At 45.0% G+C, this 142,524-nt stretch overlaps 2 protein-coding genes and 1 long non-coding RNA gene across 7 annotated transcripts in view; 1 reads left to right on the top strand and 2 right to left on the bottom strand.

Annotated features, from left to right (window-relative positions):
• Positions 1–35,920: 35,920 nt before the first annotated feature.
• Positions 35,921–38,089, bottom strand: LOC138064502 (uncharacterized). The gene is made up of 2 exons (XR_011137761.1): positions 37,897–38,089; positions 35,921–37,754 (listed from the first exon to the last, which is right to left on the bottom strand). It is a non-coding gene; the product is annotated as an uncharacterized lncRNA (long non-coding RNA).
• A 64-nt stretch (positions 38,090–38,153) lies between these two features.
• Positions 38,154–137,635, top strand: ABCA1 (ATP binding cassette subfamily A member 1). 5 transcript variants are annotated; one of them, XM_068926689.1, is made up of 50 exons: positions 38,154–38,288; positions 55,122–55,268; positions 60,441–60,534; positions 64,088–64,229; positions 65,209–65,327; positions 85,977–86,098; positions 89,807–89,998; positions 97,367–97,453; positions 102,029–102,269; positions 102,876–103,015; positions 103,746–103,862; positions 107,316–107,504; positions 108,422–108,627; positions 108,721–108,897; positions 109,497–109,719; positions 110,101–110,322; positions 111,105–111,309; positions 111,831–111,944; positions 112,439–112,610; positions 113,186–113,317; positions 113,841–113,980; positions 114,498–114,635; positions 115,212–115,432; positions 115,905–115,977; positions 116,510–116,712; positions 117,770–117,818; positions 118,719–118,832; positions 119,172–119,320; positions 119,829–119,953; positions 120,351–120,449; positions 120,957–121,146; positions 121,300–121,394; positions 121,802–121,834; positions 122,539–122,644; positions 123,216–123,290; positions 123,762–123,931; positions 125,199–125,376; positions 126,366–126,481; positions 126,569–126,713; positions 128,037–128,160; positions 128,814–128,943; positions 129,052–129,172; positions 129,368–129,430; positions 129,936–130,042; positions 130,460–130,601; positions 131,927–132,061; positions 132,840–132,943; positions 133,071–133,163; positions 133,351–133,594; positions 134,266–137,635. In XM_068926689.1, exons 2-50 carry the CDS (start codon positions 55,203–55,205, stop codon positions 134,404–134,406), a joined length of 6,783 nt encoding a protein of 2,260 aa, XP_068782790.1. In that variant the 5' UTR covers positions 38,154–38,288; positions 55,122–55,202; the 3' UTR covers positions 134,407–137,635. The 5 variants fall into 5 exon arrangements, with proteins under 5 accessions (XP_068782790.1, XP_068782785.1, XP_068782789.1 ...); XM_068926684.1 differs by having other exon boundaries at positions 119,169–119,320; XM_068926688.1 differs by having other exon boundaries at positions 38,165–38,181; positions 119,169–119,320.
• A 1,178-nt stretch (positions 137,636–138,813) lies between these two features.
• Positions 138,814–142,524, bottom strand: part of NIPSNAP3A (nipsnap homolog 3A) — a 7,021-nt gene continuing 3,310 nt past the window's right edge. The window contains exons 3-6 of the mRNA XM_068926690.1: positions 141,972–142,133; positions 140,342–140,491; positions 139,882–139,968; positions 138,814–139,785 (exon numbers count right to left, since the gene is read on the bottom strand). Of these exons, the coding sequence (XP_068782791.1) occupies positions 139,709–139,785; positions 139,882–139,968; positions 140,342–140,491; positions 141,972–142,133 (476 nt within the window). The 3' untranslated portion in view covers positions 138,814–139,708. The remainder of the gene's footprint in view (positions 139,786–139,881; positions 139,969–140,341; positions 140,492–141,971; positions 142,134–142,524) is intronic.

Below are 142,524 nucleotides of genomic sequence, written 5' to 3'. Positions count from 1 at the left end.
TCTCAAGGTGCGATGTTTTCCCCAGTATCACACTGGAATTTCTCATTTTACAACTTGTGCCCATTACCTCTTGCCCTATCGCTATACACTTCAGAGAAGTGTTTGGCCCTCTAGACTATCACTTTCATTCCAGTGTACTTCATGCCCTTTGCTGTTGACCAAGCCGTGAACCAGGGCCCTGGAAGGTATTCACACATAAGCCACTACCTACTTTGCAAATCAGTCATCAGAGAGATGAGAAAAAAAAACCATGATACAGCCCAGGCCTTCAACTCAAACCAGACCTGACATATTCTATCATCTTTTTGTAAATACACTCCTTATTACTCCAATGCCATCCTTAACGCTACAGCTGTAGTACTCAAATCCCCACAAAAGAAGAACAAGTTCCTCCTCTAGAAGATGAACTACACTGATAGGAATTATTACTGTAGTGTATGTTCTAGGCGGTACAGAGCTGGACAGGGCTGAAACTCTGCCAGGAACCCAGTGAGGATCTTCCGTTTTTCAAGCATTAATTTCAAACTTTTTTTAAACTTAAAGAGACCCTGATATCCTTGAGTTCTAGGACACGGGAGGCTCAGAGATTATGCCAGAGAAATACCATTATATGCTTGCCCTATTCTTATAGTCTTTCTTAGGTGTCTGCTACTGCCCTCTGGGCGCTGGGGGAGATGGAGATCTGACCCATGCAGCCATCCTGATGTTTTGTTAACACACAGATCGGAGATGCTCAGAGTTTTGATTTGAAAATTATCGGTGCAATGGCAAAATGCCACTCACATTTTACTTATTTGTCACCTGAATAAACCCTCTTCTGCTATGACTAATGCATTAGGCCATTCCTCCCTCAACTAAAGCAAACAGGGCTAAGAAGATATGTACCTAAAAACTTTGATAGTAGCACTTTGGGGTTTCATCTCAGCATTTACCACCCAGATAAGCACGGAAATACCACATTCGGAGAAAATGTACTAATAATAAATGCCCTTTGAGTCTTACTGCTTTCACTTTGCTGGAGCAAACAAGCCCCAGTGTGAAACTGGAGATCAAGTTCCCTTTCTCTTTCCCTCAAAGGACTGTGGTGAGGCAAGCTCCCTAGAGCTCCATCTGTATGTTGAAGCCATAGGGTGCTGACTGCTGCCAGCACAGACACAGGGATAAGATACAGCTGCTCCCAAAGGAAGATGCTTTTCTATTCCTTCACCTCTCACTCTTTTGCTGCGGGGTGGGCATAAGCCCAATTCCCCAAACAGCACCACAGCAGAGGATTCAAGGGGATCAGCCCTGTGGCAAGTGGCCAGGAGGCAAGGGTTAATAGGAAAGCTAAGAGTCCTTAGCCTTCTCCTCAGCCTGGTCTACAGAGTTGAGAATACCTCAGGCAAACCTGAGACTGTCTTATCCAGGCTACAGTTCAAGCGCCCAGAGACTTTCATTTCCTCCTTAAGCACAATACATGGCTCAAACTCCCACTTATCTTGTTACAAAAGCATTCGAGGTTATTGGTAAAGTTTTGTACTGAGATAAACTTGATGAAGCGTCTGTCAGTTGATAATGAGAAGAGTTACTGGCTACACATCATGGCTAGCTGCACCCATCTCCTGGCCTTCAGCGCAAATGATGTAGAGTTGTGTCTACATTGCTCAGGAACACTAGGCCGAGGTGGCCACATCCATACCACATAGCACTTGATCCAGTGATGCCCCGTGGCCCTAAGGCAGTTACTATTTTCTATGATGGCCCGATTTTTTTTCAGTTGAAGGTGTCTGATACAATGCAAAGGCTTTCTTGCAGTCTAGCAGCATGGCAGTTTTTTAGTCTGAAACTGAAATAATATGTTGCTATGCCTTAGTCCGTGGCATAAGGGGATGGAGAGGTGTTCTGAGGGTGCAAAACCTTCTGGAATAGTACGGAAAGATGATACATGGCAGACTTGATAATGCCTTACTCAGGCTGCCTTTTGGCTGGATTAAGCTGCCCACAGAATTGCACTTAGGTAATTAGTTTGCTCTCTCCACAAAAAAGATCCAGAGGTTTACATAAACTAACGTTCATGTAATGTGGGTGATCAGGGAACTAGGATAAGGAATGAGCTAAGGAGCTATACAGTTCAGGGTAGATATGTCACATGGAACAGTTATTCCTGGTATTTTTCTGGAATGAGGAAACAAGGGGACAGTTTTCAGATGAACTGTCATCCCAGGAGATGACAGAAAAACATTACAACCACTCACAACAATGTAGGGTTCACAGCAAGGGTAACCCAGTCTCCTGGCAATATGAAGCAAGTACTAAAGTCCTCGTGTGGCAGAGAATCACAAGCAACACCGCACATGTCATGGAGGACGAAAGTAGTTCATGGCCAGGAGATAATACTGATCACCAGAGGTCCCATCATGCTGTTACTGGTGGAGCTAGGATGGGTTAACCTATGCACCTCAGGGCAACCAAAGTGACACTTCCTGCCTTATGGGAGGAATAACCCCATGCACCAGTACAGGGTGGAGGGTGACCTGCTGGAAATCAGCTCTGCCGAGAAGGACCTGGGAGTCCTGGTGGACAAGTTGATCATGAGCCAGCAATGTGCTCTTGTGGCCAAGAAGGCCAATGGTATCCTGGCGTGCATGAGGCAGAGCGTTGCCAGCAGGTCGAGGGAGGTGATCCTGCCCCTCTCCTCAGCCCTGGGGAGGCCTCACCTGGAGGACTGTGTCCAGTTCTGGGCTCCCCAGTACAAGAGAGACGTGGCGCTCCTGGAGAGAGAGTCCAGCAGAGGGCTACCAAGAGGATTAGAGGGCTGGAGCACCTCTCCTAGGAAGAAAGACTGCGAGAGCTGGGCCTGTTCAGCCTGGAGAAGAGGAGACTGAGAGGCGATCTCATCAACGTGTGTAAGTATCTGAAGTGGGGGTGTCAAGAGGATGGGGCCAGCCTCTTCTCCGTGGTGTCCAGTGATAGAATGAGAGGCAATGGGCAGTTACTGAAACATAGGAAGGTCCATCTGAACATGAGGAAAAACTTCTTGACTGCGAGGGTGACAGAGCACTGCACCAGGTTGCCCAGAGAGGTAGTGGAGTCTCCTTCCCTGGAGATATTCAGAACCCGCCTGGACGCGCTCCTGGGCAATGTGCTTTAGAGGTCCCTGCTTGAGCAGGGGGGGTTGGACTAGATGATCTCCAGAGGTCCCTTCCAACCTTGGCCATTCTGTGATTCTGTGATCCTGTGATTTTATCCTTCAGAAGGGGGACTGGATTACCCAACAACCCCAATTTGTACCAAACCTCATTGTTCGTGGCACAAGAACGGCACCTGAAGTGTGCAGTCTGTTCAAGGACACAGGTTGGCCACCCCTTACTTAAAGCCTCTGTGGGTGGAGTGGACCTAGCTTTTCTCCTTTTGATCAAAGAATTGAAGTAAAATTAATTATTTTTTTTTAATGGTCTGTATATAAATGATGAAAGTTGTAGGTTATACCAAAATGGTATAAATAATCTTATTCCTCTCAAGACACACACATTTCTGGGAAGAGTTTGAGACAGGCACTCGAGTGTCTATGCTAGACAGTAAAAAAGAGCTGAACATAGTATGACTTTTGAGGGCACTTTGTGGATTTTTTTTTTCATTTAGTAACAATCATTTCTTAGATCATTTGTCTGTGATGGGTAGACACAAAGTGAATGTTGAGCTGATCTCACCATTATTGATCTCAGTAAAACGGACAAATCAAGTCCCATCAAATCAAGTGATTAAAGCTAATTGCATGTTTCTGTAACCACGTGATTTTCTCTTAATATAGCTGGTCAAATAATGCAATGGAAAACTCTGTGGTGAAAAAATGCCCTTTTTCAAAAACAGAAATTCCTATCAGAACATGTCAACTCCCGCACAGTATTTAGTTATTAAACATCCCCAGTTATCTGTGGATGCACTCTTTATTCTCTCCAGCTAATATTCTTTATTACTTTTATAAAGCTGTGAGTATACTATTTCCTATGGCTGTATTCATGACCAGTCTTTAATTTAGAGATAATAAAGCAAGTTCAAGGTGCAGCACTTCTAAAACTGAACAAGTGGGATAGCTGATAAGCAGAATTAAATGCAAAGTAAGGATCAGGCAGTGTTTATATTGATCTATGTCAAATAAAAGACAACTATTAGTCTCTGGCAGGTGTTCAGACTATGTATTTAATTTTTAAAAACAGATCAACATCGACTTAGATAACACACTAAAGAATTCAATTCATTATGGAAATATTCATGACTAATAGCTAAAAAACAAAATGTAAAAGGAAAAATTGTTCCTAGCTAAGCTTCTTCTCCATTTCTAGAATGTTTTCTTCATATGCTTCCATTTTCTAAATGAAAAAAAAAACCACCTCCAATTCAGAACTTCACATAATACTTCATACATACTAGTTCTTGTAGGAATATTATCACTAAACCGCCTACACAGAAGATGTTGAATTTTGCAATGTTTGTGATTTTTTTTGGTCTGCTTGTTCTTTTTCCTAAGAAAAAGCTGCAAAATTTACATAAACCGGGCGTGTTGCTTTAGGCATTCCGCAGATCAATAAGCCAAAGTATCCACATGTCGAGTGTTTACAAAGCTGAAGTTTAGCACTGACTATATACCAATCCCTCTTCAGCCATGGACACTGAATCCCTCACCAAATTGGTGTTGTCCTTCTTCAGTGTTTATGGTGTTACTACGGATCTCTAGCCGTTTGCTTTAGGAATATTCAGATGCTGCGTAGAGTCACGCTGTAGTTTTCCACTTCTGGGCAATCAATATGAAATCTCTTACAAGTTCCTGGTTTTCAGAGGCTGGAGCAGGTGTCACATCTCTCTGCAGAATTCTGCAAGCTCTTAGGGGGTCTGCGTGTTACTCTAATGTATGCCTGATACATGGTACTTCTGCAGCTCACCTGGGTCCAGCGCTTGGGACACACTGCAAGTGTCCTGTTTGCTTTGGGGACTGGTCTGAAATGCCTCTTACAGGAAGGTCTCCAAACTCTCCCTTTCATGGGGACGGTTCCCTCTTTGAAATACAATCAGCAACGACAGATTTTTTCATTGTGCTAGAAACTTGCTTCTGTTTTCCATAGGCAACAGCGAACGCCTCTCCTAAGACTCCCTGCATGAACAGAGTAGTCTCATGAGTGAGCCTCACAGCTGGGACAGGTTTTGTAGCCCTATAGACCAGTAAAACAGTACTGCCTTTGCTAGTAACAAGACACAGGCTTTGTACAGAGTTTGCAAGGCCTCAGGACTGAGGCTTATCAGGCTTGCTTCGTCTGAACTTTTCTTGATCTGACTGGAGTTTTGTTGTCAGTTGGTTTAACTGTAATAGCAATTTTTCTAATCATCAGGTGGCTATGGCTAATATGTTTTAGTATCGCTTATGGTACAGCCATAGTTTTTATATAGATATTAGTAACAAGTAATTACTCTGCATAGAGTGAGATATTTATGACTCTAACATAATGATGTGGCACAGAGAAAAACAGCACTGGTATGACAGCAAAGGCTTTGGGAAGGGGGGACCCAGGATGCAGTGTGGAGGAGTACAGGAATGGGATCACTCTTTTTAGAAGCAATAAAGAGAAAAAAGAGCAAGGATCTAACACATCATATATAGTAAATTCAGATGCAATGAGGAGTTGCAGACCAGTGAAGAAAAAGCAAGGTGTAAAAGTGTATTAGAAAATATATATGTGAGGGAAAAAAAAAAAAGCAGGAAAGAGGAGTAAGAAGAAGGAGCCATCATCAACATCATGTTCTTCCTGGCAAAGATACTGGGTTGCTGGTGATTTGCTGCACACCTCCCTGACAACGCAGTGGAAGTCATCAACGTTAGGACCTAGAGGAAGAGTGATGGATGCCAGGAAAATGGTACAACAGGAATTCTATGCATAAGACCTTTAACGGTACTATCATTGAAACTGTTTTCTCTATAGTAACATTCTTTTTCTTTATTTTCTTTTTCCTTCTTTTTCTGTAATAATTAGATTTGGACTAATAATAATTCTTTGATTAGATTGTTAAGATTTCATTTATACTGTTAATAAATCCTTATCTTTACACATAGGGTGTATTTCCTTTTCTCCCACAATAAGATTTTAGGCATGGCTACTCAACAGAACTTACACTGCATGGAGTTACCTACTGGAGACTTCAACTGCATGACAAGGAAAAGTCTTGTAGAGTAGCCCTATATTTATAAAAAGACTTACCAGTAGCAGCAGAGGCTTTTAATACTTGTAGTTTATCTTACTGGCGTTTGTTTCTGTGGAACATCCAAAAACGTTAGTCTTCATGTTATTTCTAGTGTGATGCTGATCAAAAATAATAATAAAGCCATGTCTGCAATCCTCTGGAAATAATGGTGTGGACAATTATTTGTATTACTGTAGCACCTAGAGGCCCTTTCTATCAAGTCCTCACTGTGCTAGCTGCTGTATAGAATAGTAAGATAGTCCTAGTCCTGCTAGGAGGGGATGAGTTGGATAGGAGAGATGTCCTGGGAAACATAAGGTACTGAAGTGATATCCTCAGGGTTTTCTGGTTCTCCTGACTTAAAGTTTTGTCCTCTATGTGTTGACTTACCTCAGAGAGCCTCCACACTCATAAATCTTTTCTCCTGAAATATTAAAGCGAAATGAATAGCAAGGGAAAGGAGAAATTCAGAAGTGTATCTTCAGATTCAAAGGAAAATTCACTTCCAACACATTCAGATCCTTTTCTCATCACTTCCCAGAAATGTTTTCACAGTTGGATTTTCATAGTTTGAATACTTGCAAGACCTATGATTCACTTATTTCCCACCAAAGCAAATTAAAAGCTTATCCTTCAAGTAGTTCAGACAGTTCTCATAGTAAATTAGTGGGCCTGCTCACTCCTCATAGGCATGGATAAACTTACTTTGATGCTCTATATGTCTGCAGAATTAGGCCCTGAAATAATACCATAAACTACAAATCTGTGTTGGCTAAAATCACATTTTACACTCAAATGTAAAATTTAAGAATCATGTTCTTGTTGCTTAGTTACAAAAGTTCTCCAAAAGAGAACAAAAATAATATGGGATTCTTGTAACCACAAAAATATAAAATGAGTATTTCTGCAAGGAATCTCTGGCAGTTCTTGCCACCTGAACCCCCCCCAAAAATCAGGAGATTTGTGAATAACAGTTTGAAATACAAAAATGATTTGTGAGGGCTCACGATAGAAAATGCCAGAAACTGAGTTCATAAACCTACCATTTGTTGCAACAGCAGCACTATCACACTGCAAATAACCATCATGAGTTGTTCTCTAGTGCTCCCTCTGGCTGATACCAGGAACTGTGGCTCAAAAGGGAAGCACATTTCTTCCCTAGAAGAGGGAGAATGACTGAAGCTTAGAAAAAGTGAAGGGCAAAATGTGGAAGAAAATAAAACTTCCTGAAAAGCCTAAGGTGTTACTCTCCCTTAGATAATCCTAATGAAAGGTGATGTTCAAAACCATTGAGCAGCAACTGTGCCAAGACTAAACTTGACTGCACCCACACGTCCTTAGTATATGATTAATGAGCCATGATAAGCATACAACAGGTCAGTGAACCTGACTACCAGATGGAGATTTTCTTTAACAGAACTCCCTGAATAATAGTATGCTTGTGGTAAGCGCTGCAAAAAGGACTGCATCTAGCTAAATGCAACTGGACATGACGGGTGATAGGAATTCGCTCTAGGGAATTGACTTAATTTATTCACGAGAAGGAAATGATCCTAAGCGCTTTTTTTATTTAGTATCTATAGTCATTCCAAGACTTACTATGTGTATGACAAACTATTCACATGCTCTGAGACTTGTAAATTAAGCCAAGCGTGATGGGGCAGAAGAGAAGAAAAACACACATTCATGGGAACTTTATCTTGTTTCTTTTGGGAACTCCGCAGTTTACGGTACTAGGGACTCTTTTCCGCCTTTTTCCACCTCGTTACGCCTCCAGAGGCTCTGGCCTTGTCCTAGCATGCTTCTGTGCTGGCAGCTGTGGAGGATTATGCTGGAGAGGAGAAGGTTAGAGAGCATGCAGGTAATGCCAGAATGCCTATACATGAAATAGAAAAGTATTAAGGGGCTGCAGCAAGGACTAAACCCAGCCCATCGTCTTTTCAAGAAGTTTTATTAGTTTTTCTTTTCTTAAAAAAAAAAAAAAAAGAGAGAGGCTGATCACTCATTGGGGCAGCAAAAGTGGTGTCTACACCATTTTCTCCGTTCCAGCCTCCTGTTTCCTTACCATTCACTCAATTGCTCTTTTAATTTTAAGCATAAGCAGCAATGAACTTATGATCAATACAGCAGCACTCACAAGCTGAAGGGCACAGGGGAACGTTTCCTAGCCAAGTCACAGCAGTATGCCATCACCACCCCCTCATCTGGGCGGCCCTGCCTTAACAAGCACAGATTCAGAACTCTTTGTCGTCCACAAGCCACAAGCTTTGTGAAGGCACTGGAGGAAGCATTCAGCTGTTGAGACAAGAACTGAAGACGTTCTTTGCCTTCTCTAGGGAAAAAAGCTGGAGGCCAGATGGAAATATCCCATGTGCAAGGTCTGCCTCGGTAGTGCAGGTTTGATGATGCCATCATAAGCAACGGAGGTTTGGATCCGTGAAGGAGAGCCTGTTTGGCTGAGGTGAAGCCAAGGATATAGGTCAAATGACTGTGGGATGCCACATGTGAATAAAGCAGGTATAACTAGTCTCATCCTCTTCTGGAGGCAGCGTACCTTGGCGGTCTGGACTCATCTTGTGTTTTCATCCTCAGTTGAGAGTCTTTGAACTAAAGCTTAGCCTCAGCCTCAAAATATTTAGGGGGCAGTGCTTGTGATTGTCCCACTCCTGAATTTCCAAGAAAAAAATGCTTTTAGCAATTGTACAAGGATCAGGTAGCTGGCTACAGGAGTCCCTGAGAGCTGGCCTCAGTCTTTGGAACGGTGCTACGAGGCGCTACCAGGCAAAGCAAGCGAGCTCCTCAAACAGTCTATCAGAAGAAAGCTTGTCTGCATTTCAAAAGGCCATCCTACCGGTTTGTGTGAAAAGTCACATGGTGGGAAAACAGCCCAGGAAGCAGCTGTTACCCTGATTTGGTAGATCTCTGATTGCATCACAGTTGCTATAAAAAATTTCACCAGTAAAATGAGGGCCAAAACATTGTCTGACATCTGGATTTAGCAACCACAGTGATACAGGAGCCCTTCTGTTTCCATATGACCTGAGGGATTGCTACAAGTTGAGGGGTGATGTTGCTGCAAAGGAAGTTTTTTAAATGCTCCATCTCTAGTTCTGGATCTCACTGTAGAGGAAAACCTTTAAGTTATTGATAGCTTTCAGAGGCTGATGGTTAAGGTAGGACATACTAGCAGTTGTGACCACAATGCTCTGCTGGTTTTCACCCACCACAAAACTCCTCGAATGGTCCCACCACTATGAGCTGAGAGCACTTACAAGATGGGCATCATGAGATGATACGGCTAATATACTTAGGAGAAGAACTACAAGAATGCAGTCTCCAGCCTATGTCCATCCCCAGACTGGACAGCCACAGGTGTGCCTCGGGGCAAAAGCACAGAGGGTGTTTTGGAGACTGAAGAGATCAATAAGCTCTTGGTGAGATTTTCAGTAACACTGAAATAGCTTTAAAATTTGTCCCTTCCTTCCTTCCTTGGAACACTCCTTACATTTGCACCTGACAACGAGGTCCTAGTTCTGAAACAATATCAGGACTTTTCAGAACCCAGCTGCCTCTTGCTTGCTCTAACGTATATCACCTTGCAAACGAGATGCACTTTTTGCTGCTTAAAGCTAAAAGAAGAGTTTTGCATTTCCCTGTTTCTGTGACTCAAGCTATAAAGATCTGGTTCTGCCGTACGGCCTTGTCCGGCATTTGTAATAATGGAAGAGTTCTCCACCTGGGTTACTTCCGTTCAAAGTCCTTCCCCAAATACACTGTGTGCTGCTTTATACCTGAGCAAAATGCAAACTTCGAAATGGAGGAAGTCTTTTAATAGCAGAGCATAAGATGATACCAGAGAATAGAAAATAACTGAGTTACAAGAGGGAAATAGTCTAGTGTGACGGTGGCTTACACCTTGCACAGCAGCTTGCCAGCAGTGGCAATAACCAGGACCAACAGTGACTCAGTGGCAACTTCTTTAAAAGCAGTTAGCATTTCGAGGCTTCATCAAAGAAGGATCAGGAAAGCCAGCTCTGTAAGAACAAGCATTCCCAGTGCAAAGCAGAGCTCCCAGGTTTATAGGAAAAACTTGAAAAGATCAAAGACATTAAAATACGACCAGCAGTTCTGGGAGAGCAGAAATCTGTGTCAGGGACTATGTGTATAATTACATGCTAGAAGATCAACACAGAGAAGAGTGGAAGTACAGGTGCTTTCAAAAGCAGCTGGTGAGCAAAGGTCAGGGGACTGATAAGTTCCTAGTGTATGCAGTGATCTTTAATATGATACATTTTGTGACTGTCTTAGATGTCCTTATGGTAAAAGCTGAAGAAAATCTAACAGAGTTGATATAATTATGGTGCAAATACTTCAGGGGAAAAGTAGAGACCTGCTTTCTTTACTTGGGACTCCTAATACTGAAGTGAACAGGCATCTGGGAGAGGCAAAGTCAGGGCAATAGAGACACTGTTCTTTCCATCTTCGCTGCCATCCACGTAGTTTGGTCACTTGCACTCCAGCCTGCTCCCTGTCAAGAACCATGAGAGATATCCATGCAGTTGTAAGACTGGGAACATTATACCCTGAAAAAAAACCATGCTTCTGAAAGGTTTGTAACCCATGGGCATCACAAGCCCCTTCTACAATGAACTCTCTTGAGACTGAATGATTGTCTCAGCAAGTACTGCAGCACGGACTCAGGGCAGACTAGAGAACAAGAAGTGCAAGGGCCCTATGGATTCCCTCCATCAGTCAGACTCCAACTATTCATAACAACAAGATGGCAGTTTAGCTGCTCTCCACAACAGCACTATCTTCCTTCTTTCATCAGCAGTTCAGTAGGGAGGTATGTGAAATCTGAAAGCTAATGATAGCGAGCCTACCCTGCTGCGCTGAATGGAGGTGATTTTAGAATCTGTTTCACTTTTTTATGAGACCATAAAAGACAAAGAATCCCTGTAAGCTCTGGAATATCACAGGTAACCATTAAAGTGTTGGCTTGCTGAGCCACTGCAAGCCCACTTGTCATGAAGTGGGAGATATAGCTACTGAAATAAAAGGAAGACCAAGGAGAAAGGAGCATTAGTGGGAGGGAAGGGTATAGTTTCTCTAAGGTAAGATTGATTTTCAGTTTCATCTTGCAGGCTAAGGTGGAGAAATGATTGAAAGAAGATGCCACTATAGCAGTATTCTTGCGTGCAAGCATGGCGTGAGATTATAGCCCCTTCCTCATGGCTGCTACATGTACAGGAGATACTGATCTGCAAGAACTTATCCCTAGCACATGTGGCAGATGCATGACTCACTGACTTTTTGCTACAGAATTAGTTCTGTCCTTGTCCTGTGTCAGCCTGTTCTGTGAAACCACTTCCTTAATTTACTTTGTCTAGATGTCATAGCTTAATCACTTGGTGTTGAAACCAATCTGGGGTTACAGTAAGTCATTCACCTTATGTTTGAAAAGAGGCTGTGTGTGCAGGGTAAACAACAGGAAGATTTCAAGCCTAGCATCCATATGACTTCATCCATATGACAATAATGTGCTATGTTGGAGAATACATTTACATTATGTAGGATAGATTTGTTTAACAGCTCAGCACTAAAAAGCTCCAGAGAAATGAACTTGCCAGATTGTGAACTTGCAGCTCAATTCCCACTGAACAATCGGCAGGTACAAGGTTGGGGAGATAAGAAAAGCACAATGCCCTCTCCTCGGCTCCCCCTTTCTTCTCATGATGCAGTGAGCAGAGCTCAACAGGATATGAAGATAGAGGCCTTCTTTCTTAAGCACTTACAAGCAGTTAGGTAAGAACTGAGGACCTTCATTAAGTACTCTCTCACACACTCACTCACTTTCCTTTTTCCTCGCTCTCCCAAACACTGTCTGGCGATTGCCTGGCTCGCTTGTCAACATGAAGAGCGCTCACATGGGTGTAGGTCATTCGTACATTCCAAGGCCCTTCCAAGTACCAAAACTTGGAAAGAGCCTTTGTGCAAATAAGGTCTTGTAGTGCAATAGACTTGCAAGCACCGTCAAAGGGCAAGTTGGGAGGTGAAAGAAAGCACGAAGGGCTACTCAGGCAATCAGTATCCCCCTACACTTGGGAGGCCTAATTAGCTGGATGCTACAAAAAGCAGCTTGCAGCTGTTAGGAAGACAGTTAGACTGTTGGGAGGCAAGAGGCCAGAAGGGCTGTTTCCTGAGCAGCAGCAGCAGATTTCTTGGATTTTGAGGCTCAGATGCACAGCTCTAGACTGAAGGCAGTGGGAGCCTATGAAGAGGCAGGAGGCTCCTGCCTCATGGACCTGGTAAAGAAAACTGACTTACAAGGTTGATGTATTAAATGGAGCAGATGATCTTTTGCCTATGTGGCTAGAAAGCAGCAGAAAATAGTGCCCTACAAGGCCTTGCAACAACCCGTGGACAGCCCATGCCAAGCCTAGTAAAAGTGTATAAAATAATGTTCAGTGAAGCCAGTGTTTTCAAGGGTTACCTTCAGGTACCACAGTGAGCAAGCTTGGACTCTAACTTACAGAGCAAGACTTCTCTCCAGAAGGAGGGAGCCACTCAAACTCAAAATGCTTGCAAATTATCCTGTATCTGTCTCATCTTGGGGTCTCAATTGAAAAGGCCCAGCTGATAGGTCTAAAAACAATGGCCTTGTTCTTAAGGATGGATTTGGGACTGCAGAGGTGAGCTAGGAGTGTGTGTAGAAGACTGAAAATATGACATACTAGCTTTGGTCTTTAGGCAGCACTCACACAATCACGGTTCTGTTCTTCCCTGAACCTGTGAAGTTTCTCCAACTTGACCTGTGACAAAGGGACTGACTTTTTTTCTCTGTTTGCTCAGAAATGTACTAAAAGGGGGAGAGCTGAGAATAAGAAAGAACTTGGAAAGCAACTAAATGCCTGTTCGGTTCCTGCCTCATCTTCTGGCCCACATGAAACAAAGATAAACACACTTCAACCACTTAGTTCTCACTAATATTTTTTCACCAGCAACAGTAGACCTGGCCCCTTCCCACCACAAATACCACTCAAAAGGAAAGGTAGTTTTTAAATGAGTCAGTTGGCAGAGAGCAGATGTTGCTCTGTTGTCTTGTTTCAGCCAGAAAGAAGGGCAAGGATAATCCCAAAACTGAGGTCATTTCTCCGAGTATATTACTTGTATTAGCTCCAACAGATAGAAATGAGGGGGTACCCAGAGGCAGGTACCTGCACCCCAGAGGTACTCAACTGCAGTAAATCCTTCAAGACATGGCAGTGAGGAAGATGTGTGCCAGGTCCACCTTGTCCCTGTCTCAGTATTTGTGCAAAGTAACTAGCCCGCAACACTTGGGAGATGTAACAGCAGGAAGACGTTTGTCTGAAGGCAAAACTAGCAGCATGCCACTTACATAGCCACTTACATAAGCAGTGGCAGTGAGGCATGATCCATTTTTAGGTCATGGAAACATAGTTCATTTTGAACTAAACTGACTTTGGTGGGATTTCATCTTAACAGCAGAGGCCAGGCCAGGATTTGCTATATAACAGGCTAACAGGTTCTAAACAGTAAATTTGGGGTGCAAAAGTTAAGTGTCCAGCCGGCAAATGACATAAAATCCAGGCTGAGTTCTAATAGTTGAGATTTTCAGCAGTAAAAGGGGACAGACCAGCCTCTCTTACTGGTTTTGGTGAAAGTTTAACCACCAATACTTGGAGGTGAGCCTGCCCAGCTTTTGTTCGTTAGGCACAACTCTAACAGCCCAAGCACAGAATCAGTGCCCTGCTTGCCTTTTACCACGTCGGGCTGAATTTAACCTCCACTGCTCCAGTGTTAGGAAAATGGCTTGTAAACTCATTGAGCAGGAACTTATTTTCAAATTGTGCTGTGAGGCGTCCAGCATTTCTGATGGTGCTGTAAGATGTAAATGGCACGCTTTCAGGAATGCTACTGTCTTAGTGCCTGGACAAACATGAAGGATCTTGAAATAGTACATTCTTCCCTGCACCCTTTGTATGAAACACCTCGGAGGTTCATAGCTAACTTATCTTTCCCTTTCGACTAAAATGTAGTTGCAACTGCCGTGCGCTGTCCTCTGGGGGAGCAGCGTCCTGCTTCATCGTGTTCAGGCTGTGGCAGAGCAGCGCGTTCCGAGGTTAAACAAATCTGTCTTGCCTAGGAATGAGACACGTAAGCCCACTTGTATCTAGACCAATTGTTTTGGGGCAAATGTACCTGCACAGAAGACTAGTAGCTCTAGGCACAGGAAAAGTCAAGGGAATGGAGAGTTTTCACTAAAGAAGAATCAAGGGGTGTCTGCTTTGGAAGAATGTGGACAGCCTCTTCACATCCATGACAGAAAATGGAAGGAATTCGTGTATCTCTAACTAAAACACAGGTTTAGAAACCTACTCTGCATCATGTTTTCCAAAAATGCAGAATTCTTCACGTTGTCACTCTCATCCAGCTTACCACAGTTTATAATAGATTAGTTGCATCGGGTGATGGCCTAAGGTTCAGTGAAATGGTTTTTTTTTTTGAGATGAAATCTTCCTGGTGATCTCTTCTATCTTGTGTTTGCAAAAGGAAGAAGTGGCGATGCAGGACAGTCTCTTCAGATTTTCACTACTGCAGCTTTATGTACAACTGTAAAACACCAGCAAAGTTCTTGGCACTAGAACTGTGTTTGGTTATAATAATAATCACCATCCTTTATCTCTGGATATACTCAGAGCTCACAAATATTATTAAGCCTGAGTGTTCTTTTTTGCTCCGTAAACTGTAGTACATTTTGAAGCTTGCAAGAGCTGCAATAAATTATTCATAGTTTATAGGAATGAAATTCCAGAGGAGAGGAGATGCACACACACTCTGAGATGCTGCAAGCCTTCTGCCACTAAAGCATCTCTGCCATGCCATTCTCGACATTAGCTACCCTCCCTCTTCCTGTTTTACAAAACAAAGGCCCCCTACAAAGCTGCACGAGAAGAAAAGCTGTAGATTTTTTGAGACTTCAGGTTCCTTACACAATTGTTTACAGCGCATGCAGTGTCTCAACTAGATTGCTCCAATTACTGTGTAGAAAAATCAGCCACTTTTCTGTTGGCTGCCGCTGATGTCTTCACAGCAGCTGCCCATCTGCACGGCTCTCTTAAGAACGGTTCTGAGTCCTTAACCAGCGTCCACCAGGAGTTTAGTTAGGACTGCGAACTCCTGTCACCTAAGATGCTCATTATACCAGAGCTGATGACTCTTCTTCATATGCTGGAAAGAGTAAGATGAAGGTCAGAGTCTCTGTGGCTTATTACCACCATGAATTACCCAGACTCCTTAAATGAGATCATAAAAGATAAAAAGCAAGCCAGGGTAAGATGGAGTCGTTTGCCCTCTTGTCTCTGTCTCCTTGGAGATGACATATCTGTTAAGCACCAATCTATTCCAAGTGACTAAATGTAATTTTACCTTTAGTAATAAAAATGCCCAAAAACCAAGTCATAAATAAAGGTAAGGAAAAACTGATGCCAACTTCAGTACTTGGTGACCTGGCAGGCCTTTTTTTATCTCCTCGGGGTGGGTAACAAATGCAATTTAAGTGTGATTTATGATGTTGAAGTATGTGGCAACACTTAACACTTCTGTAGTGTATATCAGCAGTAGAGCTGCCAGGTGTTTTTTGCAGAAAAAAAATCTATAAAACTACCAAAGATGTGTTAGAGATGAGGCTTGTATTACATTACGGCCAGGGCACTCAGTTTTGCACAGACCTCCGGCAGTTCAGACCATATTCAGCCCCAGAGACTGTGCTCAGAGAAGAGGATGGCTTGCTTGTCAAGACAGACAAAGGGATGGAGGGGGAAAGCCAGCATGCGGGGAGCACGAGACAGCCCGGCCAAAATGGAACAGAGTTTCTGTACCCAGTCTAAGCCAATTCTCCGTCCCTCTAAAATAAATGACTCAAAATTCTAATTATTCTATTCTATTTATTTCTAAAAAGTGCAACCATAGGTGCACAGACCAAACACTGGTCAACCAAACAGGCTTTTCCAGAGGCGTCGAGTGGGGGTGGGGGGTGGGAACAATCACTCCTTTATGCTACTCCTTCCCCCTCCCCGGCCCCGCTGTCGTGCTCTCCCCCACCTCCCACTCCAAAAAAAAAAAAAAAAAAAGTATATTTTGGAGTCTATTTTGGCGAAAGCAACGTGCAGAGCCCCACACTTGCCCTGGCTTTTGGCAGCCCCCACCCCCCACTTTTTCCTGCCCCCCGGGGCCGCCGCCAGCTGCACCGCCCGGTTCCCCCCGGGGAACAGAGGGGCGGGGGGGGGGGGGGAGAGAGAGCGAGAGAGAGAGCGAGAGAGCGCGAGCACTTCCCGCGCATGCGCAGCGCGCCGCCGCGCTTCCTGAGGGCGCTGACACCGAGTTACCCTTCACCTACTTCGCCGCGGCGCGTCCCGGCGGGGTAACTAGCGGTCAAGCGCGGGCGCTCAGTGCGCCTGCGCGGGGCTGCGCGCCCTCCCTCCTCCCCCTCCCTCCGGCGAACAGCGGTGCGGGGGGGGCGTGCAGCCCCAGGGAGACCTTTTCTCTCCCCAAATGCAGCCTCCTGTCAGCCCCTTCTCAGCAGGCGGGGAGGGAGCTCCGCTTTTCCCCCGGGGAGGGGGGGAAAGGGGCTGCACAGACGTGATGCAGGTGGCTGTGTCACTTACTGGGGACGCATGCAGTAGTCCAAAGCCAGTGCATGCTATATTTGTCATTCTGGTTGCCCCCACCGCCGCCCATCTTGCAGCCGAAAGGTTATGTGCTTGCAGCGCTTATACTGTAGCTACCCTAGTGCTTGCTCATCTTAAATATTGGCACGGAAAGAGCGTGTTTTTTTGTTCTAGCTCAGTGTGGCTCTACTGGGGGTTACTATCGGTCACTGCTGGAAGGCGTGCACATGCTGAGCCGCTTGATTTCCATTCCTTTAGAAGGAAAGGTGGGGGTTTTCTGTGCCTCCGATCACTTAAATCATGCCTCTGGTTTTCCTTGAAACGCTGCTGGCGAAAGTGTAACGCAAGCCCGTCCTGCCCCACAGTTACCTGGCGGAATAATTTGCAGCAGTCCCCATGGTATTCTCTGCGTGAATGAGTCTTCTGTTGCACACAAAGCTTATACCGGTACTGTATGGATTTTCGTATGAAAGGATTACTTCCAACGAGAATTTTGATCTTGGATCAAGCGTAAGTGCTCAGAAGAGACTTACGAAACCTCTAGACCAACACCAAAGCATTGTTTCTGAGCTGGCAACACGTGATGGAAAAAAAAAAAAAAAGATGATGAAAATGAGTTTTCTGTTTGCAGCCTTTCTTCGTAGCAAAGTGACATTTTTTACGCTTGCTCTGGAAGAGCTGGGTATCTCTCTGGTGTTTAAAACATAGTGGTGACGCGGTCACACAAGGTTTAGAAGAGCTAGAGTGTGAAGTAAGAGCAGACGTGACTACGGAGGCCAGATATGGGAACCTTGCAATTGGGTTGAATTTTGTGTTTGGAGGGGCTTTATGCAGGTGCAATTTACAGGGTCTCAATTTGGCCTGTTCCGTTTATTCCATAAATTTACCCTGTGGTCATCAACCAGGCAAATTAAACATGGAGTCTGTCCCTCTGTGTTGTAGCTCCAGCACCACTGTTCCTATGTTTCAAGGATGCCGCTGTATACGATGGTATGGACCACCCCAAGTGGCCTGTAAGCGGGAAACTTGGACTATCCTTGTCTTTTTCAGCTCTATTTCAGGAATGTTTGCAGATCCTCCTGACACCATAATCACCTTTTGCTTTTAACAGCTTTAACAGCAGAATATATAGGCCCTTAAAGCACAACTCAGTGATCCTCCTTTGGTCTAGAAGAGGCCAAAACTGAAGGAGACCTTCAACTTAATCCTGCAACTACTTGTAATATGATATGCATTGCCTTTTTCTTTATACCACACCATAAAAACAACTCAAGTACAGATCAGACCTAGTTTAACTATCATTAGACAGCTACAAAAGAGATGAAAGTAACTTTTTCCTCCTTTCAAGAACTTCGTATTATTTGAATTCTGCTCTTTAAGCTGTAGCATACACTCACATGAATTACAGTATATTGCACAGCAAAGTAAAATTAAACAGTACAGAAGTCAGAAGAAAGTTTCTTTGCTCTTAGGAGCAGCTACCTTTCCCCCTCCCCACAATACCTAGAGATTGGCTATAGATTTAAATGCTTTCACTGTTTGTTCTTTTTCCCTCGTGTGGTGTTTTTCACAGGAATTCCACCCATTCTCCTGTTGCAAACTTCTATTCCTGAAAAAGCAATTTGATTTATCTCTCTCAGGATTCCACTGCTTCCAGGTTGCTGAGTAAAGTTGTTTACTAGCCATCACTATGCTGTGCAAAGGCAGAAATAAGTTGAGGGGAAATATTTAGATTTGCTATGGGAAATGAGAGGATTAGGAAGCAAACTGTTTGTCACCTTTACAACCTTTGAAGTTATTTTTCCGCGACATTCCCCACACCTGCTGGTGTTGATTTTCCACTTGCATTTGCTATCTTTCTCTTCAGGGATATTTAAGGGAAACTGTACAATCGCTTTTTACTAAGTCCTGAACTATCTAGGGGCCCATTACACATAACAGTGAGTTTTCTAACTTCCTCATGAACGCTTACCTATGAGCAATGGGAGGCCTGAGAAGAAGTATATTCAAAATATTAGGGTTAAAGACCAAACAATAAAAAATTTTACCAATGCATTTTATTATTTCCAGTAGAACTCTTGGTGAAAGCCAAGTGCTTGTTTCATCAGGTTGTGTTTACTGATAGAAACCAAGAGGAATCCATGGAAAATAATGTTCATGGCCTGCCTTGGGTTTTTTAAGCTCATTCTGAGTCCTCTTTTTTTTACATCGAAACTCTATCTATCTTTAAAGAAAAAAAAGAAACTTTACCACATCCATCAATTTTTGCTTCTAAGTGGAATGATGAGAATATCTTATTAACACTGTTGTTATCTCTTGAACTTTGGAGTAGCTGTGGACTTCTGTACATACCAGTGAAGAAACAGTTTTTAGACTTTCAAGATCAAAGCAATGTCAGCATGCTTAGGTGGACAGAGATATGATCTAAAATGGATCTAAAGAAAACCTCTTGCGATGAGCTGCAAACCCGAGCTAAGGTCACAATCCCTTCCCAAAGCCCTGGCCTCCCAGGTGATCTGCTCAGGATCTGCTCTGACCAGTGCCTGCACATTTTGTGCTTCCTTTTCCTTCTTCCTTCTTGTCTGCCCTTGCTCTACAGGCCTTGCTCCCTCCTTGTGCGCCTGGAGCAGTGACTCAAGAGTTGCAGCCAGAAGACCGAGCGGCAGCAGCAGAAATCTCGGGCTACGGTACCAAGGAGAGCTGTGCTCTGGGCAGCAGCATCTCTCTTCATCTGTCTCATGGTGCTTGGCTTTGAAGAGCAAACAGATTCACACGCAGCATTTTCAAACACTTTTCAAGCAGAGTTCCTGTCCTGCTGTATTCTGACACGGCTTTGCGTTCTCATCTGGACAGCTTAAGCCATAAAACAGCTGTTTTTTAAAAAGGGTATTTTCTACCCCAGTTGAATAGCTCATGCTGCTACAGTGATTCTGACAAGACAGGGCCTGTCTCCCCAGCTTGGAAACTAAGCTAGTTGAACTGGAATTTGCTTGTAAACTAGATTGCCCTAAAAATAGTGCAGATTTCCAATTGAGTTTCCTTGGAAGTGAAATTGGAGCCTTGCTTTCATGGAATATTCATTATCCGGTCTGCAAAGGAAAGAACTCCATTTAAACCTCATGTCAGAGACCAGTTAGGACCTAAGCGTTCATTTTCAGCTTGCCTTTTAGTTAAAAAAAAAAAAAATATATATATATATATTATATATATGTATTAGAACTTAGAATTACACTCTCTCATCTCAAATGAGTGGGCTTTCTGATCAGATTTTTTTAATCATTAACAGGAGTATCGTTTTCCTCCTTAAGCCTAGGTTAAGGTTAAGACTTTGGTCATGTAACTGGGTTATCATATACAGATTTCTGGAATGATTTAATGAAATCATTTGTGTAATAAATGCAGCCTTGTATGGAATGAAAGACAGTTAATTTTGAATGAAATGTTCACCGTCTGCAAATACGATGCTCCAACTGCGTGAAAAGTGTTTATATGCTGCAAAGTGTTTATATGCTGCAAGAGCTGTCTTCCTGTTTGGTGTTTACCCGCTACCTAGCAGAATGTTTGCCTAGTTACTGACTGAAGGTCTCATACACTCTGGCAGTACAAACAGTATAGTGTATGGTAGGAATTGTTCTAAGTAATAAATAAGAATGATAATGTTTTTGCATCAGGCTGGAAATAAAATCACACAGCAAAGTATCATGAAGAATGCAAAGTCAAAAAGTAGGACAAGCAAAAGTTAATCGTTGTACTGTGAGCTTTTCTCTCCCAGAAAAAATCAGTGAGTTCTCTTTGTTTTCAAATGCATGTTCAACTTGCCATTAAAGGGCGAATGTTTCTCTCCATGTGTAGGAAATCTGGCTATTCTTCTCAACTGAACTCCCTTTAAATTCTCTTTAAATTCTCAGACTGTGTCTGTCAGTGTACACGCAAGTGTTTCCAGCTCAGAAACTCACAAGCATGCCATGCACATGCATTTAATTGCAGGACTGGGGTTTTCAAGCAATCTCTTGTGGCTGTGCCCAGTTGCTGCTCTATGTTCATCAGCACAGCGCTAAGCAGGTTTGAAATAGCAACGAACTGCAGCAGCTTGGCTATAAAAGTGTAATAACTTACTTTTAATATTCCATCCTACTATTGCTATTGTGTATCTTTTTTTTTTCCTCCCCCCCCCCCCAGCTATAACATGCATTGATGAGCACAATGAACAAGCTGAATTCCCTGGCACGAGCTATTCGTTACAGCGTACAGACCTGCACCGTGTCTAAACACCCTTGTACTCCGAACAAAAGCCTTCCTATTGGAGAAGTGACTCCCTTTGACTTCAAGAGCTGTGCTTGAACTCAGTAATCTCTTCCTGTTCGATGGCTGAGGGATTGAGAGGTTTTAAAACAAAACAAAAAAATCCCTTCAACACGGCAGTTTAAAAACACATACTTAGTTGAGTAGTGAAACAAATACGGAGCCCAGCCCAGCACCTGGGGAAGTAAGCAAGTTAATTTTTTATTACAGTAAGAGTAGGATTATTGTTTTACATCACATGCTTCTTATTTCATTTTTCCTTCAGAGCTTGTAAAATGCTCTGGGCACTATGTAAATAACAATTCTTTCTGTTTAAAAGAAGCACAGTTCTCTTTTTATATATCAAATTACCTGTTAGCAACAACTTAAAGCCTCCTTCTTGAGCTTGAGACCTGGCTTTACAACCTCACCTACTGTGGCTAGCTGTTTGAGGAGACTAATTGGCGCACAGACAATAAATGCAGCTATCTAGGAGGTAGAACCGTTTTGGAAATGACTGAGGACTTTTTTTCCCTATAGAAGTAATAATTTTTATGACAATTCTGATTTCCATTGAAAATTACAAATCTGACATTTTAGTGTAAAGCTGAAGAAAACTTTAAATCCTGTGATTAGGTGTTCATAAATGAGTAAACAAGTAAGATGACAGAAACACAAACATTAAAAAGTCATTCTCCAGTAACCTTCACTGGAGTTGTCCATCAAGCTCTGAACCCTTATTCTTTGAATTTGTCCCAGAGCCTGCAGTCTGATACAGGCAGAATCAAGGCGTTTCAAGCCTTCCTTTTGCTGGCCTGATTTCAGTCACTGTGACACTGCTGCAAACTTATCGTGACTTGCCATGTCTTACTTGGAGGTTGTATTATTTCAGCTGTTCTACAAGGTACTATTGTATAGGTGTAATGGAGGGAAAACGCCAAATATCCTAAAAAAAAACCCAACCCCACAGAAACACCAATTGAATTTTTAAGATTTGTAAGCTGAATGCACCCTCCTCCTTTTTCTTTTTTAATTTAAACGGTGTAGAAGAGAATATACATCAATCCTGTCTTTACGTTATCTCAATAGACGACACATGAATCCTAAGTGTGCTCCATACAGTCCAGACGCAAGAGGCAGGGCGAGGCTGGGAGGCCTGTTTTGTGCGTTGATGTCAGTGCCAGTCAAAGAAGGATCCAGTACATACATTTTTCCAGGCATGACGTTAACAATAACCAAGATATGAACCCTAGGGCAAATGGGTGCATGAAGTCTGCGTTTGGCTGAGGGATTGTACACGTTTGTGATCCCAAGTAATGAACAAAAATAGTCCCAACGATCACTTGTATGTAGAGATGCTCTAATCATAAGTGATTTTTGGCTTCTTCATTTATGAGGTAAGTAATTCTCTGAAATGTCCCCTAACCTGCTCAGAAGAGTAATATGTGAGCATGTGAGCATGTGAGCAGGCTTCGCCATGCGTGCCCCTTGGGGACCCCTGGACTCTGTTGGGCTGCTGCTGAGGTTTAACCGGGAGCTTGGCAGAACGCAAGGCAGGTCTGTTTTCTGGAGAGTGAAAAAGGGAAGGATTTTGTGGAGGCCTCTTGGTGCCCAGTAAAACTTGTCCCACCTGGACACATCGGAAGAAGCAATCAGACGCTTTATCTGTGACTCCTGCTTATTAGGGTATTGACTTGTGGCTGGGGATATGGGTAATACGGCTACAAAGAGTATCCGTCACGGAGATGTTTCCCTGCCAAAAGTTTAGTGGGGTTTTATTTCTGTAATAATAGTATCCAGTCACACTTTAAAAGAGAAGTACTGCCCAGTTTGAGGCCAGATCGGCATCTCGATTTAAGCGAAGCCCAAGCCTTCAGCGGCAATTACGTTGTGCGTTTTACAGCTCAGTGTGTTGGGTCCATCGGCATACCGAACTAAAGCAGTTCACTTGCCTTGCTTCACGGGTCTCTGCTGGTCCTAACAAACATTCAGCTCATTTTTGCTCAGGCCCTGTCAGAGCTATAGCAGAAAAGGCTATTAGAAACAACCCCCCCAAGAACAGCCAAATACAGAGGGTCCAAAACATCTTTGGCTTTGCCCAGGACAGAGGAGCCTCTGCTGTGCTCTGGGCATTGTAGTGCGTCAGCGCATGAAGTCCCTGCAAGAAAGGGCCGAGGACCTGCAGCTCCCAACGCTCGTCTCCTCCACCTGCAAAAACAGTGGCCTTGCCTGAGGCTTAGCTGGGCAATTGCAGATTAAATAGAAGGGACGTACTCCTTTCATTTCTTTATCGCTTCCTATAGGTTATCTAAAAGCCTCCTCTCACATTAATTTTAATTTTCCTTTGTTTAGCCAGTGCAAAGAGTCCTCTCCCCCCCGCACCCCCCCCCCCCCGAGAAAGAGGGACATGAGGGTCTCTGTAAAGGCTGTAAACCTATCCTTTTACACAGTGTTAAGGGACCTGCACTGTGCGTGGAGCTTAACTGCTGCATGGCTTTCCTAGCAGGAACAATCAGACGTTCTGTGTATGGCCGCTTATACCAGACAGTTTCTTCAAACAGCCTTCTTGCATCTAAACACACATGAAAATCCCACAATCACAGGACCTCGGCCTGGGGCTCTAAGAATTTGTTTAAATCGCAGTGTACTGCTGGTAATTAAATTTGAAGCTGTATCTTTGATTGCTTACTCATCACTTAGGAAGGGAGCCCCACATGTTATAATCTAGTTATAAAATTTTCTTTGTAAAAATTGCACAACTCTCCATTCTTTGAAACTGTCAGGCAATTGTCCTTATGATTCCAAATTTCTATTTAAAAATGTAATGACTGAGGCCTGCCTGTTTATACATAAAATTATGATTGGTGTAATTAGAGGAGTTTTAAAACTATTTTCAGCTGTCTATTTCAACAGTTGAGCTAGCAGTGGAAGTCTAGACTAGACCCCTGACTTGTGATGGCTACAGATTGACCAAATGAGTGAAGCTAAAGTTTATGCTAACTTAAAAATACCCATGGCCTAATAGCTTATATATGTCTATGGATGAGACTGAAAACTTCTCTGCAGCTGAACTTTTCTACAACTCAAAGTAAGCCAATCTCAGACTACACTGCCGTGTCTCCAAATGAGTACCTTCCCACTGAAATAGGTCTTCCTCTGTAGCCTTATTTCAGGAAGGTTTAATGGTCTTGCTTAGTCAGCCTCAAGTCGTTAAGGGTGAGATGACAAGCAGAGGAGACAGAATGGTATGTCAAATTGGACAGAGAAGAAAAGAGCTGAGAGGGAGAATATCACAGCTGAAAATAAAAGGAGAAGAACCAGACCAGTGGTTGAGAAAAGGCAAAGAATTCCTGAGATCCGGGAGTTTTATGGAATAGAAGGATAGAAGACCAGGGGATTTTGCTTACTAAGAATTGTCTTCCACATGTAGACAAGCTCTAAGTCACGTTGTGTTTAACCTGACAATATGATGGTCTATGAAGATGGATGCCTTCCAGTAATTAGACATATTTGCAGCCTGTCCTAGCAATGCAGCAATTTTTCTGACTTGGAAAAGCAAAATCCCAGCACGTATGAGCCACGCTTTTATGCTGGTCTGCATTGGTGAAGCTTAACTAAGCGCATTCAATGTACTCTGGTTTATTCTATTAGAGAATCGGACTCCATAAGCTGTTGTTTAAAAGCGAGGGATGATTGCATGTTTGACGATTTTGACCCTTGTAGAATGCGTAGATGCGTTAACACCAACAGATGAGAATTCATCCATTATTTGTTTAAAGCTCATTAAATTTTTGAGTAATTAATTAAACTTGTGAGAGTTTGAAAAGCATAAACTTTGCTATGAGAGTTTTTTTTAAACTCTGGCCTATTGTATAATGAAGTCCTTTCCTTTGGTTTCAGCTTGACTGTAACCCAGAGAAAGAGAATTATGCTGAGAATTATGAAGAGAATTATACTGTTGTATCGTTGACTTGCACCTTAGCTGGAGGTGTAGAGGATGTGGATGTTATTTGCATGTGGTGGAAGGAGGCTTTTCACATAGATTGGCTCAAAAAGAGTTTGAAAAAGTTCTTCCTTTAGTTTGTGCATTTAGACCGCCAGTTCTCTTATGTTACTTCATATCAGTAGTATTATTAAAGCTAATCAAACTGGAATTTCTGACTAGCAGAAAATACTGTTATCCTGATCTATGATTACATGAGAGGTTTGAAGTCAAACAACAACACTTGACCAACACCTCTTTATGGAACTAACTGCCTGGAAAAGATAAGGATTGATTTAGCTCTGTCCATGACTGGGGACTCACTGTTTTTTTAATAATATGACACATTTGTTTTTATATATTTTACATACATATCCATTTTCATATATACTATATGTGTTTACATGGCAGTTTTGACAACAAACTTTTGACTGCAGTTGGTCTGCACTTCACAAGGACAATCACTCGCCTGGTCAAGAGCAGTAGGGAGGAATTTGAATCAAAGGTAAGTGACAGTGATTTGTGGAAAAGTCAGAAGTGGGGTCATACTATGTATTGCTTCGCAGTCCCACTCTCCTATACCATTATTTGGATGTACTCTTGCATTCAGCCTCTACTTCATGGTGACACACAGCTCTAAGTCAGTTTATACTGCTTAAAGAAAGGAAAAAGGCCTGCCATCTGCTCTGAACTGCTGCTGCCACATCTCCTCTGAATACTAGCAGCAAGACAAAGCTGAGCTTCTGGCAGCCTCCATCTAGGAAACACCAGGGAGTGCAAGTGAAAAGATGCCAACACAAAAACTGACTGTCTGGAAATCAATCCCAGGAACAAAAAGCTGGAAGAACCAGGATTTTGATAATTCTCAAAAAACGTGCGTGTAAACTAAGTGTACGCAAGATTTGCCTGTACAACTATGGTAACTGTATGTCAGGGAACATGTAGTTAAGTGCAAAATATATTACTGTTGATATTTGAAGAAACAGACCAGAACTGGAGTTTTGTTGCTGTTGTTTTCCATAAATTTACCCTTGCTTTTTCCTTAACTATCTTCACCAGAGTTTTCCTCAGCAAATGGTTTGGCTCATGCATTCCCAGATCTTAGACACATGCAAGGAAATTTGTCAATGAGGAAGCTCTCTTCTAAAAACATAATGTAAGCAACTGTGTAAAACACAGTTTCAAGGGGTTTCTTAACAGCAACTGCTCAGCTTCTATTAATTGCTAATACCAAGAGTATAAACCCCATACTTGAAACATTTTTTTGTCTGTGGCACGTAAACTGTTGAACAGAAAGAGCATCTTTGAACAGCAGTGAGTCATTTAAGTCTCCAGAGTCTCTGCAGTTGTTAGAGGAGCCAATAACTCCTATAGTGCTGGAAGGATTTGAAACCTGAAATGCGGAGGCTTGTCTACAACTCTGGTAGTGGTAAAAGTACTGGCAGTAAATCTACAATGACATTTTCAAAGTTGCTGAAACTATGCAAAAGGAGGAGGTGACCCAAAATTCCTCACTGCTGCTCTTCTTCTACGCAGTATGGCATAATGGGAATTTTTACCATACATTTTGCTGTGAGCATGGGGCTTCTTGTGGTTCTGTAATTGATTTAACACTTCCTAAAGCTTCCCCCGTGGCAGAACATTGCAGTGCCTGCTGTTGGCTATGCTTGTGACGCAGCTGTAGGCAGGTGTACTTTCTAGCTATTCCCCACTCATTTGCAGGGACAGCAACAGGGAAAAACTGGATGGGAAGATCTCTCGAGACGTCATTTTTTTCCGCCCTGTCATTCCAAGGTAGGATCAGCTAAACTTGAATTTCTCCTAACAGAATAGCGGTCCACATTTTTCCAGAGTGCTTTGTTAAAAACTGCCACGGGTTAAGACAGTGAGGGAATCGAAGATATGACACAGCATAGACCAAGGTGGATTTCTACGTTTTGCCAGTATTCACCGGCCAGTTACAGTCATTTTTTTTCAGAGTGGATAGTATATAAGAGGTTACGATTACATTCCAGCTGTAGGCTTCAGGGACACACCTGCTCCGGGGAAAGAGCAACTAAGCTGCTTAATGCTTAGAAGATGCTCACTTATCCTTGAAGAATGATTCCTCCCTCTCCTCCCTTCCCCCCCTAAAAAAAAAAAAAACACACACAAAAAAGAGAAAGAAGAAGATTGCTTTTTCTCTGGAAGAAGTTTGTTTTTGTGTAAGCAGGATCAGGGTGGATCCACAAATCTCTGCTGTTTTTGTTTATCCATATGCAACAAGCTTTCAGTCAGACAGAACTGATCAAAACATTGGTAATTATTCCTTGAAAACTCAGATTTCTCGGTGGTTCCAAACTGAAAAGACTGCCAGAGGTATTTCTTTTTTGTTTGCTCTCTTACCCTTCTTTTCTAGTTTTTCTTAGACATCTTCTTCTGCTTTCTTTTTACTTCCATTGAAAGGCTGGCACCAAGGACAAGGGAAAGAAAGAACAAAGAAGGTGGGACCTTTTAAGTTTGAATTTTATTTTGTAAAGTTTAGATATTTTTTCATTTTATTTTGATAGGAAACCCGCCTCCCATTTTTAAAGGCCAGTTCTGAGAACAGAAAATCTGCAATGAATTTCTCAGTAAGCTCTACAGCCTTGGTTCTATCTGTGCATTCTGGGATTTGCCAGGTATAAAACCATCCAGCTACCTCACTAATATTGCTACAAAGATCTCAGGTGCAGGAATCCATCCAGGGCGCACTATTACTTTCTTTATGCACTGTTAACTTGCGTATATCTCAGGACTCTTCCCACTGCTCACATGTCTGAACTGTAATTGCACGGGGAGAAGTTTTGCATAAGCTTTCTGCCATCAGAGGTGTATTTGTCATGAACACTGCAGTTAGTATAAATAGATCATTTATGTTACCTTTAAACAGCGCCTTAATCATTGTGCGCAGTGTTTAGAAGCAGAAGATGAAAACAAGTAAGATATGGCTCCAGAGCTGTTGCTCCCTTGCGTCCCAAAGAAATTCTGGAGGTTGTTGGCAGCTTTGAAGGTACTCGTCTCTGAGAGGTTGATGTGATCATTCACTAAAAATGAAAACAATCTAGGGAAATAAACCCTAAATGTCCAAGCCCAAGTATCTCAAAAAAAATCTTGGAGACTAAGAGTGAAATTCTGCACCTAACACTTGGAGTGGATTCTTTAAAGTTGCTTCAGAAACTGGGACAACCACTTCCCCTTTCACTAAAATAGTCGGGTAGCTTTTAAATCTAGCCTCAGTTTACTTTCTAAGTTCAGTGAACAGCTTTACCTTGATGCAATAAAGGGATTGCAGAACATGGAGGTGGACTGCACAGAATCCCTGTGTGTCAGAGAAACACACTAAGCGTGATCAGTAACAGATTGAATCTGATGAAGAAGACTCAAGTACCTTTGTGGGAGGAATTTGTTGACGGTAGACACGTATGATAAACAAGATCATTTCTATATGTTAACAGACGTGCATATTGCTTCTTGGCCTTTTAAGACCAAAAAGCGCTAACAGAGTGGGGAAAAGGAAAATGAAGCACGATCAGGTGGACCTGATTCACAGAAGAATACTGTGTGGAGAAACCGTGGATTTGAAGGGGAGCTACCGAAGTAGTGGAATAGTTAATCGGCCCAGTTTGTGTTGCAAGGAATACAATTCTGCCTGAATGGATGAGACTTAGAGCCCAACTAGTTCATCTCTAAAAGTAACCAGAACCAGATGCCCTCCAAAATGGCATAGGAACATAGAAGTAGCTCTGCAAAGCTATATTAACTCCTAACTGACTATGATTAGCACCACATGTGGTGCCTGAACTACTGCAAGTTCTAATAGAAAAAAATATTTCTTTACAGAGATGAGATAAGACAGGTCTCCTATGTAGTTTTCCTGATCATAGCTTCGTTTGAGGTAACACTATCTGGCACCCAGATCACAAGCATATAGCAAGGTTACATTTCATTGATTTTAATGAAGAAAATACAACGTATGAAAAAATGCCTGTTGATTTTGTGGCTAACTTTGGGAAAGCTTTAAATGACAGCTTATGAACTAAACCTGTCTTCCATATTTATGATTTTTCCCCTCCTTCTCTTAGTTTTCAACACATCATTTTTCCTTTGCTTTCTATTTTTTGTATGTAGCTCTTTTGGTAACTATTAGGAGTTTTATGCTGACTGCTAGGAATCAGTTGCATTGCAGATTTCCTTCTGGTAGGCTACAATAATGCACTAGACCACAGGTCAGTGAAAAGGAGTCCTGGAAACCTTGGTCAAAAAGCATTGTCCTTGAAATAGATCTTCTTTTAGAAACATAGGAAAGACAACGTTCATGGGCAACTTACAGAAGAAGCTTGGACAGTGATCATAGGATACAGCAATCCTAATAAGATTCTTTTCTGGACGCTCAGTAAGAAAGTGGACAAGGTCTTACAGCTATCAAGAAAAACAATAGAATCAAATATCTTATTAATCCATGACTTTGCTGGGGGGTAATGCTGAAACCATTGCTTTTCTCAGGGAAATACAACTATTTAATTGGTTACCAAAGAAGGGTCTAATCCAGAGGATCCTGACTTGGCAAAAAATGACAGGAGAGTTTTGTTCCTTTTATAGCAGTAGAGTCTGCAAAGCTACCTAATTCCTGTCCAATCATGTGGGATACTGTGAGGCCTAAGGAATGGAGGAAGCAGCTAATGCAAGAAGGAAGAAGCCCTGGCATTTATAATTTGTATGGAAAGTCTGGCTTGCATGACCAGAAGCCCAGTGAAGAAGAGTAAATTTCCTTCTCAAACCAAGAAGCAACATACTTTCTGCAACCTCTGTCATAAGAGATACGACTTCATCAGAAGAAGGATTGCTGTTTGTTGGTCTGCTCCACTAGATAAATGAGTGTGCAAAGACTCAGGGACAGAGAGAAGGAGGTTGACTGTCTCATTCCCCAAGAGTAGAGTGCCCTCAAAATGTTGAATTCTTCTTGCTGCTGGAGTTGGTGGGAATTTGCTGAAGCAGAAGTGAGAAAGAGGTCATTTAAGCTAAAGGGAGAGAGTCAAGAGAACCTCTCTGGAAGGAGAGGAACGATCTGGACATTGATGTGAGTGAGTTTGGGGGCTTGACAATAAAGGCACAGCTTTTCACACTTGGGCATACAACACGGGAATACGAAAGAAAACTGTCTAGCAACAGTAAGAAAGGACATGGCTTAAATATTGAAGCTTCTCTGGAAACGTAACAGACTGGAATCCATTGAATCTCCAGGAAAATTGTTGGTAACTTGACCCATTACCGCACAGCCTCTGGCACCAACGCTGAAGGCAAGTTAAAGAGCATTTGCAGCGATGGCCTTAGTCTCCCAGGTGCCTTGTGAGATCACACAGGATGGGAGCTGTGGGGGCACACAAGAGACAGTTAAATTTAACTGTTTCCTCTTACCTCAGATGCAGAGGAGAGAGTCAACAGGCATGGGGAGATACCTGTTCTTCAGATTAAGACAAACAATAGAGCAGGAACAGGAAGTGGCCCATCTCAGAGCCAAGACGGGGATTGTGTCTGCAGAGCAAGTTGGCTAAGGCCCAGATCCAGCCCCGGATGGCTGCAAGTAGCTAGAGAATGCAGAGGTCAGACCTGCTGCCCTTGATAAAAGAGCTGGAAGCATTAAGAGAGCGAAGCTATTTCAGAAGGGGATAATAAAGCAGTGGGCGCAACTTAAAAGCTGCCATTTTTACGTAGAAGCACAGCGCAAAGCAATCCCCAAACTGAACATGCACTCAACCTCACATGAGGCAGATGAGGCAGATTACACAGAACAGACCGTGCTGTCTGTAAGCAAGTGTGGAAGTGGGCTGGCAATTCTGACCAACTCTGAAAGGAATTTGAATTTGAATAGAGATTCCTTGTTCTGCAGTGTGAGTTTGCCTGGATGTCCAGGGAAGCCCAGCATTGGAAGAGATATCCTTACAGCTTGACTGCAGATATGCTGACCGCTTTGCAAATGGCAAGAAGATGTGACACCACTGATATACAGCATATTCAGCTAGCATTGCAGAAGCACAAAAAAACCAATGCCCAAATGACTGAACTTGTAGAGGATGTCTATTCCTGGCCACTTCCCAGTGTTAAAAATGTGACTGCCCTGAGAGACGTGTCCTGACCTGAGAGACTTCCAGAGACTTCTGCCAGAGGAGCAGAAGGTGCCTCTATGCCTGGATGAAAAGAACAAAAGCAAAAACTAGTTCCAGTCCTATCTTTGGAAACAGTCACCCCTGGAAAAGGACATATAGAAGAGGTTTCTTGCCTCCTGAAAAGTGAGTCCTTGCAGGATGGTATGGACAGTCATAAGTTCACCACGAGCTCAGAGGCAGATGTGGGAAAAGAAGAGGAAATGGTTCTGAGAAAAAAAAAAAGCGCTGCTCTTTCTTTAAGGGCATGGTAGCTTGTGGCAGGCAAGGTTCCTGCATCCACCCGTCTCCTAGAGGCAGAGATGCTATCAGAAGGACTGTGGCACTCCTCCAGCTACAGGCGGGAGGTTTGAATGGTCACAGAGTGAGCTGGGAGAAGCTGCTGCGAGGTTCAAGAGCCCGAAGGCACAACTTTACTGGAGTGGAGGCCAAGGGGGTTGCTGGCCTGTATGCTGCAGGGAGACTAAATAAATAAAACTTCCTTGTTTCCCTGGCCTGATGATGGCATGTCCTGAGTGTAACTCCTTGTTAAGACCTGAGGTGAGGGACAGCGTGCTCTTCTTGGCGGTCCCTGACCATGCCGGTGCTGAACCAGGCCACATGGTTATGGAATAGTCCCTTTCCTTCAGGTTCCTGAGCTGGTTGCAACCACCTGACAGCGCTCTTCCTTCCCTTCTTGAGTGTCCCTGTCTAGTGAAGGAAAGACACCACCTCCTAAAACTAGCTGTCTTGCCACTAAGATCTGCACTGAATGCTGGAGACTACAGGTCTTCAGGGACTGTTTTTATCTACAGTTGAGTTTAGAAATGCACTGCCAGCTTATGCCGCCTATTTCCCGAGCGCCCATCTCCACTGACTGAATGGAGTTATTCAGATATACACTTCCTGTGTAAAAGGTAGAAGCTTTTGTGATAATGGGTCCAAATTAGGGGTCCTTACTCAGGCAAAAATCACATTGACTTTGATGACTTTGATTTGGTTGAATAAGCATTTTACACAGCCAAGGTTTGATCTCTCTTAAACCATTGTTGAAGACACCAGAGTGCTGCAAGAGATACGAAATGGCATTTGCCTGGCCACAAGGAAATGCTGGGAACTGACCATTATAACCTACATCTCAAAGGCTATGTTGGTGGGGTTTATGTCCAGTGTACTCCATTTTACAGCACAGACGATTTGGCCATCAAAACCTAAACAGGGTTTAGATAAAATCACACTGCATCCTTTTATGTGCCTTTGTTTGATCAGGGTCTGTGTCTACTAAACTTCGCTTCTGTTTCATGGTGAAGTTTTGCTTCCTTGTTCCGTGCAGTAGGGATGTTATTAGGAATAACTTTCATTAGAGGGGGAATGCAGAACTTCTTTTTAAAGCATGGGCTTTGTTCACATTGAATTTTCACATTCTCCATAGCTACCGGTTCAATCACATTGATTGCATAGAAACCCTGGCTTGTGCAGGCCAGTCTATCCCTATAAAAGTTGTCTGGCAATGTATATATAATGCGTGTTAAAATGTTTATGAAAAAATCCTGGTCTGGGCTAACTTTTAAAAGGTGGACAATTCATTGCACAGAGGAAGGCTGAAACTTTAACACAAAAATATATACATGCTGCATTCCATTACAAAATATACCTCTGTGGGGAGCCTGAGAAAGGAAGAAACTTACTATAAAATTTAGAATTGCTACCTTACATAGACTTCCAGTATTTTAGTTGGCAGCTGCACGTATTTTCTTTACTTTTCAAAGTATAGGTTACATCCATGGTAGGGAAAATAAGCTTACTTCTGGCAAAGTCAAAGAATTTTTACTAGCTAAGGATTCGACTGCATATATATTTTACTTCTGAAAAGTAGTAATTTTGTTAACAGTGAGTATCACACCACCTTACTGTATATAGATAATTGTAGATATAATATTGTATGTGGTTATATTTAATGTTAAGTATTTGTGAGAAATGACAAAGCTATGCTTGTGGCGATAGCATCTCTTCTTACGGTAATGATAGTAGCAGTCATTTGTCAACTAACCCTCACAAGAGATGGCTCTTAAATCACACTTCTTAAAACATGAGATATGTTATACTAAGAAACATTACCCATACTGATCAAATTGTGACTTGCTATTATCTAAAATTAAATATATCTACATTTCACCAGTATCAAACTTGCTTCCACAGGTAAGTATTTCAAAGCTTGCCCACCCACAGGGAGCAGTGGGCAGTACAGGGGACATGAAACCACAGCTAGTGCTTCTGTTCCTCTCCAAGCAGAATACTGTCTTTTAAAGAGCAACTAACTGTATCTGTTTTTCTGTAAATAGAAGGATTAAAAAAAAAAAAAAAACAGTCTGGCAGGCTGCAGTAAACAACATAATGCAGTGATCTGCACTCACTGGGTTGTAAACCAGGCTGATATGACTAACTCCCATGTTAGGAAATACAAATTGAAGATAAAATGCTTCGTGAGAGTTTATGTTGCTGTAAGATAATAATAATGCAATTATTTCCTATGAAAAGTTGGGAAGTTCCTTCCAGGAATGCCTCAGGAAAGCTGTCACCGTCAGCTGACTCAGATATTGCAAATCAAGGGAGAGAGTGAAAAAACAGCAGTGGTGGTTAACCTTCAGTGTACACCCCAAAATACAGTACTGAGGAACTGTCAAGTAATAGAAAAGGGGTGGTCAAAGCTATTCAAAAAGCAATTTCCTGAATAAAAGTTTTACTAGTCTGTTATCTTCCTTGCTTCCCGAACTGAGTGCAAACTAGCTAATCTAGGGTTAAAAAGAGTTTGGATTTCCAGGTGAAATATCTCAACAGATGGCTGCAAAAGGTGTATTAAACTGTTGTTTTCTTTACTGCTGAAATCTAACTGTCTTAGAGCTCCTACTTTTACATCAGGGCACCTCTTGGTGTGACTGGCCACCCCTAGAGTCTTCTCCTGTATCCTGATGTTATGAGCCATTGGTTTTGCAGGCTCAACAACAGTATGTTTTGCCTTCTGGAAATTTCAGCATGAAGAAACCTCCTCCTCCTCCATGGAAACACAGTCTGCTTTCCAGTTTTCAGTTCCACTCCTTCATTACATTTCTCTGACTTCACAGTATAACCCTCTGGAGCAGTTACATTTCCTCTGCAGCGCTGTAGCAATTTCCTTGCACACAGCGAACCCAGTGTGGGTTGCACGTTCCATGCTTGCAAAAAGGAAGATGTAGTGAGGCCATCGGGCGAGAGAAAAGACTAACCCTTGGAAAAGAAGAACAGGTCAGGTCTAATCCCACAGTGCATGTGATGAGACCTGTGTACTGGGGCATAAAACGGCTGGGTTTTGATAGCAGGGGGCTGCGGGGGTGCCAGGTGTTGGGAGGCCATGAATAGCCCTGTGCCAGTCACAGCCAGTTCCATGCAGCCCTGAAATGGGTGAAAACAACCTATTGCGCACTAAAACTTCAACCCTTCAAAGGAGCACGTGGTGTCTCTGCTCAAATGTATGTGAGAAGGGGAGGAGACACAGGAGGGGACATGTGAGGAGATGTGTCAAAAGACATGAGAGGGGAAAAGGGAGGCGGAAGTGGAGGAGACATGTGGAAGGGGGTGTTGTGGGGAACACGGATGGGGACACGATCTGGCCAGGAGGTGCTCCGCACCAGAGGAAGGATGTCGCTGAGGGGGCTGCAGCCCATGGGGCTCCCATGCTAGGGCAGGGACACCGCTAAGGGACTGTGGCCTTGGGGACCTATGCTGGGGTAGGTGCGCAGTAAGAGGGAAGGAATAGAGGAGGAAAATGGGTAAGAAGCAAGGAGCAGCAGAAAGAAACCGTCATGCACGGGCTGCGATGTCCTGCACTGGCCACAATGTTTTGCACCACCTGTCAGCTCACCAAAGGGATCGGGATAGACCGGGCATCACATACGGCCAAAGCAAGGGAAGCTGAGACCACGAAGTGGGGAAGAGAGGTGCTTATTGCAAGTTGAGCCTGGAGAAAGGAGAGGAAAGATGTTTCCCTAAATGTTTGTTTAATTGTTTTTCTTTTTTCTTTTTTCTTTTTTTCTCAGTACCCGAACCAATAATTAAAAATGTGTGTTAATTGGTGATAAATTAAATCAGACAAAATTCCCCAAGTCAGGACTGCTTTGCCCATGACAGACCTGGCAAACCTTCCTTATTCCACAGCACACACATTCCAGCAATGTTTGCTGTGCATTTAAGACTTGAGAGGTAAAAAATTCTCTGAGGAATCTCTAGGAGCTGCATGTGCTCATCCACTCTGAAAACAAAACCACCCACATACAAACACAGTCAGTGTAGGAGATTGTGATACTTGGAGTCTATCCCTGTCTTGGCTATATACTTGCTGTGTGTACAGACTAGCCACCGGACCTTTCCATGCCCCCTTCCCTTGTCATCCTTTTCATGTCACGTCCATTTGCCAGGGCTGATGCCACTGTCAGGCAACCAAGAAAACGGAAAAGCTGAAAAATGCTATCCACTCATGCACAAGCATGGGTCCCACCATCTTACAGGTACTTTAGCAGGACAAACCGAATTAAACAGTCTATTTGTTTCTTATGAACAGCTGCGTGTTGATTGCTTTATTGGAAGATGGTATTCAAATGCTTTAACAGTTGACACAGACACTCGTTTCCAGAATTTAAAAAATCCACCCTTGTGCTGTTGTTGTTGAAAAAACACTTTCGTTAAGCAGAGGAAAGACACCGTTTAGCAGGTAAGAAGACACTGTTAGCAGTGTCTGCTCTTTGGCATTCACTTAATTGGCCAAGAAGGCCAATGGTCTCCTGGGGTGCATGAGGCAGAGTGTTGCCAGCAGGCGGAGGGAGGTGATCCTGCCCCTCTCCTCAGCCCTGGGGAGGCCTCACCTGGAGTGCTGTGTCCAGTTCTGGGCTCCCCAGTACAAGAGAGACGTGGCGCTCCTGGAGAGAGTGCAGCAGAGGGCTACCAAGAGGATTAGAGGGCTGGAGCACCTCTCCTAGGAAGAAAGACTGCGAGAGCTGGGCCTGTTCAGCCTGGAGAAGAGGAGACTGAGAGGCGATCTCATCAACGTGTGTAAGTATCTGAAGTGGGGGTGTCAAGAGGATGGGGCCAGACTCTTCTCCGTGGTGTCCAGTGATAGAATGAGAGGCAATGGGCAGTTACTGAAACATAGGAAGGTCCATCTGAACATGAGGAAAAACTTCTTCACTGCGAGGGTGACAGAGCACTGCACCAGGTTGCCCAGAGAGGTAGTGGAGTCTCCTTCCCTGGAGATATTCAGAACCCGCCTGGACGTGATCCTGGGCAATATGCTCTAGAGGACCCTGCTTGAGCAGGGGGGTTGGACTAGATGATCTCCAGAGGTCCCTTCCAACCTCAACGATTCTGTGATTCTGTGATTAACACTTGTTCTCACTGATGTCAGGCCACTACATCTATGCTGAAATTATTTATTTTACAGTTCAGAATTATGATCCAGTAAATGTTAGAAAATGTATAAAGACTGGCAGCTATGCTATATGGTGAAAATAAACACAGCTACATTTATACATTGCAGACTCAACTTTTCTTTCAGATTTACATGCAGAAGAAAGTACAACCAAAGTGAGTCCATTTAAGTGAATGGAGTTAAGCAGCAGTTGTACCCAGGAAACTGAGATCAGAACCTGGATCTCTGTATTTCGTGCAGGCCTGAGCCCCTCCAGGACGTGGTGGCAAGGGAAGCAGCTTGGGTCACTTCCAAAATGTATGTTTCAGCTTGTACTCAGTGAAGAAGGGTGTGCATTTCTGATTTGAATATTTGCTGCTATCTGTGAGACACCAGTGGATAATTCTATTCCAAATTGCGATTACTCTGAGATCTTTGGAGTTTTCTTTCAGGTGTTTTTAGTTCTTTGCTTCTCAAGAAAATACAATGGTGATGGGCTGAGAATTGAAATACAAGTCAGGAAACTTGAAGGTATAGTTCCCTTGGCCATCATATATCATCCAGATTGCTCACATTAAGGCAGCATACACCGTAACATGACGGACTTTACTGCAAATGAGGAATGGTGGTGCATTGTGTTCGTAGTAAGAACTGTCACTTGAAGAGTTGCCTGGTCTTTGTTTTCATTCTTTAGAGCATTTTATGCATTGCAAATGCACTGCTAGGCTCTCACAGATTGCACTGCAGTGTTTTTATGTGCTCCTGCCATGTACCAAGCAAAGATTTTCGAAGGGGATATGTGAAGGGTGATGTGTTTCTAGGGGAGCAGTCCATCTGCGACACCTTAACCCATCTGAGAGGATTTAATAAATGCCAACCTCAGTAACACAAGCCATTTCTCAGGGAGCTAAAACAATGCCATCCGGTATATATCCCGCATTTGAAGCGAATCAAGTTGGGCCCTGTGAACTTTTGAAAATAAGTTGCGATTCCTTAAAAAAAAAAAAAAAAAAAAGTTTGTGAGTGGTTGACCCATTCCTTTCAAGAACGGGCACAGCGGAGCTCATTGCTGCTCAGGGATAATTATCAAAGCGTCACCTCCTAAAAACCCCTCGCCCCGACCGAGGCAGTTACCTGGAAGAGCCCCGCTCCCCCGCGCAGACCCGGCCAGGCGGCCAAGGACCGGCGGCGGCGGTGGCGGCGGCGACAGCAGCAGCAGCAGCAGCAGCAGCAGCAGCAGCAGCAGCAGCAGCAGCAGCAGCAGCAGCAGCAGCAGCAGCAGCAGCAGCAGCCGCCGTGGGCGAGGGCGCTCGTCGGCGGGTGCACCAAGGGGCGGGCGAGCGGGCGGTCCCTATAAGAGGCGGTTGCGGGCGCGGGCGGCGGCAGCGGGGCCGGCGCCGGGGCCGGGAGCGGAGCGCGGTGCGGAGCGGAGCGCGGTGCGGTGGTGGAGCGCGGAGGAGCGCGGAGCAGGCGCTGGGCGGGCGGGCGGGCTGGCGGCTGGTTCCCCGGCTCCCCGCGGCGCGGAGGTAGGCAGCGGCGCCGGGGTGCGCTCCGCACCGCTCATCCTCCGCCGGCGGAAAAGCGAGCTAAAACTGCCGGGTGGCGGGAGAAAACTTTCTGCGGCGCGGCCCGTTGTGCGCTATTCATTAATTTTTTTTTTTTTCCTTCTTCCCCCCCCCCCCCCAATTTTATTCTGTTTTGTTTTATCGCGGGCCAAGCAAGTCGATTTGGCTTGGCGGCGCTGGCGGAGGGAGGGTGGCTCTGGCCGGCGGTGCCGGGTCCTGGGAGATAACGGGACGGTTCCCATGGCTCGGGCAGCGGCGCGGCGCCCGTGGGAGCCGGGGATGGACGGGGCTGTAACAGCGAGGGTCGGTCCGGCTGCCTGCGCTGCCTGCGCGAGGAGCAGGAGCTTAAACCGCCTGCAGGGAGAGTGCGCTTCGGCACGGCAGGCTGTTGGGAGGTCTGCGCTGCTGCATTGTAACCTGTCGTCAGCCCTCTTACAGCATCCTGCTGCTTTCGTTTTTGGAGATGTGTAACTGTCCCAAATATATACCAAAGGAGATCGAGGCTCCGGCTCTGAATTAAAAACTCCTATGAAGACAGTATTTTTATGCCTAACTTAAAACATAGACTAACCTCTTCCTTTCCCTGCCCTCCCCCCGGTGCTGGGATTGCTTTCTTCTCTTAGACTTTAAGGCTGTGTGCATAAATAAACTTCCTCAGGTGATCAAAGTTCAGTGTGTTGGACTAGACCTTCTTGAAGCCAGAGAGATTCGAGCATCTGTTTACATCCGTAGCTAGAGCGGAGCCAGAAGAGGAGGTGAACTTGAGTATTGATATAGATTAATACATTAAAATTCAGCAAAGAGGCGGCCTTTGAAAATATGCCAGTGTTTGTACCACAGAGAAGAGACCTGTCTTGGTGATGATCCATTAACAGCAGATGGTCAAGCTTCCTGTCTTAAGGCTTTTATAATTGAGCAACCTTACTTAATTTTGAAAGGGGATTAGGCTTATAAACATTCAGTGCAAATGCTTTTTGTGTTTAGCCCTTGTGGCATGCTTTTCCTTTCAAACAAGTGGAAATGGCTGTGTATGATGAGATGTCTCATAACCTACAGATTTTTGTGTGATTCTGTGATGCCCCTGCAGGCTATTAAGATAAACGGGTACTACCTTTGATTGTTTACCGTCTCACAGATATAACAGATATAAATGGTGTTGGTGGCTCATTACCATTCATTGTGTTAACTGGAGTTTTAACATGTAAATGTGGTGCTATACAGTCTGTATCTGGTATGCTTTGGACAACTGAGGGCAAGAATATGATGCCTCCACTAATGACATGGAAAACAAGAGATGTGTGAGAGAATTTAAACTGAACTTTTAAAGGGATATATTCGCAACATTAATGTATTGCTCCTTTTATGGTCACTGCAGGCACTTTGGGAGACATTTGCTGACCTCTGGATTGCAAGAGGTCATAACGGCTCTCTTCTAGGATTAGTATGTAATAATCAGCCCAAGCAGCCTAGCCACAAACATTCACAGTAATTTTCCCTTAATATATTTCTGCTTAAGTTCACTTACCCATATGATATTTGTGTGTGTGTGGAGAAGGGCACCTCAAGTGCAGCTACATATGAGATTTTTGCCTTTACAAAAATCATGGCAATGTTTTGGATATCTGTTCCAAGCTTTGTCCAAATACGGCTGCCTAGTAATGCAAGCAGATCTGTTGCAAATTGCTTAATGGCCTTTTCACCCAGAGAAACTGAGGCTCTCTAATAAATAGATTTGGCACAGAGAACTGCTGGCAAACCTTGTTTGTAATGCCAAATTTATTTTCGAAAACTATTGTAGCTCATTGCTATTGACATAGGCGGCGATTTGGTCCAGCACCAAATGTGATAACGGCTGGCATAGGTAGCAGTGGCTCCTTGTGGACTGTTAAACTACAAAAAATTAAATGCCAAGAGTGGAAAAAGTTCTTAAGTAAAATTGAAATTTGGCCTTTGTTCTAGAAATAGTCTTTTCTCCAGTATTCCTGTAATTGAACTTCACCCCAGCTGTGTGAGGATAAAACAGTCCACTGTAATTCAGGAATAAACTCCAGTGACATGAGGAAAGCTCCTCAGGACCTTCCACACAGGGGTTGGGTTGGAGCATGTAATGCCTCATGCGTTAATCAGATACATTATACGCAGCTCAAAATGTGAGTCTTCCCTTGCCTTTCACCCCCCTGCAAGGCTGTTATCTCACCGGGGAGCTCACCTCACAAGAGTTAGACCCCCAAAACCAGGACAGGAGGAAGATCCCTCCTGAACTCATCCCTCAGTGGCTGAAGGCGATCAGCCCCGCCGCTGCTCATCACATGTGTTTCACCACGCAGGCACAATGTTTCTTAGGGTGTGGTTTCGTCATAATTTTAATCTGACATGATTGAAGGTTGTTGCAGAAGTCATGGACCTGCCTCTTCCCCCCCCCCCCCAACTGCCCGCTCTTTTCTCTATCCTGGGTGCTGGCACTGGAGCTCACTGATCCGGAGCGAGCGGTGGAAAATAATTCTCTTCTTGCTGGGGGGGGGAGTGTGTGTTGGTGTTTTTGTGTGTATGTGTTCCTCCCCCCCACCCCGGTCAGAGTTTTTCGTGAACACTGGTGCCAATGTAAAGATGATGGGAACAGAGCAGAAAAGGGAACAAGGCTACCACTTTCTTTTTGGCACCCTTGGTGCTTATACAGGCCTCACGAGCAGGGCAACACACCAAATCCTGAAATAAGTCCGGAGGCTACAACTAACCCAACGCCAGTGCTTTTCTGTTCTCTTGTAGGGTGCTGAGACTAGGATCAGGACCCGCTGTTTTACTGTGTGACACTTTTCCTTGTTCATCAGAGGCAGCTAAGGACTCTGCGCACTTTATCCAGGTGTAAGCTGCTATAAATTCATTCTCTTGAAGAGTGCTGCATGTTTTGCCAGCTGAGGGTTTGAATCCTGAACTCCTAAAAGTTGTCTGTGTGCTTACCCTACGCGTCTGCAGTTACTTATATTAAGAATAATATATTAGAATTATCATTGCCAGACTCTACTTGCAGTGTTGCACAGCAGAAGATCACCACAAAACATAAGAGATGAAAATATTGCCAATTCTGTAGCTGTATATCCCATACTTCTGTGTTGTACCAGAAGTCATATAACTCAAAGGAATTACCATGATTCAAACTACTGACTAGAATACTTAAAATAGCTATTCTTCCCCCCCTCCCCTCCATTAAGACAGTTTCTCTACAAAGGGTGGTGGTGAAGCTAGACCTATCTTTTTTAGCATTTGTTGCTGAACAAAAACAGGTGAGCTTGCCCCAAAAGGCTGCTGCTGCAGCCTCCCTAACATGACAGACTGACACTGTGGGGAAAAGCAGGAACATTGAGAACTTCATTCTTTTTGGATTATAAGAGCAAAAGCTTGAGCGCACAGATCATGACAAGAATGTACATCAGTTTGAATAGCATGAGCATCAATATGCAAGCAGACCTTTTTTTCTTCTGTTATTTTTTCGTAGGTGTGTTGCTTAGCAGGGTTCTGCTTAATCCAATAAGAGATTGGTTTGCGTTCTGTTAACTTTTATTAGGGCACGATTGGCATAGCACAGAAAAAAAGAGAGCAGAGGGGCGTTTCCAAGATTGTTCTGGTTTGGGCTAGATAAGAAGGTCGTTCTTTGGGAAAGAGCAAATAAAGTCAGAGCCTCTGGCCGCACAGTTCAGAGATCGCTCCAGAGGTCTCGCTTCCTTTTTCACGGACAGCAGGCGAGCAGCGCTGTGTAGAAGATGCAGAAGTGGCCAGAACCTATTACCACATGGGCTTGTGTGGCTCCTTGAAACAACCTAGAGCTTTACTAGCCCATTTCCCCCTGAAAGATTGTTTTCAGGAGCAAGGAACAAAACTATGCAATTAACACTCATTAACGATCTTGATTGCTAGCTTAGTAAACACCAAAATTCTGCCTTTTGGAAAGATGGAGGGTAGCAACGGTGATCTGGGTGGCAACTGCAGGACTAAGAAACAATAAAACCTGGTTTCCAGCACCTGTGCTCATCAGCCTTGGTGGCATCATGCCCGTTTCCTCTTATCTGCTTTCACCATTGTCATCCCGGTGAGATCATGAAAGTTTACACTCCTGCAAAGTAAAAGTGAAAGTGCTGTTTTTCTCACGTGCAGTGCTGTAAGGTATCTTTTTGAAGATCATTGACTCCGTTGCTAGCGTTAGCAACCCGGTTTTAAGGCCCAGGTTTTCAGATGTGGCATCTGCTTTTGCAGGTGAAATTTTATGCCTTCAAATGGAAAAAAAAAAAATCAAGCTCCCTCTTTTTTCTGAGAGATGTACCAGTGGGGAGCATACTGATGTTCTGGGGATGTATTGATGGCTATTCTTTGTCTCTTCCTCTTTTCTAATTAAGCTCCTGTAATGGGAGCTCTGCTATGACTGTCAGTGGAAACACACTTAGGACCGAACTGGAAAGGATTTTTTTTTTTCTAAAAAAGACTTCTCCAAATAAAAAAACAGCACCAACCTATCATGAGTGCACACATTTCTTTCTGTCAGCAGCACTGGAGGCAAATTTCAAAATCTAGTCTTCCCTTGAATTAAAAGGTTTCTGTTTCTTAAATTAAATTGATCTTATGTTTTAATTTTTATTCTACCAGAGAAAAAGCATCTAAAAATTTTTCAAGACAATGTTCTTTGTCATTTGTTTTCTTCATTTTTAAACATTTTAGCTATTTTAATAACTCTTTGCCCCATTAAATCAGAGTGGCAAATCTCACTGTCTTGTTTCCTAGCTCTCACAAACCTACACTGAAAGGTTTATCCTAATGAAAACAATAGGAGTTTCTCTAGTGTCATTGGAGAAATTGGGATTTGCTTCCTTCTAGCAGACTGACACAATCTCGTGTACACTGATTGTTTTCAGATTCCTTCAGACCTTATTTTTCACTTGGCTGCTGCTGCTGTTGTTCTCTTCGTTGCCATATCTTCCAACGCTTTGATCCCAGTTCTTGTGACATCCTCTTCATCTTCCGGACTGCTACAGCTTTCTCTCTGGTTGTATTCTTGTACAACACCAGACATAACTCCAATCAACTAGGTTGTGGGAGTACGCTTGGACTCCAGTGGAAGAGTTTGAGTGAGCACTATTAAGGATATCCTGAGCGCAACAATAAATACATAGTTTGGATTCTGTATTACTTCACTTGCAAATCTCTTCTGCTTTCTTTTCTGTCTTGCAAGCTTATTGGCCTTCCTTTTGGCACTTCATGCCACTTTTGCACCTACCTGGGGTGTCTTCATTTCTGGGTCAGAAGTAGACCACAGGTCTTCACCTCTGTGCTTGTTCCCTTGAAATTAATGGAACAAACTAACAGAACTTTGTCCTGAATTCTTCTGCATCATGATGCATAGCTTAGGATATGAACAGGATTTTGTCATCCTTGTCTCTTTTGGGTCAATCCATGTGCATGATATTAAATGCATATATTAGCCTACTTTGCATGTCTGTCATCTGCCTTGTTGATGTTAAGGACTGAAGCTTCAGCACTAGGCATATGAGTTGTACAGCTGGAGCTGAAAAATATAAAGTATGTGGAGCAACTGTTCCTCTGCAGATCAGGCAGAAAGGGGAAGCTTTTGCACACACTTTCTGCCAGCACACCCTGCTAGCTGCCCTGTGTGCACCTGCCGTGGCAGGGCACTCTGGCTTCATTCTTATCACCTTTGCCAATTATTTTCATATTCTTCCCTGAATAACTTCACAGGTAATGAGTTATTGAACTCTGTATCAAATGCCAAGATTGATCAGAAATTCATTCCTTCTCATAGTTGACACTCTTTGCTTTGTTTCAAAAGTACTTAGACATCTTTCTGTAGCTTTAGAGGATTTCTGATTTCCTCATGCATATAGTTAGAAGGTAGCAACATGGGAGCAGAAGACTTCTTGGTCTGTCTACTGCAATCTTTCAAAGATCCAGCCCTGCTCTCTGAACCACTCCAAACTATTTCCATTGCCTATTTTTTTTTCTTTTTTTTACAATGTCATTTCCTTACATTGTGGTAGAGGCTATTTCTTGGCTTATGTTTTTCTGCATAGTTTAGGAATTTTTTGGTTTCATCTGCTCTTATCTATACCTATGCTACAGCAATAATGTCAGTGCAGTTGTGTCAGTATGAGTCTTAACAAACAGCTTCTTCCTTATGCCAGTAAATCCCAAAGGCACTGTTGGGATGTTTCCTGTCATATAAAGCCATGTGGTGTTTGGCTTTTGCTTTTTTTACTAGATACATGTGCTGGTTCATGGCATGTTGGTCCCAGATGGCAAAAATCAAGAGGAAAATGACAGTGAAGTTTCCCTGGATGTTACAGGGTAGCCATACACCTCATACTGCAGTTTAGTTTTGTGCCAGGCACAGCTTGTCTTCTTTCGAAATCAAAAGCAAGCTACAAAAACTGAGATGATGTAGGAGAGGATATTCCCTCCAAAAAAAAAAAAAAAAAAGTCATAGTAAAGGTGATTCTGAAGCTGCAAGGCATGATAGCTTCACTCAGGAGAAAACAAAAAACCACCCCAACCCATTGTTAGAAATCCAAGGTATGAAAGACTAGTGTGCCACCTTCCAGATAGCTGTGGCTTCCCTGCAGGACATTCATATAACATGTGGAAGGTAACGTCCACATCTGACTTGTCTTGAAACTTCCTCCTCCCCCCACAGAAACACAGACTCACAGAATGGTTGAGGTTGGAAGGGACCTCTGGAGATCATCTAGTCCAACCTCCCTGCTCAAGCAGGGACCTCTAGAGCATATTGCCCAGGATCACGTCCAGACGGGTTTTGAATATCTCCAGGGAAGGAGACTCCACTACCTCTCTGGGCAACCTGGTGCAGTGCTCTGTCACCCTCACAGTGAAGAAGTTTTTTCTCAGGTTTAGGTGGACCTTCCTGTGGTTCAGTTTCTGCCCATTGCCTCTCATTCTATCACTGGACACCACGGCTGGCCCCATCCTCTTGACACTCCCCCTTCAGATACTTGTACACGTTGATGAGATCGCCTCTCAGTCTTCTCTTCTCCAGGCTGAACAGGCCCAACTCTCGCAGTCTTTCTTCCTAGGAGAGATGCTCCAGCCCTCTAATCATCTTTGTAGCCCCCTTTGTAAGTCATGTCCCCCCACACCCTTTCCATCATTTCGAATTGCAGTCGTCTCACTGATGACAACAGCATCACACGTGCTAATTGTTTTGTTCAACTATCAAAGGAAGCCCTTCATCATAATCTGGAAATTTTCACGTATGGGATATTACGGTCATGCTGACTGGATGCTCCAGCCACTCCACAGTAGGAACACACAGCACCGGTCAGCGTATATGTGTTAAGCCAGATCTGTGGTTGCTTTGCAAAGATACAGTGATTAAGTGACCAGGGTGTGCTCTGCTGGAGGTGATGTTCAAGAGTACATGTGGCTTGTCTAACTCCCTCTGAGCTTGTGGATTTCTTTTCCCGAAAGCTGATGAGGCTGATGATTTTCTTGGATGATCGCTGTCATCTTCCTCTTCCTGGAGGTTGCTGCCAAGCGGAAAAGTACCTTTATCAATGTGAAATGCTTCACCCCTTTTCCCACTTGCAAAGATATGTCCTTAAACAGAATGCGCCATCAGCTGCAAAAAGTGGCTGAGGCTGCGTAACAGTTTTTTGCAGACTGTGTGCTGTATACTGACTACACTACAGTTGCTCTCAGATCTAAACCTAATGGCGTGAATTGAGCTCAAATGCTGCAATTATTATTTCAGCAGGGATGTGTATTGTTTTTAAATTCTGCTACAGAGAGGAGCTCATTCTTTGAAAGCAAAAAAAAAAAAATCTAATATGGACTCTGGATATTTGGACATTGGTCATGATAAAGCATATCAGTTATTCAGTTAGTCTTCTGGGATCTCTGGAACCTTGCTTTTTTTTCTGTTTGCTTGCCCCAGAGAATGAACTAGATTTTTTGCCTTTTTCATTTAGGAAAGAGGGACATTCAGTATAATAGATGAAACACTTCAACTCTCTTGTTTCACAACTTTCAGTGGAAGTAGGGTCTTTTGTAAAACAGATGACTGCATTTCATCTTGCATGTTATACTTGACATTTAAGGAGCTTGTCTTGTTGAAGTGAATGCCTCCCAGATATGCTGTTTGGGGGGTCAGTTCAGCAATGGTGCAGGCAAATGCAGTGTCTTTCTTTGCAGCGGAGCTGCGCTTGTTTTCACCAATGAACCTTCTGAGCATGCCAGAAGTAATGAGAACCGGTTCTTATGGTCATTCTGGTAAGCGGATGTTGCTCACGTTGGAGCTGGGGCAGGTTTTCAATATAGCTTGTCATGCTATGTTACAGGGAAGTTGCTGAACACCGACCGTTTCTGAAAATGTGAGTTTGTATAGATACCTGAGTAGGCGTGAAGTACTTGGGAAGTCATGGTCCCATTTAAGTTATAGAGTACTTTGTAAGTCAGTGCTGAGGTCTTGGGGAAACTGTACCTTACGGCTTATTTCTAAGCAGTCGATACGGGCCACCAGTGCCCCAAACATGCCTCTTGGGAGTTCTCAACTTAGGGCCAGGGATTCAAGTACTCACGATTTCTTCATGTACTCTGAGCCAGGTCTTTCAAAATGATGGTCTCCCTGCTGGGTTGTTCATAGCTGGTCTTTCAAAAATGTTCTGCGCACAATACACTGACTTTTGAAAAATCCAACTGCTTCTGCTCAGTGCTCGGGTTAGATAGCTTTAGAAACCTCTTACAATTTTGACTGAATAGTAGGGATGCCAGATTTCTGCCCCTTACGTGACACTGGATTAGTTCCGACTCTTTAGGCTGGAACCTGGACCTTGCTCTGGCTTTGCGTAGTGCGGCAGGCAGAGCCTGATATTGTTACAAGACTATTAATTTATTAGCAGTAGTTAAAATAGGTGTTTTCTTGTCACCCTTTGCTAAAAGGGGCAGTTATTTTCCACCAGTTGTCTCTGATCTTCTGTGAGGTTGGGCTGCCTTAGAGAACAAAAGTCATTTTACAACGTTTACAATGTTTACAACAAGGACCCTGTGAATGGGTGAGATGCAATGTGTCTCAGTTTTGTTTAGATCAGAGATTGCAGATCACTAGCGGAAATCCATGGGAAAGTTTAATTGGCTTCCTAATCTTTTGGCACCACACTTAATGTTGAGAAGTTTTGCAAAACTTGACACGCTCCCTCAAGGAGGGAAACTGAGTCCAACCAGCTGTGTATTAGCACAAAGCTAGATCTTTCTTCTAAGATGGTTTACAGCCACTTAAAAAGTGCTTCTGTCATATTCAGCGTTGTTATTTGTAAGGCAGACGGATGACTGTGTTGCTTTTTGTTGTGAGCACTGAAGAGCAACGCCAAGACTTGTTTATTACCAAACCTAAGGCCAGGTAGTCAGCGTGGGTATAGTGATGTAAACTAGCAGAGAGTATTGCCAAATATTATCACCCAAATATTATCAGAGAGCCTAATTAAATTCTTGCCTGCTGACCCAGCAGCTCTCCCTTAAGAAAAGGAGTCAGCGTAAACCATATGACTTGATCTGGGTGATTTTGAAGAGAGAAGCACTTCTTGCTGCCTGCATTTTTATGTGTAATAGGAAACTTAGTGTCAGATACATGTATTTGGCAAATCTGAGAGAAACGGAAGCCATGGGTGGAGGATCCCATGAAATCTTTCATAAGACTTCATTTCAGTGTCTGTGCGGCTCAGCTGATAATGATTGTGCGTCCCAGGCATCAGTCTGTGGGTTCAAAGCTCATCCTTCCCCTGCTGATCCTGCATTGCTTTACCTGTGATTGCTACAGAATCTAACAGTGCTTAAACCGGGAGACAGACACGTCTGGGATCTGTTTGTTATATTCTCATCTCTACTTTTGCTTTGCTTGTGGCCTCAGGTGAGTGGCTTCAACTCTGTGTGCTGCTAGTGCTTTACATGGCATCTCTTTGTAACTTACTTCAGGCTCTTCAGGTTAAAGAGATGATTTTTAAAGAGCGATGTTATTTTTATTCCTAGAGAAGTATCTTTTTTGGGTGATGGTTTTCCCTCTTTCCTACAGCTCAAGTAGATGTCATGGGTTCTTTGACTTCTTGAAAGCTTGTTAGAGATGTAAATGTTCAAAGTTTGCTCCTATTAGTTTGGCAGGCTTTGTATGAGTTGTTTTGACCATAGAATGGCCGCTTACTCTTGTTTCTTTATGCACTGGCTTTTCTGCTCTAGTTAGATCTCTTGCAAGCAGATAAATAATGGTTTGTGTTTGTCCTCAGCTGCTCTTTATCCAGCCTAATCTCAACAGAATTGGGACTAAACCTGTTTTTCCACCTCTCTCAGTCTCACTGAGGTTGTGCAGATACATAGGGCTTTTCCCTTTCAGGGTATTGTGGTGAAGCGTTCCTCCTCCCACTCATGCCTTGAGACCTTCTTAATGCAGCCTCCCATCACGGGTTGTAGAGAGTGGATGTAACTGTGCAGGAGTAAGTCTCTTGGTTGTAGCCACTGTGCTGGGGAAAGCCAGAGGCTTTGGGTGTTCAGCAGAGAAGTCGCCAAGACACTAGACCCTCATTTAGAGGATCTGCAACTCTTCACTAGTTATCTGCACATCTATTCCCCAAATGCCCAGCCAGGCTAATAATTCTGTGATGGCTTGTTTTGTCTGAGTCAAATGGTCAGTTCTTGAGGCAGGGGCTGTCTCCTGCCCTCACTATTTGCAGCTCTGAACGGGGCTGACTCTCAGCTGATGGCATGCTGAGCACTGGGGGACTTTGTCCTTGGGCTTTGCAGAGTTGACATGGTTCATGATACTGTTTGCTCCATGAAGTGCAGCCTGATACTGTCCAAAGGAAATGAAATGATAAGATATTCCTCAGCATTTCCGAAGAGGACTGTGTTTCCGCTTGAACCCAGTGTTCTCGCTTCAGTTGTCCCTTTTCTTCCAGGGAGAGGCTCTTTGATTTAATACATGCTTATCCAGAGGCTATTGGAGAGAGGCAGATGTCCAGCTTTTCATCTGAGGCTGAATATTTACTGCACTAGTCCGTGTCTGCTCTTAGGACAGGATCAGCACTGGCTCTCGTATTGCAGACCTGTGCCATGCCCTGCAATTAACATTTCTGTCCTCATAAGAGCACCACCTCTAGCTATTAGATTGATATTCTCCGTGGCTGCTTGGTGTGTGGAGAGCTGCAATGATAGTGGCTTTTGGGGTGTGGAAGTCTGTCCAAGAAGAGTGGACAGAGGCCAGTAAACAGATTTTATTGGAGGTCAATGAAGCTCCATCAACTACTAATAGCTTTGAGCTCTGCTGGCCAGGACTGGATTTAAGTCAGTGCTAGAGAGATTAATTATAACCTATTGCTGGGGTATTGAGAGGTTCCAGTCTCATAGGATTGATAAGTTTACTTTGTTCCCTGTTTAAATAGTGATTTCTTCTCTAGGGGAAAGGTTTTTTGCCCCCAAAAGAAAGCAAACAGCTGCATTGTTTGCAGAAAGCTGCTTTTGAAGGCTGTTGTGTGTTTGCTTAGTACAGACACCAGGAACGGGGGTGGGGAATTGATCCTGTGCCACTCCAGCATTTTTCTCTTAAATTTTACAGCTGTAAAAATACATAGTTTTGTATTTAAGATAGGTTGGGTCTGGACACTCTTGGCATCTTGGCTAGTGGGCTTTCAGCAGCCATTTTACTTTCACGTAATGGGACAGCACTGGTCTGTTAAGAAAGGGTTGGTCAAAGTGTACGTTTCGCTGTCAGCATTTCTATCGCTTGTCATATATTCTAATTATCTCTTAAGAACGACTTTTCTGAATTGCTTTCAGATGGAATCGCAGCTGTATAGATCTGGATCCCATGTGGGATTTCCACAGCAGGGTGAAATGTTAAATGCAGGGAAGCTTCTGCAAAGGTAGTCTGTGGGACCAGGCTGTGTATTTCCTTCCACGTGGACCCTGCGCTTTGATTGTGCCGAAGGACACTGTGGCTGCTGGCTTAAGCCAGTAAAGAAGGCCTTGACCTGCTATTAGAATTTTTTTAAAGAGGAAAGCAGGTACTCCTGAGCCAGATCAGAGGACCTGCAGCTTGCTCTGCACCTTCTGCCCGTCCTCCGACGTCCACTGATTCTGCAGGCTGAACATCCCCCGTAACTGTAAGGGCAAGCCTCTCCGCAGTAGAAGATCGGTGGGGGAAGCTCTAAGAAAAATGTGAGGAAGTGTTCAGGCATTTTTCTTACTTGATCCCTCTTGTAGGTGTTTTTTTTTAGGGACCGAGAAAACTTGGGACAGTGTTAGGAAACAGCGTGCTAAGGGTACGCAAGTCTAAGTGGCGTGTTGGCAGAGCCTGCAGGGACCTCGGCATCCTGGATCCCCACCATATAGTAGACGGCTAAATGTGAAATGGCCTCTTGATCCTTACTTTTCATGGGCTATATGGTTAGCTCAATGCCCATTGCTCTCAAATCCAGTGCAGTATCTACTTGTTGCCTGAGACATGAGCCTGGATACAGGACGTAACTCCAAGCACCCATTACTTGTGTCAGTTGCCAGCCAGCCTTCTCTGATGGTTCCTGTTTATTATCTGTGTTAAGGTGGCAGTTAAAGATGGTAGACAGCTGCCAGGTGTTACCCCTAAGCTGTAGGCGATTTGAGTCTCCCTCAAGCATGTTCCTTGTGGTCTAAGCGTGCAGCTGTCTTGCACATGTTGGTAAAGAGGTGGAGAAATGCTGAAGCAGAGCTGGATAGAATTAGATTTCTGGATCACTGAGAAAAGTAAGGCTGTTGCCTGTAGGCTTATAATTGCTGTATGTAGACCTCTGTCTCTACTGGAAAACTTACAGTGTTCATACAATGAAAAAGATTGCGTGCAGCAAAGACCTCCCCACAGCTAGCCTGCCTAGCCTGCACCGTTTGCTACAGCAGAGGGAATTGTTCCTCCTTTCATGGAATAAGTGTTCTATAAAAGCAAGACATTACACTGTAAAAGGACAGGTCTGGTATAAGTCTCTATTCTGTTCAGCAGAACTGTGGTACTTCAACAGGAAATTTGTCCCACAATGGCAAATTCATGTATCTTATTTTGTTCTCGGCATGGACAGTGTTGCTGCTTCCGATGGTTTTGGGTAAGTGTCAGGGGTGATCACTAGCACGTACCATGGGCTCACAAAATTTCACTCAGGTGAGACGCAAAAGCTTTCATCAGGCACTAACTGATCTTTGTGGGTTTTGGCCCTGTAGTGCTAAATGGCAAGTTGGATTCCAAATTGTGAACTTCTCAGGCTGGGCTAAAGCAGTAACGTAGATAGACTTCAACCCCAACAGAGCTAACAGTGTTGAGCCTATCAAGCAGTTTTCTGTAGCTCTGATTTGTAATTCTTGTGTTCTGATAGCTGGAAGAGCATCTGAAAGGGTGCTTATCCATTTTGCACTGAGATTCTGCAGAGCACTTTCTGATGCCTTAGTAATGATTCCAGCGGGCCTAGTAAACTTGTATCAGCAATGAACCAAATAAGCCAGCTTCTCATGTTGGTCAAGATCAGAGCCGGCTCTAGGCATCAACAAAACCTATGTTACCTGGTCTGACAGACAGTGAGGCAAGGTTCGTCTCTGAAGCTCTCACCCCAGCATGGCTGTGAGAAGTGCAACTGAACATCTTTCAGATTCAAGTCTGTGCTTCTTTTGACCTGTCCATACTGCAGTATGACCTGTCTCTTAGCTTAATGCAGGGACTTAGCTAGCAGTGTCCACATCTGAACTCTCTGGGCCAAATTTTACAATGTTCAGCCACCCTCCTTGCAAATCAGTGTCTTTGCTTTGTTTGGAACTTGTGTCCAGACAAACTAATACTATCTGAAGGCCAGCACGTTTGCTTTGTTCCCTGCGAGGTTTAGCTGAACTCTGGAGAGCTGGAATCCAGGCAGATAAGCACAGCCGAGTCTTCCTGGTTCCACAGGTTTCTACTCATCAGCTGAGCTGTGATAAGTGATCAGATATGTGCCCTTATCTCATTACAAAACGCTAGCGCGGTATGAACCCTACAACCTCTATAAAACAATATTTCTGTATTTTGGATCCTGGCATTTGCCTGCAACTGTGAGGGACCAAAATCTGGATTTTCACTGCAGTGGCTTGAACCATCTACCTTGTGACCAGCTTGAGCATCCTGCAGACTGCTGCAGATTTTATTCTTCCACTGTGCAGGGTATTATATTTCCATTGAGAATGCCTGAGGTCCCCGGCACTTCCCAGAATCCCTCCTGGACTCTTCCTCTGGCACTTTACACTTGTGCTTTTGGGTCTTCTGCTCTAAGTGTTAGAAGGGGTTGGAAAGGATCTGGTTGCAGAGTTTTTGGCAGTATGGGGAGAGGGGGTATGGAATAGGTCCTCTGAGCACCCTTCTGAAGTTAATATCCACTCCACACTTACCTGTGACTGCAGAGGGTTGATGGTCCCTTCTAGTCCTTCACTCCTATATGCTGCACTTCTCTTGTGGTTGCAGGAGCGGACTCTCTGGGAGAAGAGTTTGTGGTCTTTTCAGGGCACGCTGGTGAGCAGAGCAAAGCAGGTTCAGGTCTGTCATCCACGGGCCAGTATCCTTGTGGAAAATGCTTGAAATGAGCAATTCACTTAGTGTTTTATGAAAGATTTTTCCACCAAGTTAGTGGTTACAGAGCATCTATGTGTCTTGTACTAATGTGTGGTGAGTAATGATCCAAGCTACTTTGTGGGGCTTATAATGGAGATGTTGTTGGATACTCTGAAGTAGATATGAGTGGGTGGAGGGGGCTTAAGAGGGGGTGGTAACATTCCCTACTTAGTTTCTTCTCTGAGTTACATGTTGATAACAGCTTTAAGTAGTTAATACTGATAGGCAGAGGAGACACTGCCACCCCCCCCACCCCCAATAACCCAGCAGGAGTAAGTGTGCATCGGGTCCGTGAGCGTGCATGTGCAGTCCCCAGAAGCAGAGTTTGTTCTTTGACGTTGTTCAGGAAGGACAGGGTTTTCTCCCCGTGGATGTGCTGCTAGTCTGTCAGGTGCCTTGCTTTGAGGGCGTCTGGGGATTCGCTATCTGCCAGATGTGTATGCAGCTGACATGTGTTAGCATCAGGGTGCCCCAGACTGGAGAAAGCGTGGGGCAGGGCGAGGAGGGCACTCCTGTGAGATCGGTTGGGTATCTATCTCTGAAGAGGAGCGTTTGCAGGCAGAGGTCACCTCGCTGAAGTCCAGCACTGCCTAGCAGGAGTAAATGAGCCCGTGCTGACTGCATGCTCAGCTGGCTGCATACTGACATAAGGCTCAGCTTGTAGGGTTTTGTAGGCGTCTGCTATTGTTCTTTGCTTCCCTGTACTGACATTAAGCAGCACTGTTGTTCTGTTGCGATGCTACTGTGTAATTATCTGTGGGACTCAGCATAATGGCTTTAATTGTGTTTGTTAGTCATGTTAGGGAAATTTTTTTTTTTTGGGTAAACGAGACGTATGTTATTGGACACAAGTTTTTTTAGTCTGTAAGTCATTGTAATAATGGAATCTAGTTGTGGAAAAGACTTAAAGGTTTGGGCTGTGAATGTTCATTAACTCAAAGCTTACATGCAGAATTGCCCTTTATAATCTAGTCTTACTCCATTTTAGGTCTAGTCACAGCGGTTCCTGAAGAAATCTTATGTTCCCAGTGTGTTTATGAATTTTGGAAATGTTTTTAATGCAGTCTGCAATCAGGCATGCAATTCTGAATCACAGTACTAGGATACTGGTATGTGGGACACTAGAATCAAAAGCATGTGTGTTCCCAGTTTAACAGATGTTAAGGGGATTGGTTATGTCTTCATATCTTTGGACCGGCTAGCTGGCCTGTTAACACTGAGCCTGTCAACAGAGGGTATTCAGGAACATAAATCAAAATGAATTCGATGTGGGTTAGTTAAATTCCTGAGTGGACAATTGTATTCAGAACAAAAATACTCTTAATCTGAAGTGGCATAAACTCAAAAGTGAATCAAGCTATGCCAAGTTAGTTGGGAAAAAACAGGGCTTAATGAAGTCTAACTAATTTACTATGAATTCACATCTTTTCACTGGAGTGAGCCTTCTTGGATGTCTGTGTGTACCCAAGCCCATACCAGGGTATTAATAGCCGCTAAGGTGACAAATGTGTTTTTCAACCCTTTATACTTTCACATATTCCTACAGGGTGCCTACTGAATGCACCCCGTTCACAGCAGCTTTGGAGGCCAGGTGACTCCAAGACCTGGCACATTGATTCAATAGCAACTTTTCATTCACTTTATCCAAATATGAATGGCTGCAGGATCCTACTTAGTCACCTGCCTGCAGGGAGATGGGCTTTTCTCCTTTGTTAAATGCGTGATATTTTCTCCTACAAGCAGTGGTACTGACTGGACTTCAAAGTGAAGGCATCTCATTAAGAGGGTCTCCAAATCAGCTTTCAAAGTCTGTGGCTTTTTTTTTTTTTCCTTCTGAGTTATTTTTGCTCTTGGATTTTTTTGGGCAGGAAGGAGGGAAATTGTTGTCCTGCGGGTGTTTCATTCTTTTGTGTCTCGGAGCTCTGAGGTAATAGTCAGTGAGTCTTAAGTCTGGGCTCGCTTGGACCCTCGGGACTCAGTCGGAGTACGTGGTGCAAGAAGGCAGAGCTGGGGAATGCCACGGGATGCTGTGAGGTTACCTGAGGGCACAGAGGGCAGGCTCTGCCTCTGTCCTTCTATGACTTGTTGCCTTTTCTTTTCTGACTAATGCAGCTTTTTCTCTTTCAACTTTTGTCTTCTAGTTAATGCCCAGCCACAGTGTCCCTGCTGTGTGCTGCCACTGCTGCTGCACAAAGGTAGCTGCTAGGCTTTGGTGAAGAAAGATGGCTTTCTGGACACAGCTGGGACTGCTGCTGTGGAAAAACTTCACCTACAGAAGAAGACAGACTGTAAGTATTAGCTAGTGTGGTGTTGGTTTTTTTTTGTTTTTGTTTTTTTGGTCCAAGTTGTAGCCTTGTAACTTACCCTTCAAGGAAAATGGGAAAAAGTCCTGTATCTTGATGTCTTATATCTAGTGGTCCCTGGGAGAACAACTGGTCGTCTTTAGCCTTTGGAAGGACCTGATGCAAGTCCTGCAAAGCTGCGGGTGGGCTGAAAGGCAGAGGGCTCAGAGGTGCTCAGGACTTCAGTCCAGACTCCCAGCCTGAGAGAACATCAGAGCCTTGAAACTGTCCTGTACTGGAAGTGCCTACTCTTGTCAGACCAGGCAAGGAAGGTGTAGCGAGTGAACCTGTGCTGTGATCTGCTGTGCTCCTCGTGTCGGGCTCTGCTGAACTGCAGAGATGCAAGCTTGGGTCCAAAAGACTTTAACTGCTGTAAGCTGCCACAGCAGCAATGAAATTCTGCCATTTTTCTAATGCCAGTGGTGTAGGGACATCTGATAGAGGCAATAGCAAGCACTTTCAATCTCTTTAATCAGGGAGAGAAACTCAAGCCTGTCGTGTAACTTTGCAACGGGAGGTATAGTTTAAGACGTATGATATGAGACACATTCTCACATTAGCAAGGAGACAAATCCATGCAGCTGATGTTTTGCTACCCAGGTGGCTTCTAGTTAGTTTCAGTGCTAGCCTCACCATCCCTTAGTAATATGGGAAAATACCCAGCTAGGACAGACAGTATGGCATGTGAATCTCTGTGTGGTGACAAAGGAACAGGAGCAGGAGGCCAGCACGTTTTCCTTAAGAGATCAGGAGTTTCGTTTATCTTTGCATTAATGAAACCTTTCTGGATAGTGTGACTCCAGCAGACAGCTAAAAGCCAGAGAGAATGTGCCATTCCCCCCGCTGGGGTTTTGGGGGATGACTGTCTTGGACGAGGGAGTGCTCCGTAGAGCAGGCCTGTGCAGAGGAGCTGTCCTGTTAGAACTGACCTTGGGGAGGTATGAGGAGGGAATGTGAAGGGAACATGAGTTACCGAGGTGGTGAGTGGAAAGCCGTCTGTCTGATAAGCTTTCTGAACCCTGCAAATGTCAGGGTGTTTGCCAGCTGGCTCGGCCTGGGCTGTTTTAGAAACTCAGTCACAAGGTAGAGGTGGCTATCATGTTCACCCATGGAGATGGAAACTGAGTCTTTAAAGTCTTTGCTCAAATGTCTAGGGCTTGTGGGACTCGTGTCCAGTGAATCCAGATCTGAATTTAGCTCATTCTTACAGGGGAGCTGGGGAGTAGTCCCAAAAAAACTGGCTACAGCTCCTAAAAGGGTAGGCTGTTTTCAGCTAAATATCCTAAGTTCTTAAAGCTGAAAAAAGTCTCTTTTGCCTTTACTGCCAGGGATCTTACGCTGGTCCTTTCCTAGACTGACTTTAGTACGTAGGGGACATGGTGGAGCCACTGGGCCAGTGCTTAGAGTGGTTCAAACAGGAGGGGTCAAAGGAGTTGTGAAGTCTTACCCTGAAGAAGAGAGAACTTTTGTGGGCTTTTTGGAATTCATGTGACAAGCCTGAAGGTTAGTTGAAGAGGTACGGGTCTAGCCTGGCGGATCTTGTGAAGGTAACTGTAGGCTAGCTGGCTGGGTAGCACAGGTGCATTCAGACCGTTTGGCAAAGCCACAAAAATGCAGTAGGCAGAGTGTATCTGTCAGTAAAAAAAATACCTTCCCGCTTGTATTTTGTCATGGTGTTGGATCCACTTAGCTATTTCTAGGTACCTTCTGGCAGCTTCTCTGTCAGTTTCCCATCAAATATCCCATAAGGTGTGAAAGAAAGTGCTAGTAATCCATTCCATACCAAAACTCAGTTAGTTCACAGGAACAAGTCTCAAGACAGTCTCTCGTAACTTTTTTTTGTCTCCAGGGTTTACTGGAGACACTTACTCCTGGTTCCAGTTTGGGCTTTACCTGGACTGTCAGGAGAAGAATGCCATTTAACAAAATATGGCAGGGAAGTAGTGGAATATCTCTCCTCATCGTGCTGTTATCGTGGCTGCACAGTCATTCTTTAATTTACCTTGCAGTTTGGAGACCAATGTCCTTTGGCTAGGTGTCCTGGAAAAGGCTCTCTCCCACTTGTACCTACTGAAGACGTAGCCCAGAAATTACTTGATCCTTGTTCTTTCTCTCATGAGAAGTGTAGCTAGCCTTTGCTTCCCTCTGAACCCTCTCCTCAGCTGCTGTGAGTTTGAGCTGCATTGCGAAAACTAGGTTCAAAGCTCAGCCTGATGTGTGCAATTTGAGCGTAACTTTGTACTGGATAACTTCCAACAGCACAAATGTATTTAGCCACCCTGGAGTGGGGGGAAGGAGAGTAGGGAAGAAAAATCATGTTCATGGATCGGAGTTGTATAAAAACGCTCTGTCTGGTTTAGCTCCCCTCATTTAGTATCTCTTCATGCTTCATTTTCATTTTTCATCTTCATTTTGTAAATGGGGAGTCTTCTTATGCGGAAGGACAGATCAGTTAGGGGCTGCTGGTGGCTCCCTGCATTGCACCTGGATAGTAAAGCTGGGGAGGGTGGTTAGCAGTGAGATAGGAGTGGTAGATTGGTTAGTTCTTGCTCAACAAATATCCTGTTGACACAGTATGGATCTCAACGTTTAATGGTATCCTGCATCGTCAGCCAGCTGGTATAGATTGGGCATGCTTCCGGGACTAGCCTCAGGAAAATTATGAGCAGTTTATTAAGAGCGAAGTGCCACTACATGCAAATAGCAGGTTCCTCCTTGAATTTCTCATGGGGTAGCAAAGGTGTCCAAGTTTTGAAGTTTCATATCACTGTTTACCAGACTGGTCTAGTATTTACAGCACAAACCCAAGGTTGAGGAGACCTGGTTTCCAGTATCTACTTAGTATGAACTTGGGTGAGGCACATCTTTCAGTATCTCGGTGTCCTCTGCAAAGGCTACAGTGGTTGAAAAAACCCTGGTGTAATTACTCTCACACAAAGGTCAGGGAACAGTAGGGGAAGGAACTTATTGAACTTCAGGAAAGGAAGAGGATTCATTTCTGGTTGAATAGAACAAGGGGTTGGCTGGGGAGTTCAGACTCTCTATTGAAATTTCACTGACGCATTAAATTTGACCGTTTGCAAGCCCCTGTTTGGGCAACAGCCGGGCTGCATCTTGCTGCGTAGCATATCACTTGCAGCTATAATGTGGCAGACTTCGGCTGTAGACTTGCAACTTGGCCCCTCCAAACTAAGTCCCTCCTTTGCCTGTTGTCCCCTAGCCTGCCGGTCTGAAAACTTAAGACATTTGGTGCTTGTGCACCCAGGCACACCATGCGCACAGCCCACTTGTGGTTACCTGCCTGATTGTGTAACTACTGTAGTTGGGCATGCAATAGAGGAGCTATGCATGCAGGTGGCCAGGTTCCCTTTTCGACAACAGGGCTATTTAGGCATTACTGTGTACCTGCTAAGTGATCTCAAGCCATGCTTAGAGCAGATGTTTCTCTGAGCAAGCAAAGATGGAGCTTGAGAGGAGCTGTTTCCCTTCTGATTCGGTGACCATTGCAACTGTAGCTGCAGGAGTGAGAGAAGCTGCCTGGACACCTTGCTCGCCCTGGAAAGCCTGCATGGACTCAGCCAGCACTGCTTTGGCACCGGGGCCAGCTACATGTACCCCTGTCATCGCCACTGATTCTGGCAGTGGGAATGGCTTATCCTCTTTCACAGCTGCCTTCCTCTTCCTCAGGAGGCAGAAGCATCCTGCTACTCCATTCTTGCCGCTCGGGAGTCCTGGAAGTGGAAGGGATGGACAACTTGTTAGCACCAAGGTGTGGGATCTCTGGCCCCTGGGAGCCCGGTCATTGTACAGTGCGGTGCTGAGGGAAGCAGGTCATCCCTGTTAGGGGCCTTGTGTATCTGCTGTTAGACTGCTTATTGAAAAAACAGAGGTCTGATATTACTGAGGGAACTTAATAGTTTCTTATCCAATAGTTGTAAAGCAGGTTCATGGAAGTAACAGGTGGGAAACAGCACCCCAAACTCATCCTCAACAGCCCAGTGCTGTTATCAGGAGTGCCTGTGAGATGGTGATGCTCAGTTTTCACTTCTTTTGGATCCAGTTACTGCTCAGTTGGATGTCAGCCTTCAAGGGTATCCGTAAGGACGCATCCTGGACGGTTTCCTTTGCCAGATCAAGTGGCATTTGCTTCAACATACCATCTTTTACAGTGTGAGATTATCCTGAGTCACCTAGAAGTTTCTGCTCTAAGTTTGTATGGAGGACTCTGTTGAATGTCAAGAGCCTCGTTGTAGCTGCTACTGGTGTAAAGCATGAATACACATTAGTGTGTTGGCGTTACATCTCCCTTCACTAGGGTGCAGGTCCTATTCCACTGGTTTAGAAGAATGATGTAGGTATCTTATTAGAAAAGACAGGATATTTTTTAAGGAAAAAGGGAAGAAAGCTGGATTATTTCTCTTAACTTGACCAAGAAAACACTTGGGTTTCTTTTTTCTTTTTTTTTTCCCCTTTGTCTTATGGTTTACGACTGTTTAGGCAACCCTTCTGGAGGGAGGGAGGAGAGGGAATAGCTAGCAAAGCTCAAGGTCTCAGCCTGAGACCCAGAAGCTCCAGGCTGTAGCACTGCTTCGTCCACAGGCTTCTTTGGGATTTGGGGCATCTCAGTGAATTGCCCTGTGCTTCAGTTCCCTGTATAAATGACACTCTGCATTTAATAATAGACCTTTCTCTAGTCTCTCTAGGTAACAGAGTTCTTTATATCACTACCTGACACTCACTATACTGGTGTTTAACTACCCAGACCAGCGAGTGTCTGCCTTGGGGAAAATATATACGTTAGTACAAAGCAATAATTAGGTGTAAGCTTAACCTTAATAGCTCTGCTCTCCTGATGCCAACACAACTTCCACAGCAGTGAAATAAAAAAATTTAGCATAGATTTGCCCTGGCCTTGTAATTGCGGAGCCAAGAAATTCTTAGCAGAGTATCCTCTGAAGTTGTCCAAACTCACTGCTTGGTCCTGGAGTGAATGGGCAAAGGGATGTGAGACAGCGCTTGCAAAATCCCTCCTGGCTTACAAGTTGATTGTACTGGAATCTCTATTTTGTCCTGTGTTTTAGCTATGACATTTTAATACTTTGTCTTTATTGTTTCCAGTTGCAGCTGCTGATTGAAGTCGCTTGGCCTCTTTTTATATTCTTCATCCTGATCTCTGTAAGACTTTCATATCCGCCCTATGAACAGCATGAATGTAAGTACCGAACACAGCAGCTGCACCTTGTATGGTCATTGTATCATGGTTAAATGGTAATAGTGCAACTGGCAAGAAACAAACAGCAGGGCTAATGGGTCCACACCTCTGTCAAAAATCTTCAGGGAAGTTTTAGTGGCTCTGTTCCTTCTACGTTGGGGACTGCAGCAGGTTCTGACAGGTTCACGTTGCTCCAGGACTGCACATCACTGTTTGTCTTGCATTCAGTTTATAGCTCTATAATGCATTCATTATATATATAAATAATGTCATAATAATAACGTATAATATAATTCACATAAAATAGATCTATAACGTATTAGCCAAGAATTTGCTGTGGAAGTGTGACAAGTCTGCAGAACCCACAACAAAACTTAAGTATTATTTCTCATCCTTGATCTACACGTGACTTTGCGTAAAAAGAAAGCGGTGTTCAAGATCAGTAGGGAAGGAATCTCATTTCCAGACAGTAGTAATGTGGGCTAATGTATTGCGCACGCTAGAGAATACAAGAACAATTTGATTCTTTCTAACCACAGACTGTGTCAGCTCTTGTGTTCAGTAGATTCAGCAGTCATACATTTGTGGGGAAGACCAGTTTACTTTTCTCTTTGCATCATAAATGGACACATTTCTGTTTTCCTTTCAAAGGAAGGTTATTACTTACAGTGTAAAGGACTATCTTTAGGCCTCTACATTGCTTGCCATTTGCTTTAGCAAGTATGGCTTGTTTATTAGCAATATCCAGTGTCTTACTGTCATTGGTGACAGCCTCATACTGCAGTTAGCTGACTCTGGAAGAGCTCTTTGTTTATCCTTCCTGTACCTGAGTATTGCAAGGTAAGGGTTAAAGGTGAGCACAACACAATTCGGGAGGGCGCTCTGAGGGTGTTTCATTCTTAAAAAGGGTAAAGAATTAGCTCTACAGCACTGACCCTGCAGTTCTTTGTAGTGGCTGGGGCACTCTATGCTGCTTTCCAGGCCTTCAAGCTGACCGGGATCTTTGTAGAGCTCGAGAGTTAACGTTTGCAGTTTCCCATTAAACTTTGCTTCAGATACTGCTGATCCCATTTTGTGCTTAACTTGCTTTCTATAGTGCTTGGCAGGCAATGGAAGTTTCCCTAAGTTAAATCTGATACTTTGCTGCGTGACATCTGAATTGTCTTTCCTGACTCAGCCTTACAGAGCTGTTAGGAGAAATACCTGCAATATGGACGTGAAACTGGAAAGAAGCAAAAGGAGCATTACACCACCTGCTCAGCTGGTATAAATAAGTGTAGAGCCTCAACAGTAGTTCTTCCCAGCTGTGGGAATGCTCCTATAAACTCAAACCCAGCAAGAGCTGCCTTGTCTCAGAGCTGCTTGCACAAGCCGTGTTAGTCATTAGCTTCCTTAAACCCTTTGCTCTGGCGCTCTGGTGTCATAAGCAGGATTTTAATTGTCATCTTTCACCTGCAGCTCTTTGTCCTTCCCATTTATGTTCGCTGATGCTGTTTTGTCTATCTATCTTCTCCCTGTGTCATCACCAAGAAATTTAGAGTAGCATCTGCTAATTTTTTTAATTTGTTTTTTTATGGTCAGTTATTTTCCATTTACCTAATAGCTTCTGAGAACAGGTAACTTAAATTCTCTCATGTAAATCTAGTTTGGTTTATCGAACACTTTGCTCATTTGCTGACATATATAGATATAGTGGAACTTTTTTTTATTATTATTATCTGAACTGTGAGTGGGGTTACGGGAAAGAAACCTTGAGTTTATGGTGAACTCTGTGGCAACCCTGTGGATGCCTTTAGGGAAACGGGATTGTTATCTGTAGTCGCAGTGCTGTATGCTGTTATGAAATGACTCGAGGGTGGTGCCTGATTATAGGAATACCTGAGCAACACGCAAGCATGTCAGTGCTTTATAACCTCCAGAAAGCCTCAATATGTCATTGGTGTAATTTTTTAAATAAACAGATAAAAGTTTGAGTTGCATCTTTCTGTTTGAGGAAAAGAACTACCTAAACAAGGATTTGACTGTTCCTCGGGATCAGACTTTCTACTCAGGATTTTCATCTGTGCCTTCAAACTGTGCTTGGCCTGGTTTGAAGAACCGTTTTCTGAAAACACCGGGGGGAAAAATCTTGCGAACTTCTAAGTGTTAGTTACATGGCTTTCACCAGACCCAGCCAGAGAAGACATCTCAGATTGCTGTTGAGCAAGATTGCCGCCTTGTATATTGTAGAGCTTGAAATGCACTTTGTTTTAAAAAAAAAAAAAAAGAACAATCCAACAAAAAGAGTTACTTTAAATTCTACTGAAGAGCTAGACGTTTGCAGCAACGTCACTGAAAAGGGTGTGCTGTTATACTATGGTTTCTGTAACTCAGCTATCTTAAAGACGGACGATTCCTGATTCCTCTATGAGAAGCTGCCATTAAGCATTTTGCTGTATGTCAGACATTACCGTGAATTCTGGAGTGTGCCCTTCCTGTTCATATTGTCTTTAATTGCTGTTTCTTTGATTTCTTATTCATGTAGAGTAAAAGGTACGGGAGGAGAGAGAGGATGCTTTCTCTCTTTGAGAAATTTTAGAAAAGAAATCTGAATGTCATAGACAGGATTTACCTTCTTCCCCCCGCCGCCGCCACCACCACGAAAAAAACCAAATGTGAAACAAAAAACAGAGAGCTCGGTTAAAGAACTTTTCTATTTTAAAAAAAGAACTAGGAACAAATAGTCCCCTGGGTACTGGAAACAATGAACTCTCGTTTCCTGCGCCTTTTCCTGGATAGAGTTCTTGACTTTCTCCAGGGAGGACTAATAAGCTCCCTGTCCTCTCCTCTCCCACCTATTTTAACAAGTGTTGTGGGAATTCAACGGTTTTGTAACTCCCTTCCTCCACTGGATTTGGTACCTCTGTCACTATCATGGAGGTAGCCTCGTAATCAAAGCATTCAGCAGCTGCTTTATGTAAGGGATGTTGAAGAGAGGTTATTTTTTCTCCTAATGTAGAGGTGAGAAGGTGAATTCATGCACAGAAAGTGGAGTGGCAGCTCATCTGTAAGTTATAGGGTGGGTGATATGAAGGAAGTCATTCTGCCCTTATCTTTGGAGGGCAGAGGATTCAACAATATCTTAGAGAAGTACTGATGCAAAGCTGTCATGAGTAGCTGAGGTTACTGCATTAGCACTTCAGCAAATTTTAGAAGACAGAATATGAACTCTGAGGTGAAACTTAAGTAGATCTTTAACAGCAAGGCTGGATTCCAGTAAAAGGACTTGAAATTGGCAGGTGGGTGCCTAAATGTTTTAGGAACTCTTGAGCGCTTTAGGATTTTCTGTAAAACAAGCCGTTATGGGAGAGTAATGACATCCCTACTCCAGGTAGCCCAGTGTAGGCACCCCACAATTGCTGCCCCTTTAGCTGGTGGTTACACTGCATACAACTGGGTTGAGTACTTAGAAAACGGGAAGGACTGAATGGAAATATTATGGATCTTCAGAACCCGGACCCTGATTTATATCTTGTTTCTCCGTCTTGTATGTTATTCTCTGTTTTGGTTTCAGGTCACTTCCCAAACAAAGCCATGCCTTCAGCGGGCACGTTGCCTTGGATACAGGGGATCATCTGCAATGCCAACAACCCCTGCTTCCGCTACCCGACTCCTGGGGAGTCCCCTGGTGTCGTTGGAAACTTCAATGCCTCCATGTGAGTCTGCCTGCTTTTTCTTCGTCACTGCTCTCGGGGAAACAGATGGGAAGGGGATATTTGGAAGTCACCACTTAGTTGTCAAACCGCACATGACCGAGGGTTTTGCTGTTTCCATTGCCTCTGAAGTCCCAAGTTCTCCCGCTACCAAATGCAGAGGGGGCTGGCAGGGAGCAGGTAGCTGTGGTCAGCAGCACAGTCTTCTGTGGAACAAGTGATTGAGCAAACCATGTGGGACATTGCGAACCGCATAGGGCATCCCGGTGTCCAAGCAGGTGAAGCTCCTGGTGACTGAAGAGCTTTGCCTGGGTGAGGGCCATCCATTCGCTTACTGAAGTTTAGAATTTAGCCCATAAAAAGGAGAAGCTTCAGCTATGTTTCCCAGGGAGAAACTTAATCCCTATTTCCCTAATAAGCCTCAGAAATATGTAGTAGATAAGACTGAGAGATGGCCTAAGAGCTAGGTCTGGGGGATTTTCTTTGTCATTCCTGTGATCTGTCACTGGCTGATGTGTTGCAAGAAGCTCCACTTAACGGCCATTTTCCGTACACCCTGCCTTGCTTGCTGCGTTCGTGCAGTCTGGCCGCAACTAGGCTTAAAGCAAAATGAAAGGTGTCTGCAACCTGGAAAAGCGTTTCAAAGGAGCAAGGGCACATTTAAACCACTGCTCTTCTAAGAGGAAGCTGCTTACAAGCAGCAGGAGGCAGTGTCCGTCCCAGTCTTAACTAACTGCTTTCAAATACTTGGAGGTTCCCAGTGCAACTTGGAGCTTGCCTTTGAAGCTGTCTTCTGTTAAGGCTGCTTAGATTGCCTCAGGGTGGTCACTGAACAACGGGCCAACTGTACTGGAGAGGGCAGCAGCATCACTGAAGGGAACTGAGGTTTGGAATCGGGATGTAAAACTTTATCTGTGGATGCTGGCTTACAGGGCTGATGATTGCTGGTTGTTTTTGTTGTTTTTCCCGTCTACTCGCCCAGTGTTTCCCGCCTGTTCTCAGATGCCAAGAGGTTACTCTTGTACAGCCAACAGGACACGAGCATAAAGGATGTCCAGAAGGTCCTGGGCAAACTGCAGAAGTTGGGGAAGATTGGCTCAGGTAAAGGAATGGTGAAAAGTGCCATGCACGTTTGGTAAAGGTTTCCTGCTCTGCTTAATTGCATGTGTGCCTGTTAATTTTCTGAAACGTATGACAACGGGAAGGCGCACAACTGTCATCTGCAGCTCATCAACCCCCATCCAGTCCTGCAGCAATGACATAAGCCTCTGCAAGGTCAGAGCTTTGTGCTCTCTTTAGCTTCCCGGATGTAAGAGAAAGGGGATGATCTGTGATGCCGAGAATAGCAGCTGTTTTGGATGTGAAATTACGATCCGCACCCTGCTGCCGTGAGTTACAATGCTGACAATTTCTCGAAGGAGTCTAAGTAGAGTGTGTTTGTGGAAAACGCTAGTTATTCTGCTAACTTGTCAGAGAAACAAATGATGTACCCAGCGTGGCTACAATATTCACCTCCCTTTACTGCTCAAGCTCCAAGAGAAGGTATGCTCAAAGACTGCAGATGCGGAAGAACTGATTTTAGCCTAAAGTATACAAACTCAAAGCTGATTATTATCTAACGATTAAGTCTTTGTTTCCCTTCCAGGTTTTTAGTTTGCCTCTGACTGTTTTGTTTCGGATACTTTATTCTCTGCTGTTGCCCAGCAGGAGTTTGAATGGCGGGTTCAAAAATAAAACGTTCTGTGTCTTGGGGGCTTGCACAGCCCCTTTTGCTGCAAAAACTGACAGTCCTTCAGTTTTTAGCTCATGCGGGGAAGGTCTGATGTGCCTTCCTGCCCTGTGCAGCTGGTGAAGTGACTTGTGTGATATCGCACAGGAAACTTGCAGCAGATCTGGGCCTTGCAACAGCTGTGCCCAGTCGCAAGTTGTAATATGGTCTCATTATTTTCATGGCAACTTGTAGGTCTTTTGGGGTACTCGTCTCTGAAAGGTTATTTCTCTTGGCAGCTGTGCTGGTACTGCCTGTTTCTGTTGGAAGTGATAGGAAGTTAATGGTTTATAAAGTAATACTTGCAGAGCAGGGAACAGAGCCGTCAAACGTCTTCACCTACAGCCTTTATCTGCCCGAGGTGAGTGGAACCGTTGATTGTCGGTGGTATTTCAGCACTTTGTGAAAGCTGTTTATATCAGTGAACCCCTAATTTTACAACTGTAGTGCTCCCAGCTCTCTTCATCTGATTGTTACTCAGGTAGGCTCCAGTAAAGAAAATACTTGACCTGGTGTGATGTGAATAATTTCACATATCTAAAGTGGACAGTGCACTCTGAAAAACAGAGACGGTGTCTTTTCTGCCTTCCCAGTGTTGCTCGGTGCATCAGAGGACACTTTGAAATAATATGTATTGTTACTGCCAGGTTGACAGGTGCATGCTGGGTGCAAATGTACAAAAGAACTGTGCAAAGGTTTTTTCTTGGATACATAACCCTCCTCTCCCCCTTCAGGGCTATGCAGACTCCACGTATGATTGGATCTGCGGGTGTTAGTGCTGTCTAGTGCCTTTTTTCAGCGTTAGGTGCCACTTTTTGTTCCGTGAAAGGGACGCTCCTCTTTGCTGGGTGGCCTCAACGTCCTTTTCACTGGGGCCGTATGTAGGTGCACCCTCTCTTTACTCTGAGATCTGCTAAGTGGTACTGTCATCATTTTGCCTAAGTCTGCAGCGGTTTTAAGGTGGAGAGAAAATGTGGCAAGTCCTTTGCACAGGGAGAGATGATGAAAACAACCAAAATGGGCCAAGATAACCTTATTGCTCAAGGATCTAAGGCACTTCACACAGGGCTCTTCAAACTCTTGGCTTAACTAGGTGGTCAGGCCTCTACTCTACTCAGCCCTGGTGAGGCCTCACCTGGAGTACTGTGTCCAGTTCTGGGCTCCCCAGTACAAGAGAGACATGGCACTCCTGGAGAGAGTCCAGCGGAGGGCTACCAAGATGATTAGAGGGCTGGAGCATCTCTCCTATGAAGAAAGACTGCAAGAGCTGGGCCTGTTCAGCCTGGAGAAGAGAAGATTGAGAGGGGATCTCATCAACGTGTACAAGTATCTGAAGGGGGAGTGTCAAGAGGATGAGGCCAGCCTCTTCTCCGTGGTGCCCAGCAACAGGACAAGAGGCAACGGGCACAAACTGAACCACAGGAAGTTCCATCTGAACCTGAGAAAAAACTTCTTCACTGTGAGGGTGACAGAGCATTGGAACAGGTTGCCCAGAGGGGTGGTGGAGTCTCCTTCGCTGGAGATATTCAAAAGCCGTCTGGATGTGATCCTGGGCAATATGCTCTAGGTGACCCTGCTTGAGCAGGGAGGTTGGACTAGATGATCTCCAGAGGTCCCTTCCAACCTAAACGATTCTGTGATTCTGTGATTCTGTTGGGCACAGGTCCTCTGTCTGTGAACTGTGGGCTCTCTTGCTAGCAAGTGCAATATTTCATGCCCTACTGTCTGCAAAATGGCTGCTTTGGAGAAGTTGGCTAAAGCCATTTACGGAGTGACTAATCAGTCTCCGTCTCCATGTCCCTACTACCAAAAATGGGGCTGTTTTCTCATGGTTTTGATGCATTTTTTCAAGTGACGGGGGACAACCGCCACAGGATTTCTCAAGCGTGTCTTGAGGCCCCTTGAAGGAGGTGGACTTGGGGGAGAAGGAAAGGTAATCAAGCACTTCTGTGCATTTCCCTTAAGAGGGTTATGCAGTTAGGGCTTCTCAAATTGTGCACACCTTCCGGAAAATCCTGGCATTGGTTTTCAGTCCTTGTATTCTTCCATTAAAGTGCAGGAAGAACTTTCTTCCCATCTGTAGATGCAAAATTAGTCTCTCCCATAAATAGGAAAGCAGTATCTGCAAGATAACGGTAAGAAAGAGAAAATAGATATTGGTGTTTCATATTGACATGCAGTGAACATCAGACATCGACCTTTACAGGAATTCATACCAAGGCCATAAGCTGAAGCTCTCATTGCTGGGAAGGTTTGAGGAGGAGGAGTGATTACAAGAAGTTTTTCGCATAGGGAGTATTGTACTAGGCAAAAGTCAGTTGGCTCATGTTTCTCTATAGTGTAAAGACTAGCAGATTGATTGCAAAAATAAGCCTCAGACAAGCCCATCAAAGATCATATTTCCATAATAAAGTGTTTCAAATGTGTAGTAAGAAGAAATCAAGTCTCTGTGTCTCTAGAATGACAGTCTGCCCATTGTTGGTATGGCTTGCCGGGAACAAAGCCTGTTTGTCCTTCTCATGATATGCTCATTTACAGAGCATCCAAGTAGGGTGTCCCTTCTGTCCACTTCTTGGCTGCCTGATTCATTCTCTGACAGCATGTGTGAAACAGCATCCTCTAATCTTACAAACTATTCCCAGGACAAAGAGGAGGATGAAGGATCTAGTGAGCTGTCCCATGTTCCAAAAACCTGTTTTTCTTAGTGGTAAACCAGTCCTGCTTTGACTGTGTTTTATTATTATTGTCAGATAAGCTGCTGCTTAAAAGAAGAAAATGTTTGGGTCACTCTTGAGTGGAAGAGGAAACAGGCATTAGGAAACAAGTGACTTGTCCCTAGTACCCCCTCCATAGCGCTCTGGGTACACCTTGCTGAGGAAGGCAGCCTGGTCCTAGCTAGCCGCCCATGACCTGATCCTAGCTAGCCTTTGCTTTGCAGAATTTGAGCCATTCCCTATCAGCCTTTGTCTGGCAGGGGGTGCTTGCATACTTTAACCGTAGCTATCCTTCAGAGCAACGTGCAGTGCTTCCCTGTGAAGGCATCCATTTTCAGCAAGACTGTGCTAGCCAAGAAGATGGAGAAACCAGAGGTGGCACGCAAGGTGGTTTCACATCCAACTCCTGCAGTGTGCTGGAGTTATCTGGAAGATCCCCTGTGTCTGCAGAGTTGGGTGCTTTGCTTATCTAGAGCAGCTCTAGCTGCATGTACAACAGCAGCTGTTGAACTTGCCTTATGGAAGGAATACAGGGGAGTAAGCTGAGGCTTGGGTTCAAGGCACCAAAAGCTGTGATGTATAAGATGAGCCACTAGGTTCTTGGTGAGCAAGCTTGTGAGGAGGGTGCAAATGGTGCTCAACTTGTCTGCTAACTCTGTCAAAAGCTGTGTTCCTTCTCACGTGTTCCTCATCAGCGTGACTATCAAAACCAACGAGAGTCCAGCCACTGGCTTCTGGGAATCCCAGAAAAGGGAGATAAAATTCTTCCTTACCAGGAGCTCCTAGCAGGCCTGGTGCATGCACACAGTCCCGTGCACTAATTGGCACCAAGGTTTGTTTCCATAGAAACACAGCCACTGTATTTATCCTCAGCAATACTTACTTCCTGATGGAAAGAAGGGAACCACAAATCAGCCCTTCAGGCACTGTTGACAGTGAAGTGTGAGAAATGCTTGGGTCTTCTTCTCACGGGCTTGTTTTTCTCAGGGACTCTGGTATGCAAGCAGGCAGTAGGGATAAATGTCAGATATAAGCACACCTCCAAACCTGAAACGATATCCTGAGTAAATACATGCCCGCTGGTCCACAGGAAGAAGGCTCCTTTGCCTGCCTTTATACAAGTATTTCCCAACTGTTTGTTTTGGCTGATTAGGGTGCAAACATCTGTCACGGCAGCACCTAGGACTTCCCAGGCCAAGCATCCACGCAGGATGCCACTCAGCTGATGCTCCTCTTACACCACCAGCGATACTAATCTAGCAAACAAGTGAGAAAGGAAGGGCATGCATGTAGAATAATAGCCTGGGATCTGATGCAATTTCTTGGGTGATGTTTATTTCCCTCTGCCTGTTTTACTGCTGCATTTTTGTTTACTTAGGTTAGTTTCAAGGAAAATAGAAACATGCCCTTTGAGATCACTGAAAAGTAAGAGATATGAAGTAAACACCAGCCGGACTGGCTTATCTATGCAACTGTTAGCAACAACCACAAAAGGTGGCTTTAATTTTAACCACTAATTTTTATTATCCCATGGTACTGCAGAGCAACACATTTAGGAGGAGGAGGGGTAAAGAAAACCTGTCCCAGAGTCAACAGCAAGCTATAGCTCTACCCACCAGAACGGAACGAAAGTTTATTGCTTATGAATACTTTGTCCTCCACTAAAATGCCGGGTGCAAAGCAGTGCCTGCAAGCAGTCAGCCAAACCCAGAGTGGATGGCAATCCCAGCAGCCATTGTCGTCTCATGCTTTTGGAAGTGCTGTCACCAAGGTCTCTGACTCCCTGTTCTCCTGTTTGCACTCTGCCTTATCACGTTAGTGTTGAAGACCTTGGTGGCATCTCTGGAGAGAGATGTAACAAGTGACGGAAAGGAGAGGGCACCTGGCATCTGCCTGCAAAATTGATTGAGTTAGGGTATGTGTGTGTGCACGCACGTACGTATGTGTCACTGCTCAGGGCTGGCTGGACGCGGCTGTAAACAACAGCACCCGCACAGCATGACAGCTGCCTGTGCTCAGCTCCCTCTCAATACCAGTTAGTGCTTTGTCTTGGCTGAAAGAAAATAAGTAAAAAAAGGTGCTACGTGAAACAAAGATGGGCTCTCCCCTGCTGACCGTGTCCTCCCTCTCTCAGCTGGGGAGCTTTTTGAAGCTAGGGGCAGTGCGGAAGTACCACAGCTTCTCTGACTCCTGGAAAATCAGCCCAACCATAAGGGATTACTTCCCACCTTATCAAGAAGTGACTCGTACAAAGCTGATTGTAACGAGTGTGCACAAAATCCAAGGGTCCAGGCCGGTGTCTGTGGCAGTGACATCTGACTTACAGGCACCTGGATAAGCACCTGGCCGTATTAAGCAAGTCTCCCTTCCTCAGGGTTTAGCATGTGCTTTTCTTCCAGGACGCAAGCATGTCACTGTATTTAATCATGCCACTAAAAATTGGTTAGGACTCTGTGAGACCTGTGTTCCTGTCCGCACAGAACTGGAAGTCTTTGGAAGGCAGAGGAAGAGTTAGTCACCAGAGATGGTGACAGATGTTTGCACCCTAAGCAACCAAAACAAACAGTGCTACCCTTATTTTAACTGATTAGAAGAAGAAATGATGGAAGGCTGAACAAGAAAGAGCCCTGGGAGAGGCTGTCTTGGCGGTATGTGTCCTGCTTGTGATTACCACCATGCTGCGGGAAACAGGATGTTGTACATCATCTGCTAGATGATGTTAGGGTGACAGCTGACTCCCTGCTTGAGCTCTTCTCCCTGCTACCAGCGACCCCACCCCCTCCAGCTAAGTACTTGAATTAGCTCTTATACTTGCCTGCATCTCCCTAATTAGGCTGGTTTCCTCCCTCACTTCTTTTGGGAAGGATCCTAGCAAAAACTCGCCAGGCCAGGATGGAGACAGAGGAGCTGGGTGGCTAGGTGGCCTTCCCCTCCACCCAAAATACCCGCAGACACCAGCTGCTGCTGCTGTGTGGCGTTCCTGCCATCGCATGGTAGCGTGTAAACACACAGTTGGCTTCCCTGGCATCAAGCTTCAGAGTAATTCACACGTCCTTCTCTTTCCTTTAGTCCAGGGAAAATGCCACCAAAAACACTGCCCTGTGGTACTGGTAGAGGGATCTTGGCTCTAAAGGACAACTAGAGGAGGCCAGCTGCTGAGTGTGCCTTATCTTTAATGTGTCTTCAATATGCATTACTATTGCATCAGCCCTTAAGAGAACACCCTGGGAGGCCCCTGGCAGTTTTCAGCCTACTGCTGCCTCCCAGACGCTCAAAACGTTCAGGCCCTCGAGGGGAGCCCGGGACCATGTGGGAGCACAGGTAATCTCCACTTCGGATAGATGCAAGCTGTCAGGATGAAGGAAACAGACGCCAGTAACGGGTGCTCAGACTGCTCAAGGCATTTTGCTTTGATGTGTGCCTAGGCAGCTAGGAGAATTCAAGTGCGTTGGGCAGGCTTTCCCAAACTTGCCTTGGTAACTTTTTCTTGAAATCAGTGGGGCTCTGAGCAGGGTCAGATTTGGGTGTCCTAACATATTTCATCCTTAAGTGAATGGGAGTTGTGTGCACAACCACAGATCTACTAGAAAAACTTCCCTAGTGCGCTTGGATGGGCAGCTTTTTTTAGTCTCTTATCACAGGCATTGGACAAAGACTTTGTGAATCCGCTGGTGTCCATTATCTTTTCTGTCCTAAATTGAAACAGGTAGGCTGGCAGTAAAGAGAGGTGCAGAGGTTGAGAAGACTTCCTCTGGCAATATTGGCCAAATTTTATGTGGAAGACAATTAGGTATGCAGCTTTTCATCAGTGAGGTGTTACGGTACTTGTTGAATTACACATTTGCACAATTGTCACTTCCAGTGGAATCTGCTTGTGCTTTTGTTCCTAATATTTTGAAGCAAAAGATGATATTAAAGTAATGTAGTTGCATGGATAGAAGTTTGGATACAAAGGTCTGATGCAGTGTTAAATCTCTTACCAGGCTAGTCACGCTTCGTTCCCATGCACTTTCAGAGCTTTTTTTTTTTTTTTCTGTAACAGCATCGTTATTCTATAACTCTGTCCCGAGGTTGGGATGGGTAAACAGTCATTACATAGTGTGCATTGCTGTCTTGTGATTGCAGCAGAACCGGGCTCTGCTGCTGGTTTTCAGTTTGAACCTCCCTTCTGCTGAGATGCTTTTGAACGCGGAGATGTAGGAGGGAGAGATTGAAACGCCTTCAGAAGTGGAACTCAAAAACCCGTTCAGTACTATGTTAAACCTGGCGTTGCTGTAGCGTTTGCACTATACTAAGCAACAGGCGCTTGAGCAAAGCATTTCTGAGAATCCCATCACAGAAACTATATATATACCGTGTTGAAAAGACGTGAGGTGTATCACAAGCGTGCCAGCTTTGGTGAAGGGGTGCACTGGCCATTTGGTTAAAGACCAGCTACACTGATGGTAGCTGGATGCAGGGAAACCTAATAGTGTCCGTATTTACAGTCTGCAACACTATTATTCTAGCAGGTGCCAAATCACTACCCTAAAAGCACTGTTTTTATCTTGCCACTAATTTGTCTAGACAGAGACATAATGACAAAGAAAATGAGAACTTCTGCTTACTGTGCTTCCTGCAATGTGAGTAATGTCAGCATGCACTTCAGAAACAGGACTCTGCTGGAAAGTTCTGGGTGCTTTTCTTTAATCTCCTAAAACTCTTCAGCCTGCTCTGTCAATACTGACTTTTATCCTAAACTATCAAATAAAACAGTGAGTGCTAAATAAAGAACTAGTCCTTTCACACTCTCCCCTGATGTCCGTCTTTGTATGCAGCCACGCTTGCAAATTCTGGCATTATGTTGTCAAAAACATATGCCCAGTGTTAACTTAAATTTGCATTTATTTTCTACCTGTTCTTCATCCTGATACAAGTTCTTGATTTGTTCTCAGTGGCTTTTGATCTCAAGATCTCAATATGCGCTGAAGACTGCACTTAGTTTATTTACGCTAAACAAGCTGAGATTGGATGAAAGAGGGGTTTAGAGACTGTTTTCACATTGGGCTTAGTGATAATAGTCTCCTGGGAAATTTGTACCACTGTCATCAGGTGAAAAGTTCATCTGTTTTCAGAGGATTTCCAGTATCTGGGGCTGTGCTTTTGTGAGGGTAGCTCTTGTGAAATTGCCACGGTTGGGAAAAAAAAAAGCCTTATCCACTTCTGTATCTTACTTGGAGCAACTAATTTAGCTCCGACCTCCCATATCTTTAAAGTTAATATTCTGCTTTGGAGCCTTCTCTGCTAATAATACATTTAATCTTCAATTGCATTTATTGCATAATTTTTGCAGCACCCCTGCTAACTAAATCAATAGCCGCCAAGGAGCTCAAGTCTTTATTCTGAAACACAGTAGAATAAAACATAGTTTTCAATGCAGTCAGGATGCAATAAAAGATGATGGCTTTGAAATCTTGGTGCTGTTTAATTAAAGTTAATTTCTAGCCAGGCAAAAGCATAGAGCACTGCTTAGCCAATGTTTTTTGGAAGTCTGTGGAAATTCAATTTTTGTAGGCGTTGCTTTTTTTTTTTCCCCCCCACAGGAGGCAGATGCTGCTCTATTTAAATATTTTTGATAATAAAATAAATGAGTGTTAATGTCAGAATCGTAGCTAAAATAAAATAACAATAATTATATTCTGCCTCCTATTGCTAGATTTTTTTGCATCTTCAACAAGCTGCAACATTCTTCACTTCTGATCCTAATTTGTTTCTTTGCTGTGTGTTATCGAGTAGGTTGTGTCTTGTTCCAGAGAGAGATGCGTTTTTGGTTTGGATTACATGTATATACTTATATTGTACGCTGCATAGTGTTTTGAAGAATCCTTTGAGATTAAACCATAAAGCTGCAGAATGCAAAAATATTACACATTAACAAACTGCATACTGCTCATGCCTGGGTAGGATGCGATCTTTAGCTGGTGAAAAAATGGTGCATCTCTGAGAAGTCAGTGGAACATAACCCATCTGTTAACTGAAGATCTTGCCCTGGCTTTTTTAATGGATTTTTTGATGCTGTCCTGGCAGCTATGTGTGAAGGAGATGGGCTGATCTGTGACACAGATCCTCTACAAAGAGCCAGAGGTTCCAAACGGCGTTTTTTTTTTTTTTTTCCTCCCCCTTCTGTTTAATTCTAATTTTAAGGATGGTGCAATAAAAGACCTTCTCCTGCTTTGTTTGGGAGCTTTATTATTCTTCTAAAGGCACCTTTTTAAAGACAAGTACTATTTGTAAGAAAGTTCTCAGATCCATTTTCTGCTGACACTACTGGAAGGTTTCTGTGAGTCCACACAGCCAGAATTTATGAAGATCACCTATTGCATCTTGGGAGGTCCTTTCCTCACAGTTCTCCATCTATTTGAGCAAGAACAGCCAAAACCTAGTTGTCAGCCTTGTCTGAGGGTGACTGGACCCACATATCCCAGAAGAGAATTGACTGGTGGGACAAAGATAGCTTGTGTGAGTTTAGTTGAGCAATATCATAAGCCTGAATGCTTGTTCTGACTTGTGCCGCATAAACTGCACAGGAAAGCAACCAGCTATGTCCAACGTAATCATACTTGAGAATGGTTAAGAAGAAAAATAAAGTGTTTATTTTGTCACATGAGTCAAGGTGGGGACAAGAAAACACATTGTCGCAGAAACCTTGTTCTTAGTGAAGGCACCACTGTGACACCGCAGTCAGGAGCCATCTGTTATCCCTGCTCTGTTCACATCCTCACCTGCTGCCCAGCAGCAGATGGAGAGAACCATAGCTGTGGCGCTGTAAAGCCATGGAACAGGAATCAGGACAATGGAGCAGTTCTTCATGCCCACAGCTGTCTTTCATGGCTGGGTCCAATTCCTTCTTTTTCATGTTAGCTCCTAGTGCTGCAAGAGGAGAGTTCACACGATAATTTCACCAGGGAATCCATGTAAACCATGCGCTAGACTCCTCTGACAGTTTACGCACATTGTTTTTTCCGGCTTAAGAGCTCTAATTTGGGACTTGAAAGTACACAGGGCCATGCTTGTTAAGCTAGAAGAGGCTTTGCTCTTTCCTGTGTATACCAGTAATGTTTCTGTCCTTTGTGTAAAACAGGCAGTAGGAACTGATGTTGCTGCAAGTACTCCAAGGAGTATTTCAGCCAGAAAATTATGGCAGGACTAAAGAGAGGCAAAGGCTAGTATATTGCCACACTCCAGGATGGGCTCCTCTGATTGCAAGGGTTTGTTGGGAGCATCCTAGTGTGAACGACACTGTTGTATAGCACTGGAGACACAAGGGACATGATCTCTAGCACAGCCTGTACTGCTTGTCTGTTGGGTGCATGTGGACAATACGCAGCCACTAATCATCTGGTCTCCCAAAGCTTGAGAAAGCCCTTTAACTATTTTGAAGTGCTGTTGCTCAGGTCTATTGATTCATACTTGTAAAGGGGCCAAATGGATGCAAAGCTCTCCTTAAACTGTTCAGAGAAAACATCTTCTCTTGGTTCAGTGCTGACTCTTGCATTTCCTTTGGACTTGAAGCTCAGAGGCAAAACTGGAGAACATTATGGGTAACTTTCCAATGTCCAACTAAATGGAAACGTAGGGAATGATCATGGGGGTTTGAAATCATTTAATACAGGAATGTGTTCAAAACAAATAGGTGGCACTGCTGCTTAAACTAATTGGATTATAATGGTTGGCTAAATCTTCAGCATTTTTTTGCTTTGACCCTGAGAAGTTCTTTGTTCTGGAGCCGGCTTTTGCTGTTTGTGTTTTATGAGGGAAATTAGGATTTGGCGCTAAATCCGGAAGTGACACTTCTTCCTGACACCTAGGGAATCAAGATTCACTATGCTCTTCTGCTGATTGCAGACTTGGTGTCATGTTAAGCTTCAGAAGCAAGTCAGATGTGAGTCGAGTTCCCCCAGTCCGTCAGGAGTGGGAGGAAGGGAGTCAGCACAGGGTGAGGCCAGTGGAGATGTGGCTTTGCTTCTTCTCTTTTCATCCCTCTTCCTATGAAGGTGCTTTGGTCCTGGGTAGCTCTGCCTGCCGTTTTGCTAAAGGTACATTACTAACCACACCAGTTTTGTTGGGGGGAAGCCTTTGAAGTTGGACGTCCAGCTGGATAGTTCTGATGTAGCTTTTCATTTGAACCGGCAGTCTCCCAGGTGCTTGCTCACATATCCAGCTCATCAAACCCTCCTGCTGTTCGTAACGGTCATTTGACTAACATGTCCGATCCTGCTTTTTTCCATGACTTGACTTTCCACTGAGTTTAAGGTCGTTTGCCTAATTACAAGGAAGTCTGGATGAGGGCCTCCTTGGTCACAGCTCATACTTTCAACTTCTGCTTAGCTTCCTAATGGCATAGTGTCATCCCTTATATTCTCATGCCAGTATTTGCCGTTGGAATAGTGGTATGTTTCTGAATGTGACCACATCCTTTGTTTTCCAGTCTGTTATGTGTTTTTTAGTATATTTTACTGAATCTCAGAGTGGATGTTTTGGAGCATCTAAAATCTGTGTATTATCTCGGGCATAATGGTGTAAATCCTTATTTTCAGCAACCAGTCTTTACCTTTAAAAGTAGTTCTCCAGTATTGTCAATGATATATTTTTCTAGGCTGGATTGAACTATTGACTAGAGCCTTCACAGCCTATACTGGCCTGCCCTAAACTTGTCCTGCATACCCTTTTCATGCCTAAAAATCATTTTGATTGTAGTATTGTACTATAGCTGGTCAGAGCTGGGGTCCATCATCTTGGTGACTGACGAGATTAAGAGATTTGTGGGTTGTCCCTATTTTGTGAAAATTAGCAGGCGGATTTTCTGTCAGTTGTAACTATCATGCGATTTGGGGCTCTGCTTGGGCAGAGATTTGCTGTCTTAATGCAGTGGAGATATTTTCATAAGGAGCTCTCTTTTACATCTGCTTCTTTAGTTGCACCATTTTAGAAATCTAAATACTTTCAATTTTTGTATTGGCAAGCCGTGTTTCACAGCTGTCTGTGCTGATAACAGAATTTGGCTTGCAGCAGAGGAAAAGGCAATCTTTTCTGCAGTGTTGGAGAGGAGCTGGAGAGGTGGTTGGGTGGGTCTGTATTTTATAGACTGAAGAAGCTCTGTGGCTGCAGTTCTGTTTCCAGAACTGCTAGTGACCAATGTGTGGTTTTCACTTCTCTGTGTCGTGTGTCTTTGCCTGCCTTTAGAGGCAGAGGCTTTCTGTTGGTATGGGTGAACAAACATATAGGAGAGCCCTGATGATATCTGGGACTTAAGGTACTACACGTGCAGAAGTATGCAGCTTCTTTATGCAGCTGACTTTCCATGCAGGTTGGATTGGGATCTCAGCTGGCCAGAAATTGCTCTGCTCCCTTAAAGTCAGCAGACCACCCCCCGTAAAGGCTAGCTGTGGGCTGGGCTCCCGCATGTGCACCCTTCCAGGAGTCTGCCTTGCTTTCTGCCAGCATGATTGTGCTGGCTGCTATTTTTAAAGCTCCTCCTGCAAAAATGCTGACTTGGGGAGGAAGGGAGGTGGGCCTAGCGTCTGCAAGCCCAAGTTGCAGGTTCACCTGCTATTGCTTCTCTTAAGATGTCCTGTTGCATTTTTGTCCAGTGCTTACCTTTGTTGGGTCATGGCAAGCAAAGTGGCCGTGTGATTGTCCTCGAAGGAATGACGTTTTGGGAATTCCTGGAAAGTCATTTCCAGCCGTTTCCCACCTTCTTAGAAGCTGTTTGTTTGATTACTGTTCCTCCTGCTTTTCCTTTTTTAGACACTGTGTCTGTTCTACCATAGTATACTGCTGTTTAAAGTCACTTTGCTGTACCAGAGATAAAGACACTTATTCAGTGCTGGAGCATTTGGGGTTTTGACTCGCACTCGTCTCTCCAGAGTGTTGTTAGGACAGCAGAAGAGGATGGCTGACTGAGTGACCCCCTGGCAAGGCTTGAACTGCAAAATCCTAGGCCAAGCGTCCGAGAGGTATCCTTCCTGTGGACCTCTACCTTCTCACTGAAGTTTAGCTGACGTCTTACAGGTCACCTTGTGGCAGAAGGGCTGAGAAGCATAATCCAAACATTTCTTGTGTCAAGATGTACGGTGCAAGCATAGTCTGTTATTGACACCTTACATAAATGTCCCTCTATCTCCCCTTTTCCTCTTCCATCCCCAAACAGTGATTTGTTTATGAAAATTTAAAAATGCTGTCAAGTGCCTTCTTCTCATGTTCTGTGCTAGTCACAGTAGTTTTTGATAGTGTAAGCGAGGACAGGATAACTTTGTATGGTGTCTGAGAGCCCCAGTGACTAAAATTGGCGTCACTTCTTGAAAAGTTGGCCCTACAGTGAGGAAGGACTCTCTGAGGTGTCTGTCTGCTGCGGCTATGCTAGCACCACCGAGTACCCCAGAGTTACCTCTAAACTTTAAATTCCCACCACAACCAGCAGGAAGGAGGAGAGTAGGGCACTTTCCACAGCAATGGAGGCCCGTCACACGACATTTCCCCTTTCTCGCAGGCGATGTCCTAGCTGCTGGAGGTACCGAAGCAGAGAGGACAGGAGGCAGCCTCCTCCCGACCCACTTCTCCGGGGAGAATTGAAATGGCAGATAGGTGAAGGTTATAGGTGACGCTTACTTGCGCCTCATCTGAGTATCCCCACGGACAACACTGTTACATGTCTGACTGCCAGGGAGCAGACAGGCCTACAACCGACCAGGAAAACAGACCAAGCTAGGGCTACCGAAGAGGCAGCGTTTTGCGAGCAAATTAGCCTTGTGTTCTTACACGAGCAGACCTCGCACAACAAGGCCTGCTGAGCTGCTTGATTTCTTGTCAGCACATCAGGGTAAGGCTGTGTGACACATGTTTGGAGGACAGCGTTGGCGCCTGTCAGTATCAGCAGGCAAACGGTCAGCGCTGAGAGCTGTTCCCACCGAACAGGAGGAAGAACGCCTTATAGAAAAAGGAATATTAAAGCAAAGCAGTTGTTTTAAAAAGAAAATTGCATGTCGCTCTGTCAGGCTTTCTGGATGTGTTGCCAAATTAGTTAGGGAAGTTAAGTCGAGGGAGCATAATAAAGGCACATGAAAATTTGCCACTTTGCCAAGCCTAGTGCTGGCTGATTGGAAAGGTTTGCTATTCGCGATCGGGGTCATTGGCTCAGTAGAGCACAACACTGTAACAGATTCCAACATTACGAGATTTCTGTTTCTTTTGGATGAGCAACAATTGCTTAGAGTCCTTCACCCCTCAATTATTTATTTGAAAGGTCATTTTTATTTTTGTGGGAAACAGCCTCAGAAGCCTTTTGACTGTAAATCACAAGGAAGGACAATGGATGTGAAAATCAGCTGATGGTAGACCGGGCTTATAAGTGTGCATCTAGCATGACTTTTTGAGAAATACTTCCCAGATACTTCTGCACTGAAAAATTAATAGGGAATTCCAGTGTAAGAGTTCATTCTGCGACAGCACTTGGATTGTCTGCTCAGGTCCTTTGACTGTGTGAGCATTTGCTGAACATTAGGGCAGATTTCTAATCATAGCCCTCTTCAGGGTCACAGGTATTACGTGTGTATCGTGACTACTGGAGCTGAGACCATCTCTAGGTGCACGTGCATGTTGCAACAGGTCTTGCTTCTGGGAGCGTGCAGCTGAACAAGCTGTTCCTTGGATGAAGCAGCACCTGTGGGCAAAAGCACCTTCCTCCACAACAGGGGAGCCCTGCAACCTTGTTTGCTGGCCATGCCCAGACATCATGGAGCCATGTTGCATAGGTGTACAATCAAATTAGCATGGCAGTATGTGAAACTTTGCCCTCACTTGAAAGCACCATGAAGGTGCCCCATGCCTACATCTTTTTCTGTAGAAGTGGAGCTTTGCCTGATTAGGGAACAGGTACCGTGAGTCTGAAACCTGTGTCTTGCAGCTGTTTTTCAGTCCCATTGTAGGAGGAGGAACATGCATTAGCTGCTCACGTGCCACTCTCTTCCTTATATTGCTCCTTCTGTTGGCTGGTAGAGAGACAGGTGCCTTTGCTTGTGCTGAGCTGGGAATGCACTTTCCTCTCTCAGGTATCTCCTTCAGGCACTTACAGAAACCCACTGACTCGAAGGAGTGAACCTAAAGGTTTTTGTACGCCATCCTGCCCCGCTCCTGCAGTGATGCCTTAATGCTGCTCGTCGGGCAACCCAGTTGTTTTCATATTAGTGGTCTCTGTGATAAGAAATAAAAGGTCATAATTTAACGTCAGCTTCTCTGTTGCCTGGGTGCTTGGCTGTAAGGAATGCAGGCTTAGCCAAAGGCTAGTAGATCTACCAATCACAATGGACATACAGAAAATCCCGTAATTGTTTTCTGCCTTGAGTGTTCCATCAGTAGAGCTTGAAGTCCCTGAAGATAAATAGTCATATTTGTAGACTAGTCACAGTGCCCTGTTTTCCTGTTAGCTTTTAAATTAACTTATGGCATGAATGCTCCCAATGCCTTCACCCAATTCCTTGTAGGGACTTAGGCCACATGAAGCTGAGAAGTAAACAGTATATATGCCTTTCACACTCTTTTCAGTGACCCTAAATTAGTTTTAAACTAGCTGAAAAATCTGATGCATTGTAGACTATAGGCACAAACCTCACAGACTAAAGTCACACTTGGTAAAACTGATAATCTGTAGCAGATTAAGATATACTGAAATACAACTTGCATGCCTTTTATTTTTAGGAGGTAGCGTTCAGGGTGTGAAAACCCTCGCCCCACTTTCCATGGGGCTTTGTTCTTTCTACACTATTATTGCTTGGTTTTGATGACTCTGCATCATTAGATGCTGAAGGAAAGTATGAGCCCTTTGTGCTTCCAAGTGAACCCAAAAAAAAAAAAATGGGAGAAAAGTATGTTCAGGGGAGAGTAGTCCTATCCTGTAACCCATCTCCAAGGGATTTTTTTATCCCACCTATGTATGAAGCTTCTCAGTATTGATGGAAATAATCGTTTCTTACTGTGGGACCAGTGGTGGTCATGCTATTAGTAAGAGCAGCAAATTAAAACTGGTTCCAGGGTGTGGGTTCTTCCACCCTTTCATGCATTTAGCTACTTTTAGAGCTTGTGAGAGGAGCTGGGGATATGTTTCCAGAATGAGGGTGTAAACCTCTGAGTGACTGTGGAGTCTGTGTAGACTACGGAGACTTTCTTCGTCCTTCACTTCTGTTCTGCACAGAAAAGAGGCTCAATTATATTCACATTGCTTCTCGTGACCCCAGATAGCAGTGTCTTGCTATTCTTTCTAGTAAATACTTATTGTTCTGCACTGCAGTTTAACCAGCAAATGTATCAGTTGTAAACATGCTGTTTTTCATTGCTAATTCATATAGATCTCTTCATCCCGTTGAGTAGATTTTTCTGTTATTGTCACAACAGTTGATTCTCAAGCCAGAAATGATCGGCCTAGCTCTGCGCTCAGAGACAAAGGTGCTGGAAAAGGTTAGGCTGCCAGGAAATGGTAAATCTTAAGCGGGTGACGTATGTCAGTCCTGAGGGAGTTTCTGTGCAGTCTGAAAATCCTGAATGTCTATTTTCTGTGCCCAGAATTCTGCCCCAAATATGGGTTTGAACTGAGTGGAAGGCAAAGACACCGATCTCTCTCATGAAGTCAGTATCTGTGAAATGCTGCCGCATGTGATTGTCTAATCTTGACTTGTGATTTCAGAAAGGAAGGGTGGTTTTGTGGTTAAGGCACAAGACCTCCTGCTCCAGGAGCTCTTGGTTGTGCTACAGACTTCCTTACATGATGGCAGGGAGCTCCCTGACTTCTCTCTGCCCCAGTTCCTCATGTGCAAAAGGGACTTCTCTCCTGTTTCTTATGGATAAGAACGGCCTCCTGCTTTGTTGCTGCACAGGTCCCAGCATAGCTCTAGGCAGTGCCTAATGGGAACCTAAGCATTATGGGGGCTATTTACATGGCAAATATGCTAAGCACAGGTTTAAACTCTCTACCGCTCCGCTGTCGTTTCTTTTGGGACTTGGGGTTGGAATTGTAAAAATAATCTACCGTAGGGGCCATCTACCTCTTCTCTTGCTGAGAGAGTAAACTGCAGACACGTATCTAATGACCGAACCACAGCGATGGTTCATGTCAGATTTGACTTGTGTGTTATGGCTCGGCCTGGCCTCAAATGCACATCCGCATTTGCACTTAGGGCTCATTTTAGGTTCTGGGACCTGCGGTTTCAGCCAGGAGGCCACAGGCTGCTGTGCTGATGGTGAGGGAGCCTGCCGGCCTGTGGTTCTCCTGCTTTTCGGTTGGAAATGAAGGGCAGAAGGAGCTGCTCTTCCACGTCAGCAGAAGAGTGCATGGAGGAATTTCTTCCCCGGGCGGAGATGTGCGATCAGGATACTGCAGCTGGAGTTACCCCGTGTCAGCTGAATTGCAGTGACCGACTGACTATATGAGCGCTGGTGGTCCTCCTCAAGCGTGAGAGAAAATGCGCGAGGTAAATCCTCAAGTTTGAGCTGACACATTTTTACCTCACGTTTTTTAAGTAACTTGATAGTGTGTCTTGAGCTTTTATGGCAGGAAAATATTGCAGTAGTTAGCCTCTGGTTCTAAAATGTGTTTGTCTACTCCAGATGTTTGCATTATTAGGTAAGTTTGGCATTAGCTTTCAAAAGACTCATCTGTTTCTTTTGTTTTCTATTTTTGGAGCAGTTCTTTTAACTAATGCTCTTGTATTTCCTTAGGCCCTAGTGGGCAAGTAATCTTGGAGAGAAAAAGGGCTGTTTTGAAGAGGAAACCTCTATTAACTCTCATCTTTTTCAAGTATTCAGGGCAGGAATTTAGACTGATTGCGGTATGTGGCGCCTTTCCGTGGTTTCACGTGCAAGTCATTATGCATGCCTCCATGATTTAGGGGGGTGGCTGCGTGAGGATTTTCGAGCTTGGAGACACTGAGCCACAAATGCTAGAAAACAGGGCGGCCAGATGGAGGGAGAAAACACACAATAAGAGAGGCTGGTGTTTTGCTTAGGGTAGAATGCATCAGGACCATGACATTGGTCTCGCAGAGCTTTCACACGTGCTCTCAGGCAGACGAGGGTCATGCTCAGCCAGCACAGGTCCACGTCAAGTCAACTGGAAGCTAAGCATTGTGCCACGATGAGTTTCAGTAATTTTACAGTTTGTTCCAAATCATAATGAAAAACCCTTCATATGTTTGCAAAAGTTCTCTTGGAAGGCAGTTTTGGTTTTCAGCACAGTCTAGTTGCTGAGCAAATCTGAAAATACTGGGCCTGATAAAAAGGGAGGGAGGAGATAGTCTGCTAACACCTGACGGGTTAATTATAGTTTTGGAAGAAGGCAGGTTCTTTGTTACTCCTCATTGTGATTACAGACGGGTCAGCAGGAATCCAGATACAGTTCAAGTTGCTTTCTTGCAATTAATCACCTATACAATATGTTCCTGACCAGGAAAATCCTGCTTTCACGTGGTAGAAAAAGAAACACCCAAGAAACCCAAACAACAATGAGGAAACAGAAGAAAGTAGAAGACTTATTGCTCAGTTAGTTTTTTCTTTTTTTTTTTTTTTTAAATAAGGTGCGTGGCCCTTTAAGAGGAGTTTGAAAAAAATACTCTAAATAGAGACAGGCTAAATGAGAAAGCTTGCGAACATCTGATCTTTGCATGCCAGCGTGCCTTCAGCCAGCTACCCCTTTCTCCATCTGAGTTTCTGAACCGTTGATGATCTCACTGAAAAATAAACAAGCTGCAAAAGTGTTCAGGGAGGTCAATGCCTTTCGGAAACAGCCAAGGAATCAGGGTGGTGGGAGTTTTGCTCCAGCTGCTGCAAAGCCCGGTGCTTTAGCCTGTGCGGGGAGGAAAAGGCTGATTTATGTCGTGGGAGGAGCCGGCTCTTCTCTCGGTTTTTATCTGGGCTGGGAGAGGGGAGCCCTGATTGATTTTTTTTGTGGGCAAAGCGCGTTTCAGTGTTTCCATAGGGTGGTCGAAACGAGTACATGGCGTGGCGGTCTTGCTGGGGAAGAGCGGAGGGGGGGAGACTTGCATCCTGCAGTAACCTCCGCGTTGCCTCAGCCCAGGGTGGTGATTACTTTTCGGGCAGAAGAGAAAGGCGGCGGGGGGACTTGGTAACTGGATATGTGGACTAGAGAGCAAGGACCGTCAGTAACCCCGGCGTGCTTCGTGCGGCCGCCGCTTCCTTTCCCGCGGCCGCCCGTGTTGGCTCACGCTGGCGGCTGCCGCGGCCGGCCCGAGCTGAGGCGCCGGCGTGATGCCTGGCTGGGTGACTTGGCTTAACCCGGGCACCTTTGCCCCCCCTCACCGCCCCAGGCAATCCCGTGAGCCCTGTTCTCGCAGCGGCCCGACAGAGCTGCCGTCCCGATCATCGCTTACTTAAGCGTAATCAAGATGGAATCAGTCTCTTTAAAAAAAAAAAAAAAACTTTAAAACAAAGAAACAGCATGAGGGCCAGCTGCTTAACCTCCAGGTTTCTGTCTTTAATTCTATACGTGGATTAAAATTTCCAGATGAAATTTCCTCTGCTGTGAGAGAGAGACAACTCTATTTTAATGCCAGGACCTGACATACTAATGCCTTCATAGCATGAAGAGTTAAGGAAGAAAATGAAATAACACAGCATTTGCAAAAATGTATTTTTTGCCAGTGCAGGCAAGATTGCTTCCTAGGTCTGCCTGTGATTTATGTATCATCTGATAACTGTGTGTCTGCACATGTCAGACTTCTTTGAAATATTTTATGGCAGAGTACTGCTGGCATTTATTATTAGCATAATTAAACATACAAGCTAGTAAATCTCTCAGCAGTCCGTGCACCAGTTCAGTCCTGCTTTCACTAACAACACAGGGATTAAGTGAAGCCTAATCTTTGTGCTAGGCTGATGCTGGAGCGGGTTTCACCCGCAGAAGGGGAACAGCTTGGTCTGTTTTGCCTTTTCCATGTCTGACAGCACATGATAGGCGCAAGCTGAGCTTAAGTAGAGGTGTTAAAGGGAAGAAGGTTTTAAAGATTCTGCTTTTGAGGTTAAGACATCATGGTTTGACCACGTCTCTGAAAGCTCGCATGTTTCAGAGCATTTTGCCTCCGGCTCCTCGTTTTTCCGTTGCGCCATGGTTTGTGCAGTTCCCTTTCCCCCATTTGTCAGCGTTTTGCCTTTCCTGCTCAAAGCTCTCAAGTTAGTTTCCTTTGGCTTTGCCCTGACCAAAATGTTGCTCGTTTTATCACCTTGCAGACTTGAAACTCCGGGATTTCCTGGTGGACAATGAGACGTTCTCAGACTTCCTTCATCATAATGCGTCCATGCCACCGTTTGCAGTAGATGAGCTGCTGAACGCTGGGGTCAACCTCCAGAAGGTAAAGAGCGCTGTCGGCTGTTAACATAATAGTTTATTGTTCATTTTACCATAGTGCCAAGATCCACAGAATAGGCCCCTTCTGTGCTGAGCGGTTGTACAAACACAGAGTAAAATGTAATTGCTGCTTTTCTCCCTTGCCCTCAAATTTACTGCCTGCCTTGGCTGTAAGCTCTAAAAGCACTCTGAGACCCACATATACATGTTTTGATCTGCATAAAAAATAGCCTCGTACTCTGCAGGCTAAAGAGAATTTCTCCTTTCCTGTGTTTTTTTTTTTTCTTTTCCTCCTTAAGTAAAACATTAATTTGTCTGCCAGTGCTGTTTGAACCGTTCTACATCAATTAGAAAAAAAATTGTTTTCGTTGTTAGGTGACTCAGTGTGGGCTCAAGGACAGGGTGTCTGTTCCAGGTGTGTGGGATTGTGTATGTGGCCGTGGGCATGCTGCGTGTCGCTGGGTGCCTTGGACACCAGGGCAGGTGAAGGAGGCATGCTTTTGGGTTTACGGCTGGCTCTTCGAAACAGACAATGAGCTTGAACATTATGTAGTACATCAGGATCCTGATCTCCGATGAAACCCCTAAGCGCTGCCGTAATTGTCCTCCTAAAAGTAGGCAGATGTGACAGTGGACTGACTTTCGATGGCTGTCTGTCATTGTCCGGATCAGTTTTTCTCGGGCTAGGTGAATGTGTCCACTTCTGCCAGCACCCTTTCTACTGCAGAAGTCAGGACTGGTGGCTTCAGGCTTCGACGGAAGACCTACATTCCTCTCAACGTGGTGTGACTGTGCAAAAGGAGAAGGAAATCCCTTCTGCTTCCCACATCCAGATCAAATCTTTTATTCTGAAGTGTAGTAATTAATAGTCCTTTCAGATTTTGTCTCCATGCAGTTACAGATGCTGGCTTTCTTCATACAAATTGTCCCATTCTTCAGTGAATTTTATGTAGGTATATGTTTCAACATCCTTTGGTAATCAATGCTTGCAAGTTAAAGACGTAGTGTACTTAAAAAAAAAAAAAAAAGGAAAAAGTCTTGTGTGTTTTAAGGCACAAGTTTTGTTTGTCTTGAAACAAATTTGCCTGAAATTCATGCTAGAATAAAGCAGAACCCTGTTACAGATTGGTCGACAGGGATAAGCAGAAGGCTACGGCAACAACATACTGGTTTCTTTAAGCGATGGAAAGGCAGAAAGACTTCTATACAGGCAAAGGAGCTAGCCCTGATCTTTTGTCATGTGACTATCATATTAAGTCAGCTGTGCCAGCAATAGGAGAGCCTGCAGAAAGTGAGAAAAGTCTAACTTTTTGCCTTTGTATGTGACATATCTCAGTAAAGGGGTAATTAGTGAGCTAGATTTTGCTTGAAGGATTTTGGCTTTGTCCGTGTTAGTAGACTAGTCTTGCACAGATCTTGCTGTTGCACTGGGAGTGACGCTGTGTAGTCTTGTGGCAGTGTGTGCTATGGGATGGCAAGAATTAACCTATGCAATGTGGCAGTAAGCCGCAGAGGAGAACAGCAGGCCACCAGATCTTGCTTTAAGCACTCTCCTAGTACAGGTAATATCTGAAAGGCGGAGCGATCTCCTCCTGCAGGGTGACCAAGTCAAGCCTGTTTGGTCAAGCCTTCACTCGGGCTATCCAGCAGGCGCCGCCAGACCTCTGTTGCGTGACTTGGACCGCGGGGCAGGTCCTGTCCCAGCGAAAAGCAGTGGGGACGTGCTGCTGTCCTGGGCGAGGGCTGTGGCGCTAATCAGCGACCTGTTCTGGAGGACACCAAGGGGTAGATGATCACAGCCGGGGTGTACACTGCCAGGAACAAGTCTCCCCGCTCACGTACAGCAGGGCTAGTCCTAGGGTGAGAACGGTGTGACCAGAAAGCACAAAGTCTCACCTGTGTCTGCTTTTTCAGACACTGCCCTGAACGCCTCAGAAATGAGCTCGACATTTTAACAGTCCTTAGGGGAGTTACTCTATCATTTATAATGTATTCTCCTATTCAGAAAGCTACGGCTTCAGGTGACTTTGAATTGTTGCAGAGAACTGACTTGGTGCGACCAGGTGGTTTGGTTTTGGTGAGGGTTCGGGCCTTTGTCTCAGCATCATGTGCTACAGCCGTCCTGCATTTGGGAAAGTGCCCTCTTTCTGAAAGAGCTTAAAATCTGAGTGAAAAGGATGGATGGCCACAAGAAATGGTGGAAGCATTGCTCATTCTCATTTTTTGAGCGAGTACCTGAGGCACTTTGAGACATTATTTTTCTATATGTCCACGCAAAAGAAGCTGATTCAGACTGAACCCAGGTCTCCTCAATGTCATTTTCGTGCTGCCAGCCACAAGAATATCCTTTTTTTCAGCATTGCTATGGTGGTGGTAATACCACTGCTGGCAGAACTTTCCTGAAAGGCCAGACTTTTTGATGCAAGAGCCGTTCTGTTTGTTGAGCTGAGTGTGCAGCCCAGCAACATCTTATTTTTGGCATATGGATGCAGACTAAAGTTAAAGGTTTGCTGAAGTATTGCATTATAAATCTCTTCCCTCTCATATCATCTACTTCTTTTCTGAGCACAGTGCATTTTTTTCTCCCTCTGGATTGTTGAATTGTTGATACCCTTTTGCTTTTGAAAGACAAGAACGTTTTCTCAGTCTGACTTATTGGCATGATTCAGGAACTGTTAATTCTTCTGGAGTTTAGATCGATCTTTTTTGCTTTCTTTTTTGCTGGAGGAAGGGCAACGTATGTTAGGTATTGCAAGAGGACAGAAAGCAGAAATGAAGCATAAAGCTGTTTACCCTGTGTTTATGTTCAGACTACTCACTCTTCCTCTGCCTAGCATCAGCAAACAAAAACAGCCCCTTCCCCACCGAAATCTCAGATTTTCCCTGTGTTTATCACCAGTATGAAGTGTATACCTATTTGACATGCTTTGCTTAGCAGACCCAAATCCACTACTGACCTTATTAAAGAAATTTAACTCTCGGGGTTTGCAAGGGACTTGCGATCGTTCAGAACAATTTTATGCATTTCCTTTACAAATAATATGGTTATCTGTGGACGAGCAAACCTTATCCACAAGCAAGCCATTACCTGCACTAAAACATGCCTGTAGAAGAAAACTCAAAGATCTGATCTCTTCTTTATTGCAGTCAGTAAGATAATTTTCTATTTCGCTGGCACGTTATCTACCCCAACACACTGCAAAATGGTTCTCTCTGGTCTTACTGAAGAGATACCTCAGAGCTAAAGGAGAGGATCCCGATTCAGAACAGCACGGAATATGTGCCTGGCAGATAACAGCGCTCAGGAGTTTGGGACATAGGTCTTTTGCCCTTCGCGTGTATTTGCCAGACTTGAGTCTGATCACAAGCCTTACTTTGTCTCCATGGCTTAGTTCCCAGAAGACTGAAGATTGGGCAACGCCCGTATCCTTGGTTTGAGGAAATGGCTTCTGCGTAGGGCAGGGTTACTGCTGCTCGGGTGTGGAGAAGCGGAGAGGGACCTGTCTCCCCCAGGACTCTTCCCCCTGCTACTCGGCAGGAAAACACGGTTTTCTTGGAATTCAGAGCTGCGCATGAGTCAGGACTGTGCAATTTGTAGAGAAAAATGCCCTCTTCCCTCTGTCTTGAAAGGTTATGAATGGCTGGTTCTCACTGACTTTGTGCTGTGAATGTTTTACCCGGGGAGATTCATATGCTCTTCCCACTTTTCCAGGTCATTGTGTCTGGCTACCGAATGCGACTGCGAAATCTCTGCAATGCCTCAACATTGTCTGAATTTCTTACAATTCAAAACCAGACAGCGGCCATGGACTTTGAAGCCTTCATTTGCACATTACCAAAGGAAAAACTCCGCACAGCAGAGCAAGCCTTCCATGCTAACCTGAACCCTTTGAAACCTTTTCAGGTGAGTGCACAGGTCACAGCTGTAGGAGGCCATCACTGAGAACTGTGACATTTCCTTGGGGTTTCAGCTGAGGCATTCGTCCCTCTGTTTTCAAAGCAAATTGTTCCTTCGCAAAAAGAAAGAAGAAAGATGGTCTTGATCACTGAAGTCTGAACAACTTGGCTTCTTCCTGTCATCCTTTCTGCTGCATTGTGTTACATGCAGAGTAGCTCGTAAATGCGTGTGGTCTGCAGTTTAATTTGTCAGGAGGGAAATATTTATGCTGCGTCGTAACAAACGGACTATTGATTGTCCCCGTGTTTTAGTCAGATGTTGTATCTCTGCTGGAATGAGCCCAAATGTTACGTAGACGCATGCTGAGTGCTAGAAGTGCCAGGACCTGCCCTTACTGTGGAGCTCATTGAGTGTAGAAGCTTGTAGCCGGTGGTCAGCCATGACTTTCGAGTAGGTTTAATACATGCAAAGAAGAGTCAAATTTTAAGGCTCTGTTTGAAAGATTGTCCAACTGGATAGACTTTGAAGCAAGAGGGAAGTAATTGAACTTCATGGAAATACACCACTTAGCGGGTGCTTGGAGACTGGAGCAGACTTAACTGTTTATCTAGGAAACCCTGGTGATGCTTTCACAATATCTGGATAAAGTACAAAAATTTTGAGGAAGTTAATACTGGAAGTATCAGTAGAGAAAAGATGAACCCAGAACCCACTTTTATCTAGTAAAACAAACAGTCTATTGTCTGCTGTGGAAGAAATAAACACTTGTGCTGTGTGAGTTTCTAGATTTGATATGCCTTTCAGGATAGCAAGTTGTGTACCACTTGGTGTGTCCGCAGTCAAAGAGGGTGATTATCAAGTGCTGGAATCTCGTTACTCTTCAACTCAGTAGATAGCGGTCAGTTACTTCTCTGTGTAGGTCATTTTCTGTTTTCCACATGTCCTCCAACTGGACTTTTTCCTTCCTGCTGGGAGAGCAAGCTAATCTTAAGCGTAAGGAGATGAGGTAATAGGGCTAAAATCATCCCCAAAACAAAATGAGCCGTTTTGAAAATGAACGGCCCTAAGCTGTTCCTTGTGCTTTAGTTAAACGTATATACATGCATTTACTTTAAATGCTTGAGAGATGTTGGAGTTTTGGGGAGTGAATGGGGTGAAAGTGGCCAGCTAGTACAATTCAGCACTAGTGCTTTGGGCCCTGTGGGGAATCAGTACTGTTTTTCTCATTTATGAAAGGCTCTGCAATTTAGCTGACAGAAGCAGAAACTGAGTGTATCTGTGTTGTTACATCTGTGTTGTTTACTGGTAAAAGAAAGCACTCATAAGCCACTCTGATTGTGCCACTTGGCAACAGCAAAGTAGATTAAGACATTGTGTGCAATTTTGGGGACTTCTGAGAAGCTGGCTCATGATCTTGGCTTGAGAGAAAAAAGCTCTTGAGTGCTGAAGTCAGCTCTGCTGAACACGCTAGGTATTGTACACCGTCCTGCAAAAGTCGACGGTTTTCTTCAGAAAAATGTCAAAGGATACCCTCTATTTAAGGCTTCTGTAATGCCTCAGTGAGTGAACTAAAATCCACTGGCTTTGATGTGGCCACACAAAATGAATAAATGAACTCTGGGATCATGACCGACACATTTGAAACGTAGTGGCTTAAAAGGCTAAAAAAATGCCTTGACCTGCAGTAACATCCTTGGACAAAGAAGGAACATTCTGTTCCTGAACAAAGGAGGCTTTTGACTAACAGCTTATCCTTGCAGGCGCTGTGGGTCAAACCTTGGACACGCACAGCGAAGCTGGCTGCCGTATATCTACTATGGAGCCTGTAAACCAATGCCAACAAGTTGATAGGCCCAGAGATCTATTTTTAGTTTCTTACTTAATCCCCCTGTTGAACTTCACAGCACGGCATGTCAATAAGTAAAAAATGTGGCCCAAAGCAAATGCAGGTGTGCAACAGAAATTTGGAAGCAGGTTCTGATGTCGTGTAACTAGACCTGGGCTCCACTGACAGCCGCAATTTTTGGAGAGGCAGAGAAAAAACATTAGTATCGTTAGATGAACGCAACTAGGGTGAAAAGGGCTTGCGGCAGCGTGCAAGAATTGTGTAAATTCAGCGCTAAGGGCTGGAGTAGTTACGCTGGCGTTTTCTGGCACTTATCTGGGTAGTCAAGTGGCTATAGTTTCGTGCACGCTGCAAGATACCTCCAGAAGACTCATCCCAGCATCCAGCGGCTTGTTCCAGCCCCTGTGCGTTCCCGTTTGTTGTTCCCTCTGTAAGGCCATCTGTGAATTGCATCAGGGAGCTGATCCGGATTAAAACTGGCTGGCCTGATTGTGTGGTTGCACAAACATTTGTGCTGAAAAAAGCAGGGGAGGGTGCAAGACTGAGAACCCAGTGGTCAGGGTGTGTATGTGCGTGTGAGTTGAGACCCCTACCTTTCATGTCAGCATCTGCTTACGCCAGCTTAAATTGTTTGTGCCTTTGCAGCCTGAGGAAAACAAGAAGTGTTTTAGGCAGCTAACAGCAAAATGGTGGCTATTAGCCAATTATGGACAGAGCGCAGTTTTAGAAAGAGAATTATCAAGGGTGCCTGATGAAGTGTATTGGCTGTGCACATCACAGCACAGTTCAGGGAGGTGAAAAAAGCAAAGAATAAACTCCTGGTTTTGCATACCTACTCATTCATTCTATCAAGAACAGCCCGAAGATTGCCTGAATGAATAGTACAGTAAAGACAGAAATTCTTCTAATTAAAATATTACAATAGGATTTCTAGCTTTGCCCCAGTCCATTGTATGAGCTTGTCATTTAACATCTCAGTTTCTGCTCTGTAGAGTGAGAGGACAGAGAGAGCCAGGCTCGCAGAGGCACGCTGAGGAGACTGGAGTGGGCTTCCTTATTCCTCCTCATGTAAGAACCTATTCAGGCAGGGCCATTTATATGGAAACCCAGCAGAGTATCTGGGAGTGATCACAGGGAGCCGAGGCAGAGGATCAGCCTTCCTTTTTGACAGAGCATTCGCGCCACTGGAAGCAACTAACGTTTCCAGAAGTCAAATTCCCCTTTCCAGAACCCACACTTCTTAACTTCATCCATCTTCTAGAGCCTTCAGGACCAACACTAAGGACTGCCCTGTGCAATGTAGGACACCCTGTACAAGTCACCTGAGGGCACAGATGTCCCTCGTGAAGTTTGCCTTGCACCGGGTGCATACAGTGAGGATAGGGCGGGCCAGGAGGAGCTGGTTTGAGAAAGAGAAAGGAAGAAAACCTTCTAACCCCATATACACAAATTTCCTTTTCAGCTTTCTCCCAGTGCCAGGAGAGCTGTTGTCCCATGGAAGAACCATGCAGTTTGGGGAAGGTTACAAGCACCCCTGGTTAGTGAGAGCAGTGGCGGTAATTCAGAGATGTCCCACCGGGCTAGCGCTGTCTTAGGTGGTGACTGTCACACATCATAAAATCGCCTGGCTGTGAGATGACTTTTCTCTCTGCAGACCTCCGTAGTTTTGAAACCAAGCAGATGGGGGTAACTGACAGAGATAACTTAAACTGATCCCGTGAGACTGCATTTCCGTAGTGCTGCCTAAGAAGGGCTTTCTATTGTCCCTTCTAGTCATGCGGGTCCATAATAACCCATAAGTATGTTGTGGTTTGTGTGCTGTAGTCATCCTTGAGGGAATGTGGGTGAGCACGTGAAAAACTAATTGTTTTTATCCCTTCACTGTATGAGTGATATTTTGTCATATGATTAGTATGAACTAAGCATTGACTAATAAATGCATTCCATTTGACAAACAGCTTTAGATAAAGGTCTTTTAATGTAAATACAAGCTGCAATTGAACTTGTGGCTTTCTTTGCTCTTCTGAGTGTTTTGGGTCAAGCACAATGGTATTTACATATATGTACTTTGGGATTTCCACTCTTAGGAAAGAACAGGAAAAACTTAAAGCACGTAATTTTTCTGCTAAGTTCAGTGCAAAGTTTCTGCTAAGATCAGTTTAGAGTTGTAACTATTTAATTTCAAACATGACTAAGCGGTCATGTTGAGCAGAAGCAATTAGCAGTTAAGTTGCAGATAGTGGCTGAGTTTTGTCATGATCCCCAACACCTCAAACAGATGCATTTTACTACATGTTAAATTTGTAAGTTGGTCATCCTTTCTAGTAGGAGCTGACAGGTGGACTTACTCAGGGCTTGTCTTGACTGTGCAGTTGATTCCGATTAGCTCAAGTATTTGTCTCTATTTCGAGCCTTGTAGCATGCACACGCAAGCACACAGAGTGCACTCGGTAAAACACACCACTCGAGAGTATTACAAAGTTGACTGCCCCGAAAGATGAGTGTAGGTGAGGGCATGACTTAGTTAGCCACTAAGACTACTATTGGACAGGACAGTTCTGTTCAAATCCTGCTAGAACGGTAATGCCCTTCCACTTTATGCCTAGAAAGGACAGGCAATGTTTTCCAGCATTTCACTGGAAAACAAGTCATTGCTCCCCTTACTCTAGTGCAGACCCCTTCTACATATGCTCTCACAATGAGATCAATCTTACTCGAGGTTCAATGAACCTGGGGGGCAAGATCTTTGTAATATAATGATTGTTAGTGCCATTGCAAAGAGTTATTTTCTAGGGAAATCCATGGCGCGCTTGTCCATATGGCCACTTGTAACTCTCACTTTCTCCTTGTCTCAGGATATGTGACTTGTAATCAGCTCTCTGAGTGGGTTTTTAGGGTACGAAGGGTGGGGTTAAACAAAGCAAACTTCCTTCCATAGTGTGGCTTCATTGTATGCTCTGGTAAGAAACGAACATGAGAGGTCTGTGAATTTGTAAGGGAAGAAGAGTCTAGTGGGGAGTGACGCTGGGTTCTGCTCACACCCCTGGGCGGGCTTGTGGTCTCCTTGAGTCTCGTAAGATTTCCATACCGGCTCAGACCAAAGACCCGTTCAGTTCAGTGCCCCTTGGGTGCCACTCTAGCAATGGCCTGCAATGGACGCGTGAAAGAATGCAGGAATGGGGCACTATTTCCTCAAAAGACTCTCCTGGTCTTCAGTAGCTGACAGCTCACAAACTTCCCCAAACACTACTGGGATCTTGGCTTTTAATAGATGTTGACAGATTTTTTTTTTCCTTTCATGAATTTGTCTCATCTTTTTTTCAAATCTACGTTAACATTTGCTACCTACATGTTATAGATGAGTTCTGCGCTTTGACAATTGAGCTATGCGTGAAGTAACTCCTTTGGTTTATTTTAAACCGATCTTTTCATTGGAAGCTCTCCTGTATTACGAGGCACAGTGAACCATCATCCCCTATTCGCATTCTCCATCCCCTTTGTAATTCTACAGACCTCTGTCATATCCTCTGTTCATCATTAGGGGTCCCACTGCAATAACTGTGGTCTGTTGTTCTCCCTTCAGATGTCATTTGTATCTTAAATCATACCCGTACCCTTTTTCTGTACTTGTGTTCTTTCTGAGATGGAGAATCCAAAATTGTACATAATCCTTCAGCGAGGGGAATGCACTGTGGATTTATATTGATGTTGATCTGTCTTACCACTATAAAGCTCAGACCTCTTTTGAGTGGCGGTGGCTAGTCAGGGTAGAGCTGTCTTTTCCCTGTGTGCATTACTTTGCAGCACTGAATTTCATCTGGCGCTTTAGCAGCCAGTTTGTCAGCGTGAGGTCCTTCACTAATCCTTTGCAACTGGCTTTTGACTTTCATTATTCTCAGCCAAGTAGTATCATCAGAAAACTGTTGTCTTCTCATCACCCACCCTGTCCCTGAATCACTTTTGAATATGTTCAGCAGCACAGATCCCTCTGGACCTTGATGGAGTAAACTGAGTTGAGCAAAGCATGTCCATTGCGTGCATGAACCCAGGACTTTCTACTCCATCTTGTTGCTAAATTGGTAGTGCAGCTATGTAACTGTGATATTTGTGAACTGTGTTGCTTCAAAAATGTCTCAAGAAGAACTTAGCCTGTGGGGAATTTGATTAGCTTTTCTAATGCTTTCTAATGCTTTGCTTTTCTAATTTTGATTTGCAGCCCTAATGATGAGTTTTGACTGAGACTCTCTGTGACTTCACAGCTGGCTGTGGAGCAGGCACTAACAGCACTCAGAAAAGTTAGCTGGGTACAAGCAGCCCAGCAGGTCAGTGGAACAGTGCCCATTTACACTAGCTGACACTCTGACCAGCTGTTACCTCCTACCAGCACATCAGCTAGAGCATGTGCAAGCCTCTAGACGTTCAAGCAGCTTCCAGAAATTGCCCCCAGAAAAGATATGAAAATAGGAAATTTCAGCCCAAAAGATGTATACTAAAAACAAGGGTGGTGGCCATTCTTCTGTGTCACCATACTGTGACTTTACCATGCTTTCAAATGCTGTAACGTGCAGCTACTAATATGAAATCTTAGGAAATGGTTTTAATTCTGATTCCTCTGAAAGAGGGATTGTATCCAAATTATTAGGTTAAAGAGTCTAGATGCTTCTCTTCCATGAAATGTTTCCAGTACAAGATAATGCTTTGCTACAACCCAGAAATCAGAACAGAAGAAAAACAAACAAACAGAAGAACCCACAAAACCCAGACCTACCAGTTACATGGAGACTAACTGGAAACAAAGAATTGCCTTCAGTGCAACTGCCTGGGCAAGGAACTGCTAAAGCAAATACAGCTCTCTGAAAGCTGTGCTTTTGGAAAGCTGTCACTGTTTCCCTCTGGTGTGGTGTGGTGGTCTATGCGTCAACTGTTTTATAGAAGCTGACTGTTTTAAAATGCGTGCTCGGTTTAGTTTGAAAACATCAAGGTCATATGGAAGACTTGAGTGATGAGGAAGGAGATGAGATGTACAGTGCAGCAGAAGATACGGGGTTTCTGGGCTGACACCTATGGAGTGCTACTGAAAGCTTGTGTCTGCCATGCAGTCCTTTCCTCCGTTGAATAGTTTGGCTTCCCCTGCCTCGTGGTGGCTTGCAGGATTTCGGGTCTGCCCACATGTTGCCCTGTAGGCTGTCTTTGTTGTGGAAGCTGGAATGAAAACCATCCTTTACATTGGGAATGTAAGTGCATGCATTTATCTGCTTGTGTTAGGATGGCTCTGGTTATTATAGCATTGGTGAACCTAACCTGTGCGGAAGGAAAGAACTGCCTCCATTGCACTGTGGGGCTCTGGAGCCCACAGTAGCTCAAGCTCAAGCCTGCATAGAAAGCCAGCTCTCTGGCTTCCCCATCGGGGGCTCTGTCTGGTGGACAGTCCTTCCTACAAGAAGGACTTTACAAGATCGTTTCCAAGAGTTTTATTTCCTGGTTTGTGCATGCGGTGACTTCCGGTTTCCTTTTCTCTTTTCTTGCAGAGACGGTTCTCTCTCAATTCCTCCTTGTGGGATCTGTCAGAAACCATGGAGACTCTGATACAGAGCTTTGGGAAGCTTGTTAAAGAGGTAAGCCACTCCTTGCTCTCAGAAGAACACATCCATGCAGTTGCTGTCTGAGCCTGTCATTGACCGCAAGGAGCACGAGTCTACTTAATGCAACTCAAAGTCAAGCCCACGGCTGGTCTTGAAACTTCCCCCTCTCCTACAACCATTCTCCCTGTGTCAGTAGGGACAGCACCTGCTTTGCAGGCCCTTGGTGCCTAGAGCACTGAATAACAAACACCAGAGAAGTTCTTGAGATGGGTGGCTAGAAACTGGGCCCTCATGGGTGGAGTGAGAATTCAGAAGTTTTGTTCTGTGAGGTTCACTTTCTCAGCAATGGCGCAACAATTGCCTTTGCAACTGCCAGCAGTTGCATCTGCTGGCTAGCAGTACCCTACAGGCTGCAGCATGTGCAGGTTTGCCTCTTCTGTAATTTTTGCACTTAGTTCCTAACTGTGGCAAGGGTGGTATTTGGTTGTAGCTGTCTCTGGGTATGGTGAGGACTTGTGTGTGGAGGAGATGTTGTGAATTAGTAGCTACAGGCTGCTGCTTGCTCTTTGTCTTTGGATAAGCAGCTTTTTGAGGCAGAGATTGTTCTCCAGTCTTTGGGTGGCACCCAGTGCAATGTCATCCTAACACTGGCTGAGAAAGGCTCTGGCACAACACAAATAGCAATTTGTACAGGCAATGTGACATTATAAAGCCTGTGAATATCTGTTTCTGCAGGTGAAACGATGAATAAAAAAAATAAGCCTCGCATGCCTAGCGTGAGTCAGAAGCCCAAATCCTTTTTTTATTTTTTTTTTTCCCCTCTCTCTCTCCCCCTTCTTTTTGAGCCAGAAACTTATCATCTTTATTTCTTGGCTGGCTCTGACTTTGAAGTGCTGCTACTAGGCAAAAAACATTCTCTCCCTCCAGCAGGAATCACAACCATCTAAACTAAACAATACCTCCTCCTCCTCCTCCTCTTGCTCCTCCGCTCGGCTCCTCTTCCGTCAGCGGGGCAGAGCCAGAGCGCCCGGGAGCCGTGAACGGCAGTAACCCCGGCCAGCAGCCAGCCAGCAGGGTCACTTCAGGTTAGCACGCGCTCCACTCCCACGGCGTGGCGGCTGCCGGGAGCCAGCGCTGCGCCACCCAGCCAGCCAGCAGGTCCTGGCACCCGTCCCTCGGCGGGTCCCGCTTATAAGGGAGATGAAGATTGATTTGGAGATCGGCTTCGGTTAAGATCGTGGCGGAGCTCTTGCTGTTAGCAGCGAAGCTGCCCTGAAGAGTTTGGTTACAGCTGTTTCCCGTTACGTCACTTGGGCTTGTTGTGTTGGTGGGGTTTTTTTTTGTTGTTGTTGTTTTTTTTCTTTTTTTTGGTCTGGGATAAAAATAATTGAAAACATGTGATGTTCAGTTTGCTGATGTGGCCGAAAACATCCCTGGCCAACGTGCCTTTTGCTTGGCAACTGTTTTGAGTGGGAGTACCTTTTCTTCTGCCCTGTTACTGTGCAAACAAAGGCAGCTTTTTCCTCTGCGCACAGCGTGAGCTGCTCCAGATGGCTTGACGAAAGTTACTTCTTATTGCCTGGCAGGCTGATTGCTGTGTGCAGAGGAGGGACTCGCTCCCTTGTTTCGCAGGGTAGCAGCTTGAGAGGGTGGAGAGAGCTATTGTTTGTGCCACGTCCAGAAGCCTTTCTAGTAAGGAATTTTAATTCGAGAAGGGTCGGCACAAAATGCTTGTCTCTTGAGTATGGGGACTGATCCGATCTGTGTCCCTAGGCTCTTCGAATCAGCCTCGGAGGGGAAATCAGACCCTGAGTGAGAGCAGCTATTAAGAAACCCTCAGTCAGGTCTGACTTCTGGGAGAAGAGAAAGATAGTCTTGTAACCCTTCAAAGGTGTGAGAGCTGTCCGGGCCAGCAGCTCTGCGCATAATATTACTTGTAAGTTTGGTGGTGTCAAAGATGAAACAAAGCCGTTTTGATTTAAAACAAATCTTGTTTTAAGACTATGTGTAAACAATGGATTTATGCTACCACAAGCCCTCTGCAAGATAGTTGCACTTCTTACCTTTGTGGGAATTAGCTGCCCTTTCTATTAGTGTAACTTTGCCATCTTGGGGAGTTTATGGTACTTCAGGTAACATAGCTGACTTTCTGCTAAGGAAGAGGCCTTTGAGTTGGACACTGTCACTCTTCAAACACAGCGTTGGCCTTTCGGTTTAGGAATCATCAAGACCAAAATTCAAATGGCCCATGTTGTAATCAAGAAAAGCTGTTGCCTTACATTTTTCCCCTTCGTGTCCCATATGTGGAACCAGATTGAGTGGCACCATGTTGCAGGCAAAGGCAGTAGTGAGTAGTCAGGAAATGAAAGTACGCTTAAAGCAGTAACTTTGGACGTGTAAGTCCTGAATTCCCAGGTTTTAGCTGGGATCGAACTGTCTTCGATCATATCAGTGTGTCATGTGTTTTTAGGCCGCTAAAAATAGAGGCTCCTTGTGTATGTGACACAGAGTAGCTCTTGTTTAGCATCGTAGGAATTTTTGTCCAGATGTTGGCACGTCTAAGCCTGCACAGTACTACAAATAAACACAAAGGGTCAGGCTTGTCCTTAGCGTAAGGCCAGTGACTCTCGGTGTGCTTACCTTGGATGTATTTGGATTGAAATGTTCCAGGACAGTGTCGCTTTCTAGGTTGTCGCTGGCTGGCTTTGCCAGCTGTCCTAGACTTTGGTTATCTGCCTTTTATTTAAACAAAGGTGATAAAACCGAGAGCAAAAGTGGCAGCTGGGCTTTGGCTGACTCTGTGTGGTTGTTTCTGAAAACAAGGCTGTTGGGCCACAGCATCTGAAGTTGTTTCTGAGATACTTCTGATGAGCAATTGCAACTAGGTATTTCAGCAGCTCGGCTTGCCCTTATTAGTGCATGTTGATGTTCTGGGCGGCATGGCAAGAACTGTTCCCAGGTCATGTTGCCTGACATTTCAGTGATCAGTAGCAATCAAGAAATCAGATCAAATTAAAACATTTGAAAACATTAAGAAAACATTAAGAAAAGAATACAAAGCCAAATGGAAAATGTTACTGGGACACTATATGAATCAACGGTTTGCTGCCCTGTTTGATATGGGTTACAGATTTGGTCCCTTTGTCTCCAAAAAGGGATAGTAGAACTGGAATAAGTTCAGAGAAGGACAGTGAGGACATTCAGAAGTCTGGAACGACTTCCATGCAGGGATCAGGCTGGGACTTGTTAGCCTGGAATGGAAAACAGATGAATTGGAGATACGTGAGAGGTTTATAGATATGTGAGTGGGCCAGAGAAGAGAGATGGAGACTGACTGTTCACTGTCTCTTCCAGTGTAAAAATTGTGGCACCAAATGAAGCTAGCTGTAGCCAGGTTTAGGAGGAGAGGGAAAAGAGGTTCTTTCCGTTGAGGGGGTGGATGCTAAATATTTGCACATCTTCTAAACACTAGAAGTTTACCACGTAAGAAGTTCCTTGTAAATAGACAGAAGTTCCCCGAGCTGAAAATACTTGGAAGCTAGATGATTACTTGGGGGAAGTATCCTACATTTTTGCCCTTGCTTTATTCTTTCCTAGCGTCCACCTGCTATCCCCATCAGAGAGAGCTAAGCAGACTTTTGGTCTAATGTAGTATGGACACTATGATGCTCTTATGTCTCCAGCCAATGAGTCTGAGAATAATGGTTGAGTGCAGCGTAAACCAACGCCCATCGAAATGTATTGTTTTTCCCGTGTGGGGAGCTGGGCCCCGTCTCTGAGTAGACATGGTGGTGTAATGTCTCGGGCTGGCCATCTGGTGCTTTTTGTTCATGACATGTTGCAGGTAAATGCTTCTGGAGGGAGGCACAGATCATGCCAGCCAGGCTCCAGCGTTGCATCTTTGTGCCTACTGTGGAGTAGAAAAGTGTATGCTGTGATTAGGCCCTTAGCTGCAGCTGGGCTTGTTTTCAAGGGTTTTCTGAGAATGCGGTTGACACGGGGGCAAGGACGGTGATACGGGTCTGGAAGGTCAAATTTTCTGCCTGGTGTAAATCAGTGGAGGTTTGCTGACCCCTGTGGAGTTGTGCCAGTTTACACCACTAGAGCACTGGGGCCTGCAGCTCTGCAAGTCTGCCCTTCTGAGAGCTGAAAAGCTGCGTCTGATTAGCTTCACTCATTCTTTATCATTTTCTTATTCTCTCCTCTGCCTTGCTCCCCCCCTCCCCCCCCCCCCCGATGAAGGGGATTCTGCGGGCTGGAATGTGAACTGCTGTGCAATGAGGACAAGAAGTGGCTTCCTTCCACGTGAGAGGGAATGGAGAGGAGGCAGGGAGGGCAGCAACCATCCAGGATGTTGAAGGAGAAAAGTCAGAATAGAGAGCTTGAGAAGGGGATGGTCTTTATGCATGCACAACAGATGCATTTTTCTACAGTTCCCGCCTGTTGTGGGGGGACATGTGCTTTACCTAGCCTCTCGAGTTACTGTTGCGTTGAGTGGGATCCTTAGGTATTCAACATTAGATGTGTGATTCAAAAGAGAGCAGCAGCATCTTTTTCCTTTGTCAGCCCTGTTCCAATCCCTGTCTCCATTCTGCGGTCCCTTTCCAGTTGCAGACCATGAAGAGCTGGAGTGATATGAGGCAAGAGGTGATGTTCCTGACCAATGTGAACGCCTCCAGCTCCTCTGTGCAGATTTACCAGGCTGTTTCACGCATTGTATGTGGCCATCCTGAAGGTGGAGGGCTCAAAATCAAATCCCTCAACTGGTATGAGGACAACAATTACAAGGCACTTTTCGGAGGGAACAGCACTGAAGAAGATGTAATTAATTTCTACGATAACTCCACAAGTAAGTGTAACCCCGCCGTGGCCTCAGGTCCCATCTGCTTCCTGGTTGTCATCTCTACTGCCTCCCAAACTTTCCTTGATGCAAGCAAGTGGTCCTGAGCGGCAGCATACCTTGTGCTATTTCAGGAGGGTGTATGCATGCTGTCTGAACAGCTGAAGGCTGCCTCCTGCGTGCGCCTTTGAGGTCAGCAGGGACATCAGCATGCAAGGAGTTCCCACGCGCCTTCTGTAGAGTCTGCTGCAGGCTGTGCTGTGGTCCTCCTTCAAGAGGAAAGGGAGCCCAGTGGCCTGCAGCCTTTGGAAATCTGGCCTGGTCAGTGCAGGTTTTGCTTGTGCCATGCACTGGGTTGTGCGAGCTGTGCCGAGCTAGCAGTAGCTCTTAATGGTAGAGGCTGGGCAGCTGCTCCTGGCTTGCTGGGCAGACTGCTGACATGAGGTAAGTTTTGAAAGGGCTCCTTGTGGAGCTTCGCAATGGAGGGCTTTTTCTTTGTAATAAGCACTGTGCTTTCAGCTGTGTCTGCCCTTAAAGCATGCACAAGTGGGGAATTTGCCGTCAGCAGTTGTTGTGGGGCTGTTCAGCTGCTCACCCTTACCCTTCCCTCTTCAGCACCCTACTGCAATGAGCTGATGAAGAACCTGGAATCCAGCCCGCTCTCCCGAATCATTTGGAGGGCTTTGAAACCTTTGCTGATTGGGAAGGTCTTGTACACTCCGGACACACCAGCTATACGGAAGGTCATGTCTGAGGTAACGCTAGCCCTCCCTGCTTTATGTAGAGCTTGAGGTGTACCGCTCCGTGGTACGCGCTCTGACTGTACCGCCCGGCTGCTCTGCGTTGAGTTGGGCCCAAATGTAAGCCTAGAAAGGACTGCTAAAAAGCACAGAGCCTCCCTATTCTCCCGCCTCATATACACTTGTTGGTGAAGAAGAGAAGGCAAGGCTGAACTCCTTTTCTAGATCTCACTTGGAGATTTCCTGGTGGGTGATTTTTTGATTACCTGCACTCTTGGCACCTCTGATGTGGAACTGGGAAGGACCTTAGTAAGCCTTCAGGTGTCCTTCCTCTCCTCCACTGCAGGTTGGTCAGCTGATCCTTAATCATTTCCGACTGTGGTTCACTTAATGTGCTCTCTAGTCCCCCCAGCTCCCTCAGGAGAGTCTTCTAGCACGTGGGGAAGGGCTGCCACTATGACCCCTTCCTTGCCAAGCCAGGCTCATTTTCCACCCAGCTCTTAACAAGTAGCCATGAAAGGCCATGCTCTGAGCAGGCCCTGGTCAGCCACAGGCCTCCGCTCCCCGCCGTATTTTAGCTTCCATACGCCCATTATTTCCCCTGCTCCCTTCCTTGCAGAAGCTGAGTTGCTGTTTGAATACAAGCAACCCTCATTACTTCAGTTTACAGGTCAATAGACCCGCTCAGCCTGTGGCAGCTCTGTGCCAACTTTCGGGATGACCTTCCTCTCCCCTCTGCCAACAGGTGAACAGGACGTTCCAGGAGCTGGGTGTGTTTCGTGACCTCGGGGGGATGTGGGAGGAGATAAGCCCGAAGATTTGGACGTTCATGGAAAGTAGCCAGGAAATGGATCTGATTCGGGTCAGTGTGCTGTCCTTGCCATCACCGTCTCCTTCTGCAAAGAGTGACAAAATATTTGTTTTTGGCCATACTTCACTGCTGAGCTGGGTAGATAAAGAGTATGGATGTGACCCCTTTTCTGAGAGCATTTCTGACCCTACCTTTTTGCATGACACTGGGCATTCCTTCAGTCATGTAACGTCCTGCCGCGAGCAGGAGCATGTTTACCTGCTGTTTTTCGTCTGCCTCAGCAGGGAGATGGGCTGTTTCTTCCACACTGCTGCCCTGATGCAGCATAAAAGGCTTGGAGCGTTTTTGTAAACCAGGGGGCAGTGGGGTTGGTGACATGTTCAGCTGCCTATGCCGTGCCCTGCTCTCTCGAGCAGCTGCTTTTGTGATGGCTGCAAAGTCAGCCATCAAATGCCCAGACCAGATCCTGGAAGGTGCCAGGTGCCCTCAGGTCCCATTGAGTACAGCAGGAATCGAATGCCTGTCATGCTAGAGCTGAACCTAGACACCCGGCAATAATTGGGCACAAGCTGTAAAAAACTCATTTGGAATTGCACGGTACACTTAACGTTAGTAATACCTGGGTGCTCGCAGAGGGAAGAGAGCGCACGTCACCCTGTGGCTGATCACTTCATAACGTGCTGTGCATGCTAGACCATGAAGAAGGTGCAGGGGAGACTTGTTCTGATCAGGCATGCTTCCTGCCAGCCGGTAGGTTCCCTGGAGCACTGGTTCCCTGGAGCCAGATGTTAGACCTGTGTGTTACTAGGGCATTATGTGCCCTAAGTAGCTTAGTTTGCTGTTCCTTCCCCCAGGTGTAACTCTAATGGGTGGGTCTCTGCCCCTGTGTACTGGTGGTTTGGTTTTCTTTTTTTGGAATCACAGTGACGTAAAACTGGAATAGCAACACCGAGAGTCAGGGCAGCAGTGCAGAGTAGCTTTTACTGTCGTCTGTACAAGGCAGCTGGGTGAATGTCGTAATGCAGCTGTTGATCTCCTGCAGAGGAGATCTCCCCAGATTTGTTAAGCCTTGAGGTTCACTCCCTCTTTTCCCCCAGTGTAATGGGGGAACACACAGAATAGTCTGTGACTTGTCGTGCTGCACTTCCTCATGAACACAGCATGCTACAGAGGACAGAGGCACCTTTATTGTCACTCTTGTGTCTGTGTTGGCTTGATGAAAGTTATTTTGTGCAGATGCAGGCATCAGGGAGATGAGAATCAGGCCCAGCAACTGTAAATTGAGCCATTAGTGGCAGAGAGCTCTGGCAGAAAGTCAAGGTTTGGATATTGCTTTTCAGTCGTTATGTCCTCTGAAAAGTAATTGTTACTGCACTTTTAAACGAGCCCCAGGCTTTCCTCGGCTTGCATTTTATGCTTGTTGTTAACCCTGCTGGCTCTGATAGGTACTTTTGAATCTTCTCGGTGGTCCAGGCGCTTTCTGTGTGTTGGTGCAGTAGCACAAGTCCCTTTGTCACCTGCTGCAGCCCACACCAACAGGAGTACTTCATTGCGGATGCCTGGGGAGCTCCCAGGCTGCATCCCACTCCACGTAGAAATGGAGCGCTTATGTACGAGCAAGCTTAAACATGCAGCTGCCTGCTTGGGGCTACTGTCTGGGGGAGGTCAGTCCTTTGCTGTTGGCAAGACACTGAGGCCGCCATGCTGTCAGGTCCTAGGTTATCATCTCCCAGCTTTCTGGCACATCTATTTGGCACGCTGCTTCCTGCTGAAGGAGATGAAAATGCTTTCCTCGCTCATCTCTGGCATTTCCACCTTGATGTTGATGCTACCTGCTGACTTCAAGGAGGATGAGAAGTGTCCCTCTGGGCTACTTTCCTTTAATGCCTCTGCTGAATGTGACGACCACCTTCCCTGCCAGCATGGTGCCTTTCCCCCAAGGCAGGGTGGGATGAGCTGACCTTGTGGGACCAAACGTGAAGAGAACGCAGTGCAACCGATCCCCTTTCATCCTGATTTCCCTTTCATGTGCTCTCCTTTGTCAGTTTGGCCTGTTCTGGTCTGTTTTCTCGGTTTGTGATATTATTTTTGTAACCTTGTGACCCTGTGCTTTCAGCTGCGCAGGGGGAAGATCCTCACCTCTGTCCAGTGTTTCATTCTTTGTTCTAGCAACGATTCTATTTCCTGTTTTTATTGGTTAGAATTTCTGTCATTTCCTCTCTCCTGCTGGCTCTCTTCTCTCTCCTCCTTTGGTTGAGCAGTATCCTTTACGACTAATGCTCCCTTCCTCCCTGTAAACCTTATGTCGTCTGCCCTGCAGGCCTGGAGTCTACTTTACTGCCAAGTGATGCTACCTGGACCGCAGCTGCGTTGTGCAGGGTGTTGCACGCACGCGTAGTGGGGAGACGGGCCTTCATTAGGAAGTTAGCAGTTAAAGCAGATGAAAAAAGCGCGCTCTCAGATGGGAGCACAGAAAGGCGAGGCATCATGACTCGCCACGGCTGTATTTGAATGTTACAGTAGAAACAGATATCAGAAAGCCACCTTGCCCTTGGTATTGCTGTTGCTGTTTAGCACCTTGGGAATTCAACCTCCAGCTGTGCCTGAGCCCCTCTCCATCTCAGCTGGGAGCAGAGGTTTTTTTTGAAGAGCTCGCTAGAGCTCAGCAACCACTAACCAGCTGAACATATTTCTTCCTCCCTTTTGTGCTTTGCGGGCAGAAGGTCTGTCCGTATGTCCGTGTGCAGGTGCAAGGTCTGTCTGTGGATTGGGGAAAGGACGGCGTTGCTCCCTTCTGCAGCTCTCTGCCTGTCGAGGAGCCCTGGGCGCACGGCTGCCACCAGCTGCAGCACTGGGGCTGGGACTCGCTTGCTGTGTTTTCCCAGGGCTCAGGACTGTGCGTGGCTCTCTGCTGCCCTCTGCTTGGGAAAGAGGTGGCAGGACGCGAAGGCAGCAAGCCCGGCTGCAGAGCAGCTGGAGGAGAGAGGAACATCGTGTGTAAGGGGCCAGTAAAGCGAGGCGCCAGGAGCTGTCAGGACCCCAGCACACTGTTCTCAATATGTCAGAGGACCTGTCCTTTGGGACAGTAAACCCAAGCGGATGGAAGAGGCTGGTGGTGCAGGAGACAGCAGTGCAGGGAGACAAAGTGATCTGCTCAGCCATCAGTAGCTGGTGGCAGAAGTGAGATGTCCTGATTCCTAGGCCAAGATCTGGCCTGTGACCCTCAACTCACTTTGGGACCTGGCTGGCCCTTGGTGCCAGTGCATGGCCAGTGCTGGAGGTGAGCGTTACAGAGAGCACCCGCTCAGTCTCACCTGAAATGGGGCATCCTGCAGTTGCCTTGTGGGCAGCTGGTTGTGGCTTCTGAGGGGAGCCCTGCTTTAATGTTTCTGCACCTTTTGAATACGGCATTTTCTCCTGATAATGCTAATTTTTCATGATGAGGGGGGAGGTCCAACATGAATTCTCAACAGAACTGTCTCCCCTCTGGAAAAATACCTGCAGACACTGCTGAAAGGCAAAGATCTCTGGGACCTACGGTTGCCTGCTTCAAACTGGACTGTGGAAGACATTGCCCGCTTCCTGTCAAAGCACCCAGAGGAGTTTGAGATGGCAAATGGCTCAGCGTACACCTGGGTGGATGCCTTCAATGAGACAGACCGGGCTATTCAGACCATCTCTCGCTTCATGGAGGTGAGGCCATGCTAGCGTGGGCGAGGAGCTGGGGTGGGACAGCAGCTTGGATTCCCCACGTGCAGTGGGGTGGCTCCAAGTAAGAGAAGGTTTATGTTCCTCATTCTCTGCTCAGTAAATGACCAGGCTTTAGTGCAGCTGAGTGCGGAGCATTTTAGAACATACCATTTATTTAGGTGTCTAAATATAGATGTGGGGAACCTAACTTTAGGCCTTGTTCTTGAAGCTCTCACTGTGGCCATTGCATGTGATTTCACACCAGTTGTTAACGGGTGGTTGAAAGCAGCTACTCACCTCAGTAGCTTACATTTCTGTATGGCATTTCAGCTGGCGACTGCTGCTGAAGCTGGCGGCTGCTTTAAGTTGAGGAGGACATAGCAAATAATGGAATTTGTTCTAGCTGTTATTCAGTCACCTCAGCAGATGAATGCAAACAGGCACAGGTCTCAGCCTGTCAGGGGCCTGCTCCAAAGCGCTCGGGAGTCTCTCCACAGATTTTTAAGTGCTTTGATTAAGACCCTGTATAGTGGTAACGGAGAAAATAAGTCTCCATTTCTGGAAATTGATGCTTGGATGGGATCCTATAGGCACCATTATAACGGTACCTAATTTCTTGTCTGGAAAACACCTTTGCTGGCGTCTTTCTCAGTGCTACCTGTTTAACCATCAAACAGGTGACCATCAAACAGGAGAGACTGACGACTCTAGCAGCATGTTGGGCTACCATGAATCCTTGCAAAATAATCCAGCATTGCAGCCTTTTCTTAGGTGTGGCATTAGATTGCAGGGTTCTCCTTTTTCTTCCCTCCCAAGCTTAAACAAAGCACGTTTGAGTTCGGTAATCTGATCCCATAAACACGCAGCCTGTCTGGAGTGTCACCAGAACTCTCTGGGCTTCGCAATCTCTCCCTGTTTAGTGTGTCAACCTGGACAAACTGGAGCCTGTGGCAACAGAAGTCAGGCTTATAAATAAGTCCTTGGAGCTGCTGGATGAAAGGAGGTTCTGGGCTGGCATCGTCTTCACTGAAGTAGCTCCTAACAGCATAGAGCTCCCTCATCATGTCAAATACAAGATACGCATGGACATTGACAATGTGGAAAGGACCAACAAGATCAAGGATGGGTGAGTCCTGACTGGTGGCTGTAGGAGCAGTCTCTCATGGGGGCTGAGCTGGCTAAAGATTTCTAATTGAAAAATCTTATTCTCTCGACTCAGGTACTGGGATCCCGGTCCCCGGGCTGACCCCTTTGAGGACATGCGCTATGTCTGGGGAGGCTTTGCCTACCTGCAGGATGTGTTGGAACAGGCCATCATCAGAGTGCAGACAGGCACAGAGAAGACGACAGGGGTTTACGTGCAGCAGATGCCCTATCCGTGTTACGTGGATGACATGTACGTGTGCAGGTTTTTTGAAAGCTCCCTGGATCGTGGCAGCTTTGGAGGCATGGGCTTCTGTTGCTCCTCAGAGGTGGCATAGCATGTCCCTATAATCAGTGTGGGAGCAGATCTCCTTAGCCTCCCTAATCCCTCAAATCAGTGCTTCCACACATAGCACTGAGGATTTAGGGATATGCAATCACTTCTGGAGCCTTTCCCAGAAAGCTCTGTGCAAGACTTAGGTACAGGGTGGAAGGATAACAACAGCAGCGTGTCCCTGAGAGGTTCCCAGACCTGGCTCACGCTGGGGAAAAAGCAGAGACAGAGTGGAAAGAGGAGAGCTGAGAGCAGTCCCAAGGCAAGGCAGCTCTTTCCACCTGCTGTTTCACTGAGTTGGAATTACAGTGCCAGCTCCTGCTCGGGGCTGATGGTGTGCCCTAGACCCACCAGTGTCACCTCGTGGTGAGGCACTGATCCTATGTCATGCTTTGCACAAGGGCTCCTTTATACAGCGAAGCCTTAGCCATCTCTGTGACCTGCTAGACCTTGTGTTGTATCTGTGGCTGCACTGATATTTCTCACTCCCTGCTCTCCTGGCCCCTTTCCACTATCAGATTTCTGCGCGTCATGAGCCGCTCCATGCCCCTCTTCATGACTCTGGCCTGGATCTACTCGGTGGCTGTGATTATCAAGGGTATCGTGTACGAGAAGGAAGCCCGACTGAAAGAGACAATGAGGATCATGGGCCTAGACAATGGCATCCTGTGGCTAAGCTGGTTCATTAGCAGCCTTATCCCTCTCCTGATGAGTGCCGGCCTGCTGGTTCTGATCCTCAAGGTGAGGTCACCGGGGTGGTCTCTCTCCTTTGCTCTCTTGCCCTTGGCATCAACAGCATCTAGAACTTTACTGTCCTGCTGCCCGCTAGCCACAGGTCTGTACTGACACACTGTGGAAGAGGTAGTGGGTGTGGATTGGCTAGCAGCCCTTTGGGAGCAGGTTTCTGGGACCAGGGCTGAGTTGTTGAAAATGACAGGAGGTGCTATAACAGATTCTCTCAATGGTCTTCAAAATATGCCTTTGTTAACTGCCCCGCTTCTGAGAAGGCTGCTGTAGTGTGCAAATTGTAGCAACCCCAGCCCCCCCTGAGCTGCAGCTCTGCAAACTGCCTGTATCGGAGAGTCCTTTCAAAGCCTGATGTGCATCTTGTTCTCTTGACAGATGGGGAATCTGCTGCCTTACAGTGACCCGAGCGTGGTGTTCGTTTTCCTCTCCATCTTTGCCGTTGTGACCATACTCCAGTGCTTCCTCATCAGCACGGTGTTCTCCAGGGCCAACCTGGCAGCTGCCTGTGGGGGCATTGTCTACTTCACGCTGTACCTGCCCTACGTGCTGTGTGTTGCCTGGCAGGACTACATCAGCTTCTCCCTCAAGATCTTTGCGGTGAGTCTTGAGGAGGCTATCGTGGGCGCTGGTCCTCTACCACTATGGCACCCAGCAGCTCTCTAGTCCAATAGTGGCATGTGAGGGGGCAACAGGAAGATGATTTTCCTGTATAGGAGCCTACCAAGGCTGAGCTTGGTGAGGAAGCTGGTAGAACCTACTCAGAGCGGTAGGGAGGGTTTTGCTGGCTTCAGCAAAAGTAGCTGAGCCACGTTAAGCTCCTTAGATCTCTGTGTACTGTGATGATGCTGAACCACTAGAGATGCAGGGCACTGTGAGAAGAAGGTTTTGGTGTGGTCAGCAGAGACCAGCAGAGGCTGCAGTCGGTGATGGGATATCAGAGACAGAGTGCTGAAGTTGTATGTTGCCCTTCTGAAGTTTATTATAGTAGTTATGCTTCTTGGTTTCTGATGCAGCACAATTTGCCATCCTTTTTTCGGAAGGAACAACCTGGCTTCTTTCCTCTCCACAGTATTTCTTAACTATCTGAAGAGGGTGGCTCTTGAGGATGTCTTCCTTCATATAAAAATCCAAGGAGCAAGAGAAGGAATAGGGAAACAGACTGAATTCTGAGTGTTAGTTAGTCCAGCAGAGACTTCAGGCTCTCCCTGCTTGCAAAACATAGAACTAAAACTTACTCGGCCACTCCTTCTCTGTAAACCTGGTCACACTGCTGGGACCTTTGACTTTTCCTGTGAGGCTCTGTGCGATGTCCTAGCCCGGAGTAGATGGTAGTTAAGTACCTGAAAAACTTAATGCGTGTTCGTGCTTCCCATTTGCAGAGCCTGCTGTCTCCAGTAGCCTTTGGCTTCGGTTGTGAGTACTTTGCACTGTTTGAGGAACAGGGAGTTGGTGTTCAGTGGGACAACTTCTTCAAGAACCCATTGGAAGAAGATGGCTTTAGCATCACCACATCTGCTGTCATGATGTTGTTTGATACCTTCCTATATGGCGTCATGACTTGGTACATTGAGTCTGTCTTCCCAGGTGAGGTTTGCTTCTGGGGAGGACCATGCTTTCATATTTTGACACAGATTCTCTATTCCTGCTGATTTCCCAGGATGCTATATTAGGCCCGTTTTTAGACAGAGCTGCAGAAAGGTCACGTAAGAAAGTCCCAGACCAGCAACACTGTGAGGCTGCTGCAGCTAATTGCTGTGACTGTTGCCCCTTGTTAGCAGTGGCTGGGCTAGCACAGATGCTTTGCTCTATTTCAGCTGGTCTCTTCTCTGAACTGCTACTTCTTCAGGCAGGGCTGAAGAAGAGGAGTTGAGACACGTTGGTGCTTTACACCCCCGCTAGCACAGGTTCCCTAACCCTAAAGTGAAGTTTGAGAACAGTTTGCACTTATATGAAATGCTGGTAGTGTTTTCATTGAGGCAGATCTCCTTAGTCTTGCCTAACCTGGATGCCTTCTGGGGGTGGACTATTTCCCTGCTTTTCCTAAAACCTGACCTGAGAAAAGGGACTGCTGTAACTGAGCTCATATAATGCTCTTCCCTGTTTAGGTCAGTATGGGATTCCCAGACCCTGGTACTTTCCTTTCACAAAGTCCTATTGGTTTGGCGAGGAACCGCAGGATAGGCAACATCCTCATCCTGACCAGAAGGGCCCTTCAGAAGGTAAGTGCTGGACACAAAGAGCCTTTTTGCTCTGTGAAGCGTTGGGGTCTCTCTGTTTGAAAGCAGAGTCCAAGAGTGAGCAGGGCCAGCATGGCCAAGGTGAAATTGGTCCGTGCACACTTGGGACACGCTGACCTGGTGGGTGTAACCAGATAAACCTGGGGGCACCTCGTCCACATGAGGGCAGGAATGGAGGGTAGGTGGGTACTCCAGCCTCGTGGAGTTCAGAAGTCCTTTGCTGACCTTGGTGGCATCTGAGATCTGATTCTAATGCAGTGCAAATGTCCAGATGAGGCCAGTGAAGTGAAGAGAGCTTAAGGGCAGTGTCTATGGGAGGTTCCTGTCCCAGAGGAAGAAAAGTGGGAAGTTTTTCATACAGCTCATTACTCCACGGATCTCAGCGGACTGGGGAAATGTGTTACAATTGCGGCACAGTTAAATGCCACCGGCAAACCCATCATCTCCCACTCCTGTTTGTTCTATTTTGCTTCCAGTGTGCAAGGAGGAAGAGCCCATGCATCTGAGCCTTGGGGTTTCCATCCAGAATCTGGTCAAGGTTTATCGTGATGGCAAGAAAGTCGCTGTAGATGGTCTCACGCTGAACTTCTATGAAGGGCAAATCACTTCCTTTCTGGGACATAATGGAGCGGGGAAAACCACTACTATGTAAGAGCAACACAGTACCTTAAGATGGTGGGGGAAGTGGCTCTCACTCATACCGTCCTCATCAATATGGTACATGTAGCCATCTAGATGCAGTGGGCAGAGCTAGTGTAAACTAGGGTGCTCTGTGGATATCGGTGGATTTCTGCTGATTTTCTCTACCTATGCAGCTGTCTCAAAAGATACACTGTTACAGGGACTGAAATGCTCTGAACTGGAGGTACCTCAGGTTCAGATTGAGGTTGTGCCTGAATGCATCTGCTGGTATCGTTTTTCAGTAATCCCATTTGTGATTCGCCTTTATCAGCATAAGGAAATGAAGAGGGACTGAAAGCATGGGAAGCTTTTAAGGAGAGGAAAAGATATTTCCTTTGAGTGGAGTCATGCGGGTGTGCTTTGATCACAGCGTTAAAGCCGTTGGAGCTGGAGTTTATCCGTTAGTGAGATGTTTTTCAGGCTGGTTTCCTGACATGGGAATTCCTCAGGGCTTCCACCCACTTGTCATTCATTCATGCTGGTGTGTATAACAACCACCTCCTAGGGGTGGAAGCTGTTTATTGGTTATCTTTGTCATTCAGGTCCATCTTGACTGGCTTGTTTCCTCCAACCTCGGGTACAGCCTTCATCCTGGGCAAAGATATCCGCTCTGAGCTCAGCACCATCAGGCAGAATCTGGGTGTCTGTCCACAACACAACGTGCTTTTTGACTTGTGAGTAGCATCCATGAGATGGCGGGGCTGGAGGTATCCAACGCACATTTGGGTTCTTTAGGAGACACTAGTGTGCTTGCGATTAGGATGGTGCTATTTTTATCTGTGTATATGGTGTGAGGCAGCAGGGAGATGTCAGATATGATGCAGGGACATTCTGTTCATAAGTGGGGTCAGACGTGCCTGTGAATTATCACCTAGATCCTACACTTTTCATCCTTCTCCTCTCTTTAAGAAATACGCTCCGCTCAACTTAGCTAGGTCAAATGTTTTTGCCTGCCTAGTAATCTGGGACGTTTTGGGAACCTTGTCAAGAACCTTTGAAGGAGCAACGTTTATACTGATGCTGAACAGCCGCACTGAAAGCAGGCTCAAGCTGAGCACACCTGATCCTTAGTTATTTCCTGAAACCTCAAACTTAGAGGATGTTTCCCCAGGCAAACAAACATACCTGCCTTAATGCAAGGGATGAATCCCAGTGTGATTATCTCAGCTGTGCTCTGAGTCTGCCCTTGTTCCCTAGGCTGACCGTGGAAGAGCACATCTGGTTCTATGCTCGTCTCAAAGGGCTGCAGGAAAAGAAGGTGAAAGAGGAAATGGAGCAGATGGCAATGGATGTTGGTTTACCTCACAAACTCAAAGCTAGAACTAGCAAACTCTCTGGTAGGTTCAACTGCTTTTACATTTCTCAACTGCTCCCTGGGCCCCAGAGAAAGCCCTCTCAGGAGGGCTTGACAGAGGCTGGCTTCGGTATTGAAAGCCCTGACGTTATCTCGTCACTACTGCCTCTGCTACACTTCCACTGGAGGAGAATGTCTTCGGGACGTAATCCTGCAGTTCTGGCTGTAGATACCTGTGCCCCAGATCCTCAGAAATGTTTAGGTCCCTGAGCAGGGGACTTGTTACTGCTGGTTTTAAGATGCAGTGTGATCTGTTTGTGGAAGGGTTTGCATGGCATGGTTTATTGCAGTAGGAGAAGAAGTGGCTTCCACTGGGGGAAAACTATCCAACTAACAACCCTGCCCTGCAGGTGATGAGACCCTGCTGGGCCTGAAGCAGCAGCAGCACTTGATCTTCTCAGTGTGCAATTCTGCTTTCTCTGGGAAAGCTCAATTTTCACCTTGCTACAACAGATGCTGCTCTGTAGGCCTCAACACCTCTCTCTTGTTGTGCCTGTCAGGTGGCATGCAGAGGAAGCTCTCGGTCGCCTTAGCCTTTGTTGGTGGCTCCAAGGTTGTCATTCTGGATGAACCCACAGCTGGAGTGGACCCTTATTCTCGCAGAGGGATATGGGAATTGCTGCTCAAGTATCGGCAAGGTAAGTGTTCTTCTGGCTTATTCCCAGTGAACGTGGTACCAAAAGCAAAAGGAAATCAATCTGTGATTTATGACTGTTTGCGGAACCGGTGTGTTCCCAAGATAGCAGTGCGTATTTGCAAATCTGTCGTTGCTTGTGTTGAAGGTAGGAACAAAGATCATGAGGGACATGTGTGTTCTGATCCCTCGCTCACCCGCCCTCCTTTCTCACCCCGTTCGTGTCAGAGTGCTCATGAATAAGCCAGGTTCCTCACTGGACTGTGAGAGTAGCTAAGAGCAGAAATTCTCCCTCAGTGTGCTGCAGAGTCCCTCTTGCTCTGTGCAGACATGCTTGCAGACAGGAGATCAGCTTGCTTCAACTAAGCATGAGGAGGGCCATTGGAGGCTGGCGGGAATCCAATAGTGACATCTCTGTGGGCCTTTTCCGTACTGCTAACCTCATTCAAAGGAGCCTGGAGTTGTGGGATAAATCTTCTACCCAACTTTACGGCAAGAGCCAGATGACTGTGGCCTTTCCTAGCTTGGAGACATGGATGCAGTTGACTTACTGGCAATGTCTTCCTTTACCTGATTGCAGGACGAACAATCATTCTCTCCACACACCACATGGATGAAGCAGACATTTTGGGGGACCGAATCGCCATCATTTCTCATGGCAAGCTGTGCTGTGTTGGCTCTTCCCTATTCCTGAAGAACCAGCTGGGAACAGGCTATTATTTGACCCTGGTCAAGAAGGACGTGGATTCTTCTCTGAGCTCCTGCCGAAACAGCAGCAGCACTGTGTCTTATTTGAAAAAGGTACAGCTATCCACTTCTGCTCATGTCCATCCTACTCACTTGAAATCTTAGGCTGATGGGAAGCAGCAGCTAATATTTTTTAGGGTAGAATGTGCTGAAGAGAAATCACTTATTCTTTAAAAACAGTGATTTGCTTTAATACATACTACCTCAGATCCCATCTAGTTAAACTGTTCCATGGGAAGAACACTTCCATTGTAGTTTCTCTTAATGCCATTGCTTCCAAGGTTGCTTGGAAAGATAAAGAATAGAGTAGATGCATCCTTTTGTAAAATGTATTTCTATTACCGTGACCTCTTACTTGTGTTTAAACCCTTTGCAATGGTATGTCACCCTTACGTTCTAAGTCCTCTGTGGAGTATCCAGCATGCTGCACTATCTGATTGGAGTTACAAAGGCAGTGTAGCATCTGGGTTGGCCCCCTTTTTAATTAAACAGCAAAAACAATGATTGTTTTCTTTTCTCTGGCCAGGATGATAGCGTCTCCCAGAGCAGCTCTGATGCTGGCCTTGGCAGTGACCATGAAAGTGACACCTTGACAGTAGGTGAGGCCTGGAAAAAGAACGTGCGAGATTCAGTCCCAGTGCTATTATTTCTTGTTCTTTGACCTTGGGCAATGGCGCGAACCTTGTTGTGCCCCTGCGTAGCTACAATCTTGGGCAGATTGCGAAGTTCATAGAGCCAGTATTTTAAATACACAAAGATGTTTCTCTTAGTGAGCTATTTTGTGTACATGTTGACCTGAAATTTAACAGTTCTCAAAGAAGATGTGCTTGCTAAACCTATTGGCAAGATGTAAAGTCTGCTGGTGAACTTTCAATCATGATTTACAGGGCTACCAGTAGCATTTAAAAGTTCTACCAAGTTCTGCAAACAAAAAGAATAGCCAGGTTCGGGTCCAAGCTTGTCCTAGGTGTGGAAAAGAAATCAGTTTTTCCATGGAGATGTGCTCATTTCCAGAGCTGTCCCATTTTCCCTCCTTTCCTTCCACCAAAATTTTTCAGACCCTGAGCTCTTTTCTCTGTGTGACGCCCAGAGTAAAAAGGTGAGCGTCGTTTTTTTCTTTGATTCTTCTAGACGTTTCTGCAATCTCAAATCTGATTACAAAGCATGTTTCTGAGGCCAGACTGGTGGAGGACATTGGGCATGAGTTAACCTATGTCTTGCCATACAAAGCTGCTAAAGAGGGAGCTTTTGTGGAGCTGTTCCATGAAATTGATGACCGCCTCTCAGATCTTGGCATTTCCAGCTATGGCATTTCTGAAACCACCCTGGAGGAGGTGAGTGAGCTGAAGCTTCTCTTTTGACTTAGACTAGGTAAAATAAATGATTGCAGAAATAAGGGCAAGACAGTCTTGTTTCTTCTTCCTGTAAGCGTCAACCAACTTGTCATGGGACAGGCAGCTCTGCATTCCTCTCGGAATGATTCTCTTTGACCCTGTTTCTGTGCGTGTTCACAGAGAAGCATTAAAACCTGAAATGTATTATAGGCAGGCACGGGGCCTCTCTAGTTATTTGGACTTCAGTGAGGTGCCATATGACAGTTGGCCCCTAATTGGCGCCTAATGATTGTCTGCAAGTCTGATGACTGTATGACTTTGAGGTGTTTTTTAGGAATGTTTTGTACTGCACTTTTGTACTGAAAAGATCCATTTCAGTCCTGGAGGCTGGCTTTGTATGGGAACCCTTAAGCCAGATCCGCTCATCAGGGCCATTTTTAGGATCACTCCTTCTGACAGTGTTACACCTTGTAAGTGTCCCTTTCACTTATCACACAAAGGTCAAGCACTTTATCCCAGATTATCTGAAATGGCGTAGCATTTCTTAACAGTAATGAAGAAAGCTGATCTGATATTGTCGTCCCTTGTTTAGACTGCCCTGTGTATCATCTTCCTGTAGCTGTGCAGGCCTCGCTGCTATCTGCAGTTTGAAAATCAGGTCTCTCTGGTTTAGAAGACCCAGGGGACAAGCTCCACAAAAATTCATACTCCAGTATGAATAGGAGCGTCAGCGCTTTTTGGCTAGAAGGAAAGAGGAGATCCATTAATTTAGTACCAAGGTTTCTTTCCGAGGCATAGGAAACGGCTTTTGTTTGAGACTTACTCAGAACTGACACTGGAAAGTGGGGAAGGGCTGATGCGTGGTTTCCAGCTATGCTCCTGAAGTTTGGAGAGGAGCCACAAAATCCATACCCCCATCACTGAGGGGACAAATCCCGTGTCCTCTGTTCTCATGCTGCATCTGTCAGTCTTGGGCTCTGTCACGGCATTGCCTCAAGCAGTCCCCGTAATACTGCACCACTTCTGTTTTTCACTGACACTTATTGTTGCCTTTCAGATCTTTCTCAAAGTGGCTGATGATAGTGGGGTGGATGCAGAAACCTCAGGTGAGCATGGTCATCTTGTAGAGCATCAAAGAGGACTTCAGGGAGTGGTTGCCTTCCACATGGGATTTATGTTGTTTAAGCACATGGCTGCTAAGGCCTAGGTATTTCAGGAGTAAAATCTCAGCACAGAGCTTAGCCTCTCGAGGAAGAAAGGGTTATATCAAATGAGGAGCGTTCCTGTTTTCTGTCGGTAGCTTTGGGCAGGTGGGTGACCCCTGTGTATGGCTGTATGACCAGCTGTACAGTGACACATGCCCAGATGTGGTAGGTCCTATTTAAGGACTCAAACTAGCTGTTCTTAGTACACTTAAAGTACGCTGGTATTACTGTTATCTTCTACTGAATCAATGGTAACATGTTTATTTTATAAGAGCGGAGAGTTTCTCATGTTTGAGTGTGTCATGACACTATTGTGTGCTCTGATGAGGAGAAGAACTCTGACAGGGTCAGACCAGAGTAGGGACTCACTGACTTTTTCTTTGCTCTGAGAGTGGCTCACTGCCGTGAGTACTCATGCCAACATTTCCTGATAAACTAGTACCAGCAGCTTGCAGTTGATTTCACATGCATCTGAAGTGAGCATTTTCTTACTGTGAGAGCAGCCTGCCTGCATGGCTAAATAGAAAGAACAGAATGTGTCCAGTGTACTGGAAGAAGCTTCTAGGACAACAGCTAAAAAATGGTGCATAAGACGTGATTCATTGTGAAATGGCAGGGATGATTTTAATTCTTCTTTCACTGGAATCATTCCAGCTCAGCTCCTCAATTTGCAAGTGGGAGTCATTTAGAACGGAAATTATGTTGCTTTACTTTCTCCGGGGCTAATTGGAGACTGAAGAGGTTCATTATCCTAATTAACTGAAGCAGTTGAGCTAACCATATCTGCATTACTGTCTTCAGATGGGACCCTGCCAGCCAGAAGGAACAGACGCGTATTTGGAGACAGACAGAGCTGCCTTCGTCCGTTTACAGAGGATGATGCATTTGACCCTAATGATTCAGACATAGATCCAGGTATTGCTGGGGCTCAAGCCTGCTTTCTTCTTGTGGACACTCTTTCACATTATAACTCACTCTTTCACATCACGAGGCTGATCACAAAGGCCAAAGGAGTGGTGGCCTTTTGCATTTAGAAATAGTGGGCGGTGCGATATCCACAGCGTGCTCCCACCTCACATCAAGGCTGAGAGAGAGAAGGTGAAATACATAGATGTGAGAGGGCCTCTGTTACCCTCTCCCCTCGCTGTCCCCTTCTTTGACAAGAGGGAGTAGCTGGTCCCACTGTCTCCAGCAAAGAAGTGACCGTCCTTGCGAGCATGTGAGTGAAGGTCATTTGTTGCTCGTTGCCAGCAGAGTCCAGGGAGACTGACCTTCTCAGCGGGATGGACGGGAAGGGCTCCTACCAGATGAAGGGCTGGAAGCTCACCCAGCAGCAGTTCGTGGCTCTCCTTTGGAAGAGGCTGCTCATTGCCAAGCGAAGCCGGAAGGGCTTCTTCGCTCAGGTGAGAGGGTCCAGCGTGTGCAGGGTCCTGTGGCCAGGGTGGCACCGGGCCCTGTGTTGACTTCAGTGTTGAAGGTGGGCTGAAAACCTCAAGACAGTCCTAGGCCCTAAAACTGGCCTTCATTGCCCATGTCAGTAAAAGGGGGCCTGTGCAAGTTGTTTTCTCTTCATTTTTGTTGTTGTTGCGAACCAGTGAGAGAGAAAGGAGTTAGACGGTAACCAGGTTGTTAGAGCACTCACAGGAAGGATGCAACTAAAGTTCAAATCTAAACTCTGCCTTTTGAGAGCAGCAATTGGAGGCTGAGTCCTCTGCATCCCAAATGAGTGCTGTGATTGCATGCCAGGATAAGTCTGTCTCAGTGTCTAGAGATGCCTTGGTAAATAATAAAGACTTTCTTGGGAAACTGTGACAGAAAAAGCCTTGACCCATTAAATGACTCACCTGAAGCTGTTGATGCTTCTAGGATCACTCAGTTTAAAGCGGGTTTGCTCTGCTCTTGTAATTTCAGATTGTGCTGCCAGCTGTGTTTGTGTGTATCGCTCTCATGTTCAGCCTGATTGTTCCTCCCTTTGGGAAGTATCCCAGCTTGGAATTACAGCCCTGGATGTATGATGAGCAGTACACTTTTATCAGGTGCATTTCTTGTAGCCAGGATATGGTGCTAAAATCGTACAATTCTGTTCTTTTGTGCTAACCTTTAGTAAGATTATTTAAATTTGGTTTTGTGCCTAGCTCCAAAGCACAGTGTAATGGAATCCTTTTATTACCCCTTTACACCTTTAAATGCCAGCTCTAACCAGTAGCCATACCCATTTCTGAATGGTACTAGGACTCTAGTAATACTTTGCACGAATATAAACGCTGACCAGGAGTGTGTCTGTGTGCCCAGGCCAAGCGTTCTGCAGGGGAATCTCCACCCATTTCCTTTTTCCCTAACTTTTTCTCCCTGTTCTGAGCCTTGGCCTCCTGCTGTTTTTGCTGTGTGCCCATTATCCAATGACCTGATGGTGTTTCTCTGCTGTATCCATAGCAATGATGCTCCAGATGATGCAGGCACTCAGAAGCTTTTGGATGCACTTCTCAGTAAGCCTGGCTTTGGGACGCGCTGTATGCAGGGACATGCCATCCCGTAAGTAGAACTGCAGCCTGGGAAGGACCAGCCCTGGCTTCTGATGAGCTTGTAGGTTTAGTCAGCTTCAGGGGATGCTACTCATGTGTGGCCAGGGCCGGCTTTAAGCCAGAAGGGCTGCAAAATTTTTTTTTTTCCCTATCATCCAAGAAATGGCTATCTGCTCTGGGTTTCTCCCAAGTCTGGATGCTGTGCATGCTGGGACAGGCTGAAGAACTCAGCAAGTCCTGGAAGGCATGAGAGGAAGGGCGCACCCAGCACTACCCGGTGTTGGCTAAACTTGGTCTCTCTGACCCCAGCAGGAGCTTCTGTTAGAAGCTGCAGGGCCAAGTCTGTTTTTCTAAGCTGATTGTTCCCGTGGGCTCAAGCTCCTTTGAAAAACAACTGCTTATAGCAGCTTTCCTTTCCTCTCAGGGAACATGGTTTCTGTTAGCAAAGGGCTTGTAAGCAAAGGCTCTCGTAGTTGTTTTAAAAACATGCATTTGCCTTGGCCCTGTCCCAACACAGAGACACTCCTTGCACTGTTGGGCAGAAGGAATGGACCATGGCTTCAGTCCCAGAATCCGTCCTGGACATCTTCCTGAAAGGCAACTGGAGCATGGAGAACCCTTCCCCGTCGTGCGAATGCAGCAATGAGAAGATCAAGAAGATGTTGCCAGTGTGTCCCCCTGGTGCAGGCGGGCTGCCTCCCCCACAGGTAGGGGACGCTCAGATGGTCCCACAGGGAGGGACGCTCCTATAGAGCCGAGAGGCTGCCAGTGATCGTGTGTGTAGCACTGAGCACAGTTCATCTGACTCAGTGTCAGCGTTTTCTGACTGACGTTTTTCTGTGTTTCCCTGGTGACATCAGCGAGAGCAAGACACAGCTGACATCCTCCAGAATCTGACAGGCCGTAATATATCGGACTATTTAGTGAAGACATATGCACAGATCATTGGGAAAAGGTACCTGCTGAACACACCCTCTCCCTTCCCTCCCTACCAAATACTGCTTGCTATCAATGGGATGCTGCATTGCTCAGGCAAAAAAAGCTCTAGGCAATCTAAACTCTTGAGCAATGGTTCAGACCCTCTTGGCTCCTAGGACTGTGCTGATCCACAGCTCAGGTGTGTTTTTGCTTTATGCTGATGCAGTGGCAGCTCTCAGGAGGTATCTTGGGTCTTGTAGGCAGAGTAAAAGGAAAGTCTGGAAGCAAGGCCCAGGGATTACATCAGAGAGGAGTGGTGTGATGTACGACTGGTGTGAGGTGCTATTGCATTTTTTTTCTTAGCAGTGTCCCTGCACTGCTGCTAGGTCTGCCTGTCCTCTTACTCCACAGGTAATACATCTACTTTGTTTTCTGTCTCCACAGCTTAAAGAATAAGATCTGGGTGAATGAGTTCAGGTGAGTTACTGCCTTTTCTTCAGCCTCCGTGTATCTGCTCACCGCTGAGCGTTGCCTTCAGCAGGATACTCAGATCAAACACCACCCCTCGACATGCACTGGCACAGTTGGTTGTAAATAGCTTCTTTTGATGAGACCTGAAGCCTGTACAGAAATTTCAAAGTCATGATGAATTTCTCAGGAAGTCCAGAGAAAATAAGCGCTGCAATAGTTGAGGACTCCCAGTTGTTGAGTGTTCGGGAAGCATTTTTGAGGATACACTGTGGCAGGCCCAGGGCCCATCACCGCAAAGCCTGCCTTTCTTGTACAGTAAGCAGAGCAGGCGTGCAGGACCAGCTTGCAGATGCTCCGTCATGGGAGGTGCTTTCCACCAAGCAAGAGCAAGCGGAGAGATTTCCTGCTCTGCCCACACAGGGAACACAGGACAGCTTGCATTCATTGAGCTCGGTCTGTGCTGTTGCAGGCACCACACTATGCAATCCCTTGCCTAAGCTGGGTGTTTAACCCTGGAAATAAGAAACAGGAGACAGCAGGGCTAAGAGGCAGTGTGGGAAAGCCGAGGCTAGCCATTTTTGTAAAAGTGGGGCCACTTGCCTTGGATGTAGTGCAGGAAGATGAGAGATCTGAGGAGAGAGGAGAAGTGGCCTTTTCTGGAGGTCAGAGTGTATTCAGATCTGTGCTTCACCCTCTGTCTCTGCCATCAGGTATGGTGGCTTTTCCCTGGGAGCCAGCAGTTCCCTCATGCTTCCTCCAAGCCACGAAGTCACTGATGCCATTAAACAAGTGAAGAAAATCTTGGAGCTAGCACAGGTGAGCAGCTGTCCATCATAAGCCCAGATTGCTAGGGTCTCCCAGGCTGGTGTTTGGGATCAGCAGAAGTCTTGAGGACCTGCTCAGCTGAGGCTTGCACAGCCCACATTCCTGATGTGGATCCTGCCCAACACCAGTTGCAAGCCAATGGCCAGGGCAGCAGGCTGTCTCAGGGAACTAACGAGCTGTGGCCAGCTCACTGAAACCTCCGTTCGGCCCTTCTGTGCTGAATTTACCTGGCCTCAGAAGAGAATTTGGGCTGCTTCTTTCTCCTGAATCTGCCTCCAGGCTGTAATGTCTCTGGAAGTTGCCCAGGACCCTTGTTAACAACTGCTGCTGAGAAAAAAAAAGCAGACCTGTCTTACCACTGTGACTAGAGAGTGGAAAGGGGCAGAGGGAAGCTGCGCCTTCTTATCCATGCTGCCCCCTCTGACTTGGAGAATGCAGGCTGCCGAATAGAAAGAAATCTGTGTCAGAGCCATGTAAAACATCACCTGACCCCAGACTCCAGGACCTGCAGCAAAGGTGCTCTCAGAGGGGAAGTAACCGTCTCTTTTCGTGCTGTTTGCAGGGAGGTTCTGGAGATCGGTTTCTCAATAGCTTGGCAAGTTTCATGAAAGGCCTGGATACAAAGAGCAATGTAAAGGTAAATCAATCTACCGCTATGGCTGTGCCTGCTATTTGACGCTCTGGTAGCCTGGCGTTGTTTTTAGTTAGCAGCGTCCCAGCAGCTTGCCGTGGGCAACTGTGCAGGCCAGAGCTGTCTGCATTTAAGTTAAGTTATTTGCTTGGTAGTGGAACAAATGCAACTTGTGTTCTTGCATGGACTCCCCTCAAATCCATTTGTCCTTTGGAGCCCGGCCTTAAGTCCCAGCAGCCAAAATGGTTGTTGTGCTGGATCAGTGCCTCGCAGGCAAGGGCCGTCCTCTTTCTTCCAGCAACCTCTTCTGGTTATTGGTCAGACTGTATGTCCTGGCCCTGAGCAAACTGTAGCTAGAAGGAAGTGGAAAGAAATGATATAGCTTCAACAGAGGAAGGGACGCTCTGCAGGGCTTGGGAGCCTACTAGATAGCTGCTGTGCCTGGTGCCTTTCTTATGCTGATGTGGTGCTTTGCAGGTGTGGTTCAACAACAAAGGCTGGCATGCCATCGCCTCCTTCTTGAATGTGATAAACAATGCCATCCTTCGGGCCAACCTGCAGCAGGGCAAGAACCCCAGTGCTTATGGGATCACTGCCTTCAACCACCCCCTCAACCTTACCAAGCAGCAGCTCTCTGAAGTGGCCCTGTAAGTCCTGATGTGAATGTGGGTGGGTTGGGGCTCATCAGGTGACGTGGGGAATGTCATAGTCCCATTGCAGACCCATTGGTGGACAGTCAAGTGGTGTGTGTTATTGAGGCTTTACCATACTGGCCTTATTTGCTGTGGTTTGGGCAGGCTGCAGCGCATGTTGGTGAGCTTTTGCTGTTGAGCAGAACTGCTGTTAAACTCTAATACTTAGACATTCTCATCGCTGGGAACTCTAGTTTATCTCTGATCTCTCACGCAACCTGACTAACCAAAGCACTGGCTTTTCCAAGGCTCCAGATATCACTCACGGTTTCCAGTAGCTGGTGCGAACACGATCAGCTTTGTTAAACAGCCTGCCCCACTGCTTTAGCACTTCTGTATAGTCAGTAAATTGTCAGTAAATTTTCAGTAAATTTTCCTCCAAGGAGTTAGAGATACCTGTAGACAGTTTCTTTGCAGTGGTCACAGAGCTAAAGGGAACCTGTTTGCAATGTAAACGTGGCTCCTTGTTTCTCGCTGCTGTGGAAGCTTTCTGCATCTCTGAGCCCCTCTAAGCTCTCTGTAATTTTTAAGAACCAGTGCAAATCCCTGACGTTCTTCTTGAGGAATTTCAGCTGTTAACCCCTCCTTTCTCTCTCAGCCATACCCAGAAAGGCTGGAGGAACCTGGACTCACCAGGGATGTGGTCACTCTCTTGTCCCAAGGTGTCACCACTTCACTGAAAGCCATTGATGGGTCCCGAACAGTTTTGTCCACTGTCCTACCCTGGGAGGCATGCAGTAATGCAGAGGGCTTACTCCGTGCCACTGAGACACTGACTGTTCCGCCACTGTCACAGCCTGGGCTCGTAAGCTACATAGGTAGGATGTATATAGGTACATCCTTCAGATTTTCTAGCAGAGCAGTGGCAGATGAGAGGCAGAGATACCTTTAAACTAAAAAAAAATACACATTAAGTGGGAAATAAAGTAACAGAGGGTGGTGATAAGAAAGGCAGAAAGTGGAATGTCATGCTGAAATCACCAACTGAAGATCTCCAGGTTGTGGCACAGTCCTTGAAATGCCGATAGGCTGTGCATGCTCCTGTTGTTATTCACTCAGCTCTGCAGTTAATATAGCCTGGTGCTGTCATCCTTCACCCTGAAAAATAAGGGTAGGAGAACGGGACCCAAATTCTGCACTGCCCTGCATGAGCTGCCTCGCCTCATCTCAAGGGAGCGAGCACCAGCATACAAGCACTTTGCTTCTGTTTTCTTTTGTGCAGGATGACCACGTCCGTGGATGTCCTCGTCTCCATCTGTGTGATCTTTGCCATGTCCTTTGTTCCTGCCAGCTTTGTGGTCTTCCTCATCCAGGAGCGGGTCAGCAAGGCCAAACACTTGCAGTTCATCAGTGGTGTGAAGCCAGTGATCTACTGGTTGGCCAACTTTGTCTGGGATATGGTAAGGGCTGGACAAGAGAGGCTGTTTCATGAAGGGTAGTGTGTCTTCCTGTGAGAATGGTTGGGTCTGAGGAGGAACATGGTTCCCTTCAGCATGGTCGAGGAGGTGGAGCATTTCTTTCTCTGCACAACTGGTCAGCTTTGGCATAAGCCAGGACAGCTACCACAGCTGTGCCCACTGTTCTGTGGGCAGTTAGGCACGGACGTTCTTTATAGGGGTATTGAAAGGCAAGCATTTTCTCCTTTAGTGTAAATATCATGGTGAGGAATGCGTGGTACGACAGTGCAATTACTGGAGGCTAGTGGAGGAACTGAGATGTGAACCTGGGAACCAGTTATGCTGCTGAACTGCTGGGAGACCTTGAGCAAGGCTTTTCCCCTCTGCATCTGTCAGTTTTCCCTAAAACACTTGTCTTTTCATTTCCGGTAAGGATGTCAAGGTAGGGACTGTCCTCCCTTCTGTTTGCAGGATGTCCATTGCACTAAGGTGCAAAATGCAGGAAGGGCTAATGGACACCACATTAGTGCAGAGAATAATGACTGTGCTTATGCCTTCTGCATGTATGCCTTCTTGCCCTCTTTCTTAGGGCAGTGTGGTTCACCCTGGTGGGACAAAGAACGCTGGTCAGAGGATATGGAGTGATTGTAAGCTCCATCATCGGCATTTATGATGTCACTTTAAAATACTGGCCCTCCCAAATAATGTTTGCTTCTGTAGCCACTTGTTCTGCGCCATTCAAAGCAGGCTCTTGCAACCTGTGGTGTCCAAAACCTTTGTGAATCTACTGACTACTTCTGTAGGAACCAAAAAATGGAAATGCATGTTTAGTACACTGCAGTTTATATGCAAGACACTCCTAAAAGAGTCTCCCATTGGAAACAGTTCTGAAAACACTGAAGAATGTTGAAAAGCACTGGTTCAGAGAAGAAAGATACCTTTGATTTTGCCTTCTGGAAACAAATCTGAAGCCATTATCTTTCACCTTCCAGTGCAACTACATTGTTCCAGCGACGCTAGTTATCATCATCTTCATCTGCTTCCAGCAGAAGTCCTATGTGTCCTCCTCCAACCTGCCTGTGCTGGCCCTCCTTTTGCTTCTCTATGGGTAAGGGACTTTTCCTCACAAGGCTGACTGGGGAGGCCTTAGACTTGGAAAGTGCTTGTCTGATGTTGCTGCCTTTCCTTTTGCCAGGTGGTCTATCACTCCTCTCATGTACCCAGCCTCCTTCGTGTTCAAAATCCCCAGCACAGCATATGTTGTGCTGACCAGTGTGAACCTCTTCATTGGCATCAACGGTAGTGTGGCCACCTTTGTCCTGGAGCTCTTCACCAATAACGTACGTTTCACTTCATAAGTTTGGTACTGCCTGTGCCACCAGCAGCTAGTTCTATGTTGTTGCCATGTTGCCCTTAGCAGCCAGCTCCCCAACAAAGCTCGTCCCCAGCCTTTACACACTAATTAATGCAGGAGCTTAAACTAGGTTCTGGTGGAAATGGGTTAAAGTCCATTTCAGCAATGTTCACAGAATGGTTGAAGTTGGAGACGCCTCTAGAGATTGTCTAGTCCCGCCCCGCTGCTCAAAGCAGGGTCAGCTAGAGATGGTTGCCCAGGACCTTATTTAGTCAGGTTTTGCGTATCTCCAGAGATAGAGACTCGGCAACCTGTTCCAGTGTTCAATCACCCTTAGAGTGAAAAAAAGTTGATTTTTTTTCCCGTATGTTTAAATGGGATTTCCTGTGTGTTCTCGATGAGAGACAGTCTCTATCTAGTACAGACCATTTCAAGCATCCGATTTAGCTGCCCTCAGTCATGCCTTTAGAGGTGGATACCTCTTCACTGGCTGTGCTGGGAACATATGCATCTCGATCAATTTTTTTTCCAAGGCCAGATGCCTAATAAGGATGGTGCAAATTCCCCTCATCCCTGTATGCAACATGCTTATCAGGTCTAGTTTGGCACATACTGATGGGGAGTGCTCTGTGTGGAGGTAGGGTGAGGGATCCTGTGGGACTAACCTGTCTATTGTGTAAGGGTGAGGAGGCAGTCCGTGGTGATGGTCCCTTCTGTGCCCCGGCTTGTCTTAATTCAGTAAAAACATGTACATGCTTGAAGTTAACTGGCCTATAAGAATAGAAACCCTTCTTCAGGTTGCTCTTGGTCTGACCCCTGGGCTGGCTAGTTAACAAAGCCAACACATGTGTTTGCTTGGGAATGGGAGACAAAAACTGGAAGAAAACTAAGGAGGACGGTTTCGGCATCCCATACTGGCTTGACATTAGCTAGGGAATGGGCTACCCACAGGCCCTGAAATGGCTTGTCTGTGCAAGCACAGCTTTCTTCCTCCTCCTCAGCCTGTGGCTTTTCTGTACGTGTTCATCATTTGCAGAGTGCGCCTTTTAGACTGTGAGCCTTTAGAGGGATCTCTTCTTTGGTATCGTTTGGGTTTTTTTTTTTTTTTTGTATTAATAGCATCTTGAGCAGAGCAAGAGCAGCACTGACTGACCAGAAGAGCCCTTACACTGACACTTAGGGGAGCATTTCTAATCCTTGAGTTTTTGCTGGGTTGCAATGTTGGGGTGGTCACTCACAGCCCAGGTCACACTCGGCAGATGCTGACTGCTCCCTGCTGCTCACTGGCGCTTGGTTTTGTCTTTAACAGAAGCTGAACAACATCAATGACATTCTGAAGTCAGTCTTCCTCATCTTCCCCCACTTCTGTCTGGGACGGGGACTCATTGACATGGTGAAAAACCAGGCTATGGCTGATGCTCTGGAGAGGTTTGGTAAGTGAAGTTGTGTAGGACAGACATAGTGGCCTGAACAGAACAGAGAAAGGTTGAGTCTGCCCCAGATGAGCACCGCTTTGCTCCTCTGAATTATCAGTATCTGAAGGTCCTCAGTTTGCAGCACAGAGATCTGATCACAGCTGGCAGGTCTTCACAGCTGTCCCATTCAGGTTGTTACGAGGACCGAAGAGAGTCTGGCAGTTAGATCCCCAGAATTTTGAGTTATTAGAGGCATTAATTAAAAATATATAAAAAGTAAGCTGTATAGATGAGATCATTAGGCTGAACAAAAGGAGTGGCTGAGATTCTGGAGAGCTGGATTTTTTCCTGGGCTTTATGGCTAGTGCCAGGCATAAGTCAATCTTCTGTGCTTCACTAGCTTCTCTAGAAGATAGGCCAGCTTTTCTTTGGCAGACTGCAAACTCTCTAGACCTCAGTCCCCTCTTTCTAAGAGCATGTGTCCAGTTGCAGCTTTGCCGCAGTAAGAAATATGCACCTAGCCGCAAATGCCGTGTGCGTGGCCCATCGCTTCTTTCCTCCCATGTGCTGCTCTGCAGTTGGCTCAGTGCCCAATGTGCTGATTTCTGCAGGAAGAAGTGCTAGCCTGTTGCTCTGGAAGGGTGACTGTACTCTTTGTCTCACCTTGGCAGGAGAGAATCGTTTCGTGTCCCCTCTGTCATGGGACCTAGTGGGGAGGAACCTCTTCGCCATGGCAGTGGAGGGTGTAGTCTTCTTCCTCATCACCGTGCTCATCCAGTACAGGTTCTTCATCAAACCCAGGTGCGTTGTTCTGCTCCACTTTACCGCTGCAGGCAGGTGAAGTTTTCCTTGCCGTGAACTATGGAGGCTCTGTCTTCTGTTAATGCTTCATCATGTTGCCCTCTGCAGGCCTGTCTATGCCAAGCTGCCTCCTGTGAATGATGAAGATGAAGATGTAAACAGAGAGAGACAGAGGATAATTAGCGGAGGAGGACAGAGTGACATCTTGGAAATCAAGGAGCTGACCAAGGTGACTGCAAAAGTTCTGTATTTGTCTCCAAGTGTTGCTGGCCTAGACCCATGCAGTTCACCACGGGCCTCATTCATACGAGTTTAGTGGGATCAAAACAGGAGCATGTTTGGATTGTTGAACATGTGTGGCTCTTTAGTTCTCTTTCCTACGGTTGTTCTCTTTTTTTTTTTTTTTTTTTTTTTCTGGTTTCAGATTTACAGAATGAAGCGAAAGCCAGCAGTTGATAGGATCTGCATTGGAATCCCCCCTGGAGAAGTACGTTTACGTGTCATACTCATTGCCTTGGTATTGCTTCAGTATTTAAGAGCAACAAAAAGGACAGCATAGAGTGAAATCAGAAGTAGGTGATAATCTTACAATTAACAGGATGGCCTGGTATAGTTTAAACAGCTTCTGGATCAGTCCCTCTCTTATTTTGAAGAGGATGCTGAATTTCTCAGTGTCTGGGACCAGAGGCCAAATAATAGCACCCTCCAAGGTTTGGCACAGATATACTATGGTGGCCCTGCAACAGTACATGGGCTCAGAGAGGTGGCATCACAGTTTGTTCCTTCTCCCAGCCCAAAGATTTATGCTTGAAATGAGAGGTTAGAAGTTTATTCTGAAAATGCACTGAAGAGGAACCTTTAAAAGCTGTGAGAATTCAGGCTTTGCTGAAGGGTCAAGCTTGTTCCCTCCTATCTCACACATCCTGGTCAGCGATGGAAACGCTGCAGTTGAATCCTGTTCTCAGACACGCTGTGTTCTTCTACATCCCCAGTGCTTTGGGCTCCTGGGAGTAAATGGTGCTGGCAAGTCATCCACTTTCAAGATGCTAACTGGTGATACAGATGTGACAGGAGGAGACGCTTTTCTCAAAGGAAACAGGTGAAAGACCATGCATCTTTCCTCTGCTTTGTGTCAGATAAAATCCTTGGCTGTTTTCTCTTCCAGCTTTCGTAGCCTTTGTTCCACTTCCAGCAGGTGTAAACTCTGCCACACTTTTGCCTTTTTGAACTGTAGGCATCTGATTCGGGTCTTTGCTGAGTCTGGTAAAGTGCTTCAGTTGCTTTAGAAAATGGATTTAATCTGATAGTCTCTTTTGAATACCTGCATCCATCGTGTTTAAAGGTTACGTTTTAAAACAGTGAATTTGGCCCATACAGACTTTTAGGATCCTGTATTTTTTTTTTTTTTTTAGAACAGGGATTCCAAAACCACTGATTCATTTTCTTTCTTTTATTACCTAAAATGGCAGCGTGCACTCTGTAAAATCCTATAACAAAGGTAGTTTTTCTCTTACAGTATCTTGTCCAACATCCAAGAAGTCCACCAGAACATGGGCTACTGCCCGCAGTTTGACGCCGTTAATGAACTGCTGACGGGGCGAGAACATCTGGAGTTCTTCGCGCTCTTGAGAGGGGTTCCGGAGAAAGAAGTCTGCAAGGTAAAGGAGATGAAGAGGGGAGTGTAGACTACTGCTGTGACCCATCATTCCCACTAACATGTACACTCCCTAGGCGCACACACACAGTGCAATGATAATCTGGACAGCTGATGCAGATATCCCCCCTGCATGGCCCCCTTTTCTTCCAGGGCAAACTAAAGTGGTGGCTCTGATTTTTTTCTCAGTGCTGCCCAGCAAAATGTTCTAGATATAAGGGCAGACATTTTAGGTCATGCATTATCTCAGTGGATGCACTTTCTCACTGAATGATTTGTTTTCTGTAGAAGTTTAAGGGCTGAGGAGCTGCAGTTCATGCTGAGCCTCACTTACTGTCAAGAGTTAATTCTCCAAAGTCATAGGGAGCAAATGTATAATAGAACATAACAAAAGCCTCGTGGTGGCTGTTACATCTTTCCAAATGATCCCTCTGTATCATTAAAAATACTACTGTTTCAGCATCTAGCATGAGGTTACACTGAAAAGTCTTTAGGCCATTAGTAATGATCACTGTCAGTATAATATAGCTCCCTGCTCAGTGCCGCTTCCTTGACCTAGCGAGCAGTTTTCATCATCTCCATCCTGGGCACTGCAGAACGTGAACTGCTGTAGGAAAGAAGGTGACATATATGCACCTGATGCTTTGGGTGGGGCCAGACCTGGTGCCTAGGGTATGCCCAGGTAGCAAGAATCCCTCTATGAAACTAAGTGATGAGAGCCCTGCAAGCTCCATGAGGGCCTCAGGCACCTTCCTCTGCGCTATGGTCCTCCAACCCCATGTAAAAAGGGCCCTAGTGCCAGGTGTGATCCAAGTAGTAATTGAATCACCTCTGTTACACGCTTTTTAATGTCCAGGACATTCATGCCTGCCTATTGGCAGGTTTGCTAATACTGCTGAGTGACAAACCAGGTCCTCCCCGCCGGCTTGAAGGGCTCAGGAACACAATGGAGTTGCCGTGTGTAAGCAGTGACTGCATGCCTCCTGCTAGCCCACAGCAACTGGAAAGCTAGCTGAAGACAATGCGAGAGAGGCTGCAGTTACGCAGGCGCTGCAAGGAGCACTACGATGGTAGTTGCCATGCTTCAGCTGATGTGCAGTAGCTCATCAAGCTACAGCCACTTGATCATCTGGGTGCCCAGAGGCAGGATTTTGCGTATCCTGATCTAAAGGTGAACAAGGTATTTCAAAACCCAGATCCATGCCAGAGTAGCACCTGGGATGAGTGGCCCTTCCCAAAAATCTTGTAAAACCAAAGCTTGCAAGGAAAACCACACTGCAGAGATGCTGCTGTGCTCGATTCAAGAGGGTGTTGTGTTGTCTCCTGCAGGTTGGTGAATGGGCAATTCGGAAACTGGGCCTTGTGAAATATGGAGAAAAATATGCAGGGAACTACAGTGGGGGAAACAGACGCAAGCTCTCCACAGCGATTGCCCTCATTGGGGGGCCACCTGTGGTATTCCTGGTGAGTTGGCAACATTTGCTTGTTAACGTTTTCCACTGAAAAATAGAAACCAGGTTTGAGTGAAGACGGGATGGGATGCTTCATGGCGAGCTAACATTTAAAACATCATTAGTCACTTAAATGGGAATAAAGAACATATACGACTAAAGAGTCCCTGTTTAAATGTAGGGTCAAAGTATAGCATGCCTGCAGGCCTCTGTTCCTGCAAATTTGCGGCAGAAGCGGGGACCTCAAGCGTGTTGCCAAACTACCAACTTCTAGAGCATCTTCAGCACCTGAACACCACTGCTAAGATTTCTATACTTACAAAAAGCTACGGCTTTCCAGAATGTTTAGCTTTTGTGACAGCAAATCTTACTGCCTACAAGAATCAGCCCTGTGTTTCTAATAATTCTGTGAAAGTTGGAAATAAAGGTTTTATGATTCTTTGGAAAAACGTAAGGATTACTGAAGTTCATAGCGTAGGAAAAATGGTCTAATGATCTCTTTAAACTTCAGGTAATTGAATTTAACTTGTTTTAGAACTGCATATTTCAATGTTATAATTGCAGAATAAGCAGTGCTTCTCAATTCTTTAGTAGATTTTACCTCATTTAAAATGTGGAGCATAAATTATTTTTCCATTCTGGAGAAACAAGAATAGAAGTACTCAAAGCTTGTTTCTAGCGTTCCGCTTCTCCAGTATGCGTAATGGGAACGGCCAAGACATTTCAGAGATTAGGGTATTTATCAGTAAAGTGTAACAGCCAAAACCTGGTTTGTCATGGGTGTTTTGCAGGATGAGCCGACAACAGGCATGGATCCCAAAGCACGCCGTTTCCTATGGAACTGTGCTCTGAGTGTCATCAAGGAGGGGAGATCAGTGGTGCTCACATCTCACAGGCATGTAGCAATTCAGTTGTGTCATACCCCTGCTATTGCATCCACTGGGGTTGGATGCTCAAGTTGCTTCAGCTGCTCTGCTGTTTGGTACTGCTTGCGGTACTAATGAGGTTACTTCTGCTTACAGCATGGAAGAATGTGAAGCACTGTGCACACGAATGGCGATAATGGTCAATGGGCGGTTCAGGTGCCTGGGCAGTGTCCAGCACCTAAAGAACAGGTAACTATTTTCTTTCTACTTATCCCACAGAGTTGTCGGTATTTTTAGGGAGATACAAACAGATCAGTCTTGCTTTCATGCACAGCATTCCTATTGCTTTCAGGCTACAGAAGAAGCTGCAGGATTTTAAGTTGCACTTCTTTTGCAAAGCCACTTACTTAAACTGTGCTGGCCCTCTTGTTTGCAGATTTGGAGATGGTTACACCATAGTGGTGCGAATTGCAGGGGCAAACCCGGACCTGAAGCCGGTGGAGGAATTCTTTGGGCTTGCCTTTCCTGGAAGTGTCCTGAAGGAAAAGCATCGGAATATGCTTCAGTACCAGCTTCCTTCTTCACCATCTTCCCTGGCCAGAATATTTAGCATCCTCTCCCAGAACAAAAAGAGACTCCACATAGAAGACTACTCCGTTTCTCAGACCACACTTGACCAAGTAAGTTACTAGTAGCCTGTGTGCCAAAAGTTCCTTCCAGTGCAATAGGAGTAACTCCAGCAACTTACTGGCCCTATCTTATAAATGCATTTCAGCAAACTAGAGCCTAACCTTTATGGCTAAACAAAGGGATGAGGTAGGCATGAGCAGGTCAGTCAGTCAAAATCTTTGAAAGAAAGACTTGCACTCTGCAGCATCTTTGGGAATTCTTTGTGTACTCTGGGCTAGATTTTTTAAAATTTGTTTATTCTCCCAGAATGGCTATTCTTGCACAGCTGATCAAGCCCACCCTTTATTCCTGTGCTGATAATTTTGTCCATCAGTGAAGGCAATGCAAATTTGTCAGGATATGAAAACAGGTAAATTACCAGAGGGAACTAATTCACAGTGACTGCTGACTCTTCTCCCCCACAGAATATTCAAGGTAACTTGGGAAACTTTTTTAATGATGAAACGAGAAATTTCTCTTCCTTTATCACGTGATTAGAAGATTTGTTAGGCAGATGCTTTGGAGAATTAGAAAGTATTGCAACTTGTTTATGGAACCAAAACCCTCTTCATTTCATAGGCAGTACTGATCCCCAGAACTAGCCCAGAAAGGCCCACTGTATAAAATGCCACGAACTAATCAAATTCTAGAGTGATTTGTGACATGGCCTTTTCTCTTACAGGTATTTGTAAATTTTGCTAAGGACCAAAGCGACGACGACCACACTAAGGACCTGTCATTGCACAAAAACCAGACTGTGGTAGATATTGCAATCCTTAATTCCTTTCTGCAAGATGAGAAGGTGAAAGAAAGTTGTGTGTGAGCCAATTTCAGCAGAGGAATGATGAGCAGAATGCGGACTGCCTTGGCTGGATACAATACTCCCAAGGAAGAAGCTAGAGAAAAAGAAACTGGACGCTCTACTGATAACCATTCAATGCAACGCAATTCAATGCAATGAAAACAAAATTCCATTACAGAGGCCATGCCCCATGGAGTCGTCGTCTTGTACTGTTCTCAAGTGAAAGACTTGAAGTTAGCTCATTACAATATAACTCTGTGAAGCTGTGGTAAAGCACCCACCAGATGCTGTGGGCTTTCAACCATACTGAATCTTGTCCTATACAGTATATTTTTACTAGGGTTGCAAAAATAGTTCATTGAGGATTCATGGCCAGTGGTTATTTATTGATATTTTAAAGACATGCATGTTTTACTCTTGGAAACATTCATGTCAAGAATGGGGATTCCTTGGTGCTAAATCCATTGCTGGCAATGAATGCACCAAAACAGTCAGTGGCAAGAAAAGTCACCAAACAACAGTGTTGTGGCCTTATTTTGTGAAAAGTGACCTGACCAGCTGCTTTTCCTGGACTGGTGTAGGTCATATGGGGATAAATCTGAGGCCACAAAGCTGTACTGTGCAGATGGGTTGTATGGACATGATGACCTGTCTCTTCTCATCTACTTCAGTGAGTGGTGATATGCAGAAATGTGAACCCTGCAAATACACAGGATTGTCCCACCAGCATCAAAACCAATAACCTACTCTGACTAGGTTTTTTTGTGTAGTTAAGTACTCTCTTGCTCCTTTGGAGGTACTGCAGCAGCTGCATGAACACCTAGTAGAAGGAAGTGGGTGACAAGCAGATCTAGGGTTTGGACCACAGCAGCAAACTCACTGGTTATACAAGCTGCTAATGCCAAGAGCAAATGCTAAACCATGAGACATCACTCAGATATGTAATGTCTGCTCTTTAACCCCTGCTTTGCATCAGAAAGGTACCCATCATCTGAAGTTATTGCTTAGCACAAGCGTGTTGCCATTTTTGGCTTTGCCAGATAAAACTAGATACAAGATGTAGATTTTTTTTTTTTTAAACAGTATTATTTATATGATATTAAATAGATAGGTAGCATAATTAGGGATTTAAAGTGCTTTCAGTTGATCTTTGTAGCCACAGTATTTCTTTACATTATGCCTGCAATGCTTGCTCTCCTTCTCTCCATTCAGTGATAGCTACGTTCATGATCTGCCCAAGTTCCAGACTCAAGCAATCAACCACTATCTGGAATTACTGTTAAGTTGTTCACCTAGAATTTTCCTGTTTGGAAACTGATATAACATTAGATTAATGTGCAAGTTTCTACTTCTGTAGTGCAGTGTAGTTTCAGTCATTAGGTGACCCCTAACTGGAGAATATACCCTTATTCATGTGAGAAAATGCTTCAGTAAAATTTCCTTTGAAGAACAAGGTAGTTCAAAGTAGTAGTGCTACAATTACATTGATCAATAATTTTTTTTAAGTAAGTTTTACAAAGCCAGAAGAATATTAGAGGGGAGACTGTGCTGAGGACAACCAATTCTTCTTTAGCTCGTACAGCAGTCATGGGGGAGTGTGCTTGCATTAATATGCTTATGAGTACACATACATGAACATACCTGCATTTTGCTTCTACATTCAGAAATATGTTCAGTAATATGGTTTGAACCCAACAGCTGGGTTATCCCGGTATGTTACGCCTTTGCCTTAAATAGCTGTTCAAGTTCCACACTAGTTCTTAACGCTACTCCACCAGGAGTATGATTTACCGACCATTTTCTTCTCTAAACGCCTGCAGCAGCCCAACAAACAGTGAAAGGGCTGGAATGAGCCTGAAGAGGGGTAATTACATATTTCTGGATGTAGCTGGTAACACTGACCAATTCAGCATTTTTAATATATAAACAGTGAAATATTTTGCGCAAGTCCCCAGGTCCCAGTGGATCCTGCCTTGGGATAAAGTATGAGCTTCCTACAGCTCTGCTAAAGTGCCTTTTTCATATGTATATTTTTTTTTTAATGAATGGAATATATTGCTAAGGGAGGGAGAAAGGAGAGAGAGAAATGGGGATTGGCATACCTCATTTAAAGCATACTCTGTTACGATCTTTATGGCATCCCCACCCCCGATGCCGAGTATAGGGTCTCATATATATATATATATATATATATATATATGTATACACACACACACACACACACACACACACACACACACTAGACTTTGAGGCGCATTACTAAACGGTTGGGCTAATCCTACAGCCGTGGCTTCTCTTTAACCGGCTGCCTGCTACGATATCAGTAACATAAAGAGAATATACCTGTTATGGGTATCAGTGAAACAATTGCATGTATTGAAGACGCATTACTGCTAAAAATCATGATCACAAATCAGAACGACGTCACAATCTCTGCATAGAGACTGCAACAAAAGGCTTAAGTTTTGCAGAGCACAGAACTAGCATCGTAGAATGAGAGTGAGTTACAGGAGGATTAAGATTGGGTCCAAATAGGGGGCTTTGTAACTGCTCATGTAAATGATTAATTTAGCAGGAAACAACAGTTACATCTTAAGCCTTTTTCTTTAGCCTGCCAAAGAAGAGATTCTTAATTCCTGTTGCCCTATGACTGTGAACTATTAGTTCATGACTCTCTGGTCCCTTTTGTTCTTAGCCATACTGAACACAGACAGCATAATCCAGCTCTCACATGCTGATTAGTTACTGAAATAATTTCTGATAACCATTTCCCCTACCCTAATAGTTGTGCATCAGGAAAAATCACCTGACTCACATACCATATGATTATGAACCACTCTTGATAACGAAACTGCACTGAGGTGTTAAACTTATTCTAAACATTGCTCCTGTTGAAATGTTGCATTCCTCTTTGTAGTGCGTTTGTATTTCAGTAAGGAGTTGTATTTTTCCCCATGGTTAAACTATCACTTTGTGCTTATCCTCTCCCCTTGAATTATAGTTGGTCCTTCATTCCAAGCACTTTATGCTATGTGTAATGGGATCTATTTTTTGCACTGGAATATCTATTAACTTTGCAAAATCTAGAGAGATTTCACAACTGAAATTTCTGAGTTAAATCCTTAAATGGACATTTTCATTAAAAGCAAAAAATATATATTTGTATTTGCTAATAACTGTTTATGTGAAGTATTAAAAGGCACTCTAATTGCCTTGTATTAAGTCAAAAAATAAAGCTGTTATGGCACCACTGGTCTCTAAAGTGTCATTTATATACTCTACTGAGGCGTGCTGTTAGAAGCCTTTTGTCTTTGCTCTGTTTTGATGTGAACTTTCATGCATAACGTACAAGCAAGTTCTGATCATCTCCATAAATTAACATGCTATTTTCAGGTAAGTGAGATGGTGCAAGATTTGAAACATAAGCTTGACTTATAGCTTCTGCAGTTATTAAATAAAAAGGCCTTCAACAAACCCTGAAAAATAAGTGATCGGTGTAACTGTCAAACGCAGCTGCAGAGTTTCTCAACACCACAAACCTGATTGGATGTTGAAATCCAAAGTGAGGTACCTGCCTCTGCAAGCTGCAAATGTACTGAAAGTACCCTATAGTGACAGAGGAAGCGGTGACAGAGGAAAACATATGTTTGAGTAAAAAGACTGAAAAATCCTAAGCTTTAGCTAGTATCAAATTACAGGAAAATTCCTCAAGTCATTACTACACTGACTTTGAATAGGAGGTTACAAATGAAAGAAAAATGGTCTGATTCCCCCATGGAGAACTGATTTTAACATTCCGACCCCCTCCTGCCAATAGTCCCACTATCAACCAGTCATGTTTCCAGGATCAACCAATTCTTGAAGTTACGGTTTTTCAGCAAAATTCATCTTGAGATAAAAAGCCAGTTAAAACTTCCTGATTTTTTCAGCTTCAGTCTAGCGTCCAGCATATCGACTGTGATATAGAACACCCTAAGTGTTCTTCATCTTGAGCAGTAGTGACAAGGAAAATAGTAGTTTTACTAAAAACTTCTATGCTTTTAGTAAACTTGCAGTTAAAAAAAAAATAATTAATATAAGCAATTGTATTGTTGCATTAGTGTGCAAGAAAAAAAAATTCAGTGCCCTGTGCCATTTTGTCCATGCACGATTTAAAAAAAAAAAAACCTTTAAGTTGACTGCTGTAAGGTCACATGCTGAACGAACCGGTACACAACTGGTGATAGTACTGTACACAAAACGCCAGTTTGACCTCTCAGCCCACGTGTCTGCTGCCCTGCTGCTGCTTTCTCTAGCAGGGCAGGGTATTATCTCTGAAGCAACTATTGTCAAGACTGCTGGTGACCAAAATACAAAACCTGCAGGATGCCACACTTTGAGAATGCATTTAAAATTCTGCAGTTTAAAGAACAGTAATAGCCTTAGATGTAAACAGTAAAAATTTATGCTTTATACAATTTTATTTGGCTTTTAACAATATGGCAAAAAAAGTATTTCAAAAAAATGTAAGCATGTGTATATCAATCAGCTGAGCTTGTGATACACATTTGAACATGAAGGACTGATCGTTTCTAGCACACGAAACGTATTCAAATAGCTAAATGACAGTCTTATGTTTGTAACCTACAGTTCTGAGAAAGTGTTTACTGAATAAAATATGAAAGGGTTGAAATGACCTAAAATTAGCTAGTACATAAATGTTCATCAGAACACCACCTAACCAGCTTTACTGCATGATCCCTTGCACATAATTCCAATTGCATCAAAATTTTACACTATTAACAATTAATACCAAACAGCCCACTGAGGCGGTCAAAATACAATACCTTGGTTACAACCCTAAGTGTGAGCACTCCTTCTTAAGTCAGTATGTAACAACCCCGATGTAACAATTACAAAAGTAACCAAAATACATTAAGGAAACAGTATTTGCTCTGAAGATGGCTGCATTGCTACAGTTGTAACCTCGGAAAAGAGCGTGTCATGTTATAGCTCTGATTAGTGATCTTGCTATACAGAAAAGTATTAAGAAGTCAGGGGCTAAAAATGAGGGATTTCCAGAGTGAGCTTCATGCCATAACTCATAAGACTTGAATTCCTACTGGGGGATCTAGGGTCATTACAATAAACTCTTCTCTTTAGCATTTTACTAATTTACATTGCTGGAGATCGGCGTTTTGCATCCACATATTGTAAACTGAACTGAAGACTGAAGAACAATTCGCTCAGTTCATAAGGGCACGAAGATCCACGCGATGGCACTTGCTGACAGCACTTCTGGCTTGCGTCTTTTCTGCCACCGGTTCCGTCGTTTAGTAGAAGGCTACTTCAGTGGTGAAAATGGCAGAGGAACCAGCAGCATATTTTGCTGGGACTCCAAGAATCTGACACTTTCCCGCACTGAAATTAAATGCATGTTTAATTAAGTTGTAAGAGGAATAATATTTTTCATACCATACATGCAAAACTTCATTCTCTACAGCCTCCTTCTCTTACCAGCTGCTACCACTCTAGCATCTTCATGGGCATTGTGCCTTCCTGCTGCCCGGCTGTCTGGACTCTCATTCCACCAGATCACATGAACTGAGAAAACAAGAATTAGTAGCTGGTTGAATGTTGTCACTGTGCTGTTACAATACAATATTTAGCGCAGGTCTAACTGTCTACCTTCAACTGTTAGCTGCCTAGCATCTAACAAAAACTATTCACCAGGCAAGCATGTTGTGAGCTGATCCTTTGCTGAGATTTTGAATTTTGACTCTTTATAACATAATCTTTTAAAACAGCACTACCACACTTACGCCTATAACCCAACACACAAAGCTGAGTTCAAGGACTGTTTACAGGACTTTGGGGATCCACATCAACATTTTATCAAGCCAGCCAGTCCTCAGACAGGATGATGGTTTGCCCCTCTGTTCCAAAGTCTGTGTTAGAAATTGATTAGTACTTGTACCTGTATTAAGTAATCCATATTCTGTGTGGAAAACACCAATCAGCTTAGTGTAGCCTGTGTTGATGTGAGTGTTGATTGCAGCTCGAAATGCCTCACCCCACAGAGCTGGCCCACCGGGTTTCATCTGAAAAGTAACCCATTCGTATACTCCTTGGAGGAAAAAGGCAAAGAAGACTTCAAGTAAGGAAGTACAAATTAAGAGGCTAATTTTCAAACAGTCTTTCACAGTCATGAAATTTACTGTGAAACTGGTACAGCAATTCCCTGCCATTTGGGGGTCAGCAGACCAAGAAACTGTCCGCTTGATCCCAGAGTGCACTCCATCCCGCAGGTCCTGGGGTGACAAGAAAATAGGGAAGCTGCTGCTTAATTGGAGCTATTTCATTGTTTGTTGCCCAGAGGAACAAAAGACTTCACATGAAGCCCAACTTAAAGGCAAATCGTTGCTGAAAATTTGGGGAGAATGAGACTTCTTTGCAGAAACCACAAATACTTATACACCTTTGTGGGTTTTGGATAGCTGGTGGCTGAACTAGGTAAGATGGCCTTTTCCAAGGCTGGTGATGGTTTCTGGAATTGAAGTTATTTCTGACGTTATAAAGCCCTTTGCACTGTGGCATCATCAGCCACACCTGAAGCAACAACCAGCATACCACAACTCGCTTATCATAGCTGCTCTGCCAATCTGCCTGGTTTGTAAAGAAATCACGTGATCTGCCAAAAACGCTAGTCCCAGTACAAGATGTGTTATCATCTGCCTCATTTCCATTCAGGTGGTTACTACAGACCACAACCACAGCCACTTTTAACAGAAATCAATACAACTGACACAGGGTAGTGTTTCTTCTGGCTTCCTTCTTCACTGGTGGACTAGAAAAAAAAAAACTAAAATAAGAATGAAATGTTTGAGTAGTCTGCCATTCAGTTTTAACAGAAAACTGGACTGCTACTGAATTCAGTTGTAACACAGGATAAAAATCAGAATCTCAGGGAAACGGAGAAAAAAGTCTTGTATGTATGCACATGCCAAATGCTAAAGGCAGAACAACTCCGGCATCATTCCACTTAACAGCGGCCACAGCGTTTGCGTATTTTCATAAACGCAGGAACGGTCAAAAGTGTTAATATGTCTGCCACAGAGAAATTAAAATACATAAAAGCAGGAAATTACACACCTAAAGCTAATCTGTGATTTACAAAGTATGTTTCACTTACACATAACTTTAAAAAGTACGTTTTCTGGGGCTTTTTGTAGCTATCACACGGAAAAAGGAATAACAACAAACTAATCCTTCTCACCGATGGATGGACAAAGTTAGAAATGATCGGTCAGAACACTACTACAGAATAGTCATTATTGACTGTTCACTTAGGCAATTCACACACTTCTTTACGATCTTAACAAACAGTGCTCTAGCCAGTTACTGACATAAGCTAATGTACAGAATCTTTCTTAGAAACTTTGGACCTCATCTCCATTACGTCACCTTTTTTCACATGGAAGTATGTATGTGCTCTCATTAAAAAAAGGTTTATAAAAAGATGTAATGTTCAGTTCAAACATCAAGCCTTTTTGAGTTAGTCAGTCAGCATCAGTAACTTTAATCAGTAAAGCAGAAGATAAGCTCACCTCCTTCTTTTGGAGGCTTCTCAAGTTGACACCAAGGCACGAGATAAGCAACCTCATTGTGCTGTTTTTCTACAAAAGCAAGAAGTGGAGAGAGGACCTTTCCCTGCCAATCTTTGTCATTGGCGAGTGCAGCCCGGACTGCTGCTCTGTGGGCAAAATTATCTGTAAGAAAGGAAAAAAAAATCATGTTCAAATACTGCATTGAGTTCTGAAAAATGCAATTTATGTCACATCAGACTCAAGTCAAATGATTATTAGAAGGAGGTAAGCTGCGCACAAGCAAGTCCGAAGTTGGTGTTTTTAAGTAGATTATTAGCTTGAAGTAAATATTGTAAATTTCCTTTAAACTCTAAAAAAAAACCCCTTTGTTTTAGCTCTCACATTTACATGGTTTCAAGCTATACCAAATTTACAGGAAAAGTTTATAAAAACCTTAAAATATGATAGGTGATGTTCCTGTTGAGAGAAATTTGTATGCTACTTCTGCAGGGTCTACTGGATACGTGGCAACAGTTACCAAGGATAAGGGGGTCTGAAGGAAGGGCAGAGGGCA

This window comes from Struthio camelus, chromosome Z, assembly GCF_040807025.1.
Source record: "Struthio camelus isolate bStrCam1 chromosome Z, bStrCam1.hap1, whole genome shotgun sequence".
Classification (NCBI taxonomy): Eukaryota; Metazoa; Chordata; class Aves; order Struthioniformes; family Struthionidae; genus Struthio; species Struthio camelus.
Note: the sequence above shows the minus strand (reverse complement) of the source record. Positions and strands in the feature narration are given on the sequence as shown.

What these genes read in the sequence shown, in the direction of transcription:
- ABCA1 (XM_068926684.1), top strand. Translation starts at nt 55,203, where the DNA reads ATGGCTTTCTGGACACAGCTGGGACTGCTGCTGTGGAAAAACTTCACC. An exon ending in TGATGCTCTGGAGAGGTTTG is followed by an intron (nt 128,161 to 128,813) that starts GTAAGTGAAGTT and finishes TCACCTTGGCAG; the next exon opens with GAGAGAATCGTTTCGTGTCC. An exon ending in GGCCACCTGTGGTATTCCTG is followed by an intron (nt 132,062 to 132,839) that starts GTGAGTTGGCAA and finishes GGTGTTTTGCAG; the next exon opens with GATGAGCCGACAACAGGCAT.